Genomic DNA, 143,667 nt, shown 5'->3' on the forward strand with positions numbered 1-143,667 from the left:
TATTACAAACAACTTTATGGCAATACATTTATTAATTTAGAGGAAACAGACAAATTCCTGGAAAAACACAAACTTACCAAAAACTGACACAAGAAGAAATTAAAATTCTCTATTCCTATATCAGCTAAATCAATTGAATTAGTAACTAAAAACCTCCCACGAAAAAGTCCATGTCCTAATGGCTTTACTAGCAAATTCTCTCAAACATTTAAGAAAAAAAAATACCAACTTTACCCAAACCCTTTCAGGAAATAAAAAAGGAACAAAGAGTCCCCAATTAAGTTTTATGAAGGCAGCACGATCCTGAGAGTAAAACCTGACAAAAAAGTTATAAAAAAATTATAGCCTAATATCCCTCATGAATATAGATGCAAAACTCCTTAACAAAATATTAGCAAATCAAATCCAGCAATAAATAAAAATGTTACTACATCATGCAAGGGAGTTTATTCCAGGAATACATGGGTAGCTTAATGTTCAAATACCAAGCTGTATAGTTCATCACATTAACCAAATAACCACTGCCATGTGTCTGTCAGTTTGTCGTACTATGATGGCTTGCGTGTTGCTGTGATACTAGAAGCTTTGCCACCGGTATTTCAAATACCAGCAGAGTCACCCTTGGTGGACAGGTTTCAGTGGAGCTTCCAGACTAAGACAGATGGGGAAGAAGGACCTGGCAGTATAGCTCTGAAAAAACTGACCAGCGAAAACCTTATGAATAGTAGTGCAACATTGTCTGATAGAGTGCCAGAAGATGAACCTCTCAGGTTGGAAGGCACTCAAAAGATGACTGGGGAAGAGCTGCCTCCTCAAGGTAGTAGTCGACCTTAATGATGTGGATGGAGTCAGGATTTTGGGACCTTCATTTGCTGATGCAGCCTGGCTCAAAACGAGAAGGAACAACTGCAAATATCCATTAATAGTCAGAAGGTGGAAAATACAAAGTATGAATCTAAGAAAATTGGAAGTCATCAAAAATGAAATGGAATTCATAAAGATGGATATCCTAGGCATTAGTGAGCTGAAATAGACTGGTATTGGCTATTTTGAATCAGACAGTCATATGGTCTACTATGCCAGGAATGACAAATTGAAGAGGAATGGCGTCACGTGCATCATCAAAAAGAACATTTCAAGATCTTGTAAAACAACGCTGTCAGTGATAGAATGGTATCCATATACCTACAAGGAAGACTAGTTAATATGGCTATTATTCAAACTTACACACCAACCACTGAGGCCAAAGATGAGGAAATTGAAGATTTTTACCAACTTCTGCAGTCTGAAATTGATCAAATGTGCAATCAAGATGCATTGATAATAACTGGCAATTGGAATGCAAAAGCTAGAAACGAAGAAGGAACAGTAGTTGGAAGATAAGGCCTTGGTGATTGAAAGAATGCTGGAGATTGCATGACAGAAATTCACAAGACCAAAAAATTCCTCATTGCAAATACCTTTTTTCACCAACATAAACAGCGTTTATACCCGTGGACCTTACCAGGTGGAATACACAGGAGTCAAATTGACTACATCTGTGGAAAGACACAATGGAAAAACCTCAATATCATCAGTCAGAACAAGGCCAGGGGCCGACTGTGGAATAGGCCATCAATTGTTCATATGCAAGTTCAAGCTAAAGCTGAAGAAAATTAGAACCAGTCCACGAGAGCCAAAATACAACCTTGAGTATATCCCACCTGAATTTAAAGACCATCTCGAGAACAGATTTGACACATTGAATACTAATGACCGAAGACCAGACAAGTTGTAGCATGACATCAAGGACATCATACATGAAGAAAGCAAGAGGTCACTAAAAAGACAGGAAAGAAAGAAAAGGCCAAAATGGATGCCAGAGGAGACTCTGAAAGTTACTTTTGAACACAGAGTAGCTAAGCAAAAGGAAGAAATGAAGTAAAAGAGCTAAACAGAAGATTTCAAAGGGTGACTCGAGAAGACAAAGTATAATAAAATGTGCAAAGACCTGGAGATAGAATACCAAAAGAGAAGAACCACTCAGCATTTCTCAAGCTGAAAGAATTGAAGAAAAAATTCAAGCCTTGAGTTGCAATATTGAAGGATTCTACAGGAAAAATCTTAAAACGATGCAGGAAGCATCAAAGAAGATGGAAGGAATACACAGAGTCACTGTACTAAAAATAATCGGTCAACCTGCAACCAATTCAGGAGGTAGCATACGATTAAGAATCGATGGTACTGAAGGAAGAAGTCCAAGCTGCACTGAAGGCATTGGTGGCAAACAAGTCTCTCGGAATTGATGGAATACCAACTGAGGTGTTTCAACAAATGGATGCAGTGCCGGTAGCACTCACTCGCCTATGCCAAGAAATTTGGAAGACAGCTTCCTGGCTAACCGACTGGAAGAGATTCATATTTGCGTCCATTCCAAAGAAAGGTGAAACAACAGAATGTGGAAATTATCAAACAATGTCATAATATCACACAAAAGTAAAATTTTGCTGAAGGTCATTCAAAAGCAGGTGTAACAGTACACCAACAGGGAACTGCCAGAAATTCAAGCCAGATTCAGAAGAGGGTATGGAACAAGGGATATCATTGCTGATATCAGATGGATCTTGGCTGAAAGCAGAGAATACCAGAAAGCTGTTTACCTGTGTTTTGTTGACTGTGCAAAGGCATTTGACTGTGTGGATCATTAACAAATTGTGGATCATATTATAAAGAATGGGACTTCCCGAACAGTTAATTGTGCTCATGTAGAACCTGTAGTTAGATAAAGAGGCAGTCATTAAAACAGAACAAGGGGATACTGCGTGGTTTAAAGTCAAGAAAGGTGTGTATCACGGTTGAATCCTTTCACCATACTTATCCAGTCTGTATGCTGAGCAAGTCATCTGAGAAGCTGGACTATATGAAGAAGAAGGAGGCATCAAAATTGGAGTAAGACCCCTTAACAACCTGTAAGACCTCACTTATATAAAAAGACAAGAAAAGGCAAATGTATATAGACCAAAGTTTATTAGTGATTACCAGGGGTGGGAGGGAGAGGGAAAAGTGGGGTTAATGGTGATGGAAAATCTCATTGATTGAGGGTAGGGTTGCACAGCTGATTATTATAATTACTGTCAGTAAGTTGTACACCTGTAAAAAGCTGAATTGGCAGAAGTTGTGTGATATATTTACAACAACGACCAAAGGGGGGGAAAAAAAAAAAAGAGTAGCTGCTGAGGCTGTTTATGTACAAGCAAACACCTCATAGGATTTGGTTCCTTGGTTTGGAGGTTTAGGGTCGTGGTTTCATGGGACATTCCAGTTAATTGGCCTAATAACATGTTTAGTGCCTCTCTTCTATATCTTCCTTCTTTGTGTAGTACCTGAGTTCTTAAAAGCTTGCAAGTGACCATCCAAGGCACAACAGTTGGTCTCTAGTCAACTGGCGCAGCAGAGGAACGAGAATCGGGACTAGGAGGAGGGTATGCAATGTGTATCTTACTGCCTCCTTTGACACAAGAACAGAAGAACTAGTTGATGCCCCGTTACCATTACTGAACATTTTGGTAAAAAATTCTATAGGGGGAAAATGCAGAACAGAATTTTAAATTCTCACAGACTCTAGCCTTTCTGGAGCCATGGAGAGTAGAGGAATCCCTGAAACTGTTGACCTGAAATAATCTTTAAACCTGGAACCAAAGAGATCCCTTGAAGTCATTTTAAGATAGAACGAAAGTTTGGCTTAACTAGTAAAAAATGTCTGCCTTGAACATTATGCTCTTTTAAGAACTATCTATATGGGATCAAATTGACAATGGCAACTTGAAAGAATAGATAGGAACCTTAGGGAGCAATGTTAATGAGGAAGGAACAACTCAGAAAAAGAGGATGAGAATGGTTGCACAACTAGAAGAATGGTATCAATACCACTGAATTGTACAAGTAGAAACTGTTGGTGTATGTTTTGCTGTGTATATTCTCAACAATAAAATAAAATTTAGAAAAAAGTATATTTTAGGTAAATGAGGTTTATTACCCCACCTAATTCTTCCAACCTACAGATGCAGACTGGGAATCTGGTTAAGATAGCCAGTCATCTGCTGGACTGGACCATCTTGGTCCCTTGTGACTAGCTGGGATCACATTTGACTCGAGAATGTTGCTCAGCTGAGGTTACTAATGATAAACACACTCTCCAGCCCACATACACTCTCTGGGCCTCCACTAGCCCATCACGGCGGTTAACATTTATTTCTACTGGTGGAGGTCCTGGGTGGTGCAAATGGCTAAGTGCTCGGCTACTAACCTAAAGGTTGATGGTTCAAACACACCCAGGGGCACCATGGAAGAAAGGCCTGGTGGTCTACTTCTATAAAGATTACAGCCAAGAAAACCTCATGGAGCAGTCCTACTCTGTAACACATGAACTCACTGTGAGTCAAAACGGACTTGAGGGCAATGGGTTGCTGACTGAAAGACTGTTCGAATCTACCCAGAGGTGCCTCAGAAGAAAAGCCCAGCTATCTACTTCTGAAAAATCATAGTGCGCAGTTCTACTCTGAAATACACTGGGTGGCTGTGAGTCGGAACGGACTGCATGGCAACTGGATTCCCACCCGCATTAGTGTGCTTTACTTGCTGTTTCCACAACATCCCCAGGAAAAAGGTATTATCAGGTTTCCGATTTTTCAAATGAGGAGTCCATCTTCCCAGCAGGAATTGACCTCTCACCCTATTTCCCTTTTCTGCTTTGTGCTCTCTTCTTCTCCCTTATATTAGAAGGCAGGCCTCTGTTAGACTCACATTTGATCCCTCCAGCAGCCAGTACCATCACTGCTGTATAACAGGTCTAAAAGTACTGAATTTGATAAAGAAATCCCTCCTAGTCATCTTCACTGTTCAACCAGCCCTTCTAAACCTCTCCACCTAGAAAGAGAGTTCCACAAACATTCTGGCATGAGTCACCGGGCCAGTTCACCCATGTGAGCCTGGTCATGGGGAATTTCATAGTGTTTGTTTCCTGGAAACGCCCCACTCCTCCTTGGAAGGCAGCATGTTATAGTAATAAGGGTCTAGCTTCCGGCAAATAATCTGAGTGCCAATATCCATTGTCTTAGATACGATAGTTTAAAAAAAAATTGTGCTTTGGGTGGAAATTTACAGCTCAAGTTAGTTTCTCACACAAAAACTTATACACATATTGTTATGCAGCCCTAGTTGCAATACCTATAATGTGACAACATGCTGCCCCTTTCCACCCCCAACTATGTCCATTCAACCAGCTCCTGTCCCTTTCTGCCTTCTCATCCCTCCTCCGGACACGAGCTGCCCATTTAGTCTCGTGTATCTACTTGAACTAAGAAGCACACTTTTACAAGTATTATTTTATGTTTTAAAGTCCAGTCTAATCTTTGAAGAGTTGGCTTCAGAAATGGTTTTAGTTCTGGGTTAATAGAGAATCTAGGGGCCATGTCTTCTGGAGTTCCTCTAGATTCAGTCAGACCGTTAAGTCTCGTCTTTTTACGTGAATTTGAGTTTTGAACCCCACTTTTCTTCTGCTCTGTCAGGGCCTCTCTGTTGTGTTCCCCGTCAGGGTGGTCATTGGTCATAGCTCTTCTGGTCTCAGGCTGATAGAGTCTCTGGTTTATGTGGCCCTTTTGTCTCTTGGGCTAATATTTTCCTTGTGTCTTTGGTGTTCTTCATTCTCCTTTGCCCCAGGTGGGCTGAGACCAATTGATGCATCTAGCGTTTAAGACCCCAGATGCCAATCTTCAAAGTAGGATGCAGAATGTTTTCTTCATAAACTTTGTTATGCCTATTGACCTAGATGTTCCCCGAAACCATGGTCTTCAGACTCCAGCTCCTGCTACTCTGTCCCTTGAAGTATTTGGTTGTGTTCAGGAAACGTCTTAGTTTTTGGTTTAGTCCAGTTGTGCTGACTTCCCCTGTATTGTGTGTTGTCCTTCCCTTCACCTAAGATAACTCTTGTCTACTATCTAGTTAGTGAATTCCCCTCTCCCTCCCTCCCCATCCTCATCACCATTAAAGAATGTTTTCTTCTGTGTTTAAACCTTTTCTTGAGTACTTATAATAGTGGTCTCATACAATATTTGTCCTTTTGCAGCTGACTAATTTCACTCAGCATAATGCCTTGCAGATTTATCCATGTTGTGAGATGTTTCTTGGATTCATCATTCTTTTTTATCACTGTGTAGTATTCCACTGTACGAATATACCATAATTCGTTTATCATTGTCTATTGATGGGCACTTAGGTTGTTTCCATCTTTTTGCTAGTTGTTTAGTTTTTCTAAGCCTCCATTTCCTCAACCTGTTGCCGATGACTTGATTCTGACTCATAACAACCCTATTAAAAAAAAAAAAATTTTTTTTTTTTTTTTTTATAGGACAGGATAAAACTGCCCCATAGGGTTTCCATGGCTGTAATCTTTACGGAAGATTACGAAAGCAGACTGTCACATCTTTCTCCTACGGAGCGGCTGGTGGGTTTGAACTTTAACCTTTCAGTTAGCAGCTGAGTGCTTAACCGTTGCACCACCAGGGCTTCCTCAGCTGTAACATGAGATAATTATACCTACTGCAAAGATCTGTTGTAAGAACTAAGATTTATTATCAACAAATTTTAATTTCCTGCACTCCCTCATCCTTCTTCTCTCCCCCATGCAAAAAAACAAAAACACCATCAACAACAAAAAACCCATAATGAAAGAGAACAAATTGAGTAAAGGATCCTGGAGGAATAGGAGCCTGCTGGATGAGAATTATGGGAACCAGGGAGTAGAATATTGAGTTAAGCAGTCCTTGGCTAGAATTTTAGTCTTGCTTTCTGGAAGTTATCTGACCCTCATCTGTAAAATGGACACAATGACATCTGTCTTGCAGAATTTATAAGGATTGTTGTTATTGTAAAAGGACCCCTGGTGGGACAAGCCCTGGTGCTTGGTTTCTCACCGGAAGACTGGCCATTTAAACCTGCAGCCTCAGAAACCCTGTGGGGCGAGTCTACTTTGTCCCATAGGTCACTGTAAGTCGGAATCGACTTGACAGCCACTGCTCTTTTGGGTTGTTGCTGTGTACTGTAGAGTAGATTTGACTCATGGGGACTGCATGTGACAGAATAGAACAGCCCCATAAGGTTACCTTGGCTATAATCTTTACCAAAGCAGATCATCAGCTGATTGCCAAATCTGTCTCTTGTGGAGCCGGTGAGTGGGTTCAAACCTCCAACCTTTAGGTTAGCACCCCAGCGCTTTACCATTGCAGCACCAGGGCTTCTTTATAAAGATTATGGCTAATATATGTGATTTACCTAGTATACAGTAGGTTGCATATAAACAAATAATTACTTTTTGGATTACTATTACTATTACCATTCATAGTGACCCTACGAAGCAACGTAAAACTGCCCCATAGGGTTTCCAAGGAGCAGCTGGTGGATTTGAACTGCTAGCCTTTTTGCTTAGCAGCCGAGCTGTTAACCACTGCGTCACCAGGGCTCCGCTATCACTATTAGCAGTAGTCTAAGGTTTTTTTTTTTAAGGCATTTACCTTTTTCTCATTTTTGCCATCCACTCTGTACCTAAAGCAAACTCCAATTAACCCCTCCCAATACACAATCTTTCTCATTACCACCATCCCGTCTCCTCTCTTGAACTCGTCTAGCCTCTTGTCCACTCATTTTTCCTGTACCCAGGCCAGAGAAGGGGAAAAATAGAGCTAAATATTAAATGAAATTTAAATAAGCAATTTTTAGAAAAATGTTTAAGCTCTAATGTTACAGATGTGTGTGAGTGTGTGTAAACCTTTCATTAAACTGGATGTCTCCAAACTCCAGGAAAGTAGAAATGAGAATTAAAAATAAAATCCTGTTAGATTGGTGGAATGGAAAGAAGTCACCCAGTTTAAGTCTGAGCGTGGGTGTGAGCTCCAAACTCCAAGGGCTGTATGCTGATGGAGCATCCACACCCCCGAGCCCCCCGCAGAAAAAACAAAAACAGTCTGCGGAAGGCCGACTGGACCTCGGCTCTGGCTGGGGTCCAGGCCTCCGCATCCCTCGAGTTCATCGTCCGCACAGTGGCCCCAAAAAGCCCCGCGCCCACCGGGCGGAAGCTATACGGGCCGTTCCGCCGCTGACCCTCCCCTGGACTGCCAGTCCGCCGCCCGCACGGGGGCCGGATGCGGCCCGCCCCCTCACCCCCGGCAGCCAGCCAGCCGACCAGCCCGCGCCCCACGTGACTTCCGAGAGGCTGCGGGGACCGCCCCGGCCCCGATCAGTTTCGTTTCCTCACAGCTTCCGTGCCACAGTGCAGCAGCCTGGGTTCTAACGTGTCGTGCCCCTCCGGAGGAGCGCTATGGCGGAGTTGAACCCGCTGGCGGAGGAGCTGTCGTGCTCCATCTGCCTGGAGCCCTTCAAGGTGCCGGTGACCACGCCGTGCGGCCACAACTTCTGCGCATCGTGCCTGGACGAGACGTGGGCCGTCCAGGGCTCGCCGTACCGGTGCCCGCAGTGCCGCGCCGTCTACCAGGCGCGGCCGCAGCTCCAGAAGAACACGGTGCTGTGCGCCGTGGTGGAGCAGTTCCTGAGCGCCGAGCAGGCCCGGGAGGTGTCTGTCGACGGCTGGACGCTGCCCGTGCGCACCGCGGCCCCCAGCCTGCCCGAAAAGGTGGCCTGCGACCACTGCCTCAAGGCGGCCGCCGCCAAGACGTGCCTCGTGTGCATGGCCTCCTTCTGCCAGGAGCACCTGCAGCCGCACCTCGACAGCCCAGTCTTCCAGGACCATCCGCTGCAGCCGCCTATCCGCGACCTGATGCGCCGCAAGTGTTCTCAGCACAACCGGCTGCGAGAATTCTTCTGCCCCGAGCACGGCGAGTGCATTTGCCATATCTGCCTGGTGGAGCACAAGGCCTGCTCGCCGGCGCCGCTGAGCCAGGCCAGCACCGACCTGGAGGTAGGGGCGCCACGGAGGGCTGGTGGGGCTGCACAGAGGCCGTGCTCCCTGGGCCTCTCTGCCGCACCTTGAATGCTCTGGGGGTATAGGCTTTGCTGGGCCTGAGATGGAGGGCAGGGGTATCCCGAATGTCACAGGAGAAAGGAGCTGGGGATGATACAGGCCTCTCCCACCATGTATACCTGGCCCCCCAACATACACCCATTTTACAGAGAGGAAAACAGAAGACACAGCCGAAGTAGCTTTCCTTAAGCCTTGTGCTTGTCTAATGGTGTTTCGTAGATGGTTTTGAATGTTAACTCTAAGCCCTGGAGGTTACTTCTGTCCTTCAGTAAGTTCTGCGAGCGCCTAGGAGATGAGTCTTAGTATTTTCATTTACAGTTGAGGAAACTGAGGTCCAGAGAGATTAATCTAGCCCCAGGTAATGCAGTAAGAGCCCTGGTGGCACAGTGGTTAAAGCGCTTGGCTGCTAACCGAATTGTTGGCTGTTTGAAATCACTTGCTACCCTGCAGTGGAAAAATGCAGCAGTCTGCTTCGATGAAGGTTACAGCCTTGGAAACCCCATGAGGCAGTTCTACTCTGTCCTGTAGGGTTGCTGTGAGCTGGAATCGACTGGATGGCAGTGGGGGTTTGGTTGTTTTTTTTTTTAGTTTAATACAGCAAGGGGCGGAGTGGACATTGGGACCCAAGTTGGTTTGACTACACACTGTGTGATTTCTCTCCATGGATCAACCTCAGATCTGTAGGTCTGGAGAGTCCAGAGCACGGGACATTTCCAGAGGCTTAAGGTCATGTAAGCAAACACCTCTGGGGACCCGGAGAGTTCTGTTGACCAGGGAGAGTTGTTCTTATTAGAGGTCGGAGAGGGTGTGGGGAGCCCCAGGAATCCCTGGATGTGACCATAGGGAGCACCAGCCCTGTGGCACCATAGCACCGCCTCCTTATTGTGTGACTTTGAGCAAAGGATGTGGTCTGTGGCTTGGGGCCTCGTCAGTGAAATGAGGAGGTGAGACTAGGTGGATTCCTAAGGGACCTTGGTCTGTGATCTTCTTAGTGGTTTGGAGGGATCATACCTTTTCTCTGTGGACTCCAGGCAGAGGCTGAAAGATGTAATGAAACCACCTTGAATTGTATACCACTGTAAGTTCCAAAGCTTGGCCTTATTTTATTTCATGCTCCCGGCACTGTCAGATAGAACAAGGGCTCTTTTTGTTTTGTTAAAGGAGACATGAGGCCGGGGTGAGGTCGGGGAGGGCTGGGGGCGGGGGTTGCAGCACTGCTGAGTTCAGAGTACAGGCCTCCCCCATTCAGGTTACAGCCCTTCCTTGGCCTTATCTGTTTCTCCAGGCCAGAGCTGGGTGTTGAGAGAGAGCTGGGTTTGAATCCCAGCCCTGTGTCCTAGCTGGGAAATCATAAAAAGGAATAGTAATGCATCAGGGTTGTATCCTTTCACCATACCTGTTCAATCTGTATGCCAAGCAAATAACCTGAGAAGCTGGACTACATGAAGACGAGTGCAGCATCAGGATTGGAGGAAGACTCATTAACAACCTGCGTTACACAGATGACACAACCTTGCTTGCTGAAAGTGAAGAGGACTTGAAACACTTATTGATGAAGATCAAAGACCACAGCCTTCAATATGGATTACACCTCAACATAAAACAAAATCTTTGCAACTGGACAATAAGCAACATCACGATAAACGAAGATAAGATCGAAGTTGTCAAGGATTTCATTTTGCTTGGATCCACAATCAATGCGCGTGGAAGCAGTCAAGAAATCAAACAACGTATTACACTGGGCAAATCTGCTGCAAAAGACCTCTTTAAAGTGTTAGAAAGCAAAGATGTCACTTTGAGGACTAAGGTGTGCCTGACCCAAGCTGTGGTGTTTTCAATAGTCTATATGCATGCAAAAGCTGGGCAATGAATAAAGGACACTGAAGAATTGATGCCTTTGAATTATGGTGTTGGCGAAGAATATTGCATATCCCATGGACTGCCAAAAGAATGAACAAATCTGTCTTGGAAGAAGTACAGCCAGAATGCTACTTAGAAGCAAGGATGGTGAGACTTTGTCTCCTGTACTTTGGACATGTTATCAGGAGGGACCAGTCCCTGGAAAAGGACATCATGTTTGGTAAAGTAGAGGGCCACGGAAAGAGAGGAAGACCATCATCAAAATGGACTGACGCAGTGGCTGCAACAATAGCCTCAAGCATAACAACGACTGTGAGGATGGCAGAGGACCGGGCAGTGCTTTGTTCTCATATACAGGGTAACTATGAGTCGGAACGGACTTGACGTCACCTAACAACAATAACATCAGGAGGTTCCATCATCTGTCTGTCTGTCATACTGTGGTGGCTTGCGTGTTGCTGTGATGCTGGAAGCATTTTGTTGTTGTTGGGTGCCATTGAGTTGATTTTGACTCATAGTGACCCCATGTGACAGAGTAGAACTGTCCCATAAGGTTTTCTTGGCTGTAATCTGGATGGAAACAGATTACCAGGTCTTTCTCCTTTGGTTAGCAGCTGAGCGCTTAACTGTTTGCGGCACCAGCACTCTTTTGCTGAAAGCTAAAAAAACCCAAAGCTAGGCCACCGGTATTTCAAATACCATCAGGATCACCCATGGTGGACAGATTTCAGTGGCGCTTCCAGACTAAGACAGACTAGAAAGAAAGGCCTGGCAATCTACTTTCAAAAAGTAGTCAATGAAAACTTAGGGTCACAACAGAATATTGTCAGACTATAGTGCTGGAGGAAACCCTGGTGATGTGGTTAAGAGCTGCGGCTGCTAACCAAAAGGTTGGCAGTTCAAATTCACCAGGCGCTCCTTGGAAATCATATGAGGCAGTTCTACTCTGTCCTATAGGGTCACTATGAGTTGGAATTGACTTGATGGTGGTAAGTTTTGCTTTACAGTGCTGGAGGGCACTCAAAATACACAGCGGTTGCAGTGGACCCGAGCATACCAACAATTGTGAAAATGATGCGGGACTGGAGAACGTTTCGTTCTGTTCTGCATGGTGACGCAGTGAGTCAGAGCCGACTCCACAGCCACTGACAATAATAACGACAACATCAGGAAGCTATCATGAGGACTAAATGAGGCATCATATGTAAACTGGTTTGCAGAACTAGCTCCCTAAGAGCTGCTGTTACACCGGCCTGGGTGGAGGAGAGCTTGCTGGGGTGAGGGCGCCCTGGGGCGGCTCGCAGGAGTTCAGGCTACCCAGATCTTCTTTGCCTCACGAGGTATGGGCCTGGCGGTGAGAACTAGGGCAGCCTGGCTCCTGCCGAGTTCCTTCTGGACGTTCTTACCTGTAGAAGCAAGTAGGGGCCAGAAGAGCCTCCTGGGCTTGGCTGGGAGCCCAGATATCTTTCAGTCTGCACATCCCAGAGCTGGAGGCCTCTCCCAGCTTCTTTGTGTCCTGTGCACACTCCGGTTTTTAATCCTAAAACAGGCTTTCCCAGCCTCACTCTCCCTCAACCCCACTGTCCTGGCTTGCTGAATCCTTTAACTGGTCTCCTTTTTGAACCCTGCTGCTGCTCACTGTCAGCTGCAGGCCCAGTGCCATCTGGGCAGTGCCCCAGCCTTGGATGGCTGGCTTGTCCCAGCCACTGGTGCAGGACGGAGTCAGAACTGGTGCCTCCCATGCACTCCCCGGGGCACAGTCTGTGAAGGACTGTTCAGAACTTCAAAAAATTCTCTACTCTTGAGTCACTTTGCTTTTGTCTGGACCCTGAGGGGCCCTGTCCACAGTCACAGGACTCAGATCTGTGTTTGGTTAATGATAGATAAAATCTTTTGAAATACAGGGATCCTAGGTACAGTACTAAAAACGCCCTTGGAAGTAAAACAGTTGGCAGCCGCTAGGGGTTTTGAGGTCTTTTCCAGCTCTGAGACCTGGAGGGGCTGAATCTGCCAGGGCCTGGCCTTCTGCCTTTGGCACACATCTTATCTCAGCCACTGTTGGAGGCCAGGTCAAAGGGCATCGTCGTAGAGGTTGAGTCTGAAATATCTTCAGTGTCTTGGACTTCCAGCCAGGGCTTCAAACCGATCCGGTTCGGGTTCGGACCCCTGCTGAGAATTTGCATTTTCACCCCCAGATATAGTGAGTCAGAATCTACACTTTAAAAAAGATCTCTCTGGTGACTCTTATGTATAACTTCCTGGGAACTTGTTCGAAAGGTTCAAGTGGTTCGAAGCCCTGCTTTCAGGGTCCAGTTAGTTCAGCCTTGGTTCCTGTTTCCAGCCCTTGCTTGTGACTGTCACTGGTTGTTTAAATCCAGGTTCAAGGTCATCGTGTTCAGCTCCGAATATTCTGGGTGGAGTGGGAGAGGCAGGAAAATGAAAGGGGTGGAGTATGTTGAGCCAGCTAGTCAGGGGAAGTGAATCTTTTTTCTAGAAGTTTTCAGTGTTCACAGCTTGGGCCTGTGTCCATAATTGTAACATCAGAATCTTAGCTATACTAGCTAATAACTATGTGACCTTGGGCAAGTCACTTAGTTGCTCTGTGCCTCAGTGTCTTCGTCTGTAAAGTGGGGATAATAATAGTTCCTACTGTATCTGGTTGTTCTTAGATTTAAATAGGTTAATACATGTGAAGCACTTAGAAAGTTCCTGGCATGTGCTGTTATCGTTGTGTGCCATTGAATCAATTCCAACTCATAGTGACCCTATAGAATAGAGTAGCTTCGTTTTTGGTTTTTGCCCCGTAGGGTTTCCTAGGCTATAATCTTTATGGTAGCAGATTGCCAGGGATCTTCCCCCAAGGAGCCGCTTGGTGGGTTCAACCTTTTGATTAGCAGCCTGATGCTTAACCATTGCACCACCAGGGCTCCTTAACAGGGATATAAAACCTGTTGCTGTTGAGTCGATTCCGACTCATAACGACCCAGTAGGACAGAGCAGAACTGCCCCACAGGCTTTCCAAGGAGCAGCTGGTAAATTCAAACTGCCAACATTTTGGTTAGCAGCTGAGCTCTTAACCACTGCGCCAACAGGGCTCTACCAGGGATATAGTAAGTACATAATAAATAGTAGCTGCTATTATAAGAAAGATGTGATGGTCTGCTTCCGTAAAGATTACAGCCTTAGAGACCCTATGGGGCGGTTTTACTTTGTCCTGTAGCGTCACTGTGAGTCGGAATCAACTCGATGGCAGTGGGTAATTAGGATGATATGGAGTCTCTGCACAGTGTAAATGGTTGACATGCTCGGCTACTAACTGAAAAGTTGGAGGTTCGAGTCCACTTAGAGGGACCTAGGAAGAAAGGCCTGGTGATCTACTTCTGAAAAATCAGCCATTGAAAACCCCGTGGAGTGCAGTATTACTGTGACACCCACGGGGTTGCCAGGAGTTGGAACTGATTTGATGGCAACTGGTTTTGCTCTTATGATGGTGGCTATTTTCCTTTCCATTTCTGTGCGCCAACATTTTATCTGAGCGGGGAGTTAGGAGACTTAGATATTGATTATGAAAATTACAAAAGTAATTATAGAATATGAAGCCCAGGATGAGTGTATCTTCCTTCATGGATGATTTACCTTCGTTTCTGGAGGTGATGTGGGTCCTAGCAATTTGAATCACCTTAATTCAGTTGCAGCTGGACTTCAGCCCCTGTGTGCTGATCTACAGCTTGTTTTTCCTTATCCCTCGGATGTAGCCCTTGGTGGTTCCAGCTTGGGGCTGGGGGAGGTTCACCGGGTGAGCCTTGGACAATGGTTTTTTTTTTTAGAATTTATTTTATTGTGCTTTAGATGAAGGTTTACAGAGCAAATTAGTTTCTCATTAAACAAATAATACATTTATTGTTTTCTGACATTGGTTGCCAACCTACCTGCATGTCAACATTCTCCGCTTCTCAACCTTGAGCTCCCCATTTCTATTCATCCAGCTTTCTTATCCCCTTCTGCCTTCTCATCCTTACCCCTGGGCTGGTGTGCCCCTTTAGCCCAGTTTTGTTTTATGGGCCTGTCTAATCGTTGGCTGAAGGGTGAACCTCAGGAGTGACTTCAGTACTGAGTTAAAAGGGTGTCCGGGGACCATACTCTCAGGGTTTCTCCAGTCTCTGTCAGACCAGTAAGTCTGGTCTTTTTTTGTGCGTTTGAATTTTGTTCTGTCTTTTTCTCCAGCTCTGTCCGGGACCCTCTAGTGTGATCCCTGTAAGAGATATAGGTGGTGGTAGCCGGGCACCATCTAGGTGTACTAGACTTGGACCCTGATTTTTGTCCTTGTGTCTCCCTGAGTCTGAGGCTTTCTCAGTTGTCTTCTAGAATTGGCAAATGCCAGGCTTCTGTCTCGGGGTCTCCTCCCGGATCTTGGCTCCTTCCTCCCTTTGTTAGCTTTCCAATGTCCTTAAGCAGAATTTTTTTTTTTAATATCTTGTCTGCTCTTCTGGTTGTTTACATAGGAGGGTTGTCTGAATGACCTCATCTGTCATTACCGAAGCAACTATCCCACCCTTTTTTTTTTTTTAAATTGTGTTTTAGGTGAAAGTTTAGAGAGCAAATTAATTTCTCATTCAACACATTGTACACAAAGTGTTCTGTAACATTGGTTGCAGTCCCCACACTGTGCGAGCACTCTCCCCATTTCTATCCTGGGTTCCCTGTTTCCTACCCCGTCCTGCCTTCTTGTCTTTACTTTTAGGCAAATGTTGCCTTTTTGGTTTCATATAATTGTTCTTTTTGGGTGTTATTGTTTATTTTATAGGCCTGCGTGTTTGTCTGGAAGGTGGTTTCCAGGAATGGCTGCAGTTCCAAGTCAGAGGAGTGTCTTAGGGCCATAGTCTTGGGTGTTCCTCTAGTGTCTTGTCATGCCAATAAGTCTGGTCTTTTTTTTTTATGAATTTGATTTTTTTTGTTCTACATTTTTCTCCTGCTCTGTCTAGGACCCCTACTGTGATCCCGGTCAGAGCAGTCGGTAGTAGTAGCCGGCCACCCTCTAGTTCTTCTGGTCTCATGCATTCTGTGGTGCATGTGGTTTGTTCTTTGGACTAATTGCTCCTTTGAATCTTTGGTGTTCCTCGTTCTCCTTTACTCTGGACAGGAAGAGACCACTAGTTGTATCTTAGATGGCTGCTTGAAAGCTTTTAAGACCCCAGACACTGCTCACCAAAGTAGGATGTAAAACATTGTTTTTATGCACTATGTTGTGCTGGTCGATGTAGATGTCCCGCAAGCCAATGGTCCTTAGCCTTCAAGCCTAGTATCTTCATCTTCAGAGGTGCTTGTTTTTGTGCATAAGAAGTTTTCATGACTGTGCCCTTTGTGTGTTCTTTTGTCTAAATTAGCATACATGCAACATCTACAAATATGTATCTAGAGATATCCACAAGCTAACTTATATCTGCAGGTGGGTGCGTCCCCTGACACCCTGCAGCTGTCCCACTGTTTCTTTCTCTAGGAGCCTGGCCACCTTGCTGTCCCCCTTGCCTCAGTCTTATCATCTGTAAAATGGATGGTAGTGAAAAAACTCGTAAGAATACAAGTGGACACTTAGTATGTCCTTACTGAGATCCAGGCCTTGTGCTGAGTACTTATTTGATCCTTCTGACAACCCTGTGAAGAGTGAACAATTGTTATAACTATTTTGTGTCCTAGGAAACGAAGGTGAGAGAATTTGCCCAGTTGGAACTGAGACTTTACCCCTGGCCTGTCTTGCTCCAAATCCTGTACTCTGTATTTTTTTAATTGGGGTAAATATATAGGTAACAAAAACATTTACCATTTTAACAGTCTTCATATGTACCATTCAGTGACATTAATTATGTTCATCATGTTATTCAACCATCACCATTAATCATTCCTAGATTTTTCCATCACCTTAACAGGAACTCAGTGTCCCCTAAGCCCCTAAGCAGTGTGTCCCGACACCAGTAACCACTAATAAACTTTGGTCTCTGTACACTTGCCTGTTATATTTTCTGCAAGTCGGTTCATACGATATTTGTCCGTTTGTGACTGATTCGTTTCATTCAGAATAATATTTTCAAGGTTCGTCCATGTCGTAGCATGTATCAGGACTTCATTTCTCTTTATGGCAGAGTATACTCCATTGTATGGCTGTACCACATTTTGTTTATCGGTTTGTGCATTGATGGATATTTAGGTGGTTTCTACCTTTTGGCTATTATGACTAGTGCTGCAGTGCATGTGGGTGTACTAAATCTTAGATTCTTAACTTCTCTTCTGTACTATTCACGAAAAGAATGGAGGGAATCAGTAAGTATGAGAATACTTTAAAAAGTTGGCAAGACTTGGGTGGAGGAGTCACCTGGTGGACAGGTTCCGGGGGTTGTCCTTGGTGTTGGACGCTGGTGTTGGGCTGGAGTGAAGAGGGGCCCTCTCACCTGGTTCGTTTTCTCTGCAGACTAAGCTGAAGCAAAAACTGGCCATCATGTACAGTCAGATCAATGGTGCATCGAAAGCACTGGAGGATGTGAGAGCCAGGCAGCAGGATGTGCGGGTGAGTGACCAGTTCTGGCCCAAAGCAAGACAGACTCCGCTCTGACCTTGGTCAGGCTGGTGTTGGGCCCACTCCCAAGTGTCAGAATTAAACTTCAACCTCGCAAAAAGCGCAAAAAACTACGTGCCCAAGAAAAAGCCTTCGCGGCCCCAAATTGGAAACTACCAAAAAGCCTAACCTTGGGGTAACCGTTAAAAATTTGGGTTAAAAAAAGTACTGATAAAGAAAAATGACAATGATATAAAGCAGAAACAAAACAGGAAGCAAAAATATATACTCACTGGGGTTGTGGCAGTTTATGAAACAAATTGTATTCATCACGAAGGCCTGCTGTAACAAATTCCCACAAACTAGGTGGCTTAAAACAACGTAAATTTATTCTCTCATAGTTCTGGAGGCCAGAAGTCCTAAATCTAGGTGTTGGCAGGGCCACATTCCCTCCAAAGGCTCTAGGAGAGGGTCCTTTCTTGCCTCTTCCAGCCTCTGGGAGCTCCAGGCGTTCCTTGGCTTGTGACAGCAAAGCGCCATTCTCTGTCTCTGTCTTCACATGGTCCACATGTCTGTGCGTTCTCCTTTTCTGTCTCTTATGATGATACTTGTCATTGGATTTAAGACCCATATGGGTAATCCAGGATGATCTCATCTCAAGGTTCCTAGCTTAATTACACCTGCAAAGACCCTTTCTCTAAATATGGTAATATTTGCAGATTCTAGAACATGGACGGATCTTTCTGGGGGCCACCATTCAACCTACTGCAGAAAATATAGGAAAAAAGACCGAAAGTACAGTAAAAGGATAGCGGCACAGGTGTCGGAGTGGGAGAATTAAAAAAAAAAAAAATTAGGGAGGTTTTATTTCCCCCTTATTTTTCAAATTTTTGTATAATAACGTTATGTTGCCTTTGTATTAAGCAAGGTTTGTTTTTTTTAATCTCTTGTTCTGGAGCTTCAGTTCCCAGCTTTACAGTGGCAGCTGTGGAGGATACCCAAGAAGTAAAGTGCTGCCCAAGAGACATAGCACGTGAGCCCATATGTAATATTAACTTGACTAACACAAGAAACTAATTTTAAGAATACATTTTAATTCAGGATATCCAAAATATTATCATTTCAATGTATAATCAAAAAAAAAAAAGTAGTAATGAGATATTTTTCTTTTTTTAATAAGTCTCCTAAAGCAATGTAAATTTTCACCCATTTGCACGCAATACAGCCCAAGCTGCTTGAGGAGTCGCGCCCCATTTAACCACATTGCGGGAGTGGCTACAGTGTGGGACAGTGTCGTTCTAGAGAGTCATGGCAGCTAGAATTTTTCCAGAGCTGCTTCATGCCTTTTCTTTTAAAAAATTACCCCCGAATTGCCTCCCAGCTTAAGAAATCAAATATCGCCAATGCAGTTGAAGCCCCCTTTTTGCTTCCCTCTTACTATATCCCCTTTCCTCTATTCCAAAAGTATCTGCTACTTTTAATTTATTCATTCACTCCCATGTATTCCTTTATACTTTCACTGTCTGTGTGTGCTTTCTGCAGCAGTAAGTACGACCATTCTGCCTGTTCCTGAGCTGTATATACAGCATCGTGCTGCCTGTATCCTTCTACAAGTTGCTTTTCCCTCATGACGATTTATCCAAGTATAGCTCTGGTTCATTCATTTTTATTACTGTTTAATATACTATGGTATGAATAGTCTGCAGTCTGTGTATACAGCCTACTGATGGATATCTAAGTTGTTTCCAGTGTTTTGCTATCTCAAATTACTAGGTGTCTGGTAATTTTTCTAGGGTATATTTCTAGGATTAAAAACCAACAAAACCGAACTCGTTGCTATGGAGTCAATTCTGACTCATAGCGGCCCTACAGGATAGAGTAGAACCGCCCCATAGAGTTTCCAAGGAGCGGCTGGTGGATTTGAACTGCTGACCTTTTGGTTAGCAGCTGAGCTCTTAACATTCCTAGGATTGGGTAGGGTATATTCCTAGGGTTGGGTCATAGGGTATGAGCACCTTCAAATTTACTGTTGTTAGCTGCTGTTGAGTTAGGTCCTGATTCATGGTGACCCCATGAAAATGGGATCAGACCATTGTGATCCATTGGCTGATTTTCAGAAGTAGATCACCGGGTTTTCCTTCCTAGTCCATCTTAGTCTGAAAGCTCCACTGAAACCTGTTCAGTCTCGTAGCAACATGCAAGCCTCCGCTGGCAGGTAGGTGGTGGCCGCACCCGAGATTCATTGGCTGGTACTCAAACTCAGGTCTCTCACATTGAACTACCAGTGCCCCCGCAGCAGATTTACTAAAAAACATTGCTAAATTGCTCTCCAGAGTGGCTGTACCACTTTGTACTCCCACCTAGTACCAGGTAAGAGTTCCCGTGGCTCCACATCTTACCAACACGTATTGCAGGTTTAGCATTTGGCCAGTCTGACGGTGCCCTCTTATCTCATCTTGGCCCTCTGTAGGAGACAGCAAACAGGAAGATTAATGAGCTCAGACAAGAATACATGGAAATCAAGGCTCTCATTGATGCCTCAGAGGCCGGCTGTACACGGAAGATAAAAGAAGAGGAGAAGAGGGTCAGCAACAAGTTTGACAACATTTATCAGATCCTTCTCAAGAAGAAGGGTGAGATCCAGACCATGAAGGAGGAGATTGAAGTCACCCTGAGTAAGGGGGATGAGTTTGAATTTCTGGAGGTGAGTCTTGGTGAGGGCAGTCAGTGTTGTTGAATGCTCCCTCTGCCTAGCGTCGCCGTGTTGATACAGTTGCGGTAGGGACCTCGAGGAATTGGGGCTGTAAGCGGTCTTTGGAAGCATCCCTGAGACACATGCTGTCTCATTTCTGTGGTGCATAACAACTTAACATAAGGGCAGTGGCTTAAAACAACACACATTTATTATCTCATAATTTCCGTGACTCAGGATTCTGGGCATGGCTTAGTGGTTGTCCACCTAGGGTCTCACGAGGCTGCAGTCTGGTGTCGGCCAGGCTAGGAGCATAGGGGCCTCTTTCAGGCTCACAGAATTCAGTTCCTTGCTGTTGTAGGGCTGTAGTTCCAGTCTTCTTGCTGGCTGTCAGCAGAGGCGGCTCTCAGTTACTACAGCCCCTGCAGTCCCCTGCCACATGTCCCTCTCTTGATGGGCAGCTTGCTTCTTCAAAGCCAGCAGGAGAATCACTCCCTCCAGGAAGGCCCAGTCCGTCTTTTAAGGGCTTTCACCTGATTAAATCGGGGCCATTCAGTATACTCACCCTATTGATGAGCTCAGAATCACTTGATTTGGAACTTAATCACATCTGCAGAATTCCTTCACCTTTGCAACATAACATAATCTAATTGTGGGACTGATCCCCCATTGTCTTCACGGGTGTTTGGGATGTGTACCTACACCTCTGCCATCTTCCTCTTACCCTTCCTCTGCAAGGCCCCTGGAAGTCTCTTGCTAAAGCACAGATTCCCCCTGCTCCCCTCAACTCCACCACCCTTTCTGGCTTCTTGTTCCTTAGCATGGCCCACAAGGTCTTTGGTGACTGGGCTATCTTTGCCAGCTCTTGCCACCCAGCCCTTGCCCAGCAGAGGACTCACCATGCCGCGAACACTGGCATTTGTTGGGAATTCTGTGCCTCCCCTGTTTAGGGAATCCATGTCCTTCTTCCAAGGCCTGCTTCAAGGACAGTTTCCTGTCTTCCTGGGTTCTCATTGTTACGCCATTAGTGCCGTTCCTGAGCATGTTACACTCCCTCCACTGTGGCACTCATGATGGTGCATTAGATGGGCTTGTTTCCATGTCTGTTTTTTTTTTGATTGTAAGTTCCTTTTGGGTGGGGCCACCCTTTGTTACCACCCACTCCCTCCTTGCTTGTTCAGAGCCCTCAGAGTGCCTGCATGCAGAGTGTTTGGTCAGCCCTATTGATTGGATCACCTGCCACAGCACCACAAAGACCCAGCTTCTTTGTTCAGGTCCTCAGGAGGGTCCTGGAGTGACTGGGAACCTTTTCTTGAGTGTTCACAGGCTTCTCATCCATTGCTTAGCCTGGATGCCATGAAGTTTCATCCGAAGTGCTCATTCCTATTTGTTGGACTAGCTGTGGGAGGGTTTCCAAGGCCACATCTGGGCCTCTTGATACTACATGACTCGATTTTGTCTCAAAGTTTGGGACCATCACTAAGATGCTCCCTTTCCATAGGACGTGGCCTGGCTCAATCCTGCATCTCTTGAGGTGCTTCTGTGTGTCATCAGAACATGTGTTTAGAGCTGTTCCCCGAGGGCTAGAGATGGTACTGAGTCTCCTGTACTTTTCCACCTGCAGCTGACGGAGAGGAAAGAGCATTGTCCTGGGGATCTAGGGTCCTGGAGACCTGTGTCCCAAACTCATCTCTGCTGCTAATTGGTAGAGTTCCTGGAAGGCCATTTGCCATCTCTAGACCTTAGCTTCCCCATCTGTAAGATGAGGGATCTCCAAGGTCCTTTCCAGCTCCAGGTTGTTGTGTTTTCAAGTGATGCTTTAACCCCCGGTGACCTCTAGTCTGCCACACGAGAAGGCTGAATTGGACTTAGCACCCATGGGTTCAGGGAAGCTCCTCCCTAGGTTCCTGAGGATGGAGCTCAGGCCCTGGCTTCACCAGAATTGTCTATACTAGCCCTCTGGCTTGTTTCAGAAAGCTTCAAAACTGCAAGGAATCTCAACGAAGCCAGTCTACGTGCCCAGGGTCGAGCTGAATCACGAGCTAATGAAGGAGGTCTACCAGGGTACCATAGACTTCAAAAACGAGCTGAAGCGCCACATCAAGCAGTCCCAGGAGAAGAGGCCCGAGGACTCTACCAGCCCAGGTGACATTGGCAACCCCCATGCTTGCTCACCAGGAGCCCTGAAGCTAGATGGGTCCCCTCAGTGTTCTGGAAGGAGAGATGGGGCAGAAGAGGGGGTATGATATGGAGCACTGGGGCCTGGAACATCCACCCTTCATTAGGGGTAGTGGGGAGTCTTTGACTCATCCTGACTTTATAGCCATCCCTTCTAGAAAACTGTGGAGGCTTGTTGTTGTGATGGGCCTTTTTGGACAAGCTCTTTCGGAGCATGACCATTGAGGTAGGTTGTGATGGGCTTTGAATGGACGTCGAGTTGTCAGTGTTTGATGGGGGAATGGCTAGTTTTGGGGTGAGAGAAACTTGGGAATCCTCCATGACACTCCCTTTCCTTCCCCTCATAGCCAGTCCATCACCAGAGTTCGCTTCTTAAATATCTCCTGACCCAGTCTACCAGCTCAGGCCCTGATGCCATCACCAGCCTGCTCCTAGTTGCCATCACTTGTGCCCATGACTATGGCAGCTTCCTAAACGGCCCCTCTGCATCTACTCTGGCTGCAGCCAAAGAGAGCTTTTCAAAATGCAAATATGATCTCCTGAGATTGTTTCCCCCTCACTATCCCTCCCTGCTTTAGGGGCTCACCATTACTGCCAGATTACAGACTAGACCCTGGACTCCAGCCTACAGGCTCCAAGGTGCTTCTTCACCCGTCTGTATTCAGTTCTTCAAATATACCACAGGGCCTTTGCATGTGCTCTTTCCCCACTGCCCGGAAGGCTCCAGCTCCATCGTCTTCACCAGTTAACACCCTTCGAAGCTCAGTTGAAACATTGCATTTCTCCGCAAGCCTCCCCTGTACCCTCTCAGTCCTCACACTAGGTTGTAGGGTCCTTATTATCGCTTTAGGGCCCTTTGCACATCCGTCATTTGACTTTACCTTGACTCCTGTCAGCCTCTCCTGCCAGATTATGCTTTTTTTGAGGGCAAGCCTGTGTCTGTCGTCCATTGCCGTCTCTCAAGTTGCCTAGCACAGAGCCTGGCACACGGAAGCCATCTGTTGTGTAATGCAGGGAGTGGGCTTGAGTTTCCGCTTGGTAAGACGAGCATTCTTGCAGAAGAGTGCCTTTGAAACGGGTTGTAGCACAGCTTCATGGCAATCCAGGTGTGAAGTGCTTTGTAGAGGGTAAAGCTGTTGATGAGTTAGCCACGCATGTTTTGTCCTGCTAAGGTGTTGGTGGTCCATGGTCTGTGGGAGGAGGAAGGAGAGAGAAAACCAGCCGGAAAGAAATTAACATTGATTGAGCAGACACTGCACGCCAGGCCTCTTGGTCTCATTTGGTGGTCACATCAACCATCAGCATGGTGGGGTCATCCCCCATCATACGCTTGGGAGAAACCAAGCTCTGAGAGGTCCCCGAGCTGGGTGGTGATGGAGAAAAGACTTGATCCCAGCTACATTCTGTGTCAGAGAAGAGAGGGAGCATGCCAAACTGGCCCTCCTATTACCTTCTTTCTTAACCCGTTGCCATTGAGTCAATCCTGACTCATAGCGACCCTATAGGACAGATTAGAACTGCCCTCCCAGGGTTTCCCAGGAGTAGCTGGTGGATTCGAACTGCCGACCTTTTGGTTAGCAGTCAAGCTCTTAACCACCGTGCCACTAGGGCTCCACCTTCTTTCTAGCTCTTGTAAATAATTGGATGGAGAAGGCCACTGGAAATGGCTGTCTTTATAAACCCTCTACCTGCCTGCCCATGGCAAAGCTGGCTCCTAGGGTTGGTGGGGAAGAGCTGCATAAATGAGCCCCTTTTTCTTTGGCACAGGTGACCCTGGAGAGCCCATCCCACTTCCCAAGTACAAGTTGCCACATCCTGTGAAGAAGCCTGCGAGTAAGTAACCTTTCCACTGTCTCCATGGAAACAGCATAGCTGTGGCTGGCTTGTGCCTGGGTGAGACACTCAGAGGTGTCCCTGCTCCTTCCAGGGGGGCTCAAGCCCATCCCAGGTCACTGGCCGAGCCCGAGCCTCATCTGGAGTAAAGTTGGCTACAGGTTGCGGAGTGTGGAAGTTGCAGAAGCTGCACTAGGGTGCTCAGGAGGGCTTACCCGTAGCGTGTTTGGGCTGCCTGGAACAGCTGAATCACCAACTTACTGGCTTATTCCCAGACCCAAGTTCCAGGCCTTGGGCAGAGCCCCCTGGAGGAGGTCAAGCCTTGTCAGTAGTTGAGTGCTGTTTAGCTTTGAGCTGTAATGTGCATCTGCTATTGCAGTGTTTCTCGCCCCCCGCGTCATCTTTACTCTTCTCATCACTCCAAGCCTTTATAGACACTTTTTTTTTTCTGATCACCTCTCGCCATACAATTTTACTGCCACAGATATACTATATATCTGCTTATATACTGTGCTTTATACATAGAAAGAGTGAGATTTTTTTCACTCCCCAAGAGCCGATTTTTCCCCTCTTGGGGGCGATATCGCCCTTGTTGAGAATGCACTTGAGATGGAGGTTTGGACAATAATGATATCGGCCGCCCCCCCCGGATTATTTATGAACCATAAACATGTCATTGAAATGTTAGCTGTTTAGTGTTTCCCTAAAAAGTAGTGATCCCAAGGGGTGATGCCTCCACACCATGGGTGACGAGAAGACCCTGCAGTTTTGTTTGTTTGTTTTCAATGTCTAGGTTGTCTTTAGCAGACAGATGTGTGTTGTCAGTTCTTGACTGGACTCCTGCAGGGGCTGGGATGCCCGGGTGCAGTTGGAGGAAGGAGCCCTCAGCCAAGCTGGGAAGTGTTGAAGGGCCCTTTGTGTAAAAGGGAAGTGAACGAGTAGGTGGAAAAGTACTATAGACATCTGTCCTTCTCAAGGGATAACCCAGTTGCTGTCGAGTCAACTCTGCTTCATGGCAACCCCATGTCAAAGTAGAACTGTGCTCCATATGGTTTTCAGTATTTGATTTTTTGGACACAGATTACCAGGCCTTTCTTGGGAGGCACCTCTGGGTGTACTCGCCTTTCAGTTAACAGCAAAGAGCTTAATGATTTGCACCACGCAGGGACTCCTCTCAAGGGATACTTCCTCTGAAAACTTCCTCACCACTGCCCCAAATCACAAACGCTAGCATTCTTCCTAGGAATGAGCTGTGGATGCTGAGCCATCAGGTGGCCTGTTCCCTAGAGAGGTGGCGCCTTCCTCCCTCAGCAGAATGACGTGTTGCTTCATGTCATGGATCTGCTCAAGGTGATGGACCTTGAAAATTATTGGAACCATCAAGGTTCCTATATGTTGAAAGTGACTCAACATAGACTGAGATGGGAAAACCATGAAGATTAAATTCAGGAATGAATTGAGACTTCTATATGTTGAAAGTGACTCAGCATAAATAGACTGACGTGGGAAAAAAGCTAAGGAGGGGGTGGACTAGTCACAGTGTAAATGAAACACCCAAGAGCTGTGGTGACCAGGGAGGTGCGGCTGCCCTACTCCAGTACTACAGCCTGGGGTCCTCCGGTCAGATGGCAGTGGGCGGAGAGTGAGTGGAAGGTGAGGAAATGAGGTGGAGGGCGGAGACATCTCCTGAGGGAATTCTGCTGTGCCATGGGAGGAGGGAGCAGCTGGGTGAGCACGTGGGACCATGGGAGGGGTCAGTGGTGAAGTTGAAGATAAGATAGCAAGGCAGGAGGTCCCAGACATGCCTTTTCATTTTATATTAAACCTGAACATCCATCAGAATCACTCTGGGGGCTTGTAAGACACAGGTTGTTGGCCCTACCTCCAGAGTATCAGATTGAGAAGGTCTGGGGTGGGCCCGAGAATCTTCATTTCTTACAGGTCCCAGGTGATGCTGCTACCGCTGGCTTGGAGACCACACTTTTAAGAAGCACTGTTCTGGCAAACTCAGTTCCCATATGCACACACTCCGGAGATTTTCAAAAGCACCTTTTCTTTGCTGACCTTTTTTTTTAAAAATTATTTATTTATTGTGCTTTAAGTGAAATTTACAAATCAAGTCAGTCTGTCATACAAAAAGTTATACACACCTTGCTATGTACTCCTAGTTGCTCTCCTCCTAATGAGATAGCACACTCCTTCTCTCCACCCTGTATTCCCCATGTCCATTCAGCCAGCTCCTGTCCCCCTCTGTCTTCTCATCTCCCTTCCAGTCAGGAGCTGCCCACATAGTCTCATGTGTCTACTTGAGCCAAGAAGCTCACTTCTCATCAGTATCATTATCTGTGTTATAGGTCAGTCCAATCCCTGTCTGGAGAGTTGGCTTTGGGAATGGTCCCAATCTTGGGCTAACAAAGGGTCTGGGGACCATGACCGCCAGGGTCCCTCTAGTCTCAGCCAGGCCATTAAGCCTGGTCTTTTTATGAGAATTTGTGACTTTTGTTTGTTTCTTTGTTTGAGCTTTTTCTTTTATGGAGATATAATTTACCTACAGTCAAATGCAGAGATCTTAAATGTATAGTTAGATAAATGTTAACAAATGCATATGCATGTGTTATCATTGCCCAAATCAAGATAAAGAATTTTCATCATCCCAGAAAATTCCCTCATGCTTCTTATGGGCCAGTCCCTCCCCCATAACCACCGATCTGATTTTGGTCACCATAGATTTATTTTGCCTATTGAGCCCTGGTCTTTTGAAAGTGTCGTTGTGTTGTGGTTTGAACTCTCTTAATTCTGGAAAATTTCTTTTTCAGAAGAAGAAAAGAGAGCCAAGAAATCTGGTAAGTTACGCATTTCTGTATCTTTTTGTTTCTCGAGATCAGCCAAGCATGGAATTAATTGCTGGCAGCTACAGCCGACCTCTCTTATCCGAGTTCTGTGATGGGGCCTGCGTTTTAGGATGAAATTCTGTAATGACAGGCAGGCCTGAGGTTGGAGGGGAGGACAGTATAAAGGATAAAGATGAAAAAGATGACAGTAGGGCTATCTGGGCTCACCTGCATTGCCTTGGCCACCCAGGTGTGTATTTGTGGAAGTGGATCTTGTAAATCATCTTTGAAAAGAGTAGAGGGCACTGAGTTACTCTGTGTCATGTTGCCAACTCTTTTCTCTCCTCCCTCCTCCCCAGGGGCTACTGGTGCCTTACCAAGCAAGCCTCCCGCCGTCAAAGCACCAGAACAAACTGACCCGGAGGGTGAGTTCCTGTGGACAAGGGGCAGTGGGGTTGCCACTCAGAGTTTGTTCTGAAAACAGCTGTCTGTTTCCTCTCCCCACTACAGCCAAACCTGCCATCTTGCAGCAGAATGCAGCTGCCAAGTCTAAGGTGCTGGAGACCTTCTTAGCCATGACCAGACCCCAGCTCCTGGAGCGTGAGTATCTCTGCACAGCTCCTCGTCCTGGGCTCTGTCTGCAGGTCCTGCTGGCTTGTTTGGTCAGCTACTCCTTTCAGGCTGTCCTCTACTTTGATGCACTCTTCCTTTCTCCCATCCATCAGTGCCTGCCATCCTTCACCTCCCTTCCTAGCCAGCTTAGACTCCACAACCGCTTCTATGAATCCCTCTCTTGCTGTCCAGTCTGACTAACCGTCAGCCCTGGTTGATCCCAACTCATGACTTTCTCTGGGCCGCCACCTGCTGACAGACTTGCTTTTCTTTTTGGACTATAAACTTCATGAGGCCAGGCTCTGTGTCTCTCTGATTTGGGGTTGTGCATCTTGCACAGAATCCAGCATGAATAAGGTGCTCAGGACATGGGTTTGGATGGATGAATGGACAGATGAATGGCTGGTAGATGGGCAGATGACTGGAGTGATGGATAGACAGATGGACAAATGGCAGGTCGGCTGGACAGAATGGATGGATGGATGGATGATGGATGGATGAATGGACAGATTGATGACTGCTAGATGGATAAATGACTGGAGTGATGGATAGATAGGTGGACAAATGGCTGGTTGGCTGATAGAGTGGATGGATGGATGGGTGGATGATGGATAGACGAATGGACAGATTGATGACTGCTAGATGGACAGATGACTGGAGTGATGGATAGATAGGTGGACAAATGGCTGGTTGGCTGATAGAGTGGATGGATGGATGGGTGGATGATGGATAGATGAATGGACAGATTGATGACTGCTAGATGGACAGATGACTGGAGTGATGGATAGATAGGTGGACAAATGGCTGGTTGGCTGATAGAATGGATGGATGGATGATGGCTAAACAGATGGATGATGGATGGATGGATGAAAGAAATGAACAAATAGTATTCATTGGAGAAAGGTTTAAAAGTGAGAGCACTTAGGCTCTTTGTAATTACTCCTTTCTCAGATGCTGCTAAAGTTATCCTGGACTTCAACACCGCCCACAACAAGGTAGCTCTGTCAGAGAACTACACGACGGCTTCGGTGGCTGACACCCCCCAGAATTACCGGCCACATCCCCAGAGGTTTACATATTGCTCGCAGGTGCTGGGCCTGCACTGCTACAAGAGAGGGGTCCACTACTGGGAGGTGGAGCTGCAGAAGAGCAACTTCTGTGGGGTGGGCATCTGCTACGGCTCCATGGAGCGCCAGGGCCCCGAGAGCCGGCTTGGCCGCAACAGTGCCTCCTGGTGTGTGGAGTGGTTCAACACCAAGATCTCAGCCTGGCACAACAATGTGGAGAAAACCTTGCCCCTCACCAAGGCCACGCGGATCGGCGTGCTTCTCAACTGTGACTGTGGCTTTGTCATCTTCTTCGCCGTCTCTGACAAGATCCACCAGCTGTATAAGTACAGGGTGGACTTTACAGAAGCTGTGTACCCGGCCTTCTGGGTGTTCTCCGCTGGTGCCACGCTCTCCATCTGCTTCTCCAAGTAGGCGGGCTGTGGGATGCTCGGCTGACAGCCCATGGAGCGCCCAAGACTTGGAGAAAATGCTGCACTTGCAGGTGGAACTCTCCTTGAGAACTTTGCTGAGAGTCCCCAAGGGTAGGAGGGATGAGGGGGTGAGGGGGTGGGGAGATGGTATCTAGGGAGGGGTTTGGCCAGTGAAAGCGGTGTGAGTGATCTTGCTATAAGGGAGGAAGCATTTCTGCCTCGTGGTCCATTGCCTTAGGGCAAGATGACTCCTCCCACTCGTTCTGGTAAATCTCCAGGCTGGTGGGCGGCTGGGCAGGGCTTTGGGGTGTAAAGTCATAAGTGCCCTTTTCCTCCTTAGAGAAATCTACAGCCACTACAGGGCCTTTCTCAGACCACTTGGTTCATACTCTTTTGCTTTTTAGGGTAGCCTTCAGATCCTGATGTTTGATTACACTCTGCAGGGCTATTTTTAACTCTGTATATTTAAAAAAAAAATTCCAAAGTCATCAAATTTCAATAGGACCCACTCTCCCACTACACACATGTTGGAGTTGGAGTAGGTGCTGGGTCTCTTTTTTTGGTTATTCTCTGTGCTCAAGAGCAACCATCACAGCAGGTCTCCACTTAGAGCCAGAGTTTCCCAAGGAAACATGTCCTCCTTCTCCCTCGGAAAACAGTCCTGCCTCCCTTCCAATCCTCACCCCATCACCCCTTCGATGGGTTTTAAATGTTTAATCGAACAGGAACCTTTTAAGTCTAAGACTTCAAACCATCATCTAAATTGGCCTGTTTTAGACTTGTCTTGTGATTCAAGATCAAAGTGACCCGTGCCCAGGTTTGGCCAGAACCCCTGCCCCTTGATCCCAAGTGTGTACGAAAGGCATCTCAGGAGGGATGCTGTGGCTACAGCCATGGAGCCTTGCTGGTGGCCTTTGTTCCCACAGCCTAGATTACAGGAGCAAGGACCACCACTGGGCAAGAGCAAACCACACTTCTACCCTGACCCGGGTTAACAAAAGTGGTAGATCATCTTGCCTTCTTACCAATAACCCACCTCCCAGGATTGTGAGCTATTGGACTGGCTGGTATGGATACCACTGTGACTAGTATAGTCAAGCGGACAGCTAGGCCTGAAATCTGAAGCCTGCTATCGTGTAGACAGGCCGGGTGTGGCTGCCTAAGGGACCGTACTAGGTCACCTGCTGGGGTGATGACCCATAGCCAAAAGGGCCTGACAGACCCTGGGAAACAGGAACATTCCTGTTTGTCCCTGGCCATGGGCTGCATATCCAACGCTGGCCCCTAGATGGCGTCAGAGACCTGTCACCGGCCCTATTCTCTATGGCTGTCGTCCTTGTTGGAGCTACCTCCAGATGTGCAGATTGGCCAAGCTGGAGGTCAGCAAGCCTTTAAGCACCAAGGAGGGGGCAAGCTAAAGAGATCAGACAAGGGGCCGTTTTCCCTGTAGTGTTTTCTGTGCAGTGACGATAACCCCAGTCCACTGAGTGGCAGGAGTGAGTGGACGTCTGGAATTTCCCCAAGCTCCTTATGTCCTGATGTTGTCAGGAGGTAAGTTCTCATCCCCACAGTGGGAGATTTAAGCTCTTGTGGGGAAATAAGTCCAGCTTGGGGCTTTCCCAAAAGAGGAGCTCTGGTCAAGCTCCTTGTAATATGAAAAAAGAGGTTACCGTTGGGGAAGTCGAGACCCCAAGACCTTGCCATACGGATATTTGAGGATTTAACACCTCTCAGGCTTCAGAATGGCATTCCAGGGCACTCGAGTCAGGCTCAGAGCGCCCGCTATTCCTGACAGATGTGCTGATCTGTCATCTCCCAATAAGGATTTTCAATTCCTTGACAGAATCTTTGTAGTGCAGACATCCCTGATATGCGATATGTGGTTGCCAAAAGTTTTCTTCCTTTGCTGCTTGGAAGAAAAGTTCTTTGATGATTCTTCTCTGCTTAAAACCTGCTGAGTCAATTCTGATTCATAGCGACCCTATAGGAAAGAGTAGAACTGCACCCATAGCGTTTCCAAGGAGTGGCTGGTGGATTCGTACTGCCGGCCTTTTGGTTAGCAGCCATGGCTCTTAACCACTGCGCCACCAGGGCTCCGTTCTCTGCTTAGGAAAGTGAGATGTCGTCACTGTTCTTCCGAAACAAAAACCTGGTCTGAAGCCAGTTCAAACTTGTCTGAAGCTGGGCTTCTTAAAGGGTGAGAATGCCAAAGATGAACCCACGGCTCTGCTGTGGCTCTCTGCGCAAATGAGGGCACCTACTGGCTCTTCTTTCGCAGGCTTGAGGCTCGGGTATAAGGGGTATGAAAGCGTGAGTCCCTCTGCTTCTAAGAGAGGCCAGCAGGTAGCCAGGGCAGAGCTCTGTGCACGATGCCCCGGGGATGGAGATTGAGGACGATCCCTTGCTGTCTTGGAAGCATTCTCTGTCTGTAAGGGTCAGACCTCACAAGACCCCGCCTTGCAGGGCTGCTGCACAACTCGAGAATCCTGGAGTTGGAGGAACCTTTGTATTCATCCGACTTCTCATTTTGCAGAAGGCAGAGGATGAGTCCGCTCACCACTCTTGCCGTCCATGGAGGCAATGCCTTGTAGGGCGTGTGTGGAGAAAACCCTGGTACTCTGGGGATGTGTCAGAAAGTTCCAGAAGCACAAACATAAAGTACTACCCTAGGCCCAAGTATCAGGGACTGTCTCAGTTCCTCTGTTGTAATAAGGTCAGGGTCAAGTTTTTGTATTCTTGACTGATCGGCCATTTTCCCTGTTCTAATTACTCTGAAATGGATCTGTGATCTATAACACTGATTCGTTAATCTTATTCCCACCTCACTATTGATTCTCATTGATTATGAATAAGTATTTGAGCTGTTATTTCTTGAGCTTATATTTTAGAGTTGTTTCTTTAAAGAGATAATCAGGGTTGTAGGCAAGGGTCTTTTGAAACCCGTGAGAAACGCACGGACCAAAGCTGGCAGAAGCTTTGAATGCAGTAAAAGGTGTTTGATGACTGGTGAGCATTCTTGCATTGCAGTGGGTGTAGATGTTACTTGTCTTTCATGCTGGAGGCAATGAACGAGGCTTCCCACCGCAGGACGCTGCTGCTCAGGGACTCTGGCTGCCCAGGCCCCGCCCTGCCACCCAGAGGTTGAGATTTCAGGTGCCACGACTGCAGCACTCCCTCCCCCTTCCAGGCAGGGTAGGGGGCAGGGAAAAGGTGGGGGGGATGTAAATGGAGCAATAAACCGCATGCGGTAATCAGTAGAATGGTGACGGGAACACAAGTCTTCATTTTGTTACTCTTCCTGCTATTGTACTATTTGAAATTTTCTATAATAAAGTAAAAAATAAAAAAAAACCACCCAGGAGAGCAGTGGGCCCTGTTGAGCAGATTCTATCCTGGTTTGAAGAGGGGCGGGAGTTTTGGAAGGTGCGGATTGAGGTGGTGGGACTTGCAAACTTTGAATAAGCCTCCTTGAGGTCCACTTACCTGACCTGTAGGAATAAAACACAACGTTCTTAAAAGGACCTTCCCAAGTTTTTCCTCTCCTGTGTGAAGTCCCCAAGTTGAATGTCCCAGGGTTTTGTTCTGTCTTATACTCCACCCTCCTCCAGTCTTTTCTTCATCACTCACTGTCACTGAAAATTCTCAGTATGTCAGTTACAGACTCAACATCCTCCCATTTGAAGATGCCACTTAAACTATATGGGCCACTCTTCCATTCCCACAAAAAGTTCAGGATGGTACTTTGTGACCCCTCTGTAAAGTTGTGAGTGCAAGGAAGCCAAGCAGCCACCCGGCGAGGCCTTGTGTAGGTGTCCTGGCCATGTCCCAGCTGACAGCCAGCCCTGGCAGGTGAAGGAGCGGGCTTTCTGGTGATTTCCGTCCCCAGCCTTCCAGCTGCCCCAGCAGATGCTGAGTAGAGCAAAAGGGAACTGTCTCTGTTGAGCCCTGACTAAATTGCAGATTCAGGAGCAAAATAAATGTCATTATTCCAAGCCACTAAGTTTTGGGATAATTTGTCACACAGCCATAGTAACTGGAGCACACACCTAGTAAGTGACAGGGACGGAATCTCATCCCAGAGTCCAAGACTACGGAACTGGCACTCAAACACTCAGTCATACCACCACCTCTCTGAAACTGACTCCCAAATCTACGCCTTTATTTCTGCCCAGGTTCCTGTATCGACTTGGTTATAGATCAATTCTAGGAACGTCCCAATGTAACCTTAAAATTTATATAAGGCACGTTACATAGATGACACGTGTATCTAAACCATGCTTATCTCTTTTGTCTCGAAACCAGCTCTCCACTGTGTAGGGGAGCAGGGCCTCCATGGCGCCATGATGACCTTGCACCAATCCACGCATGCAAAAGCTTGACCTACAACTTACCTGGTCTTGGCAGAATGCCCTGTGATCCTCCTGAACACAAAAGGATGGGAGGCTTGTAAGGAGCTGCCATGAGGCCATCTCCCGCTCGCCCCCTACCTCCTCTGGGAGGGAGTTACGAGACAGTTTCTCATCATCTTCTGGGTTCTGATTAGGCATGGTGCTTTCTGCCCCACTCCCAAAAAGAACTACAGAATGTAAGCTCTTAGCCACAGTCTAGAATTGGCTCCTCAGCCGTGGATTATCCCACAGCTCGAAACCTAGCACAGTTGCATTGCAGCCATCTGGCCCCTTTTGTTTTGCATCATTGTTTTTGGTGTGTGGTGCAAAAATCTTGGGGAGGTAGCCCTTTGGCTTATTTTTGCTGTCGGTGTGAGTACTAAACTAAATGTAAGTACTAAGTCTAAAAGTGGGTATTTGTGACTTACCGGTTGAAGCAGTTGGGACTGGGCCTTGGTCTTGGCATGTATGTGTGTGAGCTTGACACCCTGTACTTCGCGTTTCTGTCTTCCACATAGAGTGTGCACAATAAATATTTATCAAACAAGTTCATCTTCCAGAACTCAAAACCTTGAGGGGTCACTTAGTCCTTTCCTGCAGACCCTCTACCTCTGGGCCTATCAATTCTTCCTTAAATGTTCTTGTTTCTGCCCTTTCCTTTCCGTGTCCGTTACTACCAGTTATTTTCAAACCCCAATCTATTTCACTACTAGATTGCAGTAAAATGGTCTTCAAACTGATTTTCCAACTGGTCTTTGAGGATTTCCAGTCTTTTCCATTATAATGCATCATTCATACTACTGTCAGATGAATCTTTTTAAAATGTCATTTTGTACATGGCACCCTAAGGGTCACAGCCACCACTAGTCTGTCAGTTTGTCATACTGTGGTGGCTTGTGTGTTGCCGTGATGCTGGAAGGTAGGCCACAGGTATTTCAAATATCAGCAGGGTCACCTGTGGTGGGCAGGTTTTGGCAGAGCTTCCAGATTCAGACTAGGAAGAAAGGTCTGGCAATCTACTTGTGAAAATTAGCCAGTGCAAACCATATGAATCACAACAAAATACTCTCCAGAGTAATGCTGGAGGGTGATGAACCCCCTATGTTAGAGTGTACTCAAAATACAGTGGCTAGTGGATTTAAGCATACCAATTATTGTGAAGATGGTGCAGGACTGGGCAATATTTTGTTCTATTGTTCATGGGTTGCCATGAGTCAGAGCTGATTCAATGGTAGCTAACAACGACAAAAACTTCACAGACTTAAAGTTGACATGTTTTAGCTTGTTCAAGGCTCTGCAATATGGTTCTTTGCTATTTCTCAAAGTTAATCTGTCATTAATCCTGATAAGGGATAAAAATCAAAGCAGAGGCATCTGACCTATTTGTAAAATGATCGACCTAACTCTAAAAGCTCCATATAGTATTTCCCCCAGACTCTAGGAATCAATCCATTATCATTAAGGAAATGAGTGTCTTTGTGGTCAGGCTAAAGAATGTGCCTACCTTGTGGCTATTCTTTGATTTCAGTCTCCTCTGGTTTCTGACACACTGGGCTAGGTATTGCATCATGGACTCTTTTTTGTTTCCACTGTCCTCCGAAGATCTAATGCTCTGAGCAAGATAATTGTTAAACCATTCCTGAAAATTTTCATCATGCCATTGCTTTGTGACCAACATGGAACCATGTCTTTCATTAATATCTTTTAGCCAATCAATGTATTCATGTAACCAGTAATACCAAAAATTATGCTTTACTTTATCTCAGTTTTGACTGACCTTAGTTACTGTAAACCAATCACAATATTGTGTTTTGTACTTCCTCTAGCCCTATAAACATGTGCCCGCAATTGCTCCCCCTTGGGTTCATGTGTTCCATTTGCTGGGACTACATGTTTCTCCATTGCAGTGTTTTTTTTTGTGCTTCAGCTGTCTCTATTCCCTCGATTAAAACTTTCAATTTTAGCCAGTCTTTGTGATTTTGCTTTATGACATTTAGTGTCAGAAGTGGGATTTCTAAGCCATCCTGCCTTCTACAACCCAGTGGCTTTGAGAACAGGGGCCTGGTCAGCAGATCCTTTTGGCTCACTGCCTCCCCAGATTCCCAGAGGTCATCTAAGGTAAAGTCTCTTAAACCTGAGCTCCGCCTTCATTGCATAGAGCTCTGTGACTTTTATTGAGGATCTGTCTTTACTTTCATTTTTGGTTCACTCTGAACATTCTGACGAGTTCTTCACCAAATTCCGTTTGGTGGGGCTGTTGCTATGGGGAGATCAAAGTTTCAGCCCATTAAGTTTGAGCTTGCTTTCTCTTTCCTAGTGCACTTTCAAGTTACAGCATGCATTCAGGTTTCAGGTTTCAATGCACAGTCACTCCCCGCCCCTTGCAAGTTTGGGTTAAAGTCTGTTTGACCCTGGTCTGCTGCACATTTGAGGTTGCACCTCACAATTTGGCATTGTGGAGCTCACTTTAAGGGATGAGAGATCGAAAGTAATATTTCTCCCAACCACTTTTTATTTTTCTCTGTATGCATTTTTTCTTTAATTTGCAGGTTTTTCAGGTTATCTGACATCACAGACCAATAAATTATGTAGTTTTTATGTTTCATTTTAACTTGCTGTAGTCTAAAAAATTGTGTCTGCGTATCTGTCTTGTATCAAATTAAAAGCCATAGCTGACAATTACTGTTTTTTTTTTTTCATAAAACTGTTTCGCCTGCCTTATAATCTAAAAAAAAAATTTGGCAGCTACTCTGAGAAGCTTTAAGATAAATTGGTCTATTTGAAAAGTGCACTGACCACGTCTGTGTTACCAGGTGACCAGACTGAACTCATGCTACTTGCAATTGAAAGGTGAAGGCATAGCTTCACAAATGACTCAGGGCTTTGCCTACATCTTCTGACTTTCAGAAATGAAAAAAATTTGTCTCAGGCTTTTCCATACAATTACACAAGTGACTGTGATTTTTATAACAGCTGACACCAAGATAAAGAAAACTCTTGAGTCTGAAGTAACCATTATTGAAACCTTTGCCCAAACCAAACCCACTGCCTCCGAGTTGATTCCGATGCATAGCAACCCTATCGGACAGAGTAGAAGTGCCCCATAGAGATTCCAAGGAGCGCTTGGTGGGTTCGAACTGCCAACCTCTTGATTAGCAGCCATAGCACTTAACCACTACGTCGCCAACTATAGATAAATGCCTTCAAAAACATGACAAACCCTTTTATGGTAGTGATGTAATATATTAATGTACGCCTTTGTAAACTTTTGCCTCCAAGCCTTGACTAAAATTGCTGCAATTACGGTCTTAAGCACATAGAAACTATAACATATGCTGTAGCTAACAGCCTGGTCATTCAGCCTGGCCACTAACAACCCTCAGACTAACATACAAAGGAAGCCCCTATGAGGATAAGACATCCAGACAAAAATTAGTTCTGCTTCAGATAAGTTTTTGTTGTTCATGTAGACAGTCAGCCAAAGACCCTTTCCAACCAAATAAAAAACCTGTTTTTAAACAAAAGGTTAAAAATTTAAATGGAGATATAGAGTTTAGACAAACTTTATTTCAACAGTGATTGTGTTTTTAAAATATATAGATTTAAACTAATTTCCAGAAATGTTCACATTAACTTACTAATATTAAGTTGGGTTGGTGGATGTTCACTATAATTAAAGTTTATAGACTCTTACTTTTTATGCCATAGGAAAAAAGTATGTTTGTTTTTACAAGAAATTTAACAGGTTCATTAAAAAAGAAAATTTATTCGGTATGAATGAAGTTCTTATTCACTATGGCTAAAAGTTTAATAAGTTGACTTATAAGATTTTAAAGAGCTTTAATATTAAATAACATATAAGCTAAGGATTTGGTTTCTCACTGTTAAGATAAAATTTTCTTTAAAACTTGAGAGTTTTATTTTTTTTATGCAATCTGCCTCAGAAGCAGAGGTTCAACAGAATAAATTATTAAATCAATCAAAAACCAAGCCACATGGCTTTGGAAAAACTAAGACTTTAAGATCTTTAATTAAATAATTCAAATATTGTTTCTCAATAGCCTATAAAAAACTCCTGACAACTTTGAAATGTCATAAAAAGCCACAAAAGATTTTTTTTCTGTTTCATAAAGAAAAAAGTGATAAAAAGGTTTATTTAACATAAGTTACATAAAACATGTTACCAAATAAAGAGAAATGCCAAATTTTCTTTGGTTAAAATTTTATGTGTTAATGTTTTCTTTTATGTTTTTTACCTGGTATTGGACAATAGGCTCATTCTAAAATATCATAATTATATTATCCTTTCAATTACTGACTTGGTCACAACATTATTTCTATTAAAACCTAGCATCATCAAAGCCAGTGGTTTCACCTATGTAGTTTTTATTATTCTTGGTATACCCTCTTTAAAGATGAGGTTAGTTATTATGTTTAAGGATATTTTCCTCTAAAGTTTTTATTTGACTTGCTTTAACTTTGCATCCTTTTGTAGTTAATGACCATCAAGTCTTTTCACTTTTAAAAAATTACTATAAGCTAGCCATAGCCATGTTTTAAGTTCGCCATTCACAGGTAAGTTTTATTTTACTGATTTGCTGAAAACACAACAAAAATGGACTATATCAGACTCACTAAAAGGACTATAAGATTTTGGATATAAATGCCATTGGACTGAATCGGGATTTTTAGAGCTCTTCTGTAGGAATTGACAGGGCTATCCAAGTTGGTCCTGATCCAAAATAACATGAAAACAAAACTGGCTCCATAAAACAAAGTAAACTAAAAAGATCGCTGTAAGATTTATACAAGAACGTCACTCATATATGATGTTCTGTTTTCTAGATAGAACATCTTTCCTTTTTAATGTAATAATCAGCTATTTCAGGAACTAATAACACTGTGGTTACAGAATATCCTATGAATTAAAAAACATGGCTCATGTCAAAGTTCTCATTAAAATATATTCAGAAATTCAACAGTCTCCAAAAAATAAATATGAAATAACTATGGTCGAAAGAAGTAGTTCTTCAAAACCAAATGCCCCCCCTTTGTATTACCTATACCAACTCTAATATTGTTAAGCTTTCATTCAATACTCTAAGGAATGCTTTCACAGGTTAAAAGAGTCTTTGACAATTGAAAAATCCCAAAATCTGCTTGATATTATTCCAAGGGACCATTAAAAAAAAACAAACTCATTGCTGTCGATTCCAACTCGTAGCGACCCTATAGAACAGAATAGAACTGCCCCCTAGAGTTTCCAAAGAGTGGCTGGTGGATTTCAGCTGCCAAGCTTTTGGTTATCAGCCGAATGCTTAACTACTGTGCCACCAGGGCTCCATGTATATTAGGAAAAACATCAGATAAAAGATTCCCTGGAGCCTTGCTGGAAAGAACTATATGTAGTTCTTTTTACTTACCCTTATACTACTGAATAATAGAGTTAAGAATTAGATATACCTCTCCCAGTTAAGGAAACCCTGGTAGTGTAGTGGTTAAATGGTACAGCTGCTAACCAAAAGATCAGCTGTTCAAATCCACCAGGCGCTTCTTGGAAACTCTATGGGGCAGTTCTACTCTGTCCTCTATGGTTGCTATGACTCTGACTTGATGGCAATGGGTTTGGTTTTTGGGTTTCTCCCAAGTAAAGAAGACTGTGGCTCCTGGTTGAACTGTCCAGCCAACTAAAGAACTCAAACTGAAATTCACCCACTACAGTAGACAGAAGCAGACAACTGTGACAGAAGCAACAGTTCTGCCCAAGATCACTGAACAAGACTTCATACAAGCATCTAAGATTTTTGGACTGTGCTTTATAATCTTTACTTTCTTATTTATCTTAATTATCTTTCACCAGGTTAGTGTTCTACCCTAGTAAGATATGCTATATAGAAACCCCTGAAGTAGTTACTCTTTATATAATACTTAAAAATTTTAAAGTTGCACTGTTTTATCAGCGAGGATTTATAGATTAGTAATTTGCCACCTGTAATTTTCTGACTTACATCCACTCCTTTCCCAAGCATACAGAGGTTATTAAAGTCCTTAAACTTCCAAATCTATTGGCGTAGGTGATCCGTACAGAATTACATTTAAATCGGCTTATTCCCATATTGGGAAACCCTGGTGGTGTAGTGGTTAAGTGCTACGGCTGCTAAAGAAGAGGTCGGCAGTTCGAATCCGCCAGGTGCTCCTTGGAAACTATGCAGCAGTTCTACTCTGTCCTATGGGGTCGCTATGAGTCGGAATCGACGGCAGTGGCTTTGGTTTTGGTTTTATTCCTGTATTGAGAAATTTCCCTCCATGATGTTAATTTTTTATGTCCCCCACTAGATGTAAAGTATTCACAAAGTAAAGTACTATGATAAAATGTGCAAAGACCTAGAACTAGAAAATCAAAAGGGAAGAACATATTGAGCATTACTCAAGCTGAAAGAAATGAAGAAAAATTCAAGCCTCGAGTTGCAATATTGAAGGATTCCATAGGCAAAATACTGAACAATGCAGGAAGCATCAAAAGAAGATGGAAGGGACACAGTACCACTTCAGAGGGCAGCATATGATCAAGAACTGATGGTACTGAAGGAGGAAGTCCAAGCTGCACTGGAGGCTTTGGCGATAAGTCTCCAGGAATTGACGGAATACCAATTGACATGTTTCAACAAACGGATGCAGTGCTGGAGGTGCTTGCTTGTCTATGCCAAGAAATTTGGAAGACAGCTACCTGGCCAGCAGACTGGAAGAGATCCATATTTGTGCCCATTCCAAAGAAAGGTGATCTAACAGAATGCAGAAATTATCGAACAGTATCATTAATACCACACACAAGTAAAATTTTGCTGAAGATTATTCAAAAGTGGTTGCAGCACCGCATTGACAGGGAACTGCCAGAAATTTAAGCCGGATTCAGAAGAAGATGTGGAATAAGGGGTATCGTTGCTGATGTCAGATGAATCTTGGCTGAAAGCAAGCATACCAGAAAGATGTTTACCTGTGTTTTATTGATTATGCAAAGGCATTAGAATATGTGATCATAACAAATTATGGATAACATTGTGAGGAATGGGAATTCCAGAACACTTAATTGTGCTCATGGGGAACCTCTACATAGACCAAGAGGCATTCATTTGAACAGAAAAAGGGGATACTGTGTGGTTTAAAATCAGGCAAGGTGTCCCATAGGGTCGCTATGAGTTGGAATCGACTCGGCTTTTGGGTGCATCAGGGTCGTATCCTTTCACAACACTTATTCAGTCTGTATGCTGAGCAAAAAATCCGAGAAGCTGGACTATATGACGAAGGATGTGGTATCAGGATTGGCGGAAGATTCATTAACAACCTGCGATTTGCAGATGACACAACCTTGCTTGCTGAAAGAGGACCTGAAGCACTTACTGATGAAGATCAAAGACTACAGCCTTCAGTATGGATTACACTTCAACATAAAGAAAACAAAAATCCTCACAACTGGACCAATAAGCAACATCATGACAAATGGAGAAAATATTCAAGTTGTCAAGAATTTCATTTTACTTGTATCAACAATCAATGACAATGGAAGGAAGCACCAGTCGAGAAATCAAAGAATGTATTGCATTGGACAAATCTGCTGTAAAAGACCTCTTCAAAGTGTTTAAAAGCACTTTGGGACTAAGGTGTACCTGATGCAAGCCATGGTGTTTTCAATCGCCTCATATGCATGTGAAAGCTGGGCAATGAATAAAGAAGACTGAAGAAGAATCAATGCACCTGAATTATGGTGTTGGCGAAGAATATTGAATACACCATGGACTGCCAAAAGAATGAACAAATCTATCTTGGAAGTGCAGCCAGAATCCCCTTTAGAAGGGAGAATGGCAAGGCTTCATCTCACGTACTTTGAACATGTTATCAGGAGGGACTAGTCCCTGGGGAAGGATGTTATGCTTTGTAGAGGGTCAGGGAGAGAGAGGAAGACCCTCAACCAGATGGATTGGCACAGTGGCTGCAACAATGGGCTCAAACACAGCAATGGCTGTGCGGATGGTGCAGGACTAGACAGTGTTTCATTCTCTTGTACGTAGGGTCGCTATGAGTCAGAACCAACTGAATGGTACCTAACAACAGCAACAGATGTCGTTAACCCTCCAACACTTACAGCCTTTGAAGTTGCCTTATTCTATAAGATTCATAGATGAGTAATTTTTAACTAATTGTTTTCATCTAGAATTATTAGCACTGGTGTTGGCATAGTGGTTAAGAGCTATGGCTGGTGACCAAAAATGTCGGCAGTTAGAATCCACCAGGTGCTTCTTGGAAACTGTATGGGGCAGTTCTACTCTGCCCTATAGGGTCACTATTAGTCGGAATTGACTTGACGGCAACAGGTAGAATTATTAGCAGCATATAAAGGAGGGAATAAAGGAAATGAGAATAAAATTAGGGTCTTCTTCAAATTTCTCTTCAAAAATTTCAAAGTCCAATTTCTTAAGAAAGATAAATCAAGTGAAGTTGAGCTTGGCAAAACTTAGCCTAACCCTTCTTGATCTTTTCCGTTTTCTATACAAGCTTTGGAAGTACTAGGACTCATTCTGTTAGTAGTTGGAGTATGCATTTTGCCTAAATATTTATGGAATTACTTGTTATATTTTTATGATGATCCTATTGTTTCGTTTATCCCATACGATTGTGCTGGACCTAAAGAGGTAAATTCCAAAATTAAATGCAGAAACCAAAATTATATTGGGCAATACCCCTTTGTTAAACAATACCCTAACAAAGCCCGATTATATATTCTAGTTGGTATAATAATTACTTTAAGACATGGAATACAACTATTAAACATTGTGATAATCCATGTTCACAAAACTATACCCAGTGGGAATTAAACTTTGAAATGTTATCAGTTTATAGTAATGTCCACATAGAAACCTGGCTGGTAAATGCAAATTTATCTATCCCTGCCTCCTCGGATTTTAAGCAGGCCCAGTGTGCCCCCATGATTACTTATTCCTTTGTGGAGTTTCACTGTAGATGACCCCTACCCTAAAGATTTTCTTTATGCATAGGCCACACCATGCTTAGATAGCTGGAGAATAAAAGTTCAATGTACATTGAGAGGAGCCCTGGTGGCGCAGTGGTTAACAGCTGGGCTGCTAACCAAAAGTTTGGCAGTTTGAATTCATCAGCCTCCATAGAAACCCTATGGGCAGGTCTACTCTGTCCTACAGGCTCACTATGAGTTGGAATCGACTCAATGGCAACGGGTTTAGTTTTTTGGGTTGGTTTATATATTGAGAACCTTGGGAGATCCTCTAAATATTTACACCCATAATAAAAGTGTACATTAGACCAGTGATTTAAAATTCAATTTCTTTAGCCCAGCAATCCTATAGTTGACTACCCTGGATGGGACTGGTCTAATTTTGCTGGCAACTATTCCTTGGTTTGGCACAATGGAATTAAAAGTCTGTTTGTAAACTGTCAGCTCCCATAGCTCAAACAGCTGACAAAATTGAAGATAGAATGGCGGCACACCAACCCCTTAATTCAGTGGCTAAAAAAAAAAAAAAAGCCGTACTTAATTATCAAATAGCTTTAATTTTTATTTATCTTTTATTATGCTTTAGGTGAAAATTTACAGGACAAATTAGTTTCTCGTTTAAAAATTTATACAAAATTATTTTGAGACATTGGTTGCAATCTCCGAATTTGTGTCAACACTCTCCTCCTTTCCCTTTCCAGCACAGGTTTCCCATGTTCATTCGTCCAGTTTTCCTGTCCCTTCCTGCCTTCTCGTCTTGGCTTTTGAGCAGGTGTTACCCATTTGTTCTTGCATACTTTTAAAAAATTTTATTTTACTGTGCTTTAGGTGAAAGTTTATAGCTCAAGTTAGTTTCTCATTCAAACATTGTGACACATATTGTGACATTGGTTGCAGTCTCCACGATGTGACAGTATTCTCCCTTTTTCCACCCCAGGCTTCCCTGTGTCCATTTGTCCAGTTCCTGTTCCTTCCTGCCTTCTCGTCTTGCTTTTGGGCAGGAGTTGCCCATTTGGACTCACATATTTGATTGAACTAAGAAGCATGTTTCTCGTATGTGGTATTGTTTTATAGGCCTAATTTTTGTCTGAAAAGTGGGCTTCAGGACTGGTTTCAGTTCTGAGTTAACGGAGTGTCTGGGGGGCCATAGACTCAGGGGTTCCTCCAGTCTCTGGTAGACCAGTAAGCCTAGTCTTTTCCTCCTGAATTTGAATCCTTTTCTATATTTTTATCCTGTTCTGTCTGGGACTCCTGTCATGATCTCTGTCAGAGCAGTCGGTGGTGGTATCTGGGCACCATCTAGTTCTTCTGGGCTCAAGGTGGTGGAGGCTCTGGTTCATGTGGTCCTTCAGTCCTTTAGTCTTATATTTTCCTTGCGTCTTTGGTTTTCTTCATTCTTCTTTGCTCTGGATGGGATATGACCAATAGATGTATTTTAGATGGCTGCTTGCAAGCTTTTAAAACCCCAGATGCCACTCACCAAAGTAGGATGTAGAACGTTTTCTTTATGAACTATGTTATGTCAATCGACCTACTTTCCCGAGACAATGGTCCCCAGGCCTCAGTTCCACAGTAACTCAGTCCCTCAAGGTATATGCATGTGCCTAGGAAGCTTTTATGACTTTGTTTTGGTCAAGTTATGCTGACTTGCCCCATCTTACATGTCGTTTGTTCCTTCTCTGAAGAGAACACTTTTCTACTATCTAGTTAGTGATTTCCCCTCTCCTCCCTACACCTCCTATCCCTTGTAGCCATCAAAGATTGCTTTTTAATATGTGTGCATCTTTTTTTGGGCTTTTATAATAATGGTCTCAAACAATATTTATCCTTTTGTGATCCACTTATGTCACTCAACATAATGCCCTCCAGATTCATGCATGCTGTGAGATGTTTCACAGATTCATCATTGTTCTTTATGGTTGCGTAGTAATCCATTGTGTGTATGTACCATAGTTTGTTTATTCACCCATCTGTTGATGGGCACTTAGGCTGTTTCCATCTTTTTGCTATTGTGAATAATGCTGCAATGGACGTGGGTGTGCATATGTCTATTAGTGTAATGGTTCTTGTTTCTCTGGAATATACTCCCTAGGAGTGAGATTGCTGGATCCTATGGTATTTCTGTTTCTAGCTTTTTAAGGAGGCGTCATATCATTTTCCATAGTGGTTGCACCATTTTACATTCCCACCAGCAGTGCATAAGAGTTCCAATCTCCCCGCAACCTCTCCAATACTTATTTATTTTTGATTAGTGCCAGTAATGTTGGGGTGAGATGGTATCTCACTGTAGTTTTGATTTACGTTTCTTTAATGGCTAATGATCACGTGTGTCTGTTAGCCCTTTGAATGTCTTCTTTGGTGAAGTGTCTGTTCATACCCTTTGCCCGTTTTTAAGTTGGATTGTCTTTTTGTTGTTGAGGTGTTGAAATACTCCATAAATTTTAGAGATTAGACCTTTGTCAGCTATGCTGTAGCCAAAAAATTTCTCACAGTCTGTAGGTCCACTTTATACTCTTTTGGTGAAATCTTTTGATGTGCATAATTGTTTAATTTTTAGGAACTTCCGGTCATCTAGTTTCATTTCTGGTGTTTGTGCATTGTTATGATTTGTATTCTGCTCATGCCATGTATTAGGGTCCCTAGTGTCCCTATTTTTACTTCCATGATCTTTATTGTTTTAGGTTTTATATTTAGATCTTTGATCCATTTTTAGTTTTTATGTATGGTGTAAGGTATGGGTCCTGTTTCATTTTTTTGCAGATGGACATTCAAGACTGTCTTTTCCCCATATAATGGGCTTTGGTCCTTTGTCAAAGATCAGCTGACCATAGGTGTATGGATTTACCTCTGGGTTCTTGTTTCTGTTCCATTGTCTATTGTCTGTCACTGTACCACTACCAGGCTGTTTTGACTACCATGGCAGTATAGTAGGTTCTGAGATCAGGTAGTGTGAGGCTTCCTACTTTGTTCCTTTTTTTTTGCTTATCCAGGGCTTCCTTCCTTTCCATATAAAGTTGGTGATTAGTTTTAACATGTCAATAAAGGATGCTATTGGTATTTGGATTGGGATTGCATTATATCTGTAAATTACTTTGGGTAGAACTGACATTTTCACAATGTCGAGCCTTCCTATCCATGAGCATGGTATATTTTTCCACTTATGTAAGTCTCTTGGTTTCTTGAAAGTGTTTTGTAGTTTTCTTTGTATGGGTCTTTTATGTCCTTAGATAGATTTATTCCTAAGTATTTTATCTTTTTAGGGGCGATTATAAGTGATATTGTTTTCTTGATTTCCTTTTCAGAGTTTTCTTTGTTGGTGTATAGGAATCCAAATGATTTTGTATATTGATCTTGTACCCTGTTACTCTGCTGAATCTTCCTATTAGTTCCAGTAGTTTTCTTGTGGAATCGTTGGGGGCTTTAGATTTTTTTACTAGCCCAGCAAAGAGGGGTTTGTGCTACTGCTAACACCTCCTATTGCTCTTGGATTAACACCACTGGAAAAGTTAAACAAGATATTGCTAAGATTCACCAAAAAGCTGTTTGATTACTTTCTAGACTTCCTATAATTTTACCATCCTTCTTTAATATCTTCAGTTGGCTGCCTAATAGTGCAGGTTCTTGGTTACAGTCCCTGTTGCAATCTGGCTTGATTATATACATAATAATTCTTATTACTGGAGTTATAAAACATGTTATAAGATGTGCATCTGCTATAGGAACTGGAAACTCCACTTCATCGCATGCTCAGAGAATTACGTATATCAAAAATACATTTGAGAACCCAAGCTAGAGAAGCTTCATGACTTAGATTAGTATTTGAAAATAGATCAGACTGTTCCTCCAATTTGGGCACACCTTATCCATTTCCCACACCAACCAAGGTCACTGAAGATGGCTGCTAAGCAATAGTATGGTGAAGAAAATTGAAGCTGCTCCACTGCCAGAAAAACCTTGCAGAAGATGAGTTACTCCTTTGAAGGCGACATGAGATCAGCTCGCCCTGAAGATGGGAACTCCCATATAGCAAGGTAAAAATATGTAGTGATATCCAGTCACTTCGATCATGTAACGTCTAGGGACTTAAATACTTACTGGTTCATGCATCCATTAAGGACAATTTAAAGCCCATGGCAGAAGACAGCATGCCTGTGTGATCAAACTATGTTCTTCGAAATCCTTGACCAAAAGGGGGGGGAATGATAAAGGATAAAATCAAAACAGAGGCATCTGACCTATTTGTAAAATGACTGTGCTAACTCTATGAGCTCAATGAGTATATCCCACCTGAATTTAGAGACCATCTCAAGAATAGATTTGATTCATTAAATGGTAATGACCAAAGACCACATGAGTTGTGGAATGACATTAAAGGACATCATATGTGAAGAAAACAAAAGGTCATTAAAAAAAAAAAAAGGAAGGAAGGAAAGAAAAGACCAAAAAGGATGTCAGAAGAGACTCTGAAACTTCGTCTTGAACACAGAGTAGCTAATGCAAAAGGAAGAAATGATGAAGTAAAATTGCTGAACAGAAGATTCCAAAGGGCGGCTTGAGAAGACAAAGTAAAATATTATAACAAAATATGCAAAGACCTAGAGTTAGAAAATCAAAAGGGAAGAACACACTTAGCATTTCTTAAGCTGAAAGAACTGAAGAAAAAATTCAATCCTCGAGTTGCGATATTGAAGGATTCTATGGGGGAAAATATTAAACTACTCAGGAAGCATCGAAAGAAGATGTAAGGAATACACAATCACTGTACCAAAAAGAATTGGTTGACATTCAACCATTTTGGAGGCAGCATATGATCAAGGACTGCTGGTACTGAAGGAAGAAGTCCAAGCTGCACCGAAGGAATTGGCAATAAACAAGTCTCCAGGAATTGACAGAATACCAATTGAGATGTCTCACCAAATGGATACAGTGCTAGAGGTGCTCACTCATTTGTACCAAGAAATTTGGAAGACAGCTACCAACCAACGGATTAGAAGAGATTCATATTTGTGCCCATTCCAAAAAAAGGTGATCCAACAGGGTGCGGAAATTATCAAACAATATTATTAATATCACAAGTAAAATTTTGCTGGAGATTCAAAAGAGGTTGCAGCAGTACACCCACAGGGAACTGCCAGAAATTCAAGGTGGATTCAGAAGAGGACATGGAATGAGGGATATCATTGTTGATGTCAGACAGACCTTGGCTGAAAGCAGAGAATAGCAGAAGGATGTTTACCTGTGTTTTATTGACTCTGCAAAGGCATTTGACTGTGTGGATCATAAACAAATTATTGCGATGAATGAGAATTCTAGAACATTTAATTGTGCTCATGCAGAACCTGTACGTAGACCAAGAGGCAGTCGTTGCAAAGAACAAAGGGATACTATGTGGCTTAAAATCAGGAAAGGTGTCAGGGTTGTATTCTTTCATAATACTTATTCAGTCTGTATGCTGAGCAAATAATCTGAGAAGCTGGATTAAGTGAAGCAGCATGCGGCATCAGGACTGGAGGAAGGCTTATTAACAACTTGCCATATGCAGATGATGCAACCTTGCCTGCTGGAAGTGAAGAGGACTTGAAGCACTCACTGATAAAGAACAAAGACTTCAGTTGGACTGCACCCCAACATAAAGAAAAGTCCTCACAACTGGACCAATAAGCAACATTGTGATAAACGGAGAAAAGACTGAAGTTGTCAAGGATTTCATTTTACTTGGATCCACAATGAACACCCATGGGAAGCAGCAGTCAAGAAATCAAAAGGCTCATTGCATTGGGCAAATCTGCTGCAAAAGATCTCTTTAATGTGTTAAAAAGGAAAGATGTCACTTTGAGGACTAAGGTGTGCATGACCCAAGCCATGGTGTTTTCAATCGCCTATATGCATGCAACAGCTGGACAATGAAAAAAGAACAGTGAAGAAGAATTGATGCCTTTGAATTATGGTGTTGATGAAGAATGCTGCATGTACCATGGACTGGCAGAAGAATGAAGAAATCTGTCTTGGAAGAAGTACAGCCAGAATGCTCCTTAGAAGCAAGGACAGTAAGACTTTCATGTAATTTGGACATGTTATCAGGAGGGCCCAATCCGTGGGGAGGGACATTATGCTTGGTAAAGTAGAAGGCTAGCGAAGAAGAGGAAGACCCTTGTCATGGACTGAATTGTGTCCCCCAAAATTATCTGTTGACTTGGCTAGGCCATGATTCTCAGTATTGTGTGACTGTCCACCATTCTGTCACCTGATGTGATTTTCCTGTGTTTTGTAAGTCCTAGGACTCTGATGCTAATGAGTGCATCAGTAAGAGTTATGTTGATGAGATCTACAAGATTAGATTGTCTGATGCCAATCTTTTTTGACATATAAAAGACAGAAGTGAGCAGAGATACAGGGGCACCTCACACCACCAAGAAGCACCGGGAGCATAGCAAGTCCTTTGGACATGGGTTCCCTGTGCTGAGAAGCTCCCCAACTGAGGGAAGACTGATGACAAGGCCTTCCTCCAGAGCTGACAGAGAGGAGAAAGCCTTCACCTGGAGCTGATGCTCTGAATTTGAACTCGTAGCCTACGAGACTGTGAGAGAACACATTTCTCTTTGTTAAAGCCATCCACTTGTGGTATTTCTGTTATAGCAGTATTAGATGACTAAGACAACCCTCAACAAGATGGACCGACACAGTGGCTCCAACAATGGGCTCAAGCATAACAACGATTGTGAGGACACTGCAGGACCAGGCAGTGTTTCATTCTGTTGTACATAGCTAGGGAGGCAGTAACTTAACCAGTTTCTTACAGATTTGTGCTTGTGACCTAATAAAGGCCAAGAACCCATGACCTAGGCAGAAGATGGTGTAACAGTTAAAAAACAAAATAACAACAAATCCCACTAGGTTTGGAGTTACAACTCTAGATTGTTATCCCAGCTGTGTGACACTGGCATGTCATTAACCTTTGTGAATCACAAAGTACTCAGTTGGGAAAAAAGATACTTTATTTTCTGACTACTCAATTGGGTTTTTGTAATGAAAAAAATGCTTTATATAAAATTGCTTTAAAAATGGTCAAATGCTCTACTAATATATTATTACTCCACTTAACCTTTAGCCCATTTGTCTTTCAGGTTTGTATGCTCCAATGTCCATCATGTCTTACTTATCTTGAAATAAAAGATTCTAATAGGGAGCCCTGGTGGTGCAGTGGTTAAACATTTGGCTCCTAACCAAAAGGTCAGCAGTTCGAACCCACCAGCTGCTCCATGGGAGAAAGACATGGCAGTCTGCTTCCTTGAAGATTGTTGTTTTAGGTGCTGCTCAGTTCTGACTCATAGCGACCCTGTGTACAACAGAACGAAACATTGCTCGGTCCTGTGCCATCCTCACAATTGTTGCTATGTTTAAGCCCAGTGTTGCAGCCACTGGTCAATCATCTCAGTGAGAGTCTTCCTCTTTTTCACTGACCCTGTATTTTGTCCTTCTCCAGGGACTAGTCCTTTCTGATAACATGTTTGCCACTTACTTTTCTGTCAGTTTGTCATACTGTGGTGGCGTGTATGTTGCTGTGATGCTGGAAGCTATGCCACTGGTATTTCAAATACCTCCAGGGTCACCCATGGTGGACAGGTTTCAACGTTGCTTCCAGACTAAAACAGACTAGGAAGATGGACCTGGAGGTCTATGTCTTAGGCTGGCTTCTCTGGAGAAGCAAAACTAGTAAAGCATATAAATGTATACATATATAGATTTCTATCAAGGAAACGGCTCACGCAGTTGTAGAGGCTGCAACATCCCAAGTCCATGAGTCAGGAAAAAGGCTTCTCCTGATTCACATGGCTGCAGTGGCCAGCAAACCCAAGATCAGCAGGCTGGAGAGCAGGGCTGTTGCTCACAGGCTGTGAAGATCAATGAATCCCAAGATCAGCAGGCAAGAATGCAAGTAAACTGCTAGCTCAGGTCCCAAGAGCTAGAAGTCAGATGAACAGGAGCCAGCTGCAGAATTCAGAACAAGCAAAAGCCACAGCAAGGAAAGAAGGCAAAACCAGATTGCGGAGGGTGGAGAGATGAAGGCTGAAGCGGGTGTTGAGCCACCACAGGCTCGGCCCCTGCCGGTACCAACTCATAGCAGATCCCATTGTGGGGGTAATCACGTATCAAATCTCAACAGGAAAGTGTTCACGTTATATGACTGCCAAACACTGAAAATCATGGCCTAGCCAAGCTGGCACACAATCTTAACCATCAGTCTATTTCTTAAAAAACTGGCCAGAGAAAATCTTACGAATAGCAGGGGGACACTGTCTGATACAGTGCTGGATGATGAGTTCCTCAGGTTGGAAGGCACTCAAAATACGACCGGGGTAGAGTTACCTCCTCAAATGTAGAGCCACCTCCTCAAAAGTAGAGTCGACCTTAATAATGTGGATGGAGTAAAGCTTTCAGGACTTAAATTTGCTGATGTGGCATGACTCAAAATGAGAATAGCTGCAAACATCCATCCTTAAAGACAGTCTTGGAAACCCTACATGGAATTTCTGCTCTGTTTTATGGGGTTACTATGAGCTGGAATCGACACAACGGCAATGGGTTTGGGTTTTTTTTAAATATTTTTTATTATGTCCCCTTCTCTCTCCTTGTCTGAGTGTTGTCATTACCTGAATCATGGCCACAGTCACTGGTGTCAGCCACTGAAGGTCCCTACTCCTCTCACCCTATTAAAACAAAGCTCCTGAAACCTTTCGATCAGAAATTATTTTGTTTGTAGGGAACAGCAACTCACTGAAGCTGGGCCCCATTCTCTCCCCAAAAGAACTAAGCGTATTATTGAAAGCAGTGCTTCTCAAAGTATCTGTAGTGAAGAAACAGGTTTTTTTTTTCTTTTTCCAGTACATATCATTTTTGTAAGTCATTATCAAGAGAACAGTGAAATGGAAAAAAGACACCCAAAACACAAGTCACAATTTCTTTTTATGACTGAACAGTCAACTCTCAAAATAGCTATAAAAACTTCTGAACTCTTGCTCTCAATTTTTGTACTTAATTCCCGGTGGGCTGGAAACAAACAGTCCCTTGGCCATAGTTTAAGTAATGTAAAGGATACAAAGGCATTTCATGGACATGAAGCCCACCAAAGAATCTGATTGGTTGCTGGTCAGCTGATGGAGGTTCCCCTGGTCCAATCAGCTGCAAGCACAGGGGAGTGATCACAAGGTATAAACACCTCCCTTTGGCACAGGCGCCAGTTCCTAGGTTGTAAGTTTGAGTCTACCCAGAGGTGCCCCTGAAGACAGGCCTGGTGATCTATTTCCAAAAACCCTGCCATTGACACATATGGGATCTCCCCGTGAGCTGGAATCGACTGGGTGGCAACTGCTTTGGCAGAAGCCTTGGTGGGTCCTTTCAGAGAACGGGGTAGAAGATAGAGCAGACATGCTATGGGAACAACAGCTTTGCTGTTTGCCAGGGCTGCCCTATGTGCTGGAAATTGGAGGCCAAACGCAACAACCGCAGAGTGGGTGCTCCATCACGTGTTGAGCAGGATCTTCACCAAAGATATGCAAATATGCGTTACTTTTGGCCAAGGTAAGCTTCCTGCCCTTAAGCAGCTCAGTGTACACAGCTTTCACACAGACTAATTTACATTCTTCTATCTAATCACACATGAAAAAAAATGCTGTTTCTATTTCCTAGTTCCAAAACCCTACAAAAGGTTAAGTTATAGACAATGTGTAAAATCCTCAACTCATTTAAATCTCTGAAATCCTCCCACTGGTAGTTTATCTTCATGTATGATCAGTTGGCTTCCCTGCATGTACTTTGAGGGCTGTGTCATAAACCCTAGCACTCCTAGTGTCCAGGACAGTGACACATATAAGGCAGTATTAAAAAAAAATTTTTTTTTAATACTATTGATGGTGGTGGTTGTATTGATGAAAAGGCTGCAGAAATGGTTACCTGGGTCAACTTCTAGCTCTGAGTTTACTAATCTATAGAGTGGAGTCAATACCTACCTTGCAGAATTGCAGATTATGACGAGGTAAACGTAAAAGCAGCTAACAACACCCAGTGTGTGCTGAAGCTGCTTAAAAAAAGTGGAAGCATGGACCCTGGGGGGTTATTAGTAACAGAGCCTTCCTTGTGAACCTCGGTGGGGATCATGGCCAAGTATGATAATGCATGTTTAAAATTACTGATCAAAACAAGGTGTGTTATGTTTGCCACTGCCCTTTTAAAAAAAGAGCAGGCAAGTGAGCAATGAATTTTAAATTAAGAAAAAGAATTGTTAGAATGGACTTCTGGTTAAAGGTGATGGAATGAATCTGGACCATAAAATCACCTTCCCCTAATACTTAATGAATAAAAAATGTTATGTCTTCTCTAGAAAAGTCAGTCCTGTTCACACCTGGCCTAGTTTCCTATCAGGCAACAATCAGGTGCTCTCTAGTTTACACAGCCCATCAATTCCACCTGCTTCGTTCCTGTAAGCATTTGTGTCTACAAGTCCTCAGGTGGGCATTCACTCCCATTTCTATAAAGAAAACCGGAGGCTCTGGCAGACGTGTAGCTTGCTTAATGTTAAACAGCCAGGAAGTGGCAGAGGCTGGGTTTTCAACTTAGCTATTTAAAACACATTCTATACTCTTCCCACAATTCTGACTCATAGCGACCCTACATGACAGAGCAGAACTGCCCTATAAGGATTCCAAGGCTATAAATCTTTTACTGCCACATCTTTTTCAGTGGAGCCAGCTAGCGGATTCGAACTGCTGACTTTTTGGTTAGCAGCCAAGCACTTAGCCACTGCACCATGAGATAAATTCATTTATTTCATTCTACTATGCCTTGGTGCTTCTGTAGTCTACACTGAGCTAATCTATAAACATGAGCATGTATGTTCCTCCCAAGTGGTACTGATTTATGTTCTATGCCCCAGGCTACAAAAGTCGGGCAGTATAATTTTGATGGTCTCCTTTCCATCCAAAAGTGATCTAGAACCTGCCACATAAGCTTGTTTTGCTATAAACCAAGTGCTGTTTTCTGTGCAATTAACTCAAAGTTGCTTATTTTTATTTCATTATTTGTGCCACAAAACGACAGAATCATATTTTAAGTGCTGTATTTTTAAAATTTTATTAAAAAAACAAGCAAAATCTTCAACAGAAGGATTGGGAAGAAAAAAATGCTTTAATTCACATTTCTCTGTCTGCAGGCATCGACCACAATACAGACCCAATATTACAAAAGCAGTCAACGCTGGGTAATGAAGTGCTAAGTCCATAGTGCAGGCCGTGTACTCAGGGCCACGGGGAGATTATATACATATACACACGTGTGTGTACGCCTCTGTATTTACATTATCTAAAATTAAGTACACAGACTACTTCTATACTAAAATTAGAAACACAAGGAACAGAGACTGACAATGCTTTTTTCTTCAATACCTTCAAAAATTGTGAATTTTTTATGCCAGCGGCAATATTCCAAGAAGCAACTGAGACCCTCAAAATATTCTCTTCACCAAAAAAATCAGGTTTCTGAATACGTAAAAATCAGCAGGAAAGTAAACAGGTGACAGAATTATTATAGTAGCAGCTCCCAAGCTCCCTTTCAAAAATAGTGGAACTTTTCCTTTAAGTGGTAGAAGTATTTTATTAACTGAAATCTTCTCCTCAGCAGCACCCCAATATACAGAAGTGGAGCTCCCCTGGCTACCGTGAGGAAGCAGAGCTGCCACTGCTCGCTGCCCTTGGGGTCTACTCCACGAGCCCCAGAAGTCATCCTTGGACCTCCAGGACTCCACGGACCAGAGTCCAAAAACCACAGTTTCGCCTAAGAAACGGAGGCTACCAGTGTTTACGTAATATGGTTTAGACAAATATATCAACTTGGATGGAATGAGAACAAGTCTTTCACAGTTCTTTTAAAAGAATAATTTGGGGGGAAGAGGGCAGTTAAGTAGAGGGAAATACAATTTTAAGAACATCCAATTAATTCAATTTGTCTGTATGATATCCACCTGGCAAAAAGCCTGGGTGGCCCAGGAAGTACAGACCAGTAGCTTTCACGTGTCAGAGTGCATCAGAATCACCTGAGGTGCTTGTTGACACAAACAGAGCTTTTTATGTCTCAGCCCTAGAGACACTGATTCGTGAAGTCAGGGGCTGGGCCCAGGAATCCACACTTTCAGCAAGGTTCCCAGGTGATCTATCTGGGGGCTGCAGACAGCCTGTAGATCAACTGTGAGAAACAGGATATAGGCCTTAACGGGGAACTGGAGAAAGGAAGGGACAGCTTTTAAAAGGCAAAACCAAAACCACCTCTTCCATCTTGTTGCTGAGAATGTATCTTCATTCAGATTGAGATATGGTAACAAAACTACTTTTTAAATTTCTAGATACTTTTCATAAATCTACCTACACTCCATTATATCAAATTAGGCAGAATTTAAAAAACATTTCTGAATATAAAGTGCTGGTTCTTGCTTCAATATTACCATTTCGAGGGAAAATACATGAAACTATCAATCACTCGTTCTACTGAACTTTTAGGTTGAACAGGTACAAATTATGTATTCGGATCCACATCAATTTGTAAATTAATATAGCTTCTAAAGTATTCTAAAAAAAAAAAAATTCTAGATAGTGCAAATTTAAAATTTCATAATATACATTAAATACAATTTTACTTTACATTGCAAATGCAAATTACTCTTCTTTTGACATGCTGGTAGTATTCATTTGTACAGTGCAAAAGGACCTTACAATGTGAGTCACAGTATACAACACTAAGTAAACGTGTTTCAAAAAGCTAATGCTGAAGGTTTTTATGACACACTCTAAAAAAATAAAAATAAATAATCTTGACTATAAAATCTTTATAAACATTAGCTACATTAAGGGTTCCCAGCTAATTATAGCAGAAAACCTAAAACATTTAAGATCATATAATTTTACTATTAGACAATCTGTGTTTGAAAACACAAGTCCGTCTGGTTTACATTAAAACACAGTAAAGCACTGAGCATCACCGCCGCCTACTTATGGGATGTGTAAGAGCTGCCAGGTGCTCAGTATTTAAGCCACTAGGTTTATAAGGAGTTCGGAATGTATCAGGATACTGAAAGATGAGCGAAATCTGAAAACAGACACGGAGATATGCTTTATATTCCTGAGAATGTTGAAGTTAGCTTCAAAAAAAAATCAAGACAGTTTAAAATAGAACAGTAAAATGTTGATAAATTATTTTGTAAAGTGTAGAATTTCTAGTAAACAACAGTTACCCTAATATATAACTTGCAAATAGGAATCTTTTATAAATTGCATTTATTTCAAACAAGGCACATGCCTATACATTTATTTGAAATGCTGGGTAAATGTGCCTAAAAAAGTAAGTAAAGTTTGGGAAATCAAAATGAGGATGTGTTTTATGACATGGCAGATTCTGAAATAAATTTCCTAAATAAACATTAAGTTTAAATGAGTGAATAAGGCAGGAGAAAAACTTCACAGAGTCAGGGACAAAAAAAGTCTCACTGGATTATAAATGAAAAATCAATTTGTTTAAACAAATGAGGGAGTTGTACATAAACCTGCACTAAATTCAACTTAACATTGTCCTTGAAGTAGTTTCAGCAATTAAAAAAAAATGCAGTTATTTTGACTAAGTTCTGATATCCCAAATTAACTATCGACTTTGCTTCTGTAATTAGCACTATGAATTATAGATAAAATATAACCTAAAGCAAAGTGAATTTAACAGTGTGTTTATAAAATATAAACTTTAACCATGAATTAAAAGGATAAATCCAATTATACTCAAAACATGATCTGCCCATAAAAAGGAAAAGCTACAAAACTTTACCCTCATTGCAGGAGAAGGCTATCTACCATGAAAAGGGAATGAAGAAGGTGAAAACAGACCTGCTCACAAAATCTTTTACTGGAATTAAGCATCACTTGGCTCAGACTTGGAAGAGGTTAATTTAAATAAAATAAAAATATTTTATATAATGTACTGACTACCGTATATACTAACAAGGTGATCCTTCAAAAGATGGCCCAGGCCTGAAGGTGACTCATATTTAAGTTTATGGCAATTCATGGATGATATAGCCATAACAGATTCTTAAGGGAAGCTAATGGTGGTTTGGGGATACATTCTAATCTTTGAGAGATTAATATCACAAAAGACCACCAAGCCCCGAAACAGGCCATCTGTCAGGAAAACATCAGGCTGGATGGCCAATGGGTCTGCCTAACTATAGGGCATCAGAGCAGGCTAGCTAACAGCAGCAGAAGAGCGCCCTCTAGTGGGTGACTATGAAACTAGCCCTTCAATAACTTTCTTGGAAATTGAGGGAATAAATAAAACAATGAAAAAAAAAAAAAAATTGGCTATCCAAAAGTAGTTTGCCAGTGCTTTCTGTTCCTCCTGTTTTTTTTTTTTAATTGAGTATTTCTGAAGAGTGTGCCTATCCGGATAATATATTTTTCAGAAAAATGATGGACTTTATTTCACTAGTAGGTTTTCCATTTGACTGATTTATCTGATTACCTTATTACATAAAACTATGTATTGCAAAAATCATTTAAATCTAAGTATCACAGCATAAAGCAAATAATAAATAAGTAAAAAACATATATATTTTTCACTTTAAAATAAACATTTTGGCCAAGGACTCTGTATACCTTCTTCCCCAGACCAAGGGGGCAATTCTATCAAATAATTTAAAATATAAAATACTACCATATTTCAAGATGGAGCCCTGGTGGCACAGTGATTAAGAGATCGGCTGCTAACCAAAAGGTCTGCAGTTCAAATCTACCAGCCACTCCTTGGGGACCCTATGGGGCAGTTCTACGGTGTCCTATAGAGTTGCTATGAGTCGGAATTGACTTGATGTCAACAGGTTTTTTGGTTTAGGTATTTCAAGATACTACAAGACCACTGATTTTGTAAAACTTATCAGTCATTAAATTTTTTTAGTAATTAATCTGACTAGTAGCTTTCCTTTAGCATATTTTTTTGAATTGTTGACATTTTTTAATCAAAAGAGAAGCTGATGAACTACCCAGCTCAGAATCTGTAATTTTCAATACAAAGTGTCCCAAATATTATTATTATTATTTAACCAATTCATCTATCTGGTTTTCTTTCGGTTATACTGGGATTATAAAAAAGATCCTGAAATTCAACTCAACATGGTCATTAATAGGGTTAATCAAACAACATTTGGGGGTCTGAAAGTGATCCTAAAATAAAAATTTAAGTACTGGCTTTCTTGTACATTTCTCCTTTCAGGGTTTCCTGGCAATGGGTACACACGGATCTTCCAGTGTTTGGCTTGGTGAGGCGTGCTGCAGGTGGGAGGCTAGCGTTAACCAGGCAGCTTTGACACTAACCATTTTCTTTCAAAAAAAAAAAAAAAAAAAGTTAATTTTAAAACTACTACAGTGTTACCATGTTAAAGTGATTTTTTTCCACACACATTTTGCTGGATGCATAACGTGTCCATTAAATGTCTGGTTCCAGAATAAGGAACAAGCCAGTGCATACTTCCAAGTATGTCTCACTCTCAAAACACAGGACCGTGAGACACATTTCACCGCAGTGTAACTTGCATGACTTTTAAAACTTAGTACTATACAATCAATGTGCTCTGCTAAAGAGAACAAGCTTTTATAAATAGCTGGAATGCTACTTGGGTAAGTGCATACCCGTCACACTATTGATGAAATTAAGACTGAACAGCTGGGAGAGAACTCCTAATTTTGGATGAACACGTATCTACTTGTTTGTATGGATTTTATAGCAAGTTTTCGTTTCTTCATCCATTATTAAATTTCCTTTATGTCCTCTTGATCCGAAGTACTAGAAACCTCATCATCCGTCTGTTCTCCAGAGAAATACAACATCAACGCGTGCGTCTTGTGCGTTATGGTGACCGTGCACGGCCCTTGTGCCCACGGCTCACCATCCACCTGCATCGGCATCATCGAGCACTTTAAAATCAGCTGGTATCGAGGAACAAGCAATTAGAAAATGCCAACCTATCAAAGGTCAGAGAGGGCCTCCTTACCAAGCCCGCCCGCGGACCTTAACCCTTCTGCATTTCGTCTGTAGAAAGTTAAACGGAGTATATATTTATTCATCTGTTGCTTTAAAGGACTCCTTTTCAGTGAATGCTTTATTTCTTGAACCAGCTTGAGGGCCATGCTTCCCGTTCTCCCTCCTCCCACCCAAACCGCTGGCGCAGGGTGACCAACGGCGTGTGCTGTGAGCCACTGTTTAAGGATAGACGGAGCATGGATATCTTCTTCTACAGATCAAGGACTCAGAAAGGAACTGGGGACAAATTAACCTGTGTAGTAATATTCTACCTACCCGCACTGTATGTGCTTGTCCTATTCGAAAAGGGTTTGCCAGTTTCACCTGAATCTGAGCACAGTGGAAAGACCCGTACACTCCAACAACTTCCAGTAAACCATCATCATGTCTAAAATCAAAAAAAGGAAATATGGGTCATAGGATGCAATAAAATCAAATCAGCCACGTCAGGGCAAGTACTTCTTAACGTAGGTGCCCATCAGGTTACTAATGACGGGAATGTGTTGCTTGACGCCCACGACACATTCTGTAAAATAGGATGCTACGTGACCTGGACGTCATGGAAACACACTATTACACACAGGAGAGAGCCAATGAGAGGCAGAAAGGATGGAGCCACAGTACTTAGCAAAGCACCTCTGCTATGTCCAGTTCTCTCATCAGGATTTCTGAACTCTATTATAACCTTATGGGCTGGACCACAGGCATATATGCAGTCAGACACTGCGGCGCTTATCTATATTTATATTAATAAGGTATAAAACAAAGAAAATTTGAGGGAAAAGATTTTAAAGTTCATAAAAAACAAGACTGTTTTAAAAGAAAACTAAAAAACCAAACTTGCTGCCATTAAGTAAATTCCAACTTAGTGTCCCTAAACGACAGAGTAGAACTGCCCTGCCCCATAGGGTTTCTAAGGCTATAATCTTTATGCAGGCAGGCTGCGACATCTTTCTCCCATGGAGTGGCTGGTGGGTTTGAACCACCGACCTTTTGGTTAGCAGCTGAATGCTTAACCACTGCACCACCAGGGCTTCTCTTCAACAGTGACATAAAAAACAGATCGCAAAGGTACACACCTGGCTAGAGGGTAGGTCTCATCTCCCATCCCTTCCCAGAGTCGGCAGCCACCGCCCCAGTATCCAATGTTCAGAACTATAATGCCTTCCAGATTAGGCAATTCTACTCGCTCACCATCCAGTTCTAGCTTTAAAGAAATACAAGTAGTGAGTTACTACAGGGCACACAATTTCCAGACATCTCCACTTAGAATCTGTTTCTGTTTTTACACACAATTACGGAAGACAAGAATCACAAGTACAATAAAGAGCAAGCAAGAGAAGACGACTTCCTACCTCTCCCTTGTAATCTGGCCTTTCCCACCTCACTGGGGGAACTGTCCTCATCAAGGGCGTCACTCGTGTCCTTTTTGTTAAATCCAATTATTTCTTTCAGGCCCTTTCTCACTTGCTATTTCAGTAGCACCTGACATTGCTCCCACTCTTCACGAAATATTCGTCTCTACTTTCTGGGAACAACAGGCCCTACTTCTCCAGAGTATCCTCCTCAGTCACTACTGAAGACTCCACTTCTGCTTGTCCTCACGTTGATGACGCTCCTCATAGCTATGTACCCAGCCCCTTTCTCTTCTCATGTTATAGACTCTAAGAGGGCAAGCTTGGCCATTTCTACACCTTTAATTGCCATCTCTGTGCTGACAGTTCTTACATCCATTTCACTGGCCCGGATCTGTATAACCAACTGCTACCCTAAGACACTTCCATTGACTGCAGCACCTAAAACTCCTATGAACAAAACCGAGTTAAGCATCTTTTGTGTCTATCCCCTAACCCCTGCCTACTTCTCTGGAGATAGCAGCACCATTCCTTCAGCTTCCCAAGCCAGAAACCTAAGTTACCTTTGACTTCTTCACCTTTACCCTCCATATTCAATTAATTACTAAAAACAGCTAACACTACTTTCTAAATATCTAAAACCCTAGCCCAGAGCACCATTATCTCTTCCCTAAAATATTCCTAACTGGACTATCTGCCTCTAGCCTTAATTTCCTTATTCATCCTTAACAGAGCAGTTGGGTTGACACTTATAAAACACAAATCTGTCACCCCCAACCACATTCCTTCAATGGCTTGACTTTGTGCTCACGATGCAATTCGAGTTCCTTAACAGGCCAACACAGCCGTCTGTGACTGGGTCCCTGCCTAGCTCTCCAGCCTCAGCTCCTGCCACTTTCTCTCCTGCAAGCTATGCTCTGCCTGGACTCACTGGAATATACTGAGTTCTGTCTCTGGACCTCTGCACTCTGGGCCTTCTTAGTCTAGAACAATCTTCCCCTTCTTCTTCACTTAACTCTTACTTACTTTTCAGATTCCAGTTTGTCACTGCTTCCACAAAGACCTGTTGCTGTCGCTTACCCTTACAAAGTCTTTCAGCCCCTTCGGTTATGTATTTATTCCTCTAAGACCGTGTACTTTTCTTATCGTATCACTTCTTATACACATTGCAATGTGGTTTGTGTCTGTCTTCTCCCCAGACAGTAAATGTGGTGACAAGGGATTTATTACTGTACCTCCAATACCTAGGACAGTGCCTGGCAGTTTGTAGGTGGCCTCAAAAATAATTTTTGTATGAATAAATATCAGACAATAAATAAAGTGCTACCTTGTATGCTTAAGAGTTCAGATCCTAACCAAAAAGTTGGCAGTTTGAATCTACCAAGCGCTCCCTGGAAACCCCACGGGGCAGTTCTACTCTGTCCTATAGGGTCGCTATGAGTCAGAATTGACTCGATGGCAATGGGTTTCTACGCTTCACCCTACCAATGCTATCAAAGCCCAGGAAAAAGGAAAATAATTAAAGTAGACCAAAACTCTTCTTGTGGAAATATGCTAGCCCATCTGTACCATGGCTGCCTGGAGGCTTCGTGCTAAGTGTGTCCCTAACAGAGCAGCTCTCTGTATAGTGAGGCTTCTCTCTCCCAGGTCATTTTTTCTACTCTTTTCCCAAATTGTTTATCATTTGGTTCTTCCCTTTCAACTTAATTTACTAGTTCCAGGTTTCTCTGTATTGAAGTCTTTGTTGTTGCTATAAATGATTACAGATTCCTGCTGGAAGCAAGCATGGAATAAACACAAGACTTCTCCATATCATGATGTCAGGGATACTGTTGCAAAAAAGTCATTACTATTCTATTTTTACTATTTATATATTTATTATTTTACTTTAGTATGTAAGAAAGATATGCTGCAAACGTAATCTGAATTAAACTTTGGGTTGAAATGTCCTCCGAGCATCTGTGATCAGTTTGGCACTGTGTCAGATAACTTCAAATTCTCCATCACCTGTGAATGGAGGCCTTGCAGCAAAAGAGTTCAACAAGAGACTTTGGAGTTAGAGAAATCTGGGTGTGAATCCCTGATTATGTCACTAACTGTGAATTTGGGCACAAACTACTTAATTTCAAACTTCAGTTTTCTTTTCTGTACAATGAGAATATAACAGTACCTGTCTTACAGGGCTGTGGTGATAATTTATGGAGCTAATATTTATAAAACACTTAGCATAGTACCTGGCAGGCAACAAATACTCCAAATATGTTAGTAAGATATGTTAATGGAAAATTCAGCATTTTTATTGAAAAAAAAAAAAAAATCTTTCATAATCCAAAGACCACTAAATAAACTTTAGAAAAGGTGTTAGTAGCTTACCTCAACTTTTTTGTTCAAATCTTTACATTCTTGCACTAAACAATCTCTGGTGCCATAGAATAAGTAAACAGCCTATGAAAGATGGACAGAAAATGTTATTAAAACAACCTAACAAGCCCCATAAACGTTAAGAAAAATACATTGTACCAAAGCTCCCGACATGACTGTTGACTCCGTTTCTTCAGAGCGGACAAGATATCAATGGAAAGAAGGGGCACCAAAAGGGATACTTTTTTTAAAACACAACCCCTGGCCCCATCCAGCATTGACACCCTATCATTCTATGGGTTAAAACAGGAACCCCCTAGGGGCAGCAACAAAAACATGTAACTAAAAAATAATCATCATTTTTAATTTTACATTTTATTCTATTATGCTATTAATGGTTTAAAAGTCTAGGTGAACTCTGGCAGAGCAGATGAAATGTTAATTATCCCTCTTCTTCAGAAAGTGACAACAAAGGCCATAATTTTTTAGTTTTTTGAGAGGAACACGGAACAGTGGTGGTTTGTGTCCAAATGGTGTTTTCTCCCTGTTTATCTATCCAAAATATATATTAAAATTAGAAAATTCGACCTTTTCCTAACACTTTGCGTTTCTTAACAGAAGTAATGCAGTAAACCTGACAAACATTTTACAATCAATTCTGAATACAAAAAAGCTGATGGAAGCACGGAGATGCTGAGCTAATTACCTGCTGTATAAGTATCAATACTTATTGCCTTAATGATTATATTTAAAAAAGGGAACACTTTGTAAATTTGAAGTATTTATAAAACAGAACCAGGAATAAAATTGTTTTGCATTTATTTTTCACATCTTACTGCTCAAGCACCGAAAGTCATTGAAAAAAATTCCAAAACAGAACAATCAAGTATACCAGAAACCAGAGATGGCCTTACTCAGAGGCCATGGTAAACGAGCTGCCCCTTTTCTAGAGTTTTTCCAAGCCAATAGAATCTGTTTTTTCCATTAATGTATTCACCAAAAATTTATTCTACCTAAAATTTCTCTCCAATTTTTGCTGCCATGTAAGACAAACTATTTCATTTGGCTGCCATCTAAGCAAAATAAGCTGTACATTTTCAAACTTTGAATTTTTAAAAACTTGTCATAGTTATAAAATGCCTCAATAAAATACGTTTAAGGATCTAATGACAGTCTTACACAAAACAGAGCACGTAAATGTTTCTATAGATTAGTTCGACCTGAATATGCTTGAAAGAGTTTTTAAAAAATTGAACTATTGATTTTTACTGTACCTTCGCTGATAAGCAGGAAATGTTATTTTATCCAACACACCTTATTAAGAATTCTGCTAGAAAACAGAGACGGCGCCTTCTCACGATGAGCATGAAAATTGAGAGCCATGAGAGCATCAGGTCCAACAGAAAAATAGTTGTTCATTGTGAACTCCTGTGAAAGAGGGTGGGAATGAGTAACAGGCTATGCTTCAGTCCAAGATTATATCATACATTAAATTTGGAAATCTTACATTCTTTAGGAAAATGGAATACTTTCTGCTTTCATTTTTTCGTATAAAGCTATTTTATACTGTCCAGTGAAACTGCCAGAAGCCCTTGGTGGCATAATGGTTAAGTAGTTGGCTGCTAACCAAAAGGTCAGCAGTTCAAATCTACCAGCCACTCTTTGGAAGCCTTATGGGGCAGTTTTATTCTGTCATGTAGGGTTGCTATGAGTTAGAATCAACTCCATGGCACAAACAGTGAAAATGCCAGAAATAAAGCTTCCGGCTCAAGGACTGATAAATACAGATAGGAATTTCTCTTTGCATTTCCATTTAATATCGCCACACCTCAGACCTTATCATCTAGAATGGCTCTACTCTAAGATGGCAATCTATGCATCCAGGCTTTCCACTCCTGTTTTCCCATGACATTTGCTTTTCACCTTCATTCCAACCATGAGACTCTCAGCACCTATCTAACCCAGGCTATTGGTTATTGCTACTCCAAAGCCGGGCAAATGAAAAGGACAATGGGCAAACCTTTTACTCAATCCCTGTTTTTAGCTGGCTTGGTATTCCAGAGTCCAGAATTTCTCTAGTGTAAACTTTTCAGAGCAAACCTCCAGTCTTCTGCCTGAGGCTGGGGAAGGGGGAGGGGAGATGACCCAGAGGCCAAAGCTTTTTCGACTACATATTTTCAGTCCCACCCTACATCCTGCCTTCAGAGTTAACTTGGTGACTCTAATTCCTAAGCCTCTGCTGGGTTTTGCCACATATATTGGTTTCCACTTTACTTTTCTGCACTGTAGGCTTTTAGCATTTCCATTTTCTTCAATATGCTGCCAGTTACCACTATTTGCTTTCTACTTTGCAAATGGCTTTTGCTTCTCTAGCCTGCTGTCATCATCTCATATCCCGTTCTCTCTGTTCTTAAGGGTTTATGCCTTTTAAAGCCCCCCGATCACCATATGAGAGGGGGTTTGGGTGGTGGGAGAGGGAGGAGTAGAGATAAATGTGTATTTTCAGTGTTCCCCTAATGTGCTTTTCTCAAGTCTGTATTATTTTGCTGTTTATTACTCATCTTCTATGACTCTTTCTGTCTTCTCTGAAACAGTTTTCTCCTTATTCTCTCACTACACCTTCGGTGTTCTTTAGTGACCCCTCTTCCTAGGTGTGCCACCTAAGCGTGTTTATCTGCTTTGTGCTTTCTTGTCTATTTCCTCTGGGCTGGAAGTCCTTTTGATCCTTTCCCTGTTGATCTAAATTTTATTTACCTTTTTAAGGACCAACTTACATGCCTTTCTGTTCTGTGAACTATGCCCAGCCTGACCTGCCAGGGCAGAACCAAGCATGCCTGCATCCTCCCACAGTACTATTTAACAGCACAACTTGTGCATTTAGCACGGGGGCATCTCTCCTGCTACACAACAAGCTCCTCAGAGGTGAGCACCGTGCCTCTGGATCCCACCAACATGGTGCCACATGTTGTACAGTGAAAGCATCCCATGAATGTTTGTGGAAACTATTCATGTTTGAAAGCACTTAAAACATACCTTGGGTTTTCTTAAATTGTAGTATCCTTTATTTGTTACCTGAACTTTCCATCTAAAAAACAGAAGAAAAAAGATGAGTTTTTTTTTTTTTTTGAACCAAATAAACTATATTCTCGGTGAGGATCTTCTATTAAAATGGCATTTGAAAAAATAATCACATCTAAGTGAGCATGTAAATTTTGGGATATGTACCCGAAGTTATGACTTGTGACTTTGGCCTTTATATAATGACAAAACAGTAACACCAGGATCTATGTATTTAACTAACATAATTTTTTGTATTTAAATTATACTTGACTTTATAACTACATGAGTCTTCATTTTTAAACCAAACAATATTCCCAAAGCTTAAGAAATCTACTTTTTGGCGAAGTGTAACTTACCGATCTAGTTTAATTCCATCTGCTTCCATTACATTTCTTAACACTTGTGTGACTGGGATCTCTCCAGCATAACCTGTCCCCCAACCCAATGTATTAGACAGATCGTTGCCTGTTCCCAGAGGCAACACCGCAACTTGTGGAATGTATTTTTCTTGTCCCTAGAATATGAAAGATATGTTTCAAAACTTTGTCTCTTTGTTATCTGAAGACATGTAAATAATATGTATTTATGAGATATGCAGAGATCTCATTAACTTAAACAGAAATAAAGATACAAATAGGACCAGCATTTGTTTTGTTAAGATTATGCTAGCTGCTCAGTCATAAACGTATCATTCTCAGCGATCAGAAACACGCCATGTCTTCTAAGAGTCATCTACATAATAAAAAGGTAGCTTAGTACACAGTAATTCTGGAAGTTCTTCTGTAAGGCAACTAGTTCTTAAAGACTGATACCTTAATCTTCATTTCATCCACTGCATCCAGGACCCAGCCCACAGTCCCGTCCCCTCCACAGACAAGGACTCGAGCTGAGTAATAGGGAAGAAGAGTACAAAGTTGTAGGGCTTCAACAGGGGGAGTTTTAGTCACATCAAAAACCTAAAAATGAAAGAAGAAAACTACTTTTATTTAACACTGTCTTTCATCACTGAGGATGACTTTCCTCTGGACAAGTACAGAAATGGCTGAATGACAATACCAGCTGTTTAGTGCTCACCTTTAACAACACGCCAGGCTTACATATTCAGTGTGGCTCATCCCCGCACCCACCCTCCAAAGCAGAAGTTGGTCTCATTCTACTGACCAGGAAACTGAGATGTACAGAGGTTATATAACTTGCCCATGATTCCCCAAATAATTAAGTGCTGAAATACAAATGGAACCTATAGTCTATCCATTTTACCACACTGCCTCCTCCTTCCTGCTCTCACAAAACCAGAATGTGAGAAGTACACCTCTAACCAGGGTTTTGTATTTTATACTGGTTTTTAAAACTATTAATACAACTTTCTGGAAAATAATTTTGCAATTCGCATAAAATTACATAAAAATTAAAGGACCCTTGATATTTATAAATCTGTAAATGATTCCAGGAAAATGTTTCCGCAGATGAAAATGCCCCACGTGCAAAGGTGTTCACCGTGTCATCATTTGTAACAGCGCGATCTTGGAAACGGTCTCAACCTCCGAGGCAGTGGACCTGATATACGAACATATGATACATCCATTCATTATTTTAGTTTTTAAATATGTTATTACGAGGGCTGCGTTGCAACACGGAAAAATTTTTTTAGCATTCAATAAAAAAAAATGCAAATTTATACCTAGATTATTGTTATAGCAATGTTAAGTCACTGTCTACGCACTGTCATTGGTGAAAGAACACAAATGAAAACCACTGATACATTTGTGTGGGGGAACTGCAGGTGATTTTTTTCTTTCCATTATTTTTATAATTTCCGTAAGCTGTATAATGTTGAAAGTATTAAAAAAACCCACAAATTGGAAGGAAAAAAGCTATTGCATTTTTGATGATTGCACAATACAAGCTGCTAGCAGTAAACTTAATGTCAATGGTATGATCCTTTTCTTGTTTGTAAAAATTGAAATATAATTTGTACTTCATAAAATTCGCCCATTTAAAATACACAGTTCAATGACTTTTAGTAAGTCCATCGAGTTGTGCTGCTACCATATGCCGGTTTAGAACATCCTCATTACCCAGTAAGAGCCCCCAGTGCCCATTGTCAGTCCCCAGCTGTAGCTCCCCCATTTATCTACTTCTTGTCACTATAGATTTGCCCTTTCTGGACATTTCATATGCGCCCTTATGTCTAGCTTCTTTCATTTAGCATGTTTTTGAAATTCTTCTATGTTATGCATCTTATCAGTAGTTCGTTTCTGTTTATTGCTCAACAGTACAGGCAGTCACTGGATTATGAACAAGTTTGGTTCCTAAATCTGTCTTTAAGTTGAATCTGTACGTAAGCCAGAACAGTTGGGTATAGTTCACATCTAAAGTCAGTCAAATGTTTGTCTTATTATTTTAGCATATAGTGTACCTTTTTATGCACTAAAAAAATATTAAAGAAACACTCCCAGGTACACTAAAACATCTTTAACATAATAATGTTTTCATATGCACCACAAAGCAGTACCTGTTTATTATTATGAACCATAGTATGCACTTTGAATTTTTAACATAATAGGCTTTATGGGAGTTGGTTTGTAATGTGGGGACTGCCTGTATTCCACTGCATGGATGTAACACATTTAGTTTATCCCCTCACTAGCTGATGGCAATTTGGGTTGTTTCCACCTTTTGGCTACTGTGAACAGTGCTGCTATGAACACTCATGTACACGTTTTTATTTTCAATTCCTTTGGACGGATACCTAGAAATGGGAATGCTGGGCCATATGGTAAATTTATGGTTAACTTTTTAAGGAACTGCCAAATTGTTTCTCAAAGTGGCTGTACCACAGGTTACATCCCCCCAGCAATGTATGAGGGCTCCTTTTTCTCCACATCCTCAGCTGCTGTAATCCTTTCGCAATTATCCGTCTTATAATCAGGTGATTAGTGATTTAAAATATTAACAACCAATGTATTTTAGGAAAAATGAAAAGCTACATATGGAAAAATTAGTAAAGAAAGGAAGGTTTTGTCTTTAGTTACCTGGACTGGATTTAACAGGATCCTAAATTCTCCCAACAGTCCTTCTCCCATGTTAGTTCCGCTGCGGGAGTTGGCCAGGATTATTAACGGTGTCCACTGCTTTCCAAGCTTTGAGGCTAGCTAGGAAAAGGAATGTGAAGTGAAAACAGATTAATATCTCAGAGACGGTAACCACAAAGTTTTTTTATTCCATAACAATAGTGGTGTAATACTAAAATAACCATACCAGTACAAACAAAACAATATAAAAATCAAGGAATCCTAAGAATGTAAAAGGGCCTCGGATACTAATGCAACTCCCTACTTCATATATAATTCTCTTTTACGTTACTTTAAAAAGTCACCAGCATATGCTCAAATATGTAAAAAGGAGCTCACTAACAAGGCAGTTCATTTCACTGCTGTATCAGATCATGAGAAAGTTTTTCCTTAAACTGAGTTGAAAATCATTCATTCATTGTTCTAATTTTGCTTCCAGAAGCAATCAAAATCATTTCATGTTTTCTTCCATATAATAACTGCTGTGCTCAAACATCTGAAGCATTGTATGTTTGATTTTTCTTGTCTCCCAGGCTATACATTTCAATTTCTTTCAAATGTTCACAGCATGGAGATTGATTTTATCTGATCTCCTACTTTAATTGTCCTTTTCTGGTTGTATTCTGGTGTGCAAAGAGCCCTGGTGGCACAGTAATTAAGTGCTTGGCTGCTTACCGTAAGGGTCAGTGGTTTGAACCCCCCAGCCACCCGGTGGGAGAAACATGTGGCAGTTTGCTTCCGTAAAGATTACACAGTCTTGAAAACCCTATGGGGCAATTCTACCCTGTCCAACAGGGTTGCTATGAGTTGGAACAGACTTGATGGCAACGGGCAGTCTAGTGTGTTTTTGTTTGCAATTTGTTTTTTTAAAATGGAGTACCCAAGAATCCAGATTTATACATAGCCCGAAGTCAAATGAAATTAACTATTTTCAGAACCCAAGCACTTCTTTCCTCTGTGCTTTCTCCTTGTGGATATAAACATTAATGAAACAATTTCATGGCTTTATTCAGTGATTTTCATCCACTGTAACCTCAGATTGATTTCAGATAGTTAAGGAGTCATACATTTAAAAAATACATACTGCCTGAAGCAACAGAGGAAGAAGGACCGTCAGGGATAGGAGGAAATGGAGTGTGTTGCTAATTGCCTCCACGAACTGCCTCCTTTGCCATGAGATCAGAAGAACTGAACGGTACCCAGTTACCATAACTGAACATTTTGATCAAAGGTTCTATGGGAGAATCCTGATTAAAAGGAGGAAAATGCAGAACACGATTTAAAATTCTCATGGACTCTAGATTTTCTGGAGCCATGGATGGTGGATGGCCCCTTAAACTACTGCCTTGAGATAATCTTTGAACGTTAAACCAAAGATATCCCTTAAAGTCATCTTAAAACTGAACAATAGTTTAACTAGTAAAAGAATGTCTGCCTCGAGCATTACACTCGTTTAAAAACTATCTATACAGGATCAAATCGACAACAGCAACTCCGAAGATAGGAACCTTAGGGGACAGTGAGTTTACATTAATGGAGGAGGAACAACTCAGAAGGGTAAGAATGCTTGCACAACTCAACGAGTGTACTCAATGTCACTAAATTGTACATGTAGGAACTGTTGAACTGGTGTATGTTTTGCTGAGTATATTCTCAACAACAACAACAAAGTTAAGAAACATACATATTACAACATTAAACTTAATGTTAAAATAAAAAATTTTGAAATGCCTTCGTTGCAGAGATAATGACAAAGCTCACAAGATGTAAAATCTTAAATTTAAAATCAAATAGTTCAACTATTTTGGCATATCTAAGAAGTAAATAAATCTGTAAATTTTTATGATCATTCCTTAAAAGCTACATAAAGACTGAGAAATATATTTGCATCAAAATACAAACATGCATACATTTTGCAAACCCTTGACAAATTTTATGTTCCACGTTATCTGTGGACAGGTCTAATGTGTGAGATAAACTTATCTCTGGGCATCTTATGTAAAATTTTAAATGAGAAAATTCTTCTAGAATGATATATGAGGAAATCTGCTTTTTCACTGACAACAACGATCCGATGTTCTCTAAGCTGGCTGCTCACCAGAATCACCTGAGAACCTTAAAAAAAAAAAAAAAACAGTCTTTCTGGGGCTTACCCTAGACCCACTAAATCAAAATGAGGATGGAGGCAAGCTCAGGAATCTATATTTTTAAAAAGTCCCCAAGCGATTCAGATGTAGGCAGTGATTTGGAAACCACTAACCCAACATTTGGCTGCTAACCAAAAGGTCGGCAGTTTGAATCCACCAGGCGCTTCTTGGAAACCATATGGGCCAGTTCCTCTCTGTCTTATAGGGTAGCTATGAGTTGGAATTACCTCAATGGCAATGGGTTTGGTTTGGTTAAAGTTTAACCTAACTTTGGAGCCCTGGTGGCACAGTGGTAAGAGCTGGGCTGCTAACCAAAAGGTCAGCAGTTCAGATCCACCAGTCACTTGTTGGAAACCCTACAGGGTTGCTTTGAGTCGGAATCGACTCAACGGCATTGGGTTTTGGTGTACGGGTTAACCTAACATTTCCATTTTCCCTTTAGACATAAAAGCACTCAAGAGCCAAAACCTGTGACATGACTCTGGGTAGGGCTTTATGGCTTATATAATTGTATTTTATTTTCCTCCTTGGTCCTGACTTTTTATATCCGTTTACTTTATTCCCGGCCCTGATCCGTCTCTCTCATTCACTTACACACACTGACCTAAGCAATTTTTAGAAATCAATTACATAAGAAAAATATATTGTAATTACTATTTCATAATCTGCTTTTTTGTCTTTTCGCATCTGGTTTATGGAGGTTAAATAACTTGGTGGGATAATGAGGTTTCTGAATTCCCCAAAATCACACTTTCCGTCCTTTAAGCCGGTTTTCATGCACTCGTCATGTGCTGTTTTCTGACACCAAATGCACCTGAGGGAAGGAAGAAACGAAGACGGGAATTACATTTCAAGCCATAATCTTACTGATCTGCAAATTCACATTTTTCTTTAAAAAACAAACAAACAAACAAAACTTCACTACTGGGCATAAAATCTGGCAAACAAGATATGTATCTGCACGGTGAAAATAAGGCAGTAAGGTTTGAACGTACTTGGCAGTTTAATCTAACAGTGGTTCTTGAGTTCAAAATCGATTTTACAATAATACTAAGATGTTATTTCATCCTCATTCTCTCAAAAACAGACAGTTTTGAAAGTTTCCAGAAGCTAGAGGAGGACATGTGATATTGCAACAGACTGAATGTGGGAGCATATTACGCGAAGCTGGGTGGTCTCTATTAGGCGAAAGAGATGTGCAAAAATGTGAAACGATGTCGCCTTTCTCACTAAATTTTCTTATGTTTTTATAAAAATACATTATGTAATAGATTTATTATTTAAAAAATGAGCAAACAGAATTTTAAATTTTCTCAGTTTTAAGTTATAATATGGTCAGTATCGATAGATATAATTCACATCAACAAAAACTAGTCTAGGGCAATGGTTTTATGCATTATTTATGTGTGTTTTGGTTGAAATGTTTGGGAAGCCTAATGTCTTTGCTGCTCAAATGCCCCACTGGTTTGGGTCCCTGAAGAGTTCCTCAGGGTCCAGTCTGAAAATCTTTTAACTTGTAACATCCATGAGCAACATTTCAGTCAACCATATAAGTCAAATAGTCAATTTCTTATTGGTAGTTAGTACAAAAACAATTTACAGATTTGCATTTGAAATACAGAAAAGCATTTACATTCAGCATTTGCCTTCATGTTCGGACCTGTGTGTTAAACGGGGGGGGGGGGGGGGGTAGTTCTGCTAAAGGCCCCCAGTTTCTATTATTAGTCTGCTAAGTCTTTAATCCACACAGACATCAGATAGATCTGACGGTACAGACGAAAACAGGCTGACAGAAAATAATGGTTCGAAGTAAATGAATAAAAATAAAAAAAGAGGGGAAGGGGGCAGATAAGCACTCTTTCACCCAGAGTCAATTCTGTTGGCTTTCTCTTTCACGGCTGTTTTCCCTGTTGGACACTCCGATTTGGTTAGTTACTGCTATTTACTCAGGAGCCCTAGTTAAGGCTGAAAGAAGAGCTATCTGTACCATCTGTTAAAGAGAAAACTGTGGAAAAACCTGTTGATACCTGCTTTTTAACTAACTCGATAAACATATTCCATTGTTTATGCAGCTGAAGTATCCATCACCTATTGCTCTACCGTTAATTTTTTAAAAAAATGTAATTTTTTGTTGTCGTTGAGAATACACACAGCAACGCATAAACCAATTCAACAGTTTCTACATGTACCAGTGACAATGATTACATTCTATGAATTGTGCAACCATTCTCACACTCCTTTCCTGAGCTGTTCCTCCCCCATTAACATAAACTCGCTGCCCCCTAAGGTTCCTTTCTAATCTTTCAAGTTGCTGTTGTCAATTTGATCCTATATATGCAGTTCTTAAAAGAGCACAATGCTCAAGACAGACCTTTTTTACTAGTTAAGCTAAACTATTGTTTGGCTGTACCATTAACTTTATAGTCTGTTATTATTGAAAACAATCTGAAAGGATATCCACTGAATTATTTCACAAGGGCTTCAAAAAAAAAAAATTTTTTTTTTTTTTCCTTTGGGAAGCAAAGTGGGACTGAAGGATGGAAAGAGGAACAATGACTTTTTACTTCATATTCTTTTGTAGTGCTTGAGTTTCTATAAATCAGAATATACTCATGAACTACTTGTATGCATTTTTAAAATTGTATTTAAAAATAAAGTAATATCAGCTGACACTTGAGAATTTAGAAAACACAGAAAAACATAAAAGAAAATCACCCAGAGATAGTCTCAACTTGCCGACACGCTTACATTGTTTTTTAGTGCACGCATGTATTGTTTTTCAAGGACAGGAAAATGATGTCTATGTATCTGGACACTGCTGTTCTTCTCACATTGTATCATGACTTTTTTCCTTTGCCATTAAATATTTTTTAAAACCACGGTTTGCAAAGGATGTATAATATCATATCATGTGTCTATACCATTTTTATTAAAAAAAAAAAACTTGATCGTTTGTTTAGTTTTGTAAGTATAAACAATGTGATCAACAACCTTAAACATAAACGAGACTATTTCCTTGGAACCTCACAAGTCAAGTTACTGAGTCTAAGGACATGCAATTTCCTGAATGTCCTTGATACGCTTGTCTAATCCGCTTGTTAGCAGAAAATGACGTTGGCCATCACATCCAACACTTGCCAACACTGCTCACTAGTATTTACATTTTTCCTTGACAGGCACAAAAGCTTTTTGTTTTATTTTGGAGGTCTCTCATCACTAGGTGAGGCTGAATATCCTCCCACCTTCTTTGTGACTTCATGTGTGCCCTATAACCATGTTTCACTAAGTTTTAATAACTGCATGCACTTTTTATTAAGGAGTATCAACCACTTTACTGTCATATTCACTGTAAACATTTTTCAGTCCACTTTTTAATGTACTTAAGTTTATTTTTTGATAGATCTGATTTCACTTTGTGGTTGACTTTACATGCTTTATAGTCCTTTACCATTTCCAAATGAGACAACTATTCGCCTACAGTAATTCCTCCCCACATCCCCATGATTCACATAGTCATATTTACATCTTTAATTCAGTGTTTCTTAATCTCCTGGGGTTACAGCTCCCTTTGGGAATCTCATAAAAGAGCCAGGCTTTTCTGGAAGCCTATCCATCTATCACCCCACAGGTTAAGAGCTCCTGCACTAATCCATGGGGAATGTATCTTGATATACGAGTCAGATGAAGCTTTAACCCCTTCCCCACCAAAGAGCAAACAATGTTCTCTATTCTCACTGATTTCTGACACCTCTTTCATCATTTACTAAATCCTCACGAGAAGCTTCAGAAAAAGATCCTGGTAACCAAGATGACGGCTATCATCCGAATTTGCTTTGTGAAGGTAAAGCCAAAATGCTTACCAATCATCTAGTACTATACTTTTCCTTAAAAACACCATATTCAGAATTGAGACATGTTCTCTTTACCTATTTTGTACGATTAGACAAGATCTAGGTTTCAAACCTGATGGGGAAAATGGAAATTAACCATGTCCTGCTATTTCAGTTTCAGCAATCATGTCACTGGGTAACTGTTATGATCTCTATTTTTCCCCTTCTTTTGCCTCAACTTACTTTGGAAATTTCAAACCTACAGAGAAGTTGAAGAACAGTAAAATGAACACCCTTAAACCAACCTTTTGCTCTGATTCTTAGTTAACATTTTCCCCCACATTTGCTTTTTTTGGATGTAAACTCACGTATCTTCTGCATTCTCTGAAAGTGAGTTGCCGATGCCGTGACGCCCCACCCTTCAGTACCTCAGCGAGCGTCGCCTAAAGACAAGGGCGTTCTCCTCGCTTCTTTATTTTCACAGTGAACGCCGCTGTGGTCACCACCTACGTGCCGGCATTAGCATCACACACACTGTAGTTGCTTTATCACACTTCTATCCATCAATCCATCTTATTTTTGTGCATTTCCAAGTAAACTGCAGATACCCCTGGTGGCGCAAACGATTTGGACTCGACTGTTTTTTTTTTTTAACTAAGGTTGGTGGTTTGACCCCAAGTGGTGCTGCAGAAGGCCTGGTGACCTGCTTCTACAAGACTACAACCAAGAAAAGCCTATGGAACAGGTGGAATGACTCAACCACTACAGGTCTAGCCTCTAAAATCAGCTACTTGCTAATGCGTTGACGAACACTGTTCATACCAACAAAAACCAAACCCACTGCCGTCGATTCCTACTCACAGCAGCCCTAAGGAGCAGAGTAGAACTGCCCCATAGGGTTTCCAAGGAGCACCTGGTGGATTCAAACTGCTGACCTTTTAGTTAGCAGCCGTAGCTCTTAACCACTGTGCCACCAGGTCTGTCTTCCCTGAGAATGTGATATAGCCTCAGAAGGAGCCTTCCTCAGGCTGGATAAAATCCAGAGAGGGACAGCCTGGCCTGTGTTTCAAAGGTTCCAAAAAGCTGTTTACTTTGTTCTTCCAAAATATCTCACTCCTACAGAAGGTCACAGCAGACTGTAATCCTGCATAAACTTAATGACTAAAACAAACCAGCTCAGAATATTCCAGAACATGTACAACTTCAGGATGCTGCCCTCTCTTGTCCTGAACACTTCCTAAATTACAGAAACTAGTCCTGGGGGTGGGTGGGCGTGCAATATGTTGGGAACAGATCGTTCAGTAACCTGTAAGAACAATGTAAGGAGGAAAAGGAGATCGCAAACATTCACTGTGCTCAACAGGGAGGACACAAAACTGAGGACAGGGAGGTTCATTGCTATGGATTGAATTGTGTCCCCCCAAAACGTGCGTCAACTTGGCTAGGCCATGATTCCCAGTATTGTGTGACTGTCCATTTTGAAGTAATTTTCCTATGTGTTGTATATCCTACCTCTATGATGTTAATGAGGCAGGACTCAATCTACAAGATTTTTTCTTGGCTGGGGGGGGGCGGGGCTCATACCACCAAGAAAATAGTGCCAGGAGCAGGGTGCATCCTTTGGACCCGGGATTCCTGCACTGGGAAACTCCTAGACCCAGAAGACTGATTAATAAGGACCTTCCTCCACAGCAGATAGAGACAAAAAGCCTTCTCCTGGACCTGGAGCCCTGAATTTGGACTTCTAACCTACTAGACCGTGAGAGAATAAACTTGTTTGTTGAAGCCATCCACTGGTGGTATTTCTGTTACAGCAGCACTAAATGACTCAGACGGAATTTGTTTTAAAAGGCAAGAAAGATAAATGGATACAGCAGTGATTCTCCAACTTCAGAATTGCTGTGGGGCCTGTTAGGGAACAGGATGCTGACCCCCAGTCCCAACTGCTGTTGCAGTGGGCCTAGGGGAGGGCCAAGGCTGCCAGGTAAAATACAGCATGCCCAATTACATTTAAATTTCAGATAAAAAAAATAATTCTTGGTACTACAAGTATACCCCAAAATTTTCATAGGATATACTTATACTAAAAATTATTTGTTGCTTACCTGAAATTCAAATTTAACTGCACGTCCTCTATTTTTATTTGCTAAATCTGGCAACTCCAGAATCTGCATTTCTTACAAGTTTCCAAGTGATATTGATGCTATTGGTATGTTACGGCATCATCAAGATGAAAAAAAGGGGGGGGGGGCGGGGGGAGTGAGTACAAGGCAAGAACTTCTGGAGAAAGGATATGAGTTTTTTTTTTTTAAAAGCCAGAGGGTACTTGAGACAGAGAGGTAAGCCTTAAGAAAAAGAGCAGTAAGAAAGCCCGACTGATGTTTTTAGGAACCAGTCTGATGTCGCTGGTGCATAAAGTTTAATTGCAGGTGCAGGTAGGTAAGTCTTGGTGGGCAGAGGCAGGGTCCAGAGAGCCTGGTATGCCATGTTAAGCACTTGGAGTTTATCCAGTAAGACTGCCAGTGCAAGTGATGAAGAGCAACTGAAGTTTTAAGCAGAGCAGCAACTGGGTTAGATTTGCATTTTCCGAAAGATCATTTGGGTGGACTATCAGAAACACTATGATTATTTGTTAAGGAGTATTTGAAATACAGTTAAGATACTTGAGAAAGCCATTTTTATTTAATTCTGCACAAAGAAAGGAAGGAAATAGAACAATATTATGTCTTCTCTCCAACTAATCTCAACTCTCTAAGACAACACTAACCTACAGAAAGTTATGAAATTTATTAAGACGTATAACTTAGCTCTCACTGACGCCAAAAGGACAAAGTCTAAATTTTAAAAATGCAAAATAAAAATGATTACAAAACTCTGTAGTTGTTTAAAATCTATTATTTTGAAAATCTATTCTTAAGTCTCTAAATCTGATAAGGTATAACATTACATTTAAATTTAAAAAACAGATGCTGACATAACAGTTCCCATGCTAAGAAAAAAAAGAAAAAAGGTTTTCTGCCAAACATAGACAAAAAAAAAAAAAACCTAACTTGCTATCTAGGGTCAGCTTCCTATTTCAGTTCTTAAACATGTTCCAGGGCCTGACTACTTCCCAGACAACTCAGTGATACCCCATGACTATGAGGATCTTGAGTTGAGGCTGAGGTTTGGCTGGGTTTTATGGTATTCCTAGCCGTAGCCTGGGGGTGAGAAATTCTGGAAGCCAGTCCGATTTTACCACCGAACAGACCTATGAGATTTTAGTTTTCTCACCAGTAAAATGACTTGGAATAGATGATCTACAAAGCAGCACGCCCTTCTACCAGTCTCTGTCATGAACAAAGAACACCTTCACCTATTTGCAGATGGTATTTTCTAACCCTCACATGTTGCCCATTGTGTACTGAAGAGCCATTAAAATACTCCTGGTTCAAAAGCAAAGAAGTTTCCTGAATAAACTGAACGTTTTGAAGGCCAGCATAGCAGGGATGGGGTTTGGGGACCATGGTTTCAGGGGACATCTAAGTCAAATGGCATAATAAAATCTATTAAGAAAACATGCTGCATTCCACTTTGGAGAGTGGCATCTGAGGTCTTAAATGCTAGCAAGCTGCCATCTAAGATGCATCAATTGGTCTGAACCTTCCTGGAGCAAAGGGGAATGAAGAACACCAAAGACACAAGGTAATTACAAGCCCAAGAGACAGAAAGGGCCGCAAACATCAGAGACTACATCAGCCTGAGACCAGAAGAACTAGATGGTGCCTGGCTACAACTGATGACTGCCCTGACAGGGAACACAACAGAGAACCCCTGAGGGAGCAGGAGAGCAGTGTGATGCAGACCCCAAATTCTCATAAGATGACCAGACTTAATGGTCTGACTGAGACTAGAAGGACCCTGGAGGCCATGGTCCCCAAACCTTCTGTTAGCCCAAGACTGGAACCATTCCCACAGCCAACTCTTCAGACAGGGATTGGACTGGACTACGGGACAGGAAATAATACTGGTGAGGAGTGAGCTTCTTGGATCAGGTAGACACATGACACTACGTGGGCAGCTCTGGAGGGGAGATGAGAAGGCAGAGGGGGACAGAAGCTGGCTGAATGGACATGGAAATACAGGGTGGAGAGAAGGAGTGTGCTGTGTCTTTGGGGGGAGAGCAACTAGGAGTATATGTTGTTGTTGTTAGGTGCCATCAAGTCGGTTCTGACTCAAAGAGACCCTATGTACAACAGAGTGAAACATAGCCCGGTCCTGTGCCATTCTCCTGTGCCATGCTTAAGGCGAATTGTTGCAGCCAGTGTGACAAACCATCTCATTGAGGGTCTTCCTCTTCTTAGCTGACCCTCTACTTCACCAAGCATGATGTCCTTCTCCAGGGATGGATCCCTCCTGACAACATGTCCAAAGCATGTAAGACGCACACTTACCATCCTTGCTCCTAAGCAGCATTCTGGTTGTACTTCTTCCAAGACAGATTTGTTCGTTCTTTTGCCAGCCCATGGTATATTCAATATTCTTCACCAATACCACAATTCAAAGGTGTCAATTCTTCTTCAATCTTCCTTATTCATTGTCCAGCTTTCACATGCATATGATGTGATTAAAAATACCATGGCTTGGGTCAGGCGCACCTTAGGCTTCAAGGTGACATCTTTGCTTTTCAACACTTTAAAGAGGTCCTTTGCAGCAGATTTACCCAGTGCGATGTGTCGTCTTATTTCTTGGCTGCTGGTTCCATGGCTGTTGATTGTGGATTCAAGTAAAATGAAATCCTTGACAACTTCAGTCTTTTCTCTGTTTATCATGATGTTGCTCATTGGTCCAGTTGTGAGGATTTTTGTTTTCTTTATGTTGAGGTGCAATCCATACTGAAGGCTGTCGTCTTTGATCTTCGTTAGTAATTGCTTCAAGTCCTCTTCACTTTCAGCAAGCAAGGTTGTCTCATCTGCATAACGCAGGTTGTTAATGAGTCTTCCTTCAATCCTGAATCCCCATTCTTCTTCATATAGTCCAGCTTCTCAGATTATTTGCTCAGCATACAGATTGAATAGGCATGGTGAAAGGATACAACGCTGGCGCACACCTTTCCAGACTTTAAACCAATCAGTATCCCCTTGTTCTGTCTGAACAACTGCCTCTTGATCTATGTAAAGGTTCCTCATAAGCACAATTAAGTGTTCTAGAATTTCCATTCTTTGCAGTGTTATCCATAGTTTGTTATGACCCACAGAGCTGAATGTCTTTGCATAGTCAATAAAACACAGGTAAACATTCTTCTGGTATTCGCTGCTTTCAGCCAGGATCCATCTGACATCAGCAATGATATCCCTGGTTCCACATCCTCTTCTGAATCCAGCCTGAATTTCTGGCAGTTCCCTGTCAATATACTGCTGCAGCCGTTTTTGAATGATCTTCTGCTAAATTTTGCTTGTGTGTGGTATTAACGATCGTATTCTATAATTTCCGCATTCGGTTGGATCACCTTTCTTGGGAATAGGTATAAACATGAATCTCTTCCTGTCAGTTGGCCAGGAAGCTGTCTTCCATATTTCTTGGCATAGACAAGTGAGCACCTCCAGCGCTGCATCTGTTTGTTGAAACATTTCAATTGATATTCCATCAATTCCTGGAGCCTTGTTTTTCTCCAATGCCTTCAGAGCCCCTTGGAGTTCCGGGAGATTGAATGAGATTTCTTGGCATAGAAAAGTGAGCACCTCCAGCGCCGCATCTGTTTGTTGAAACATTTCAATTGATATTCCATCAATTCCTGGAGCCTTGTTTTTCGTCAATGCCTTCAGAGCAGCTTGGACTTCTTCCTTCAGTACCATCGGTTCCTGATCATATGCCACCTCTTGAAATGGTTGAACATCGACTACTTCTTTTTGGTATAATGACTCTGTCTATTCCTTCCATATTCTTTTGATGCTCCCTGAGTCGTCTAATATTTTCCCCATAGAATCCTTCACTACTGCAACTTGATGCTTGAATTTTTTCTTCAGTTCTTTTAGTTTGAGAAGCACCGAGCATGTTCTTCCCTTTTGGTTTTCTATCTCCAGCTCTTTGCACGTGTCATTATAATACTTTGTCTTTTCAAGCCACCCTTTGAAATCTTCAGTTCTTTTACTTCGTCATTTCTTCCTTTTGCTTTAGCTGCTCAATATTCATGAGCAAGTTTCAGAGTCTCCTCTGACATCCACCTCGGTCTTTTCTTTCTTTTCAATGACCTTTTGCTTTCTTCATGTATTATGTCCTTAATATCATTCCACAACTTGTCTGCTCTTTGGTCTTTGGGGAAGAGCTGCCTCCTCAAAGTAGGAGTATATAACAAGGAGTATATGAGAGACTGACTTGATTTATAAACTTTCACTTAAAGCACAATATAAAAAGTAAAATAAACAAATAAAACAAGAAAAAATACTCCTGGTTCAATCAAGGTCACTAATAACCAATACCATGAGTCTTGTCTAAGATACTGCAAGTCCTGAAAGACTAGCTGGCAAAAGAAACAACTCCTTCTTCAGAATACTTCACTATGGTACCAATACCTGTATTAGCAAAAGATGTATAAAGTGCTGTCTTGGGATGACAGTGGTTTTCACTGTACATTCAGAGTCCAACACCAAGGATGAATCAGTTTTGCAGCTCTAGGGAAAAGTTGATTTTTCCCTATTTCCTTTTCCCCATGTAAAATGAAGATAATCAATAGCAACAAAACCTAAAATATATACAGTAACTGTGAAGCTGGCAGCACAGGACACTACAGGATGAAGAGCCAAGTTTTATTACCCAATAGAGCAGGCTGGCTGAGGACTGGAGGCTAGAAGCATCATCTCAGGAAATGGCTATTAGTAAAACCCGTCCAGCATCGGCGCCTGGCCAACACCAGGGATGTTATCATTATTAGCATGCAACACGGAGGAAGCCAGTTAGGGCCATTTGCAGAGATCAAAGCAGGCCTCTCCACCCATTCTATGAAATCCTGACTCCCACTGGGCATTCTGGGCCAAGCAGTTCCCACAAAGGCAATACCTGTAATCGCAGAGCTTGGGCTGACTGCCGCACTGTTGCCTGCAAACCACACAGTAACTGCACAGAGGGACGTTGCCCCGGATCCAGTGGTGAGGCATAGCGTCCAGGGCCATGCTGTCGTTCTTGAGCATGATCTCCTTGCACTGGAAACGCTTGTCGGCCTTTTTGAGGCAGCCCTCGTCCACGCGGAGCCCGCAGCAGTCGCAGAAGGCGCCCTGCAGAATGTGCTGCGCGCACAAACAGCAGTAGGTGGGCTGGCTGAACAGGTCCGTGTCCTGCCACCCGTGCTTGCTCTTGCGGAAGATGTCTCTGCGGTGCAGCTGCCGGCGCGACCGCTGGAGGCTACACCAGAAGGTGATGAACACGGGCAGCAGCACCGAGCACAGCGTCCACAGGACCAGGTGCCCGTCCGCAAACAGGCCCTCGGAGGGCGGACCCGGCGCCGGCCGCTTCTCTCCTTCCATTTTCTCGGAAAACAACGTCTAACTGGGAAAGAAACAGGCGGTGTCCACCTAGGGCTCGCTGTTCCCGCCCCGCTCTCCCTCCCTCCTGCCCTTCAGGGGACAACGAAGGCGCCATCTGTCCAGGTGGCTCCGCTCTCCAAGGGCAAGCACACGCATCGCCCCCCCGCCCCCCCGGCCTGACCGGGGCCTCCCCGCCACCCCGGGCCCCGGGCCCCGGGCCGTGACGCTGTCGCGAGAGGGAGCGGCGCCCAGCTCTGTCACCTCCCGACCCCTCCCTCCGCATCCGGCCCCAATTTCGGGGAAGCAGTCGGTTGCCCAAGGCTGCCGCCGCCTCCTCACCTCGGCACCAGACGGCTGCCTGGCACACAGAAGGGGCAATAAGAACGTACGCGCCGAACCAACCGGTCCCCGCCCCGGAGAGGCCGGCAGGCGCGGTCCTCGGCACCGGCGGTATCGGGCGCGATGGCGCACGTGGGCCGCGGGGCACCGGTCGGCGTCCGTAACCGTTAGTCTAGGACCCGCACGCCGCCCCGGGACGCCGAACACAAACAAACGGGCCGAGCCACGCCGGGCCCGCCGGGCTGGCTCTGGGCCGGGGCGCGGCCTCCCCGTGGGCCCCGCCCTTACCCACCCCCCGGCTCGCCGCCCTCGCCTCTCGCGAGGCCTCCCGCGACCTCGGCCTCAGCCCCGCCCGCCCATCCTTCGGGTCCTACTTCGCGTGGGGCGAAAGCGCGGCTCCCGCCTAGGCCTCGGGCCGTCGCGCCGCAAGAACCCGACGCTGGACCTGTCTGCGAGGCCCGAGCGCAAGCGCGGCCGCGGTGCCCACGCCCGGTGGGAAGCCGCGGAGGCAGGGCGGCGTGCGGCGCTAGCGGGCACTCACGGCGAGCCGGCGGGCGGGGGCCACGGGCTGGGGGCGGGGCCTGCGGCGGCGCGCCCCCTAATTGGGCGGGGCAGCCGTGTGAGGTGGGAAGGCGGACAAGCCTGAGGGGGCGGGGCCTTGAGAAGGTGGTCGCGAAGACTGCGAGGGGGGCATTGTGGGAATGGGGGTGTGGCTTAGGGAATATGATGGGCTGGGTAACGGTAAGAGGGAGTCAGAGGATGGGTGGTTGAACCCTGTGAAATTGGGACTATAGAAAGTTCTCGTAGGAGTGATTTACAGTATTAGTTAACTGTATCTGTGATCTTCAAACCAGCACCCCGTCACTGTCCGGTGAAGGTGGGAGCTGGCATGGCTTTGAAGGTTTGGATGGAGAAAACAATTTTCAGAGTGTTGTATACAGAGGAATGGAATAATCCAAGTAAAAAATGGGTAAATGGCGTGTGCCCTGTCACTGATTATTCAGTAAATCTCTTAATCTGAGTGGGTTATTATTTTCAGTTTTTTATTTCTACTATTGAGATTTTTTCTTCTAGTAAAGGAAATGTGTGATTGTATTTTTATTTTTTTCCAGATTTGGAGTCAGCATATGAGACCAAAAATGTATTTTCAGAAAAGGATATATTTGAAATAAAAATTTCCCGCTAAAGATAAAGGAAAAAGTAAAACCCCTGGCCTTGAGGCGTTCATTTTGACTGGAAAGGCAAAAGCAAATTCAAAGTATTAAACACTGGCTAAGTTCTTGCTACGTGTCACACCCTGTTTAAGACATTGGAAATCCCAGCTCTCGGAGTTCCAAAACCAAAAAACAAAACAAAATCAAACCTGTTGCTGTTGAGTCAATTCTAACTTATAGAGCGACCCTATAGGACAGAGTAGAACTGCCTGATAACAGTTTCCAAGGAGCGGCTGGTGCATTTCAACTGTCAACCTTTTGGTTAGCAGCTGTACCTCTTCACCACTGGGCCACCAGGGCTCCCTAGAATGACTTACTACACCTAAATTTCTGTCTAGGCACTGTGCCAAGCTTATCATTCCCATTTTACAGATGGGGAAAACCAAGGCACAGAGCAGTTGAGAAACATGCTCGATGTCACATAGTCAATGTTAGGACTAAGATCATTCTGTTTTAACTTGGTCATCCGATTCAGCGTCCATCCATATTGAACCATCAAAGAGAGAGTTTCTGTTATTTTGATTTCTCTCTCAGAACTTTTACCCAGGGATCTTGTTAAAATGCAGGTCATGGAAGGGGCCCAAGAATCTGTGTCTCTTATTAATTCTAAATTGGAAATAAATTTCCTTCAGAACATTGAAGGCATTGCTCCATTTCTTCTTGCTTTTAATGTTGCTGATGAGATGTCGTGGGTACTATTTCTGATTCCTTGAATGTGACTTGTGTTTGCGTTCTTGAAGCTTATAGAATTTTTTTTGTCCCTCTAGCGTTCTGAAGGAAACCCTGGTGATGTAATGGTTAAGTGCTACTGCTGCTAACCAAAACGTCTGCATTTCGAATCCACCAGGTGCTACTTGGAAACCCTTTGGGGCAGTGCCACTCTGTCCTATAGGGTTGCTGTGAGTTGGAATCAACTCGATGGCAATGGATTTTTGGAGCTCTGGTGGCACGGTGGTTAAGAGCTCAGCTACTAACCAGTGGGTCAGCAGTTCAGTCCACCAGCTGCTCCTTGGAAACCCTGTGGGTCAGTTCTACTCTGTCCTGTAGGGTTGCTATGAATCAGAATTGACTTGATGGCAACAGGTTTAGTTTTTTTTTTTTTTTTAAGCATACCTTGCCAGTGCTGTGCCAGTCTTGTTTAGGTTGGAGAGAAGCCTGGCACTGGCCACCAGGGACCTGACCCTGATCTTGGCTGTTTTTACCTGCTGGGCAGACATAGGTCGAGGCCAATATCCTGGATCCAGAGCAGAAATTACAGTCCACTTGAAGCAAGCGGCAGCCTGGAAAGGCCCCTGCCCAAGGCCAGACTGTCTTACAGAGACCGTTGTATTGCTGCTCCAAACAGGAAGGAGTGTGTGTGTGTGTGTGTGTGTGTGTAGAAGTGCTGAGAATATGTAAAGGGAAGCCAACAGTATGGAGCAGTGGAGACAAAGGGGGAGGGGAAGAATCACCTCATGTTGAAAAGGGACCATATTTTCTAATAAAGATGAATTTTTATCTCAATAATATATGAGGTTTTGTGTATCTTAATATGTGTCTGATTAATCTTTATATCATTTATAAATTTTTTTTTGCTGACTTTTTATTGTGTCAGAAAATGGAGTGGGTAATTTTTTTTTTGCTGACTTTTTATCATAGAGTGGGTAGGCGAATACAAATAAGGGTGATGTCACAGAGGCGTAGTAGTAATAATGATAATAAATGATGATGATAATATTTTCCAAATATTAACTAACTAACCCATTGCTGTCAAGCTGATTCCAACTCACAGCAACCCTATCGAGCACAGCAGAACTGCCCCATAGGGTTTCCAAGGAGTGGCTGGTGGATTCAAACTGCCAACCTTTTTGGTTAGCAGCCGAGCTCTTAACCACTGCACCACCAGGGCTCCTTCCAAATAGTAGACTGGTGCTATCTTTTAAGCTCTTTACATATGTTATTTCTTTTAAGACTCAAAACAAGCTTATGAGGTAAGTTTTATTATTTTTATTCTGTTATTTACAAATGAGAAAACAGATTTGTATAGTGTAAGGAATTTGCTCAATGTGACACAGCTTTAGCATAACACAAGTAATAGCTTTCAGAGCCAAGATTCAAGCCTAGGCCTATTGATGACTCTGCAGTCCACAGTTTTAACCTTTATCCCACACTGCCTCACAGTAGACATTCATTCACGTTTGAGTCAATATTCTGGCGGGACCCTATTATTAACTTAGACCCAATAGCACCCAGCTTTGGACACACCAACCATCTCATTAGAATGCCCTGTAAAAGTTAGCTGTTGTCACAATAATGCTGCATATCAAACTACTCTAAGACTCAGTGGCTTAAAAAGTGATAATTTATTCTCGAGGATCTGCAGGTTGATGGGTGGCCCTGCTTCAGGCTGTGGTAGCTGGAGGTCAGCTGAGCTAGGCTGGGCTGAACTGAGTGGCTATACTTTAAGTTGCAGATCTGGTGGGAGGGCTTGGTTCCTCGCTGCTCTCAGGTAGTTTGCATGTGTGTTAATTCTAGACTCAGGCTTAAAGGGCAGCTGCTATCTGGAGGATCCCTTTCTATGGTGATGGCAGAAATGCAAAAGGGCACGCCCAACTGCACAAATACAAATCCCTGTTTGTGTCATACCTGCTAACGTGCCATTGCTCAAAGCAAGTCACTTGGCCAAAGCCAAAGTCAAATGGCAGGACTGTACAGTAGCTTGGCAAAAGGCTCAGGAACAGAAGTGGTTGTTAGCTGCCCAGGAGCAGATTCTGACTCCTGGTGAGCCTGTGCGTGCAGAGTAGAACTGCTCCACAGGGTTTTCAAGGCTGTGAACTTTCGGAAGCAGATCATTCAGGCCTGTCTTCCAAGGTGGCACTGGGTGGGTTTGAACTGCCAACCTTTTGGCTAGTAGTGGAGCACTTAACCATCTGTGCCATGCAGGGACTCCATAGATACTGGGCGGGGGTGGTGAAAAATTGCTGCTGCTGGTTCTTTTTAGTAATGTCTTTGGTTTGGGTATTAGGGTAATGCTGGCCTTATAGAATGAGTTAGGAATTGTTCCCTCTTCAATTTTTTGGAAGAGTTTAAGAAGGATTGATGTTAATTCTTCTTTAAATGTTTGATAGAATTCACCAGTGAAGCCACGAGCCTGGTCCTTTCTCTTTTAGAAGGTTATTAATTATTGATTCAATTTCTTTAATAGATACAGGCCGGTTCAGATTCTCTGTTTCTTTTTATGTGAGTCTTGGTAAATTGTGTCTTTCAAGGAACTGGCCCATTTCATCTGTGGTGGTTGTGTTCTGTTGATTCCGACTCATAGCAATAGTATAGGACAGAGAAGAACTGCCCCATAGAGTTTCCTAGGCTGTAATCTTTATGGGAGCAGATTGTCAGGTCTTTTCTCCATTGGAGCGGCTGGTGGGTCTGAACAGCTGACCTTTCAGTTAGCAATTGAGTGCTTAACAGTTGTACCACAGGCCTCCTCCCTTTCATCTAAGTTATTACAGTGTGATGGATTGCCTTTAAATGACCTTTCTAGCCATGGTCTTGTAACTCCTGCCAAATGATTGGGAGGGACTATACAAATAAGATGCTTGTGGCCCACCAAGGGTATTGGACAGCTTGCTCATATGCAGATAGGGTGTGTGGCACCCTTGTGGGGGTGGGACCATGCAAATAAGGTGTATGGAACCCTAATGAGTGGATTGGTCAGTTTCGCCATCCTGCTAGGCTTAAAATGAGCCATTCTAGAGGCAGATGGGGGGAACTCACTACCACCAAGAAAGAAGAGCTGGGGTACAGTGTGTCCTTAGGACCTGGGATCCCTGCACTGAGAACCTCCTAGACCCAGGAGACACAGAAAGAGAGAGCTACAACACTGGAGATGGTGAGGGGTGGTGAGAAGCAGCGGCAGAGAAACGGCAGCAGAGAAGCAGCGGCAGCAGAGGCAGCAGAACGAGGAGACCAGCAGGAGATAGCACAGTGAGCTTCCCAGTCCACAGAGTGAGAAAGCTGAGCACCTTCAAGCAGGAGGCTTGCTGGCGTGGGGTGCCTCTGGACACTTGTCAGCAGATGGCTCTTGCCAACCTGTGGAGCTAGAGAGCTGAGCACATATGGGCTGAGGCTTACTGAAGGAGTAGGGTGCTTCAGGGCACTTACTGGTGGAACTAAAGAGCTTTGTAACACTTGCCAGAGCAGGGCAGGGGCTGAGGGCCACAGAGAGGCCTGCAGGCTGAGAAGAGGCTGTCCTGATCGAAGAACTATATCCCAAGTCGTTTCTGATCTGGAATTGTAACCTGTTACTTCCCTAATAAACCCCATAATCATGAATATTATCTGGGAATTCTGTGTGGCCATTGCAACAAATTATTGAACCCAGCAGAGAAGTAGAAGAACACTGTGGGAGGGATGGCTGGTGTCAGAATTGGTAAAAAGGTTGGAGAGAGGAAGTATATTTGACTTCCGCCTGGTAGAGATAGACTTTGGGCTGATGCTGATGGTGATTCTCCCCACTTGTGAACTTTGGCAAGGAAGTCTGATGCCCCATGCTACCGTTCGCACGAATGGAAAACCATTGGCTGATGCAAAGGGACGTGATATCATTTTTTTGTTGTTTCTGCTCTATTTTAACCTAATGCAGCAATCCTCCCCACCCAGTGGGAATCAACAGTTGCTAAGTGTCTCCTAGACTCTTTGAGGGCTGAACTTTATGTTCTTACTTAATCCTTATAACAACTCAATGAGGCAGGCATCACTGTTCTGCTTTACGGATGAGGACGTTTGAGGTTCTAGTTTTTCACTGACTCCCCTAATGATGCCTCCACCATGACACTTTAACAGTTATCCAATTTGTGAACATAGATATGTTCTTGGTATTCCTTTATTATCCTTGTAATGTCCATGGGATCAGTTGTGATAACCCTGGTAATATTAGTAATTTGTGTCTTCTCTTTTTTTTTTTCTTGGTAAGCCCGGCTAGAGTTTATCAGTTTTATTGATTTTGTCAAAGACCCAGTTTTTTGATGCTGATAATTCAATTTACTGCCCCCCCAAACTTATGATACATACCTGTTTAAATAAAAAGAATATCACACGTTGCACAGTATGTTTATGTGTTAATGAGGTGTGTGTGTGTTTGTGCACATGCGGCATATGGACTTACTATCTTTACTTTGAAAAACAGAATTATATGCACACGGTAAAAATATTATAGCATTTGTAGACTAGTGGGAAGGGTAGACAACAAAAAAGATGAAAACAACTATGAAAAGGAATGGTACAACTTACTTAATTGACCTTAAGTTGGCAGTTCAAATCCACCAGCCCCTCCCTGGAAACCCTATGAGGCAGTTCTACTCTATCGTATAAGGTCACTATGAGTCAGAATCGACTCGACGGCAATGGGTTTGGTTTTTGGTGGGGTTTAAAAATTGTGGACATATTACAATTTTCTTGGTTGGGACAGATTCAACATCTTTCTGTAGTTAAAAAAAAAATTAAAGCCCAATTAAAAAAAAGGAGGTTTTCTTGCCCCCGAAGTTTCTTCGGCTCACAGAATTAGAAATAACTGCTGCCCCACCTTTATTGTCTTATCCTGTTAAGACAGTATCCAGTGTGATGTGTTGAGAAGTCTATGGTGTCATCTTTAATGCAGTGTCTATGCCCACCCCATTCTTCTCTACTGATCCTTAAAATACCTGAGTGATGTGAGAATACCTTTTAAAAAAGAAATGGGAACTCACACAAATGGCAATATTAGTTATGTGTTAGTTATGTTAGGGTGCTGTGAATGTGGCAGCTGTTAAATTGGTAATGCAGCTTTCCTAGACTTCAGCCTCTGAGGAAGACTTTCAAACTGTACATCAATTAAAATAGTGGAAAGAGTCACTGCAGTGCCATCCCCTCCTTACCTCCAGCGGGGTCACTGGGAACCCTGGCAACTTGTCTAGTAGTTAACCTTGGTGACATTTGAGTTTCTCCCCCCTCACCCCTCCTTGGTTGTCCCTGGCTCATCTCTCTACTCTGCCACCTTGTGGATTTATTGGGAATTCCGTCTTCTACTGTGTGACTTGCTAACAGGCGGCTGCTGCTTTGGGGGAGGAGGGGGGATGGGGGCATTCTCCCTCCCAGAGTGATACAATAGGGTGTCTTTGTTCTTTCAGCTTTCTTACAGTCCCCTCTTTTGGGACAATATCCCCAGAGGCCATATCTCCAGAGGCCAATCTGAAACGCATTTGAATGGTACCATGCCTGATGAGCCCTCTCCACCTGAGACCATGAACCACCATCCCAGAATGGAATATAGGTCCCTGACTCTGGAGCAGTATCGCCTCTCCAGTCAAACTGGAAGTTGACATTTGCTTTAAAAAAAAAAAATTGTATAAGTCATACAAGCTTACTTAGAGCTTACAGTCTAGTGGATGAAAAGGTTAAAAAAGTAAACAAAATATTTACATATTATGGTGAATGCTATAAGGAACCCTGGTGGTACAGTGGTTAAGCGTTCGGCTGCTAACTGCAAGGTTGAACCCACTAGCTGCTTTTCAGGAGAAAGACGTGGTAGCCTGCTTCTGCAAAGGTTTATAGCCTTGGAAACCCTACGGGGCGGTTCTACCTTGTCCTGTAGGGTCGCTATGAGTTGGAATGGAATCAATGGCAATGGCTTTTTTTTTTGTGGACCTAGGAAATTTAGAATTAAATATGTGGCTTACATCTGGGGCTCACATTATGTTTCTATTGGACAGCACTCATATAGATAAAAATCACTCATTTAAAAATACTTTTAGAGTCAAGTTACATTGGACACAACAGAAATCTGTAGTTAGGTTTAGAGTTTTTCCCCTGGTCCACAGAAGATATTTATTTGATATAACAAAACACTACAGTTAGTGTTAGATTCAACCACAAAGAGTGAAAGGAATGAAACAATTTGACAATGCATGAGAGGTTTAACGTGACAAGTATATTTTCCTGAAATAATGCTTCTAAAATGACTCAATTATTGAAAACCGTATGAAAACAGCAGGATGTTAATATCAACAGAGTGCAGAAAACCAAACATCAAATTTTGAGCAAATTAACGTACTAGGCAACTGTGCTAACAACCTGCTTTGTTTATAAGCAACTCAAAGTATCTTTCTACCAACGGAGTAGACAGAACAATGAGGTTTAATACAAGTTACCGAGTATTACCATAAACCTGGACAACTACGGATAGGGTATTATTTTCTTTTGAGCTGGCAAAAGTGATCACAGAAACAGTAAGTCATTTCTCTGCCTTGAGAATTTTATCCTAATCAAGGCCATACAGCTTCCAGACATGTTTTTGTAATATATTTAATAATAATTTCTTCCTTCAATATTATAGATGGCTTGAATTGAGAGTTTTATCCAAATCAATGCCACATACCTTCCAGATATATATATTTTTAAATAATTTTTATTGTGTTTTAAGTGAAAGTTTACAAATCAAGTCAGTCTGTCACATATAAACTTATATACACCTTACTACATACTCCCATTTACTCACCCCCTAATGAGTCAGCCTGCTCCCTCCTTCTGGTCTTTCCTTTCGTGACCGTTTTGCCGGTTTCTAACCCTCTCTACCCTCCCATCTCCCCTCTAGACAGGAGATGCCAACACAGTCTCAAGTGTCCACCTGATACAAGTAGCTCACTCCTCATCAGCATCTCTCTCCAACCCATTGTCCAGTCCAATCCATGTCTGATGAGTTGTCTTCGGGAATGGTTCCTGTTCTGGGCCAACAGAAGGTTTGGGGACCATGAGCGCCGGGATTCTTCTAGTCTCAGTCAGACCATTAAGTCTGGGTCCTTTTATGAGAGTTTGGGGTCTGCATCCCACTGTTCTCCTGCTCCCTCAGGGGTTCTCTGTTGTGCTCCCCGCCAGGGCAGTCATTGATTGTGGCCGGGCACCATCTAGTTCTTCTGGTCTCAGGATGATGTAAGTCTCTGGTTCATGTGGCCCTTTCTCAGATATATTTTTATAATATATTAAAAAATCTCTTCCTGTGATGTTTATAGGTGATTTGCATTTAAAAGGACCTCAGCTTATTGAGATTTTACTGTCTTTACGAAAATAACCTTAAGTGTGGAGTAAGGCTGCTTAAAATGTTGTTTACATCATATTGCATGAGGCACTGTAGGAGATGAAGGCAGACCTCTGAGGTTATAGGGCGTAATGAGAAGAGCACCGGGCTTGAAGACTGAAGACTAGGCCCTCCCCCAGCATTCATTGCTGTGTGAACTTGGACATTGTCATGGATTAAACTGTGTCCCCCCCAAATATCTGTCAGCTTGGCTAGGTCATGATTCCCTTGTATGATTGTCTACGATTTTATCTTCTGCTGTGGTTTCCCTATGTGATGTAAATCCTATCACTACGGTGTATTAAGATGGATTAGTGGCAGTTATACTGATGAGGTCTACCAAATTAGGTAGTGTCTTAAGCCAGTCTGTTTTGAGATATAAAAGAGAGAAGCGAGCAGACACGGGGACCTCATACCACCAAGAAAGCAGTGCCAGGAGCAGAGCGCTTCCTTTGGACCTGAGGTTCCTGCGCTGAGATGCTCCCAGACCAAGGGAACACTGATGACAAGGACCATTCTCAAGAGCTGACAGAGACAGAAAGCCTTCCCCTGGAGCTGGTGCCCTGAATTTGGACTTCTAGCCTACTAGACAGTGAGAGATTAACTTCTCTTTGTTAAAGCCATCCACTTGTGGTATTTCTGTTATAGCAGCACTAGATGACTAAGACAGACATGGTTTCACACCTGGACCTTGCTTTCCTTATTTGTAGAATGGAGCTGGAGGAGGGTGAAGAGTATTAGCTCCATGTAGCTCATACCTTATTCCTCATCCTTAATCACATCTCACCGGGTAGTTACTATTATCTCCTTTTTACAGGCGATAAAGCTGAAGTTCAGAAAGGGTAAGTGATTTACCTAAGGTTACGTTGCAGGAAAGGAACTCTGGTGGCACAACGGTTAAGTGCTCTTGGGGAGAAAGGCCTGACAATCTGTCCCTGTAATGATTACAGGCAAGAAAACCCTATGGGGCAGTTTTACTCTGTCACATGGGATCGGTGTGAGTCGAAATCGACTCGACGGCACTTAACAGCAACATGTTGCAGGAACCGGGTGAAGTTGACATTTGAACCCTGGTCTTTCTGGTTTTAAAGCCAGCTAATTCCAACCCACCCCAATCATGCTCCTTGCTAATTTTCCTGCCGCCGTCTCCAGTTACCAAAGCTAAAACAAAACCCATTGCCATCAAGCCGATTCCGACTCATAGCGGCCCTATGGGACAGAATAGAACTGCCCCATAGGGCTTCCAAGGAGCACCTGGTGGATTCGAACTACTGACCTTTTGGTTAACAGCCGTAGGTCTTAACCACTATGCCACCAGGGTTTCCCTCCAGTTACTGGGAGGGCCAGATTAGATTGGTGAATGGGCTTTGGAAAAAATGTCATAAAAATGCAAGTGTAAGAGATAGTGAATTAGCTCTCAATGAAACAGTAGGAATATAATCCAAAGCTACAGGTCAACGCTCGTAAAATACCGTGTGATATATACCTATTTAAATGAAAAGAATACCACAAGCTGCTTCCTACAATTCAAGCTCTGAAAATCATATTATAGAGGTCATTTCTTTCCTCGGGGGAAAAATGTACAGAATTTCGGAGGAAAACATTTCAATGAGCATATTAAAAACTCAGAACCAGATGCGTTTTGAATCACACCATCCATCCTCTTAGTCAAAGTGTAAACAAGCTTTGGGGCTCACGTGGCTTCCTTCAAGTGGATTGGCACCGTCCCTGGAAATTCATTCTGCAACAGGCGGAGAGAAGAACCAAGGCAAGATGAAGAAATTGCTCTTGCTTTTGCTGTCTCTCACCTTGTCGACGCTTTTCTCAGGTGGGTGTTGACTCCAAAAACACAGCCTCTTTCTATGACGACATGATAAACTGGAATAATAGTTTATGTAGTATCTTTAAAGTGATTTCTAAATTTCAAATACTATATAATGTATGGAGCCCTGGTGCCGCAGTGGTTAAGAACTTGGTGCTAACCCAAAGTTCAGCAGCTCGATTCTGGCAGCTCCTTGGAAACCTTAGGGGGCAGTTCTACTCTGTTCCAAAGGGTTGCTATGAGTCAGAATCCATTGACGGGAACAGGTTTGGTTTTGGTTTTATAGAAAGCATAGAGTCTAGGTACTTCAGTGCAGTTTTTTCGAGAATAGGCTTCCAGAATTGCTATCGTTAGGAATACATTATTGTTCTTAAAAAATTTTTTAAATGTACTTGAACTCTGGTTCTCAAAAATGCTGATCAATCTTCAACAATATCTTCTGTAGAGTTCATATGAGGTTATCCAAATTTGATTTATTATCGTTTATCTTTTTATTTTGTTATGTTAAAATTTAGTACCATAATATCTTTTCGAGTTTGTGTGTGATTATAAAAATTTAATATAATTTTATTATTGTAATATCTTATTTTTGGAAACTCTGGTTGCATAGTGGTTAAGTGCTATGGCTGCTAACCAAGAGGTCGGCAGTTCAAATCCACCAGGTGCTCCTTGGAAACTCTATGGGGCAGTTCTACTCTGTCCTACAGGGTCGCTATGAGTCGGAATCTACCCGATGGCAGTGGGTTTGGTTTTTTTTTGTTGTTGTTGTTAATATCTTATTTTTGGGTTTATGTGTGATTATCAAGTTTAACATGACTTCAATGACACTGTCATTTTCCAAGAGCCCTGGTGGCAGAGTGGTTAAAGCACTCGGCTGGTAACTAAAAGGTCAGCAGTTTGAACCCACCAGCCGTACTCCAGGAGAAAGATGTGGCAGTCTGCTTCCATAAAGATTACAGCCTTTGAAACCCTATGGGGCAGTTCTGCTCTGTCCTATAGGGTCACTATGAATCAGAATTGACCCAAGGGCAATGGGTTTGGTTTTGGTCATCTTCCAACAGCATTTTTAAACTTGTTTATTGTGTTGGGGACTTTAAAAAAGTCCCACCAAAGCAAACCTCAGGAAGAAGAAACACAGTGAGCAGAGAACTGAAGAAAAATAAGTGTTTAAAAGAAGCACATTAACACCCGCTTTTAAAGGAATGGAACATTGCCATAGATAAACGTGTTTAAGTTGCATAGCTTTTGCTTCGAGCGATCCATATTAGAACCAACTTAAAATTCCTCTCCGAGCCCAGCGGAATGCTTGTCCTTTGGGACAGGTCCCATAAAAGAACTTCTGTGTTTTTACCACAATTGAACTTGCAAATCCCTTGCCTTGGGTTTACGGAAATGGAGCTTGCACTCCGTGTGCCTGAGCCCTGTGGCTTTTTCGGAGGCCTCCCCGATTCTGAAGCAAAAGCAGGCCAAACAGCTCCTGAGATCCCGGCGGCAGGACCGGCCTCCGAGCAAACCTGGATTCCCTGATGAGCCAATGCGGGTGAGTGCCTGGCTTTGGCCATTTTAAAGAAAATGTAGTCATTTGAGCGCCCACTCATCGGGAAACCAAGCTTGGTGCTGGTGCCAGAGCGGGCGGGCTGTGGGGCCGAGGTGCTCTTAGGGCCTCTGGGGGAAGAGAGATGCCAGCCCACAGCCTTTCACCCAGGCATTTTCTCCTCTGGAGGTGCCAGCTCTGCTCACCTATTGCAAACATGGTATTTCAAATAGAAATAGTCAAGCAGATGGTGAGAGCCCCAGAATGGTGGGTGGATGCGGAGTGAGCCCACCCCTAAACTGGAGACTGGGGAGCTGTTTCCAGTGGTTCATTCCAACTCATCTTCTCCCTCCTGCCTCGGGCCCTGGGCAAGCAGCCCTGTCCAGACTCTCTGCCCAGGTGCTTTTCAGGATATTCCACCCTGACTTTGTCCCTTTGATTTCACCTTTAGCCTCAGCACTGCTTTGGGTTCATGGTGCCCACTTGCCTAGTCTTTCTGAACCAGGACACACTCCCCTGCCTTCGTTCTGTGATTTGAGGGGGTGCTAACAGACCATGCTGCGCTGGCCCTGGCTGGTTCCCACCTGGCTTGCCTCTGTCCTCCCATGGCTGGAGCAATGCTGACCTCGGTGATAGTTTTGCCCCACCCTGGTAAGGGTAAGTTTTGGTGACCCAGCAAAACTGGAATGTCTGGGAAGCGGTTTCTGCGGCCTGGGCTTATCTCCCATCCTGGGCCTGCTTCAGCCGGGCTGCGCACTCCTCCTTTCTTCTCTGCAGCTTCATGTCGAGGCGGGGAGGGGTCTGGAGCAGCTTTTATCTTCACTCCTTTACAGAATCATGTGAATGATTTGATTATTTCATTTAAAAGGCACTTATACCTTCAGCCAAAGATTAGACAGGCCCATAGAACAAACAGTAACACTCATAGCTCAACCACGTATATGAGACTAAATGAGCACACCAACCCAGGGGCAAGAATGAGAAGGCAGGAGGGGACAGGAAAGTGGGACGAATGGAAATGGGGAACCCAAGGTGGAGAAGAGGAGAGTGTTGACATGTTACAGGGTTGGCAACTGATGTCACAAACAATATGTGTATTAATTGTTTAGTGAGAAACTTATTTGCCTTGTAAACCTTCATCTAAAGCACAGTTAAAAAAAAAAGGCTCTTATTAAGATGTGGTATTGCATGGTGGTGTCAGACTGTCTGGGTTTGAATCTCCTCATTTTCTAAGCATGTAGCTTTTCTAAGCATGGACCTCAGTCTTCTCATCTATAAAATGGGTATAATAATAAATATTATTATTTCTAGTATTATAATATCATTATCATCAATAATAATATGAAATAACTCTTGAGGATAAAATAATTTGTGTAATACACTTAAAACTGTACTCAGAAAACAGTAACTGCTCCTTCTAGCGTTAAGGACCAGGCACTCTGTTAGGTACTGAGCAGCATAGATGAGTTGGCCTGGCTAGGTTTCTGCTCAGGGTTGGTGGTGGAGGCAGAGAAGGAAGCAGGTGACTGTTATACAGAGTGGTATAAAATTAATCAAGGACTTACCAGGCTGTTAAACGTCAATGTGGCTCTTTGTGTGTGTGTGCTGTGTGGTAGAAGAAAGAACAGGTGGCTCAGAATATATAGGGTACAGGGTGGGTGGGGACTGCAGAGGTGGGCAAGGGCAAGATCAAGAAGGATTTGGGTACCTTAGACTTTATCTTTGGTTCAGTAGAGAACAATTGAAGGATATTTTTAATGGGGGAGTACAGATTGGGGCCACCACCCACCTGTCAGTTTGTATTAGCGTGGTGGGTTGCGCATTGCTATGATGCTGGAAGCTCTGCTACTGGTATTTCAAATAGCAGCAGGGTCACCCATGGCGGGCAGGTTTCAGAGGAGCTTCCAGACTAAGACAGACTAGGAAGAAAGGCCTGGTTATGTACTTGGGAAAATTAGTTAATGAAAACCCTGTGGATCACAATACGACATTGTCCGATATAGTGCTGGAAGATGAGCACTAGGTTGGAAGGCCCTACACAGTAGCTGCAAGAAGGGACTTAAACACACCAATGACCATGAAGATGATGCAAGACTAGGCAATGTTTTGTTTTGTTATACATAAAGTCACCATGAGACGGAGCTGACTTGATGGCAACTAACAACAACAGATTCAGGTTTTAGATAGATTGTTCTAAGCGGTTAGAAGAGAAGCAGCCCACAATTGAAGTCTGGGGACACCAACATTTAGAGGTAGGCAGAGGAAGAGGAACCCTGAAGGGGTGGAGAGATGTAGGGGCAAAATCCAGAGAATGTGGGGTCACAGAGTAAGGGGGGAAGAGGGCTAGGGTGAGGGAGGGGGTGGGCATGGGCATGGGAGCAGGCAGAGAAGAGGGCAGAGATGAGGATGCCTGGATGAAGGGTCCTTGGGGGCTTCACTGGCCCCTTGTGCTTGTGGCCTGAAGGCAGGAGGAGTCTTTCTGGAGGCTCTTCCTCAAGGGCCCAGGGAGGCTGGAGGAAGCTGCTCTCCCTACAGGTGCTTCGGAGATAGCTCTACGGAAGCCCAAAGGCTGTTGCTTGGTGGTTTCTCACATAGCATCTGCACCTGGCTCCTTTGAGCTCTGCTTGTGGAGTAAAGGCTTTGCCCCAACTGTGGCATTTCAGACATCAGTCAGTAGGTGGGTTTGTACCGTGGCAGCTCAGCCCTCAGTGCTGAACTTGTGACCCTAAATCACTGCTTTGGATAGTTCATCCTCTGCTCGAGCCCTTCTGAGAGCTGCTTCTCTCACCACTTGTCTCTTCCTGGCTTCTGGTATCACGTGACTAATCCCCAGCTAGACTTTGACTTTGCAATTTACTGACTACCTGGCAATTTTGGGGGTCATCCTTAACTACACCTCTTAAGTGTTGTATTCATTTCCTAAGGCTGCCATAACAAATTACTGCAAACTTGGTGGCTTCAAGCAACAGAAATTTATTCTCTCACAGTTGCGGAGGCTGAAAATCTGAAATCAAGGTGTTGGTAGAGTTGGTTCCTTCTGAGCCTCTGAGGGAGAAGCCATTCCATGCCTTTTTCCTAGCTTCTGGTGGCTGCTGGCAATCCTTGGTGTTCCTTGGCTTGTAGCTACCTCACTCCCATCTCTACCTCGTCTTCACACGGCCTTCCCCTCTGTCTGTGTCTCTGTGCCTCAAACTTCCCTCTGCCTTTCTCTTACAAGGACGTCAGTCACTGGAGTTAGGGTCCACCCTAAACCCAGGATGATCTCATCTCAGGATCTTTAACTTAATTACATCTGCATAGACTTTTTCCAGATAAGGTCAAGTTTACAGGTTCTAAGGGCTAGGACTTAGACATACCTTTGTAGGCCACCATTCAACTCACTACAACTGTCTTGAACCTAACTGATACAGTTTCTCTGAGACTTAGAGACTATTGCTGACCCCTCCAACCATTTCCCGCCTGTGATGGTTAAGGTTGTGTGTCAACTTGGCTGGGCCATGATTCTCAGTGGCTTGGAAGTTATATGTAGTTTGTCAGTTACATAATGATGTAATCACCTCCATGATGAGATTTGATGTAATGTAATCACCTCCATGATGAGATCTGCTATGAGCAGCCAATCAGTTGAAAGGAAGTTTCCTTGGGAATGTGGCCTGCATACAATATGTATGAACTTACTGGCAAAGCTCACCGGTGTTTGCTCTGCTGTGAATCCTGCATTCGGCTTGTCATACTCTGATTTGAGCCAGCAGCCTGCCTTCTTACCTGCCCATCTTGAATTCGTCAGCCTTTGCAGCCTGTGAGCCAGCAGCCTACTGTCTGACCTGCCGATCTGGGGCTCATCAGTCACTGTGGCTTCATGAGTCAGGAGAAGCCTCCAGCTGACACCCACAGACTTGGGACTTTCTAGCCGCTATAACTGCATGAGCCATTTCCGTGATATAAATCTCTCTCTCTCTATATGTATATATGATTCACTGGTTTTGCTTCTCTAGAGAACCCAGCTGTCTTAGTCATTCAGGCTGCTATAACAGAATTACCACAGGTGAATGGTTTTAACAAAGAGAAATTTACTTTCTCATAGTCTAGTATGCTAGAGTTTCCAAGCTAGAAGTCCAAATTCAGGGCATTAGCTCTAGGTCAAGGCTTTCTTTCTCTGTAGGCTCTGGAGGAAGGTCCTTGTCATCAATCTTCCCCTGGACTAGGAGCTTCTCTGTGCAGGGACCCTGGGTCCAAAAGATGTGCTCTGTTCCCAGCCCTGTTTTCTTGGTGGTATGAGGTCCCCAGCTCTCTGCTTGCTTCCTTTTCTATCTCTTGTAAGATAAAAGGCAGTGCAGGTCACACCCCAGGGAAACTCACTTTATATTGGATGAGGGATGTGACCTTAGTAAGGGTGTTATAATCCCACCCTAATCCTCTAACGTAAAATTACCATCACAAAATGGAGGACAACCACAGAATACTGGGAATCATGGCCCAGCCAAATTGATACATGCATTTTTGGGGGGACATAATTCAATCCATGACACCAGCCTAAGACACTACCCCAGCCTGTATATAGTCCAATCCTTTATGTACTTCATCAAAACACTTGAATCCGATGTACAGAATCCTCAGTCACTCAGTCAAGTTTGGAAAAGTGGTCGTGTGACCTACATTTGAAATGTGAAATAAATAACCAATAAATTATTTGGTGACTAGTCTACACCAGTACTTCCCGACCAGGAATAATTTCCCTCCACCCCCTGCTCCCGGGGACATTTGGCAATGCGTGAGTGATTTTTGGTCATTACAATGGATGGGAGGGTTGCTACTGCTATCTTTTTTTTTTTTTAATTAATTTTTACTGTGCTTTAAAACAGTTTATAAATCAGGTCAGTCTCTCATACAAAAATTTACACCTTGCCATACTCTCCTAACTGCTCTCCCTCCAATGAGACAGCACAGTTCTTCCCTCTACTGTCTCTCCTTGTGTCCATTTGGGTAGCTTCTGGCCCCCTCTGCCCTCTCGTTCCCCCCTCCAGACAGGAGATACCAACATAGTCTCATGTTTCCACTTGATCCAAGAAGCTCGTTCTTCACCAGTATCATTTTCCATCCCCTATTCCAGTCCAATCCCTGTCTGAAGAGTTAGCTTTGGGAATGGTTCCTGTCCTGAGCTAACAGAAGGTCTGGGGACCATGGCCTCCAGGGTCCCCCCAGTCCCAGTCTGACCATTGAGTCTGGTCTTTTATGAGAATTGGGGGTCTGCATCTCGCTGCTCTTCTGCTCCCTCAGGGTTTCTCTGTTGAGTTCCCTGTCAGGACAGTCATCGGTTGTGGCTAGGGCTACTGGTATCTTGTAGGTAAAGGTCAGAGATGCTGCTAAACATCCTACGATGCATAGGACGGCCCCCCACATTAAAGAATTACCTGGCCCCCAGACCTTCTGTCAGCCCAAGACAAGAACCATTCCCAAAGCCAACTCTTCAGACAGGGATTGGACTGGACAATGGGATAGAAAATGATGCTTGTGAAAAATGATCTTGGATCAAGTAGACACATGAGACTGTGTTGGCATCGCCTGTCTGTAGTGGAGATGGGAGGGCAGAGGGGGTCAGAGGCTGGCCAAATGGCCATGAGGAGAGAGAGTGGAGGGAAGGAGTGTGCTGTTTCATTAGGGGGAGAGCAACTAAGAGTATATAGCAACGTGTATATAAATTTTTGTATGAGAGACTGACTTGATTTGTAAACTTTCACTTAAAGCACAATAAAAATTTAAAAAAAGCAAAGATGAGAAGATAAGGGGGCAGGGAAACAAGAGTGCTGGAATTGGAACAAACAGAACACAAAGGGAATGTCTACACATTGTGATAAAAGTAACTAATGTCACTAAACAATTTGTGTGGAAATTGTCAAACGGGAAACTGACTTGCTGTGTAAATGGTCAACAAAAACTAAATTAAAAAAGAAAAGAAAGATTGAAAAAAAGAATTACCTGGCCCCAAATGTCAATAGTGCTAAGGTTGAGGAACCCTGTCTACACAGTATCAAAGCTCTTTCTCTTTCAGTCTCTATCACTGTCACCCACAATTGCGCTTACACAAGCAGAATTGGCTGAATCAACAAGTAGTTTCTAGCATCATATTTTTCTAGGCACATGTTTCTTAATCTTGGCTGCACACTGGAGCCATCTGGGAAATTTAAACATTTGATGCCTGGGTCCTACTCCCAGTGAGGAGGCCTGGGATGTGGCCTGAGCATTGGTGTCTTGGGGGGTTTTGAAAGCTCCTTAGGAGGTGCCAGTGTGCAGCCAAGACTAAGAAGCACTGTGCTAGGCCTTCTGGAGGAGTTCAACGACACGTAATACACATCACCTGTAGTTGCAGGGGTATTGAAGGAGTCCCTTGGTGGTAGAAATGTTAAGCACTTGACTACTCACCAAAAGTTTGGCTGTTCGAACCCACCTAGAGGCGCCATGGAAGAAAGGTGATCTGCTTCTGAAAGGTCACAGCTTTGAAAACCCTATGAAGTGCAGTTCTATTCTGCAACATATGCGGTTGCCGTGAGTTGGAATCAACTCAGTGGCAACTTGTTTGGTTTTTTTGTTTTGTAATCTATTGGAAACGCAAAGGCTGACAGCATGAAGCGTCTAGAACACAGAGAGTAATCTGATGCAAAAGACCTCTTTAAAATCTTAAAAAGCAAAGATGTCACTTTGATGACTAAGGTGCGTCTGACCCAAGCAATGATATTTTCAGCCGCCTCATACGCATACGAGAGCCGGGCAATAAAAAAGGAAGACCAAAGAAGAATTGACACATTCGAATTGTGATGTTGGTGAAGGATATTGAATATACCATGGAACACCAGAACAAACAAACCAGTCTTGGAGGAAGGACAGCCAGAATGTTCCTTAGAAGTAAGGATGGCAAGACTTTGTCTTGCTTACTTTGGATATGTCATCAGGAAGGACCAGTCTCTAGAAAAGGACATCATGACTGGAAAAGTAGCGGGTCAGTGGAAAAGAAGGAGACCCTCAATGGAATGGATTGGCACAGTAACTGCAACAATGGGCTCGAACGTACCAACTATTGTGAGGATGGTACAGGACTAGGCAGTGTTTTGTTGCTATGAACAGGAGCCTGCTGGACAGCACCTAACAACAACATGTTAGAAGTTTAGAAAGAGCTTAAAGAGAGAGCGTGGGATGGCAGAGTGGTGCGTGCAGAAAGCGTTGCCTTAGCAGGCCAAGATGGGCACTTAATTAAATTTTACATTGGTTGTGTTCTGCTGAGCACCTGTATCTTTCCTTCGTTTGAGGTGCCCGTGTCCATTGTGTGGAGACAGACATGGAACCAGAATGTTCCGGCCTAGCGATTTGAGTTCTTTGATGAGGTTTTATGGTACAAGGAACTGTGGAATCTGAGAGGAGAGAGCCTCTAGTTCTAATTGGAAGGAAGAGGGAGGCTAGGAAGGCTTCACAGAGGAGGTGTCTACCCAGGCAGGACCTGAAGGATGAGAAGGAGTTTTCAGAGTAGGGGGTAGAGGTGAGGTGGGAAGAATATTCCACCCAGCTCTATTCCAGTCAACATCCTGCCGCTAACTAGGTGTGGACTTTGGGCAAATCATTTCCTTTTTCTGGAGCCTAATTTTATCTTCTGTGATATACAAAGTTTGGTCTAGAATCTGGCCTAGAAGATTCATTCCAGGTCTCATGTTCTGGGACCTTGTGGAATGTAAAGCTTGTGGAATGACACCATTTCTTGGTCCAGTCTGCATCTTGGCGGGAAGAGCCACAGGCAGCATGATATCAGCTTGGTCCAGGAGTCAGAGTGGTTTATTTAGAGGCCGCTAGAATGGTCTCTCTAAAAGACCGAGAACCTTTTCTTTTAAAGCTGGCCCAGCTTTCAGCTACATTAGACATTTAAACTATCTGTTCCCTCTCCTTGGGCTTCATTGTTCACTTTTCCTTTTTACAGATTTAATGAAAACAAAAGTAATAATATTAATCACCTGTTATGTAAAAAGAAGAGATTTTAACTGAGTGGCTGACTGACTGTTAAGATGATCCATGAACCATGTGATCATGGTTGCATCTGAATGTAAGATACAGTGGCACCACATTTATTAGCAGGTTGTGAAGAGGCAGCGAGACAGGACCTCTGGCAATAGGAAGGTCAGGGGTGGGCTGTAGAGTGGCCACTCGGGCTCACACCTTAGCAGCAAGGGAATGAAGGAGTTAAGCATCTAAGGATCTCCATCTTTGGGGACCACACATTCCTTCTCCTTACCTCCCACCCTCCTTTCTCTGTGTCAGCTAAGAAGCAGGGCCATTGTTTCTGCTTACAAACACCCCTTTGCTGAGGAAAAAGGCAGGATGAATGTGTCGTCCTGTATATTTGGAACTGCAAATATTGTGTGTGGGGGGACTGGGGGGGTATGCCTGTATGTGTGCGTGAGGGTGTGTGTGTATGTGTGTGTGTCTGGGGGTGTTTGTGTGTGTAAGAGTATGTGTGGGCATATATGTGTGTGAGGGTATGTGTGTGAAAGTGTGTTTGTATGAAGGCGTGTGGATATGTGTGTGTTTGTGAGGGTATGTGTGTATATTTGTGTGGGCGTGTGTATGAGGGAGGGTGTGTGAGTGTGTGTGTGTGAGGATGTGTGTGGGTATGTGTGTGAGGGTGTATGTATATGTATGTGTATGTATATGTGTGTGTACCTGAAGGTGTGTGGGCATATGCATGTTTGTGTGGGTGTGTGTGTATGTTTCTGTGTATGTGAGGGTGTGTGAACTTGTGTGTATGTGAGGGAGGGTGTGTGTGTTGGAAAAAGCCTTGCAGAATATTTTTTTCAGAAGGGCTAGATCGCAGTCCCTTCCCTTCCACTTTAACTTTGATTAGAGTATCTGGGCTACATGGAATGATGAAAGATGGCAACTGAAGGTTCTCTCAGGCCAGCGTGAAGGTCCTTGAATGTCACAGCAGGGTTGGGTTTCGTTCTGTACACAGTGGAGAGCCTTCAAGTGATTTTAAGCAAGGGGAATGATGTGGTTAGATCTGTTTTACAGGGACCATTTAGAGATTCAGGACACAGAGACTTTTAAACGCTGCCTTTCACATACTGTTATTTATGGGAAGTGGGAAGCGACATTTTTGGACATTTTATTGCACCTTCTTGCCATCTTACCCAGGAGACAAACAGATGGACTTGGGAAAAGAGTCGAGGTAGTGATCATTGGGGAATGCGGGTGCCCTTGGGAGTTGAGCCTTTGGGACTCATATGCCCACAGCTCCCTCTAAATTACCAAGAGATGGCTGGTTGGATCATTTTATTTTGCTTCTCCCCTCTGAGGGGCTATTCAAAAGGAAACCCTTTCAGAGAGGGAAGAGGCCATTGATGAGGGTAAACAAATGGTGCTTTGGGGAAAGATCAAGAATCCAAAATGAAAACAAGCATGAAGATTTGCAGTCACCTTTCCTCATGAACATCTATTAAACAGTGTTTATGATCTTAACACACTTGGCTTACATATTGGCAGATAGGTTTTCCGGAAACGGATTCAGACGAGCTGTGCCCACGCACACAAGGGGTTTGACTGTTTTGACAGCTTGTATTCTGCCATTTCACCGAGACAACTGTTCTTTTTTGACTGTGGGGTGGGAAGGAAACATGCTATTACAGTGATCGCTGGTGTGCCCCACCCTACCAAGGAAGGGCCAGCATCCACACAGAGGAATGGAGACGCCTTGGTGGGACCCTCCACTGAAGAAGGTATTGGGGAGAGCAACCAAAAAAGAGCCAAATGGCTCCGGGTAAGAAAGTAAGAGGGATTTTGAATGTTTGGAGGCAGCCAGGGAGGAAGAGAATAGAAGGCTTAGTAGTGGGGTCATGTAAAAAGGGGTTCGATGGAGAGAGAGAGGCAGGTGGGAAGGCTGGGGCTAAGGAGGGCACTTCCAGTGCTTCATTCCCTGTGGCAGGAAACAGCTGATATATTTATTTTACAGCAAAACTTGACATTGGAGTTGTTTTCTGCTCTGGGCTGTTATTATCCTCTGCTACCCTTCCCCCCACAAACAAAAACAAAAACAAAACCTGTTGCCTGTTGAGTCAATTCTGACTCATGACCTCCCCATGTGTTACAGAGTAGAATTGCTCCATAGGGTTTTCTTGTCTGTGTTCTTACTGGAAGCAGATCGCCAGCTCTTTTAGTGCTGCTAGGTGGGTTCAAACTGCGAACATCTTGGTCAGTAGTCAAGCACAAACTATTTGTGCCACCCAGGAACCTTCTGCTAACCCTAACCATTAGGAAAAGTCTGCTACACACAGCAACCTTGTGTTAGTGGTCCTCTGGGGAGGTGGATGGCAGGTGGTGTGTTGTGTGTTGGATGGATGGCAGGTGGTGTGTTGTGTGGGTGAAAGTGGCTGGCAGGAGAGGAAGATAATCACCAGAATCTGGAAGCTGTAGTGGTGGGTGGAGAAACGGATTGTGAGACTAATTCAGGAGAAACATAGCCCCCAAATCTTTAAGGATTTTGGGATGTAGTGTTCTAGATTTCACAGCGAATAGAATGGGCACTCTTGGAAGGCCGGGATATGCTTGGGGACGTCCTACCTGGAGACACTTAGGTTTCAGTTGAATTGACCTCCTAATTTAGACGAAGAGGCCCAAAGAGGTTTTTTTTGTGAGGACATTGTGCTAGGGAGCTCCTGGGTATAGTGAAGCCTCAGAACTGCAAAGAGGAAAGTATCTGCTTGGGGAGAAACTACTGAAGACGGCTATGTGGAAAAAAGGTTTGAGTTTGTGTTTAAAGGGAAGAAGGTAGAAAACTGTTCTAAGCTTTCCCTGGATTGTTTCCTCAGTCACGAGTGTGCTTACATTGGTTTTCAGGATTCGGGTTTAAACTCCTGATGCTCAAAATGTGGCCCCAGGCCGGTAGCCTGGCCCTCACCTGGGAGCTCTTTAGACCTGCAGGATCTTAGGCTTCTCCCCAGACCTCCTGGGGACAAATCTGGACTTCCATGAGATCCCTGAGGTGACAGCTAAGCACATTTAAGAAGCCCTGTCCTAAAGGACTGTAAAGGTGGCATTTAGCCTCTGTTCCCGGCATGCTGGGGACTGGGAACCAGTCCATGCTTATTTTGCTTTGAAACAATTGATCTTTCTTTCTCCCTGCTGACACTGCTCACTTGATTTCCAGTCTTCCAGCACACTTCATCCCTGCTGCTGTTCCCACTTCATGGCTTCTCCTGGTAGGTCTCCTTTGCTGGATTTATAGCCTCTGAATGAAAACAAAACAAAACAAAGAAAAGCCAGCTGCTATCAAATTGACTCTGACGCATGGCGACCCCTCGTGCGTCAGAGTAGAAATGTGCTCCATTGGGCTTTGGATGACTGATTTTTTTCAGAAGTAGATTGGCAGGCCTTTCTTTGAGGTTCTTTTATAAAATGGGATATAATTACAATTCCTATATCATAGACTTATTCTAAGAATGGAATCAGAGAATGCATACAAAGAGCTTAACTCAGTGCCTGACGCATTAGCTCTTATTCTTCTATTTAAAAAAAAAAAAAAAATTTTTTTTTTTTTTTAAAGCAGCCCCTTAATAAACACTTCTTGAAACATAACAAAGTAAAAGCCTCTGTGGCTTCTCACTGCCTATAGAATAAAGTCTCAGCTTGGGAAACAGAGCCCTTTAAAAACTAGTTCCAAGTCATCACTGTAGGTCCATCTCCTGCCCTTCCTCCAGGGTGATTTATGTTCCAGCCACCCAGACCTTCTCATTACTTCTCAAATAGGCCATCCTCTCTCCACTTTCAGCACCCCTTCCCAAATGGTTCCCTTTGCCTGCAATACCGTTCTCCCTTATCTCTGCCTGGTACCGTCCTATTCATCCCTAATGCCAGCTTCTCTATTTCTTTGGGAGCTGGTCCTGCTCTTTCTAGTGCTCACACACAAAACAGTACAATATGTTTATATAGGTATACCTATGTGCATGTGCATTTCTAGAAAAAGGACTAGAAAGATAAACAGTAGACTGTTAATGGTATCATGTCATCGAGGAGACTAGGATTCCAGTGATGAGCTAGAGAACTTTATATTTGATGTTTGAATATTCAATAATAATGTGGTCGTGCATTACTTGTGTAATTAAAAATAAAAAGCCAAGCAATTCATACTTATTGTAGAAAAATTGGAAATCAGGAGTCAAAAGAAGAAAAGAAAATCAGCTGTAGTCCTACTTCACCTTCCCCAAAACAACACTGTCATTTTTTGATGTATTTCTTTCCAATATTTTTGTGTATGTTTTTTAAACAGTGTAATCACACTGTATAATTTTGTATCCTGGTTTTCTCTTACTATCGTAACATATACATTTTCTCATATTGCTATAAACTCTTTTTAAACATCATTTTACTGAATTACCCTCTTATGCTAGATAGTTGGATCATTCCATTTTTTCTTATTATAAGTAATGCTGAATATTTTTATGCATAATGTAATTTCAATATCTTAAATTATTTGCTAGGGATATATTCCCAGGAAGCAAATTTCTGGGTCCAAGTATGTGAATACTTTTAAAGCTTATATTATCAACTTGCTTTCCAAAGGGTTTCTAACAATTTATGTTTATGTCCTTCAAGAGAGTGTCTCAGTAGAGGTTTTAAGGTAAAGATATAATAGGAGCATGATTATAGCATCTTAAATTGGAGGTCAGTTGGCTTTTGCTAGGAAGGCGGGGGGTGGGGAGTGGGTGTCGTGAGGAAGGAGAATGAGTCAAAAATGATTTGTAGGTTTCCGTATGGACAACTTGGTGCCATTCATTGGTGAGAAATCTGTGAGGGGAAGGAGCTGTGTAGGGTGATGTTGTGTTTCAAGTTCTTCTCTCATAGCACCTTCCTTTGTATTTCTTGCTTCTTCTACTCTTGCCTACTCTTGGTCAACTTGTATTTATCCTTCAAGACTCATCTTAATGAGAGACCTTCTTCATGCCCCTTCCTCCTCCAATGAAATAGAATCTCCGTCTAGCAGAGGGGAATCCCTAGGTGGTGCAAATGGTCGTTATGCATAGCTGCTAACTGAAAGGTTGGAGGTTTGAGCTCACCCAGAGGCACTTCAGAGGAAAGGCCAGAAGATCTACTTCTGAAGGATCACAACCATTGAAAACCCTATGGAGCACAGCTCTACTTTGACACACATGGGGTTGACCTGAGTCGGAACTAACTCAATGGCAACTGGTCTACCATAGCTCTTACAGCATTGGGACACTATTTTTGGCTTTATTATCTGTCTCTTCCACTACATTGCTTTAAATTGCTTGAAGAGATGGACGATTTGTTTCACTTCTGGGTCTCCAGTACTAAACACAGTATTTGGCATTTACTAGATGCTCATTGTACTTATTTCCATGACTTTCTTTGCTTTTCTCCAGGGGAGAGATTCTGTAGGATACAACTCTGCTGTAGAACCTGGAAGTCATTTCAAAGACATCTTTTCTATTGCCTCATTTAAATTCATTAAATTTCTCTTAAGCTTCCAAAATTTTAGGGAAGTTGTTTGCCAACTGCTGGGGTGAACCATGGAAATTCTTTAAAAAGATGACATTCAAGCTTAAATTATGTCTTTTGTGATTGCATCTGTAAGTGCTTGTGTATTCTGGGAATACGTCTTCCTAGGAAGCTTTCCATTTTGGCCTGTGCTTCTTTAAGGAATGTTCTTGTCGGGCAAGTATAAATCATATTAGCTTTATTGTAAGTAGTCTTTGTGAAATATGCTTTCATGCTTAGCCCCTTGACAAATATATGTAGTAACGCCATTACCCTTTTGTTCTCCATGATCTCAGGCATCAGCTTGGAGTGACGGAGAGATAAATAGTGTACAGCATTGATCCACCTTCCTTGAGGGCGGAGCCTCCGTGTCCCAGAGCAGTTAAGTTCTGAAGCACCCTTCTGCCTAGGTGATTACCTTGCTTTTGCTAATGAGCCAAATAATTCCTCCAAATGTTGATAGACTTCTAATTCCATGCAAATGTCACAGGTAGGATTTTTGGCTTCTTTGAAAGAGTTCCTGCCTTGATATATTAACTGTCCACTTTATGACTCTTAGCTGAGGTCAGGTTTTGGTGGGCTTTTAATTTTCTTATCACACCACGCCAGTGCCATAATAAAGGACTGCTTCCAACATCTGCTCTAATGACTGCAAAAGTATTTACTTAAATCACTACAGTTGGCATTTGACGTGGAACGCAGATACTGGTTTTTGTTTTGCTTTAATTTTTTCCCCCTTGAAGAAAGGAATCTAAAGAAATTAAAATTTATTTTCCATCTACCCTTACTTTCTTGGTCCAGGAACATTTGAGATTATCATTAATGCTGGGTTGCTTCTAACTCAGCCAGCGCAATTGTTGAATTTGTGGTTTTTAGCAGATTTTCAGTTTGGCTTTTCATCTTTGACTAATGATTGCTTTTAGGCTTTTGTGGCATATTCATTTTCCTAACATTTTAAAATAAATACTGAAATGTCATGGAAACGAGTGCTGGTTTCTGTGTGTGTGTGTACACGTGTGTGTATGTGTCTGTTTTGGTGGTTTTTCTTCAACAATGATTTCAGCTGCTCTTTAGGAGTGTGAAACAGATATTGATGCTCCGCTCTTTCCATACATTTTCCGTGAGTCGTTATAATGAGCAGATTGACATGGATGTCGAGGAACTTTCCAAGCAGGATTTAGTAAGAGCACAGGGAAAGACGTCGTGTCATTTATTCACTCACTCAATTCTACATTTTTCCAGTAAGTTTTATTAAGGTCCTACTATGTGCCAAAGGAGCCTTGGTGGCGTACTGGTTAAGTGCTCGGCTGCTAACTGAAAGGTCAGCAGTTCGAACCCACCAGCTGCTCCATGGAAAAAAGATGTGGCAGCCTGCTTCCGTAAAGACTACGGCCTTGGAAACCCTGTAGGGCAGTTCTACTTGGTCCTATAGGGTCTCTGTGTGTTGGAAACAACTTGATGGCAATGAGTTTGGCTTCTTTGGGACTATGTGCCAAGCACTGAGCCATATACTAGGTATACCTTGGTCACTACCCTTAAGCGGCCAGTTGGGTGTTTGGCTGGGAGGGACAGACATTCAACAAGCAAGGTCGCAAATGACCAAGTAGTTATGAAAGGTATATAAATGCTGCTATGTATCAGTGGTGACATTTGTTAATATCGTCACTGATCTCATCAGAAAAGTCTTTAAGTATTGGGAAACTTCAGGCTCATAGTAGTAGATACAAATTTTCCGAAATTCTAATTTCCCCTTGAAAGGTCAAATTTTATCACTTAGCAACAAGTACTGTCAGTTGTTTTCCTTGAAGTGACGGGCTCACTTCATTTATTTTTGAAAAGATAGCTCTCAAATATCCATATAAAAAGTATGGATATTTCTCAGGCAAACAATAGCCCAAGTGCTTTTCTTCTAGAAAGCCATTGTACTTCCGTGATATTCAGCCCAAGTGCTGCCTGTATCCTTCCCAGGGTGTCATTTTTACCGCTTCATCAGGGGCATTCTTTAGTGCAACTTGCGTTTTAAAATGTTTAAAAAATTTTTTATTTTATTGTGGTACATATATACGCAGGAGCTCTGGTGGCACAACAGTTAAGCGCAATGCTGCTAACCGAAAGGTTGGCAGTTTGAACCCACCCAGTGGATCCTTGGGAGAAAGACCTGGGAATCTGCTCCTATAAAGACTGCAGCCTAGGAAACCCTATCGGGCAGTTCTACTTTGTCTCATGGGGTTGCTATGAGTCAAAATTGACTCGACGGCACCTAGCAACAACAAGTACGTATATAACAACACGTGCCATTTCGACATTTTTCCTTGTACAATTCAGTGACATTAATTACGTTGTGCAACCATCAGCACTGTAAACTGGTGTGTTTTCATTTTATTTTTATTTTATTAACTGTGAGCATGTAGTGATGAAGGGAACTATGACTACTAACTAGTACAGCTGGGACCCCCTGCCTGATCCTGCTCTTGCCCCAGCAGTTTTACCCACCACTGCTTTTGCGCCATCAGTGTGAACACCAGCACAGTGAAAAGGCACATTTTTTTGTCTCAGTCTTCTGAAAATGGCTTTGACCTCGTGAATCCCTGAGGGGACTGCAGACCACACTCTGAAGATTGCTGTTCTTGTTTTCCATTCAACAAGCATTTATTGAAAGTTTCCTGTATAATTTCAACACTTTCCAAGCACTCAACTCCATAGCCTCAAGGCTTGCTCAGATCTTTCTTGTCTAATAGCAACAAAAATTAATAGCTAATGTTTGTTAGTCTTCCCATGTGCCAGGAATGGTGTGGTCAGCACACCAAGAAAGAGACTTTTAAACAGAGGTATGGGCAGATTTAAGGGAAACTACTAGGAAAGGTCAAAGCATCCTGGAGCTAACGACTCCTAGGCATGAAAGGAAGGGACAATGGTGGTTCAGTGATAGAATTCTTGCCTTCCATGTGGAAAACCTGGGTTTGATACCTGGCCAATTTACTTCTAGCATAGCCACCCTCATCTGTCAGGGGAAGCTTGTGTGCTGCTATCATGCTGAACAGGTTTCAGTGAGGCTTCCAGATTAAGGTGGAGTAGGAAGAAAGGCCTGGAGATCTACTTGCAAAAATCAGCCAGTGAAAACCCTATGGATCATCACAGTCCAATCTATAACCCATCATGGGGATGGCGCAGAACCGGGCAGTGTTTCCTTTTGTTGTGCATGGACAATAGGCATGAAGTGACAAGGAAAGGGAAGCAGCCAACTTGCTGTGACTCCTCAGGGAGTATTTAGAGGGTAAATACCCTGGCCTCTCTCTCTTTCTACTCTCCAATTTCCTGCTGGTGCCTTCCATTGGTCACAGCCACGGAAGGCCACAGGAAAGGGGAGGCTATGGTTGCAGTGCTTGTAGATGAGCCTCCCAGGGCGTAGGGCTGGGTGAAGGAGAGGAGAGGACAAACCTGGAGGCGCAAACGGGGACTATTTGGCTCAGAACCTTATCTGTATCATCTGATTTAATCCTGGCAACCCAGTGAAGTAAGTACTAGAACAATCCCCATCTTGCACATGGACAGACTGAGACCGGAGAGGTAAAGCAATATTGCAGAGTCTAGATTTGAATCAGACCCAAACCCAGAGCCAGTCTCAGACCCAGATCTTGTAGCCCCAATATCATACCACCGGGCAAGCAGCAGGCAGGAAGGAGGGAACATGCATTTCCTTCAGTGCACTGCTTACGTGGAATCGCTGACCAAGTAATGCTGTGTGTTGGGAAGTCTTTGTTCCTTATTTACAAGACTCCACACTGCCTTCCTGTTCTTCCCAATTACTATTCTTCTGGCCAAAAAATTCCCCGGACAGGGTAAGAATTCAGCCCAAAACTCATAAACATGTCCAGCCAGGAGCCAGGGGATCATTGTTGGGTCCCACAAGGAGCCTTCTCACCCCTTGGCTGACCCAGAGCTCTTTACCCACCGGTGGCCTGGAGACCAGGATACTGGGTGCATTTTGATGAGTTAAATGAAAACAATGATAATAACTGAAATAAACTTAAACTGCATGGGTCCTGGGGGAAAGCAAAAAAACAAAACAAAGCAAAGCAAAAACCCAGGAGAACTGGATACTTCATAATTCATTCCCTTGTGCACTAATTAAAAAAAATGCCATATTTAATATCTAATAAATGACGCAGACTTTCTAGAGGACGTTCTGGAAACTTAAAATTCTAAACTGAACTCCTTGTTGTTAAAACCCCATCAATGCCATAGATGGGTTTCCTTGATTTAGGATTTTTATGATATCTATATGCTAAGGAAACCCTGGTGGCGTAGTGGTTAAGTGCTACGGCTACTGACCAAAGGGCTGGCAGTTCAAATCCACCAGGCTTTCCTTGGAAACTCTATGGGGGCAGTTCTACTCTGTTCTATAGGGTTGCTATGAGTTGGAATCGACTCGACGGCACTGGGTTTGGTTTTTTTTTGGTTGGTATACATGCCGAGGAAACCCTGGTGGTGTACTGGCTAAGTGCTACAGCTGCTAACCAAAAGGTCGGCAGTTTGAATCCTCCAGGCGCTCCTTGGGCAGTTGTACTCTGTTCTATAGGGTTGCTATGAGTCGGAATTGACTCGACGGCACTGGGTTTGGTTTTTTGGTTTTTATACATGCCAAAATTATTTAATCTTGTCACAGATATTACTGATTATGTCCGCTTTCTCCTAGTGTGAAATGCCAATTCCCTGATTGCTGAACTGCTTTTTTTTTTTTGTTTTCCCAGAAATGTGTTTATATGATACAAATGGTTAACTGTTCAGCTACTAAACAAAAGGTTAGTGGCTCCAATCTACCCAGAAGTACCTGATGGTCCACTTCCAAAAGATTACAGCCATTGAAAACCCTATGCAACACAGTTCTGCTCCGACATTCTTGGGGTTGCCAAGAGTTGGAACTGACTCAATGGCAACTGGTTTGGTTTTTTTAAAAAATGTATTTATATTGATCTGTTTCCTGTATGCTCTGCAACGGTAACTCCAAAACTCACTGCTGTCTAGTCAAATCCGACTCATAGCAACCCTATAGGACACGGTAGAACTGCCCCATAGGGTTCCCAAGAAGCAGCTGGTGGATTCACCACGACCTTTTGGTTGGCAGCTGAGCTCTTAACCACTGCACCGCTAGGGTCTGCTATGGTATCCATTATATCGTTGTACCACCCAGGCTTCTCTCAGGTCTGTGTCAACAATATGTTGTTGTTAGTTGTTGTTGAGTTGATTCCAACTCATGACAACCCCATGTCTGCAGAGTAGAACTGCTCCATAGGGTTTTCAAGGCTGTGACCTTTTGGAAGCAGATTGCCAGGCCTGTCTTCCAAGGCACCTCTGGGTGGGTTCAATCCACCGACCTTGTGGCTAGTAGTCAAGTGCTTAACCATTCGTGCCACCTAGGACTCCTGTCAACAACATACATCCTCCAAATTAAAAATAATTTCCATCCTCATCTATTGTATTTTGGAGGGAACATCAGATTTACCTGCCCATACGTGAGTTGACCCATCTGATACTTCCACTAAAAAAATATGAAGTGAGCCAATGAAGTCCCTACTCTCAGGGGGTGGTCGCTGCTCAACAGAGTGACCAGGGCTAAGCCAGGTTGAGGGGAAGGGGGAGAGTCCAGGATGCTCTGGGAGCCTAGAGAGGTGGGGACATGGGAATCTGAGACGGCTTCCTGGAGGAAGTAACCTCTGAGGCTTGAGAAGCCAGACAGGAGTGAGACAGGAAAAAGAAAGCGCTGTGGTGTTCAGGCAGAGGCACTGCAACTCGCTATTGGCATGAACAAAAGCCTCTCTGCCATGGGTTTGTCCTGACAGGAGTACATGCATCACCTGCTCCACCTGGAGCATCGTGCTGAGGAGCAGTTCCTGGAGCACTGGCTGAATCCGCACTGCAAGCCCCACTGCGACAGGAATGTGATCCATCCCGTGTGAGGTGCCCTGGACCAGCTTGGTATGTTCCCTTCTCCTAGGCCTTCTGTTTTAGGGGGACAGTGGAGGACAGCATGTGCGTGGGCCTCTGAGAGCACGGCATTAGGGGAACCAGCTGCTCAGCTGGTTTGGGTTGGGCAGTAGCAAAAACAGAGCAGAAGTGATAGCCAGAAGCCAGATTGAGATACCCTGGGTGACACACAAGGAAGCCTGACCTCTACTGAGTCACCAAACCCATTGCCATCGAGTGGATTCCAACTCATAGCAATTCTATAGGACAGAGTAGAGCTGCCCCACAGGGTTTCCAAGGAGCGGCAGATGGATTCCGGCTCCCAACCTTTTAGTTAGCAGCTGTAGCTCTTAAAGACTGCACCCGATAGGGATGTGACCAGACTGCCATTGAGAAAGATCTCTCTGGAATGTAAATCTGGAGAAGGGTGGCTTGTGAGACTTGACCTTTTCCAGCATCTGTGGACTTGGCCAGGGACATTATCAACAGGATCTGCAACTTCTTTCCTAGGTCCTGCCTCCAGGCTCAACCCTGGCCACTTCCTCCTCCGCACCACAGCTGGCCCAGCCTGTCCTAAACCCAATCACCTTACTCTCCTGCCTTAGACTCTCCAGTAGCTCCCACTGCCTGACTACTGTCCCCGAGGCTGGGAATTTGCCCAGCCTGCACTTTCTCTCTTCCTCTCTCTCTGGGTTTACTCTTTGGCCCACGTAGACTGGACTGCCCAGTGCTTCCTACACGCCGTGCATTTCCTGCCTCACACTTTTGCTCCTAGGTGAGGCTGTTTGCCCTTCCCTGACTGTCTGTCTGTCTCTATCTCCTTCCCGTCTCTTTCCACGTCCTATTACATAAGGTAGCAAAACCCTTCAGAGCTAAACCCCCATAGATTTCATTCCTCCTCTGTGATTTTTTGGGATCAAGCAGACCAGTTGCTGTCGAGTCAATTCTGACTCATAGTGACCCTATAGGACAGAGTAGAACTGCCCCGTAGGGTTTCCAAGGAGTGCCTGGTAGATTTGAACTGCTGACCTTTTAGTTAGCAGCTGTAGCTCTTAACCACTATACCACCAGGGTTTCCAGACCCAGCAGGACAGGATGTGACTGGTTAAAAGAAATCTTATATCTTTGTTACTGTTATTGTTTATTTTGTGCTACCATGAATTGAAACAGGAGTGCTCCTTTAGACTCCTTTAGAGTATTGCTTTTAGTAACTTTGGGGTACCTTCACATAAATTCTCTCACTGGATCCTCATAACACCCCTCTGTCATCGCAGGGCATGCATCTTTAACCTCATTTTACAGATGAGCTAACCAAGTGTGATGAGGCTACTGACTCATGCTGGGCGGTGGATGGTCTGCCACTCCTCTGACAACCCCGAATCCTGCACGCTTCACTGGATGGCACTGCCCAGTTTTGTCGGAAGGTCGCAGAATTTTTGATGGGGCTTGAACAGTGGGAGGAGCATCTGCCAGGAGTGGAGTTCAAGTTCTGCCTTTGAGAAGCAGGGGCTCGTCCCACATCCCCCTTCTGGTCTTTCCAGCCTTGGGTGGGAGCCCTGTTCTATGTAAGTGCTCTGGTGTGTTTGGGCTGTTCCTGACTCCTAGGCTGCTGCCCTCCCATCAGCACCGAGGACCTTCATCCTCCAGGACTGGAAGCCCTTGCTTGGTTTCTCTCAGAAAACAGAACCATGACATGGTTAGGGGCAAGACTCTAGAATTGGGCAGAGCTTGGTTTGGCTCTCTGCGTTCCAGCTCTGTGGCCTTGGACAAGTCACCTAACTTCTTGAACCTCCATTTCTGCATCTGTATAATGGGGTAATAATGATGTCCATGGTGCCTATGGACTGGTGGCGCAGTGGGTAAAGCAATCTACTTCTAACTGAAAGGTTGGTGGTTCGCAGCCACCAGCGACTCGTCGGGAGAAAGACGTGGCAGTCTGCTTCCAAAGGAATTTACAGCTTTGGAAACCTGACGGCAGTGGGTTTTGGTTTTTACCATGCCTATGGAGCCCTGGTAGTGCAGTGGTTAAGAGTTCGGCGGCTAACCCAGGGCTCGGCAGCTTGAATCCACCAGCTGCTCCTTGGAAACCCTATGGGGCAGTTCTGCTCTGTCCTATAGGGTCGATATGAGTCAGAATCAACTCAATGGCAAGGGGTTTGGTTGATTTTGGATGATGCCTGAGGTGCCACAGAGTAACGGGTTCCATATGTGAAAGTACGCATTACCACTCTGCAGGCCAGTTCAGGGGAGGGGTTCCTGGGTCGAGTGAGCCCTATGACAACACGCCTCCAAGGGGTGACCTAGACCTCTGCCTCTGGGTGTGATAAGCCTCGCTTGTGAGTGTCCAGGGCTTGACTCCTGCAAAACACAGGGTTGCACAGCAAGGCCTCACTCCAGGCAGCTGCTGCTTACATGAAGACGGCAAGCAGAGACTGGAGGAGGTGTCAAGGTGGAATTTGGAGTCACTGACTGAATAGCCTTGGAAAAGGATGCCTAACTTCTCTGTCTCAATTTGCTCATCTGCAAAATGGTGATAGTGGTAGTTCCTCCCTCCCATGGTTGTTCTGTGGATTAGAAAAGTCAATGTACGGGAAAATTGTCAGTTCTGCCCTGGCACATACATAAGAAGTGCTAGCTGTTTCTTCTCATTCTTCTCCTTTTCCTCCTCCATCATCATCATCACCTTAACATTATTTTCTTGTTCTTTTCCAGCAAGCATTTTTTATAGGAGACAACCTGGATAATACCAAACCAGAACGGGGCTCCTTTCATTTGTTTTTGAACTGCGGAAATGGATGTCTTCAGACCTTGTGAAGTGCATGCATGTCAAAGGGTGTTTTGGGCATTGAGGGAACACGTATACGCTGCTGTATTTTAGTAACTTACCTAAGTCATTTAAACCAACAGCTTACAGTATAGACCCTCAAACCGCCTTCCTACCAGTTTGTAAAAGTGGGCAGAGCCAGAATCTTGCCAGGGCTGGGGGGCCTGGGGCCTCCAAAACAGGCATTGGAGCAGGGCTGACTGCCCTAAGACTTTGGAGTAGTGAAGCACACCATTTGGGGCCGCTGAGTTTTTGTTTTTTTTTTTAATCACCTCTTAGGTTTTTTTCCTCCTTTCCTGCCCTAATAAATATTGGTGTTAAATCTTCTTTCTATGGTGTTTCATTTTCTTTCCCTACAAGATGAGCAGCAGAGATTTTCCTCCCCCTTTGTGAATCCTAAGGAAACCCTGGTGGTGTAGTGATTAAGAGCTATGGCTGCTAACCAAAAGCTCGGCAGTTCAAATTTGCCAGGCATTCCTTGGAAACTCTATGGGGCAGTTCTACTCTGTCCTACAGGGTCACTATGAGTAGGAATTGACGCGACAGCAGTGGGTTTGGTTTTTTTGGTTGTGAATCCACCATCAGAAACCTTACTGTTCTTTGAACAAATGAATGGATAAAGTTAAGAACACTCAGCACCTTTGCCCAAGGGCCATCCTTCCTCACAAAGAGAGTACTTGCCTAAGACCAGCTCTGGAAATAGAGCCATAACCCAGTGCCAGGTGCACTCCCTGGACTGCCAGCAAAGAAGACACTTCCTGTGGAAAGTGGGCTGTAGCTCCTGTACCCCGGCACCCCTCACCTGCCCCACCACCTGCAGAATCAGAGATTGGACTCTCAAAGGCCGACAAAAGCAGAAATTCTGAAGGCAAGGGAGGGTAGGCTGAATGATTCCAGGGAAAAGAGAATCTAGTACCTTTAAAACAAGGTAAGGAGGGCTGCCATGCCCCCTTGGGCTTCAGAGGTGGGCATGTCTAGGGAGAAGTTACTGATCTCTGAATAATAACGAAGGCATAGTAGTTGATTTCACCTGCTAACTAAAATGTCGGCAATTTGAATCCATCAGCTGCTCCTTGGAAATCTTTTGGGGCAGCTCTACTCTGTTGTATAAGGTACCTATGAGTTGGAATTGTCTCGATGGCGATGGATTTTTTTTTTTGGTAGGGGGAGGTGGTTAAACTCTGTACTAGGCTTTTTATGTATAATACTTCATTTTATAGTCAATCTACTCTGTGTAGTAGATGTGGTTATTATCCCCCTTTTCAGATAAAGAAACTGGGTTTAGAGAGCTCAGATAGAGTATTAGTTTTCTATCACTTCTGTAGCAAATTACTACAAATTTTAGAGGCATAAAACAACACAATTTTATATTTGTAGATCAGAAATGCAACACAACTTGTGCTGGGTTAAAATCAAGGTATCAGGAGGGCTGAGTTCCTTTCTGAAGGCTCTAGGGGTGAATCTGTTTCCTTGTCTTTTCCATCTTCTAAAGGTCACTTGCATTCCTTGGCTTGTGGCCACTTCCTCCATCTTGAAAGCCAGTAGGGGTAGGTTGAGTATCTCACTTCCTATCACCGTGACTTCCTTTCCAGTCTCCTACTTACACTTTTATAGACTCTTGTCTTAGGCTGGTTTCTCTAGAGAAGCAAAACCAGTGAAGTGTAAATATATAAACATATATATATATATATATAAACTAAACCCGTTGCCACCGATTCCTACTCATAGAGACCATATAGTACACAGTAAAACTGCCCCCTATGGTTTCCAAGGAGTGCCTGGTGGATTCAAATTGCCGCCATTTTGGTTAGCAGCCATAGTTCTTAACCACTATGCCACCAGGGTTTCTCATATATATATATATGGAGAGAGAGAGATTTATATCAAGGAAATGGTTCACTTGGTTGTAGAGGCTGGAAAGTCCTAAGCTTGTGGGTCAGACTGGAGGCTTCTCACATAGCTGCAGGAGTTGGCGAACCCATGATCTGCAGGTTAGACAACAGGCCTCTGGCTCTCATGCTGCGGAGGCTGACAGATCTCAAAATTGGCAGGTAAGCTGGTAGGCCACTGGATCACAGACTGTGGAGGCTGATGAATCCCAAGATCGGCAGGTAAGCTGCTAGCCCAAGTTCCAATAACCAGAGGTGAGATGAACAGGTGCCAGCTGCAGGATCCAGAGTGAGCAAAAGCTTCCAAGTCTTGCCAGAGTCCACCTATATTGGATGCAGCCTGCACCCCCAAGGAAACTCCCTTTCAACTGATTCGCTACTCACAGCAGATCCCATCATGAAAGTGATCACATTACATCAGATTTCATCACGGAGGTGATTATATTATTATATGACTGCCAAACTATATCATAACTGCCAAACCACTGACAATCATGGCCCAGCCAAGCTGACACGAAATCTTAACACTCACAACTGTTATGATTACATTGGGCCCACCCAGATAATCCCGGATAATCTCCTTCTTTTAAGGTCAGCTGGTTAGCTGATTTGTAGTGACCCTATAAAACAGACTAGAACTGCCCCATAGGGTTTCCAAAGCTGTAAATAAGGAAGCGGACTGCCATATCTTTTCCCACAGATTAGGATACGGACATCTTTGGGTGGCGGACAGCTTTATTCTGTCTACCACAGGTAGTTTGTTCAAGTTCACAGTGCAGGTGGGTGGAGGAGATGGATTTGAACCTAGGGAGTCTCTTCCAACTCTGTGTCCTCCCAAAACTCTGCACCTCTGCCCTAAACCTGAGATCCTTCTCCCTTGAATAAAGTGGTTTTCTAAACTGAGCTCCTTGAGGGCTGAGGATGTGTCTTTAACAGGGTACCATTGCACCCCTCACCTAGGGGGAGTGGAAGGAGGGAGAAGAAAGTTACCATCAGTGGAGTACCAGGCACATTCCATGGGATCTGAGGTTTAATACCATGTGAGGGTCTAAGGTCCCAAGGAGGTCCAGGGACCTGCCCAGGGTCCCACAGACAGCATGTGGAACTGTGGTGAACAGATGCTTCTGCTCAGTTTGCCGTAATTCCTGCCTGTCATGGTGTTTTATAAGAAGTAAGAGCCAAATATGTGTGTGTTGGATAGAATTCAAGGACTGAGGGTGATAGGCGCCAAAGAGAGAAGGATAGAGGCAAAATTAAAAGTAAATCTGATCTGTGGTGAGCCAGAGTCCAGTGCCCATCTTTCATTATTCTTGAACATTCTTAAAGGTTTTATCTCTTTTCGGAAAACCAACTTTTGGTTTTACTGGTCTTCCTATTATTTCTTTTCTTTTTTCTAGGTCATTAATTTCTGCTTCTTTAGTGTGTCCTTTCTACTTTCAATGGTTTTATTTTGTTGTCTTTTGCTAACTTCTTATGTTGGAATGCTTAGCTCATTAATTTCTAATCTTTCTTTTTTTCTAAGAGATTCATGTTAAGGCTATGAATTTCCTTCTAAATTCTGCTGTAGCTGCATCTCTCAATTTTTAATATATAGTGTTTTCATTGCTGTTTAATGAAGAATTATTTTTAACTCAAATTATTTAGAGTCAAATTTTTTTAATTTAAAAATATATGGGTTTGGAAATCTGTCATTTTGTTACTGATTTCTAATTTTGTTGCATTAATGTGGAATGTGATCTGTGGGATATTGACTTTTTTGTATTTACGGAGACATGCTTTGTGGCCCAGTTCATGGTCAGTTTTTGGAAATTCTCCATGCTTTTGTAAAGAAGTGTATTATTTCATCTTAGGTATAGGGCTCAAGCAGACATGACCATTCTCATTTACAGACAAAGAAATCAGGCCTCAGGAAGCATTGATAACCTGCCCATTGCCACACACCTAGTAAAGAACATAGCTGGGATTTGAATCTTTCTTACTTTGGCCAGTAAAGGGGATGAGAAGAAAGCAGAAATAGTCCTGGTACAAAGGAGACTAGCTAAGTGTCCAGGGGAGGTTTTAGGCATTAGTGATGGGTAAGGGAGGACGTACACAAGCTTCAAGCGGAGAAGGGGCACTTGGGATAGAAGGATCAGCCCTGAACAAGGGTGAGGTGATTAACAAGCCATGATGAGTATTCAGAGACCAAAGCGCAGCCAGTCTGCTTTGGCAGGAGGGTAGGGCAGGGGAAGGAGCAGAGCAAATTTGAGTGTGGAGGGACACGTTAGGAGCACAGCATAGAAGGCATCAAATGCCAGGTATTGCAGATTAAATTGTGTCCATCCAAAATATGTACCAACTTGGCTAGGCCATGATTTCCAGTATTGTGTGGTAGTCCTCCTTTTGAGATTTGATGTAATTATCCTCCGTTTTGTGATTTGTTGTAAACCCTAGAGTCTATGCCTGTGGTTATGGCCCCTCTTGGCCGTGAGTTTTCCATTATGTTAATGAGGCAGGATTAGGTCATGGTAATGAGGATTAGGGTATGTTTGTTATGTTAATGAGGTAGGATTAAGGTGGGATGTATCTTGAGTCACTACCCTTCACCACCCTATAACAGATAAAAACAGAGAGAAGGGAGCAGAGAGAGAGAGGGACCTCCCACTACTAAGAAAGAAGAGCCAGGAGTGGAGCATGTCTTTTGGACCCAGGGTCTCTGCTCTGAGAAACTCCTAAGCCCAGAGGAAGATTGATGACGAGGACCTTCTCTCAGAGCTGATAGAGAGAGAAAGACTTCCCCTAGAGCTGCTGACCTGAATTCGGACTTCTAGCCTCCTAAACTGTGAGAGAATAAATTTCTGTTTGTTAAAGCCATCCACTTGTGGTATTTCTGTTATTGCAGCACTAGATAACTAAGACACCAGGGTTGGAACTTACTTTGGTTGGGAAGGAGGAACCAGCCATGATTTTAACCTGATATGTGTTTAAGGAGGTTTGGCCAAGTGGAAAAAATAGACTAGAAGAAGAGACAGGAAGCAGGAAGTTAGTGAGAAGATTCTTGTGAAGGTCTGGATGTGAGAAAGAAATACAGTCAGAAAGCTCCTTAGAAACAAAGATGGCAAGACTTTGTCTCATGTACTCTGGACATGTTATCATGTCATCACCAGTCCCTGGAAAGGGGCATAACGCTTGGTAAAGTAGAGGGTCAGTGAAAGAGAGGAAGACCTTCAACAAGATGGATTGATGCAGTGGCTACAACAATGGGCTCAAACATAGCAGCGATTGTGAGAATGGTGCAGGCCTGGGCAGTGTTTTGTTCTGTTATACGTGGCATTGCTATGAGTCAGAACCAACTCCATGGCACCTAACAACAACACAACAGGGTTGGGGCAGGGAAAATGGAGAGAATGGGATGGAAGTAGACCTGGCCATGCTGGCTGTCAGTGGAGAACATGAGGAGAGCCTGTGGGAGAACTTGGAGAGTTTTCCTGATGTGGTTGGCCTTTATCCCAATCCTGTCACTTGCCAATTGAGTTCCAGGGTGCATGAGAGTAAGTTGTCCAAGTCCATTCCTGTGGTTGAAGGACTCCTGACTCCCAGTTTAGTGCACGCTGAGGCTGACCTCTTTGGAACTTCACCCAGGGCCTCCTGTTAAGAATCTAAACACAGAAGCTTCCATTTTGGGAAGCGTTTCTGTGACGGAACAGAAACAGCTTTACCAAGTATATTCTTCTGTTGGAGAATGGGAGGCATCCCGTAGACCTTGGTGCTACCAGAAGGAAAAAGATTCAGGCCCTTAGAGCCTCAGCTCATGGATGAATACCGCATGTATTTCCTGAAACAGGCAGAGGCCATTGTCTGACGCTCTGTGTCTGGGGTCTGAAAGGATGGACATAAGGATTTCCAGAAGGCGTTCCATTTCATATTTCATTTAACCAGCACTGAACCTCTTATGAGGAAGCATGCTTATTCTTTCTAGGGACTCAAGGACGAATAAGACTTCAGTTCAAATGAATTCACTGTATTTTGGAGGACACAGATACGTAAGCAGGTAGTTAAACAAAATAGACCTGGGATTGGCAAACTTTTTCTGTAAAGGGCCAGGTAGTAACTATTTTCAGCTTTGTGGGACATATGTTCTCTGTCACAACTACTCAGCTTTGATGTTGTAGTGAGAAAGCAGCCGTAGACAACATGTAAACATGTGAGGCAGGATTTGGCCTGTGGGTCATAGTTTAGAGGTGTGTTAAGGGACACGGAGTGGGGGCAGCATGGTATAACGAAAACCGAAAAATCCATTGCCTTCCTGTTGATTCTGACTGAAAATAACCCTATAGGACAGGGTAGAACTGCTCCATAGGGTTTCCAAGGAGTGGCTGGTGGGTTCAACTGCCAACCTTTTGGTTAGCAGCTGAGCTCTTAACCACTGTGCCACCAGGGCTCCGTAACCCTGTGAGGTAGGTACAATTATTATCTCTATTTTCCAGATGTGGCCCCCAGAGATTAGTGACTTGCTCAGAGTCACAGTGTCACACAATTAGGAAGTGACAGAGCTCGGACTTGACCCAGAACCCACACTCTTGACCCTGTGCTGTGCTTCTTTGCTGATGCCCATGTGAAGTGCCCATCTTGGAGCCTGGCCCATGGGAGCTGTTCTATAAGCGTGACTCTGGTAGAGCAGAAGCCTGAGAGGGCAGGGACTGTTTCTGACCTGTGTATTGTTTTATCCCCTGTGGTTAGCTTAGTGCATAGCGCACAGGCGGCATCTGGTGAATATTTATTTGCTGAACTCTCATCCCAGCCCTGAGTTACAAACACCGGCATTCCAGTAACACGGAGGCAGTACCCAACTCTGCCTGTAGGGGGGGGTCAGGCACGGCTTCAATGGGAGGTGCCAGTTTGAAGCAGAGGCAGGTAGGGTACCAAGCAGTTAGCCAGGTGGAATAGGGAAGAAAGGAATTTCAGGACAGGGGAATAGCTTTGTGCAGAGGCACGCTTCTCCATGCCACCTGGACTTTGTGCTACATCCTATCCTCCCTCTTCCTACAGCTTCTGGATGCAGACAGTGCTCCAATGCCAGGCACTGTCTTTATTGTTCTTGGTTCCTGGATCTAGGTTAGTTCATTCATTTGTTCTCTTGTCCTTTACGCGGTGTGTCAGGCACTGTGCTAGGCACTGGGGCTCCTGTGAACAAGACACACCCAATCCTGGGGGCACAGGCTTGGAAGAACACATTATGTGATGAACTTTGTGAAGTCAGGATGCCGGGGTGTATGCATGGGGGCATTTAACAGGGTACCCCACCTACTCTGGTTTGTCAGGGGCGTTTTCCTAGAGGAGGTGCTTTGAATGATTGCAATGGAATTTCCTTGGCAAAGGAGACGAAAGTGGGGCTGAAAGGTAGAGAACAGTTGGGATGGGAGGGAATAGAGTTGTAGAAAGAGGCACCAAAAAAAAAAAAAAAAACTACAAAAAAAAGTTGCTGCAAGGTCCATTGGGACTCAAGGAGTCCTAAAGCGCGACACAGTAAAACTGCTCCATAGGGTTTTCTTCGGTGGTGCAAACGATTAGGCATTCCAACACCAGCCTTGTAAGACTGGCGGTTCGAACCTACCAGAAGCACTTGGAAGTAAGGCCTGGTGATATGCTTCCTAAAGGTCACAGCCTTGAAAACCCAATGGAGCAGTTCTGTTCTGCACACATGGGGTTACCGCGAGTCAGAATCAACTCCAGTGCAATTAGCAAAGATCTTTACTGAAGCAGATCGCTAGGCCTTTTTTCCGCCAGCGTCTGGGTTCAAACCACCGAACAGTTTGCACCAACCAGGGACCTTCTGCAGAGGCACCACCAGTAGGTGCAAAAGGCCCCAAGTTGGAGAAGAGTTGGTGCGTACCAGGGTTACCAGGCCAGCGTGGCTCTCGCGAGGAGTAAGGGGAGAATGCCTGTGGCAGGCTGGGAAGCAGACAGGGGCCAGGGCTCGAAGGACCTGGCAGACCATGGTAAGGGATACAGGGAAACAGACGGAACCCTTAATTTCAAGCTAGCACGGGGTCTAGCCCCACAGAGATAGCCAGTAAGTCTCATACAGCCCAGCTCCTCTCCCCTCAAAACCTTGTAGCTATATCACAAAGGAAAAAAAAAAAATTGCTTCAGTTATTTTTCAACTGATCTGTTCAAACTGACAACTCATTTTCTCATCTTTTTGTATGGTTCGGTTTTCAGGTGCTTCAAATACTTTTTTAAAAAATCAAGTGTGGGCCCTGCCTTCCTTCCATTTTGCTTATGTTAAGGTTCTTCTCTTGTGGTTGAATGGACAGCATGCAGAAGTGATTCTCAAAGTGCGCCCCCCCATCAGGGTTCTTGTTTGACATGCACATTCTCGGCCCAACCCGGCCCTTCTGAATCAGAAACTCTGGGGCTGAGGCCCAGGAATCTGTGTTTTAACAAGCCTTTCTGATGATTCTGCTGCAAACTCGAGTTTGAGAAGAGAACCACCGGCATAGACCTTCTTGATGTTGTGGAAAGAACCTGAGACATGGGGATTTGGGAGGCCTGGGTTCTGGTCCACTTTGCTCATTTCTCTGACAAATGTTTTCTGAGCACCTGCTCTGTGCTTCCCACTGTTCTAGGTCTTTGGATGTTGAGGTGAACAAGACAGACAAGGGTGATTTTTTAGAAAAAAATTGTGGTTAAATTCATATAACATAAAATCCACCATTTTAAAGTATGTAATTCTATGGTGTTCAGTAATTCACAGTGTTGTGCAGCTATCACCACTATCTAGTTCCTGAACATGTTTGTCTCCCCAAAGTGAGTCTCTGTATTCATTAAGTAGTCAGCCTCCTGTCCTGCCTCCCAGTCCCTAGCGAACACCAGTCTGCTTTCTGTCTCTATGGATTTGTCTATTCTGGATATTTTCATATAAATGAATCATATAGCATGTGGCCTTCTGTGCCTGGCTTATTTCATTTGGCATAATGTTTTCAAGGTTCATATCTATTGTGTAGTATACATCAGAAAATCATTCCTTTTGATGGCTGTGTAATATTCCATTGCGTGTATATACCATAATTTGTTTATCCAGTCATCCATTTGTTGACAGGTATTTGAGCTGTTTCCACCTTTTGGCTATTGTGAATAGTGTTAGTATGAACATTTGTATACAAGTTTTTGTTGGAATACCTGTTTTCAATGCTTTTGGGTCTATATCTAGGAGTGGAATTTCTGGGCCATATGGTAATTCTGTGTTAACTTTTTGAGGAACCATAGAGCTATTTGCCACAGCGGCTGCACCATTTTAGATTCCCACCAGCAGTGTACGAGGGTTCCAATTTCCCTACATCCTTGCCAACACCAGTTATTTTCCTTATTTTGGTAATAGCCATCCTAGTAGTAGGTATGAAGAGGTATCTCATTGTGGCTTTGATTTGAATTTCCCTAACGACTAATATATTGAGCATCTTTTCATGTGCTTGTTGGCTATTTGTATATCTTCTTTGGAGAAATGTTTGTTCAAGTCCTTTGCCTATTTTTAAATTGGGTTGTTTGTCCTTTTGTTGTGCAAAGGCTGATGTTTCTATAGTGGCTGAGAACACAGCTGTCGTAGTTATCTAATGCTGCTATAAGAGAAACACCACAAGTGGGTGGCTTTAACAAACAGAAATTTATTTTCTCACAGTGTAGGAGGATAGAAGTTCAAATTCAGGATGCCAGCTCTAGGCAAAGGCTGTTTCTCTCTCTGTTGGCTCTGGAGGAAGGTCCTTGTCTCTTTTGAGCTTCTGCTCCTGGATGGTCTTCATGTGGCTGGGCATCTGTCTTCCCCCATCTCTGCTTGCTACTTTGTGTTTGATCTCTGTTCTACCTCAAAAGTGACTGAATCAAGATATACCCTACAGTAACCCTGCCTCATTAACATAGCAAAGACAACCCATTCCAAAATGGGATTATAACCACAAGCCTAGAGGTTAGGAGTTGCAACACATATTTTGGGGGAACACAATTCAATCCATAACAACAGTGCACTAACAATGGAATCCTGTATAGGTTACTGAAGCTCTCCCGACTCAGTTTCCTCCTCTGTAAAATGGGGATAATAACAGACCCTATGTCAAAGGGTGGTTGTGAAGATTACATGACCTACTGTGTGTAAAGTTCTTGGAACTTTGCGTGGCACGTGGTAGGTGCAATGTCACTGATAGCTCTTATTATATGTGAGACAAGACTAAGAATAGTAACTAAAGAAAGTTTCAGAGATTCATGACTGCTGGGAAGCAAATAAAACAGTGATGCAATAGTGACTGGAAGGCTATTTTAGGTTGGGTGGACAAGGAAGGCTTTTCGGAGGAGGTGACATTTGAGCTGACACCGGAACGGCAGGAAGGAGCCAACTGTCTGAAGATTCATGTACAGGAAGACCATTCCAGGCCAAGGGAACAGTTAGTGCATGGGTCTTAAGACAGGAATGAGCCTGGCCGATTCAGGAACAGGGAGACGCCAGGGCTGTTGGGCGGGCGACAGGGGAGGCTGGGCTTTTCCTGTGAAGGGTCCCTGGCTGGCAGTGATAGGATGAGAAGACGTAAGCTTCAGAGCGAGGAAGCCTGGGTGTCTGGGTCTCCACTTATTACTTAGGAAGCTTGAGACAAGTTACTGTTATGAAGCTCAAATAGATAAACATAGAGGGAATACACATTTTAGATGGTATTAATCACTATAGTGTGGAATATGGGATGCTCAATTGCAGTTTAGTTAATCCCCTTGTACTGGCCAAAAAAAGTAGGGTGCAGCGTGGGTGTCTTTGAAAAATCCCTTTTAATGGAGATGGGAGTGGAGGACATAACCAGCATTTTTCCTCCTCAGTGTCGTGGTTCATGCAGCCCTCTTAGCTGCACTCCACTGTCCCACTTACCAATACCCTAGCTTTCTCTGGGAGTCCTTGGGTAGTGCAAATGGTTAACGCGCTCAGGTGCTAACCGAAAGGTTGGAGGCTTGAGTCCACCCAAAGACACCTCAGAAGAAAGGCCTGGCAATACCCTTCCAAAAAATCAGCCATTGAAAACCCTGTGGAGCACAGTTCTGCTGACGCACATGGGGTCACCATGAGTTGGAATTGACGGCAGCTGATGTGGTGTGTGACGCTTCCTTCAAGGTCCAGTTTAGTTGAGCTTTTATTGAGCACTCCTTATGTTCCAGGGATGAGACTCTGAAGATGAATGAGACAGTCTATGTCTTCGAGGAGCTTATAATATCACCTCCTCCACAAGGTTTCTTCCTTCTGTGGCTATTAGAATTATTATTTCCCCTTCTGCATTGCTGTAGCACTTTATCCTTAGAGATAAAAGCTTGGATTTTGGAGCTCATCATGGGTGAGGTAGAATCCTGGTCTCCTCCTTACTAACACACACGGTATGGCCCAGTGCTGTGGCTGAGATCAGTCTGAATCCATACTGCCTGGATTTAACCCCAGATCCACCATTTCTGGTTATTTACCCTCTCTGTGCCTCCGTTTCCTCAGCTGTGAACTTGTGAACAGAGGAGCCCCCTTCACAGAAGCGAGCTTCTTTTCTCCCGCTCAGAGGAGGGTCCCACTGGCCCTTGTCTGCCTTTACCTTTTACACCTCAGGACGGTAGAAACATGCTTCATCCCCTGACAGCTGAGCCCCGCCTAGGGCCCATACTACTAAAAAAAAAAAAAATCTGCACTCTACGGAATTGGAAAAAGAGAGAAGAAATTGCTTTTCTAGTTTGGAAGAGAAAATGGACATGGTGTGTGTGTGTGTGTTTTGGGACAGGCGGTGGAGACAGCGCCGGCCACTACCACTACCAGCCCACACAGAGCTGCTCTGTGGGAGGAGTGATTTTATGGAGACCCCGGCGGCCAGGAGGAGGGCGGGTCGCAGGGACTGCGAGGAGCCGGTCGGCCACTAGGGGTCAGTGTGTCTCTGCCGCAGGCGCCTGCGGGCCGCTTACCTGATTAGGGCAGGCGCCAGCTGACAGTTCCTGACAGTTTGCAACATCTCCTTCCTAACATAAAAAAAAAAAAAAAATTAATTAATTAATGTATCTTGCTCCATAGCAGAGAAGGGAGCCCAGACAACCGAAATAACAAGCCCACTCTCTTCGCAGGGAAACGCAGAAGGTGGTTAAGCCGTCCCGTCCTTCACATTCCTGGGCTGAAGGAATAAGGATCCAATTGCGGTTTTTGCTCTGGTTATCTTGGTGCCGGCGAGGGTGCCACGGGGGAAAATCTGCTGAATTCTTCCTTTTCTATTTTCTGCCTCGGAGAGGAGGAGGGCGTTAATGCTGGCTGGCAGTTACATGAAACTGAGATGGATGGTAATGGGGTGTGTTAACAAACAAGGGCAGGAAGTAAAGTGTCATATTTTCTGGAGGGCGAACCGCTCCCTAGGAGACAGATCGGTAGGATTCAACTGAGGAGTACTTTGAAGAAAAAAAAAAAAAAAAAAAAGTCCCTCACAATCTCTCTCCCTTTCTGGTGCCTCTTTGGTGAGACATAAATCCAGCTTGCAAATATCTGGGCATGAACAAGGAAAAAAAAAAAAAAACAAAAACACTTAGATTCCCTCTTAAATGTTTAGATACTCCTTGGTCTCAATCTTCAGTTTGAATGCTGAGTCTGGAGACAAAATAGACTTCAGAACATCAGAGCGACCTGACCGGAACCGAACCCCACCTGTGCGCCGTCGCCTCCCGTCCGCAAACCCACTGACTGGGCAGATCGGATGCGCGGAGCTGGCTCTTTGCTGGTGTTTTGCACACGCCGGAAACACCCTCACCCCAATTCCTACATCCTTGTCACCCGCCTCCGTGGCACCTTCTCTGATTCCTTCTGCAAGGACAGGAGACTCCCGCCTGCCTCGCGCCTCCCCCCTAACTCCGGGTCCCTGGTGTAGACCTATATTGCAGCCTTTCTCTAAACAACGAGATCTTTGAAGGCCTGGCTGATGGCACATTCTTCTTTGTATTCCTAGCGCCTGGCACAATGCCTGGTACTCTGTTAGTAGGTGCTTGATGCATGTCTGTGAATGAATAAATGGTGACATCCTGAACCCCTCTGCTAGAAATAAGAGTGGCCAATGTGTATTAAGTATGTTCTCTGTCCTAAACGCTTTGCTTGCTTCCCCTCATTTAATCCCTACAGATAGGATAGGAATTAGCACCGACCGCCATCATCATCAAACCCATTTTACAGATTTGGAAGTTGAGCCTCAGAGGGGTTCGTTGACTTGCCCACAGTCATAGAGCTGGGCAAGGATGGAGCAGGGATGCAGTCTTGGCAGTTTGATGCTGTCAGGCTCTTCCTCCTCAGGCAGCTCACTCAGGGGCACTTGGTTTTTCACACTTACTAATTTGCATTATTCTAAATCACTTCTGTTCTTGTTTGTCTCCCTGCAAAAAACATAAGCTCATTGAGGGCAGGGCTGTGATTGCAGCTTCCTTGTAGCCCTCACAGGAGGGAAGACCAAGTCTGGTAGGAGCCTGAGTCCTCTGGAGGTTGGCCCTGGGGTTTGGCTTTGGTTTGGACTGAATGGAACCCCCCAGGGTCCGAGTACTTTTCTGGACTTTGAAGGGAGGCTACCTGGGGATAATAGTAGCACCCACTTCATTGTATTGCTATGAGGATTACATGTGTTAATGTATTTACGTTGAATGTCGCTGGGCACAAACAGCTACTAAGTTTGAGTGGTTTTTGTTTTGAGACAGTGAACATGGAATCTACATTCTTTGCTGCCCCTTCTGAGTTGTATGTCCCTACACAGTTCACCAGATGTCCATGGGCATCATAACTCCCTCTTTTTTATTTAAAGAAATAGTCATTCCGTTAAAAACAAACACATACACCAAACCAACAACCTTGCGCCTTTGAGATGACAGGGGAAGGCAAACATTCAGCATTCCGCCTTAGCTATTCACTTCATGTCACTTATTAACAACACATAAATCAACTGGAGATGCCCATATAAGGCCTGGTATTCAATACATTCAGTATATGGCTCTTTGGGTGGACATACGCTCGCAATTAATGAAGCCAGACAGCTTCTCCGGATGAATATAAATACTCTAGGAAGAGAAACCCAAGACCAAAGGCTTGGGACACCCCGCACCGGCCACACCAGCTCATGTTCTTCCTGTGCGTGCTGCAGCGTGACCTGATACTTGCTCCTTCCTGAGAGCTGGGTGAATCCACTATGGCCTCATTTTTGTCAATGTTCCCAGTGGTGTCACCAGATAGCACATTCTCTAAGACCAGAATGGCTGCTATTGGGTTTTCTCCAGAAGGTGGATGGAGAGGAAGACACAGATCACTGTCTGTGGGTGGAGGGACCCAGGCTGCTTCTTAAAGGAATTCTCATAGGAATCACCTGGTCTACAAATACTTGGCACTTGCTTAGCCTGAGCACTGTGCCAGTACTGGGGATATTTGTGGGTCACTGTCCCCATGGAGCTTGGGGAACAGCTATTGCACAAGAAATACTGATATGATGAGCATTGTGAAGGCAAAGGCCAGGGTGTGATGGGGTTTGTATGGAGGGGAGGGGGCCTGACTTGGCCTAGGGATCAGGAAAGGTTTCCAGAAGGAGTGCTGTCTGGGTTGAACCACTAAGAATGAGCATGAGATAGCTGGCAAAAAAGGGAGATAGTCTGTTCCAAGCTTTTGCAAGACCCTAAAGTTTAAACACCATCTATGGGCCAGTAACTCCAAATCTATAGGGCCATCCTAGACCTGGGAGAGTGAGTTGAAGCGAGCCTGCAGAGGTAGAGAGGGAGAGAGGGAGAGATCAAACAGCCTTAATAGCCGTGTTAAGGATTTATTACAAGGGCAATAGGATACAGCTGAAGGATTTTAAGCAGGAAAGTAAGCTAATGAGAGTTACATTTAAAAAACGTTGCTTGTAGATGCCACATGAAGGAGCCCTGGTGGCACAGTGGTTAAGTGCTGGAGTGCTAACCGAAAGGATGCCAGTTTGAACCCACCTGTGGCTCCATGGGGAAAAAAGACTTGGTGATATGCTCCCATAAAGATTACAGCCTTGGGGCAGTACCACTCTGTCCTATAGGGTCGCTATGAGTCAGAATTGACTTGATGGCACCCATGACCACCACCATTACAACAGCTGCCACATGGATTTGAGAGCATGAGAGAGAAGCAAGGATGGCCGCAGGAGACAAGAGCTTTTGTGATAGGCCAGGGGAGAGACAAAGATGGCCTGGAGTAGGGGTGGTATAGTAGGGACGGAGACAGTGGATCAAATTTACAAACATTAGGTGATAAGATTGGGTGTGGTGGACAATGGAGAAAGAGGAATCGCAGAGAACTCTCAAGTTTTGGACTTGAGCGACTGAGTGGCTGGTGGAGGAGGAATGGATTTGGAGCAGGGGAGATCGTATGTCAACTTTGGACACACTGAGACGTCCAAGTAGCACTATTGGGGAGGGTCTGGGCTGGCATTATGGGTGGTGAGGGGCTGGCCCGTATATGGTATTTAAAGCCTTGGAGTGGATGAGGCGGCCTAAGTGAGGAATGGGCTAATTCTGGAATGGAGAGACTGAATGGCATTCATGGAATTAGAGGGTTTGGATAAGGGAAGACTATTGATAGTGGGCTTGGGCTCTTTTGTAGGACAATTTGGCACCAGTTCGGACAACCAATCTCTTTCTTTTTTAAAAAATTTTTTATTGTGCTTTAAGTAAAAGTTTACAAGTCAAGTCGGACTCTCATACAAAAATTTATAAACACCTTGCTATGTACTCTTAATTGCTCCCCCCCAATGAGACAGCACACTCCTTCCCTCCGCTCTCTCTTTTCGTGTCCATTCAGCCAGCTTCTGACCCCCTCTACTCTCTCAACTCCCCTTCAGATAGGAGAAGCCAACACAGTCTCATGTGTATGCTTGATCCAAGAAGCTCATTCCTCTCCAGTATCATTTTTCTATCCCACAGTCCAGTCCAATCCCTCTCTGAAGAGTTGGCTTTGGGAATGGTTCCTATCTTGGGCTAACAGAACATCTGGAGACCATGACCTCTGGGGTCATTCTAGTCTCAGTTGGGCAACCAATCTTATGTGGCAAACCCTCTTTTGCACTTTTTGGCTTTGGAGGAAATAGTAGTGACATGGGCCCTTGAAATGTCAGCCACATGCTGGGTCTTCACAGATATTTCATAGCCAGCTTTGGGGAGCTATCTAAACCTTGCGGGGTCTGAATGTCACAGATCCTGTGCTGCTGTTTTTCTTTGCTTTGCTGAAATTCTTCCCACCTGATCTTGTCTGAATAAGGACCTCTCTCTGGTGCTCCTCTCTGTCTTTTGATCCATTGTAATACTCCCTAGGTAGCCTTGGGGCAAGACAGGGGTTTCTGAAAAAAGAACGGAGAGGGGAGTCCTCTCTCAGCTGGTGGCCCAACCTATTTGGTAATAAATTAGTTAGTGGTAAAAGCTGCTTTGGTAGGATGTCTCTCTAAGATTTGAAAATTTAAATGCATGGCCTTGCCCTTATCCTCTCACTTTTAGAACACACCCTCTCTGATCCTGTCTTTCCTAAAGTGTTAGATGTGTTTCACTGGGGTGTGTGAGGTGATTTGAGACAGTAGCCATTCAACACTGTTGTTGTTCGTTGCTGTTGAGTCAAATCTGGCGAATCCATGTGTATAGAGTAGAACTTTTTCATAGAGTTTTCAAGGCTGTGACCTTTTGGAAACAGATCATCAAGCCTATCCTCCAAGGTGCCTCTGGGTGGGTTTGAACTGTCAACTTTTAGGTTAGGTCCAGCACTTGACCATTTGTGCCACCGAGAGATTCCGATATGACATTAAATAACATTAAATCATAGAACATAAATGTATTTAATTTTCATTCCTTCTGCTTATGGTAAGGGAAAATTCCCAGGATGTTTTTAACCCTTATTAATCTCCCCTTTTTTTTCTTTTTTAACAAAGAGTGAGCAGACCCCTGGGGCCAGGCAAACCCTTCAGCCAGCAACATTGTCAAATGACAATTGCTTTGTTTTCCACTGATCTAGTTTTTTTTTTTTTCCTTCTCTTTATGGCAAGTGATGTCAGTTTGCTCTTACAGTTATTGTGGTGCCTTTCACTGTATATTTCCATCTCTCTGCTCTGTGGGCTTATTTGTCACCTCAACTAACCTGGCCTATCCTGACTGCTGAAGTAATGACATAAAACACAGTTTTGAAATAAATGTATTTGAGCAATTTTATAGTTGGGACATGACTGTGGCAAAAAATATGAAGGCAGTAATAGAAGTGGCAAAGTTCAGAAAACACTAGACTAGATTATAGTGTATTTTAAAGGTGTGGCCTAAGTAGGGTGATCAACTTTCCTGGTTTGTCTGGGATTGAGGGCATTTTTGGGATTTTCAGTTTTAAAACTGGGAAAGTTCCTGGCAAACTGGGACAAGTTGGTCAGCCAAGTCCTAAGTGGACCTAACAGATCCCCTTCACCAGTGGATCTTAATAGAAGTGGGGTGGCTGGGCACACTCACAGAGTTTCCAGGGGCATTGGGCCGTATGAGAGAGTCAATGGGTCTTTGTCAAGCTCCCTTCCACCACCCAATCTGGTTTAACTCTCTCACCTGACAGGTGAGTAAACCAAAGAGGTGTCTAGTAACTGATTTGTTCAAGGCTGCACAGTGTCAGAACAGAGTAGAGAATTACATTCCTGAATTACTTTCAGTTAATTTCCTTCCTCCTGGATCCCTGGCTAGAGCTCTTTATTCCACTCTGTCCTTCTCTATTCAGCTTCTGTTTGATTTCAGATGTCTCTGTTGTTGTTGGGTGATGCGAGCCAATTCTGACTCTTAGTGACTCCATGTGACAGAGTAGAAGTGCCCCCCACAGGGTTTTCTTGTCTGTAATCTTTATGGAAGCAGATCACCAGGTCTTTCTCCTGTGGAATGGCTGGGTAGGTTTGAACTAGAACCTTTCAGTTAGCAGCCGAGTGCTTAACCATTATGCCCCCAGGGCTTTCAGATATCTCTATAAGAATATTACAACAATGAACAATTAGATGATACTTACAAAGCTGGAGGTGCTGTCCTAACAGTTTTACACATACTAATCCTTGATCTTCACAACAATACTCTGAGATAGATATCATTATTATTATTTTTATTGTGTTTTCGGTAAAATTTTACAGTGCAAATTAGTTTCTCATTCAAAAATTTATACACAAATTGTTTTGTGACATTGGTTGTAGTCACCACAATGTGACAGCACTCTCCCCCTTTCCCTTTCCACCCTGGGTTCCCCATATCCATTCATCCAGTTTTCCTGTCCCTTCCTGCTTTCTCTTCGCTTTTGGGAGGGTGTTGCCCATTCGGTCTCGTATAATTGATTGGACTAAAAAGCACATTTCTCACGTGTTTTATTGCTTGTTTTATAGGCCTGTCTAATCTTTGGCTGAAAGGTGGACTTCGGGAGTGGCTTCAGGTCTGAGTTAGCAAGGTGTCTGGGGGCCATAGTCTTGGGGGTTCCTCTAGTCTCTGTCATGCCAGTAAGTCTGGTCTTTTTTCATGAATTTTAATTCTGTTCTACATTTTTCTCCCACTATGTCCAGAACCCTCTATTGTGATTTCTGTCAGAGCGGTTAGTGGTGATAGCCAGGTACCATCTAGTTCTTCTGGGCTCAGGCTGGTGGAGGCTGTGGTTCATGCGGTCCATTAGTCCTTTGGACTGATATTTTCCTCGTGTCTTTGGTTTTCTTTGCTCTGAACATGATGGGACCGATAGATATATTTTAGATGGTGACTTGCAAGCTTTTAACACCCCAGGTGCTACTCATCAAAGTAGGATATAGAACATTTTCTTTATGAACTATGTTATGCCAATTGACCTAGATGTCCCCCGAGACAATGGTCCCCAACCCCCAGCCCCAGTAACTCAGTCCCTCAAGGTGTTTGGATGTGTCTAGGAAGGTTTTATGACTTTGCCTTGGTCAAGTTGTGCTGACTTCCCCTATATTGTGTGTCTTTCCTTTCACCAAAGGTAACACTCATATATTATCTAGTTAGCGATTTCCCCTCCCCACGCCATCCCTCCCCCATAACCATCAAAGATTTTTTTTTTGTGTGTGTAAACCTTTTCTTGGGCTTTTATAATAGTAGTCTCATACAATAGTTGTCCTTTTTGTGATTGACTTACTTCATGCAGCATAATGCCCTCCAGATTCACCCACGTTGTGAGATGTTTCACTGATTCATCGTTGTTCTTTATCATTGTGTAGTATTCCATTGTGTATGGGTATTATAGTTTGTTTATCCATTCATCTGTTGATGGGCACTTAGGTTGTTTCTGTCTTTTTGCTATTGTGAATAATGCTGCAATGAACATGGGTGTGCATATATCTATTTATGCGATGGCTGTTACTTCTCTAGGATATATTCCTAGGAGTGGGATTGCTGGATCGTGATATTTCTATTTCTAGCTTTTTAAGGAGGTGCTGTATCATTTTCCACAGTGGTTGTAACCATTTTACATTCCTACCAGCAGTGCATAAAAGTTCCAATCTCCCTGTAACCTCTCCAACATTTGTTATTTTCTGGGTTTTTTTTTTTTTTGATTAGTGCCAGTAATGTTGGAATGACATGGTATCTCGTAGTTTTGATTTGCACGTCTCTAACAGCACTGGTTTTTTTTTTTAATGGTTAATGATCGCTAGCACTTCCTCATGTGTCTGTTAGCCTGACTGTTTTCTTTGGTGAAGTGTCTGTTCATATCCTTTGCCCATTTTTTAATTGGATTGTCTTTTTGTTATTGAGGTGTTGAAGTATTCTATAGATTTTAGAGATAAGACCCTTGTCAGATATGTTGTAGCCAAAATTTTTTTCCAGTCTATAGGTTCTCTTTTTACTCTTTTGGGAAGTCTTTTGATGAGCAAAGTGTTTAATTTTTAGGAGCCCCACTTATCTAGTTTTTCTTCTGGTGTTTGTACATTGTTAGTTATGGTTTATATTCTATTTATGCCATGCGTCAGAGCCTCTAGCATTGTGCATATTTTTTCTCCCATGATCTTTATGGTTTTAAGTTTTATATTTAGGTCTTTGATCCATTTGGAGTTAGTTTTTATATATGGTGTGAAGTATGGGGATAGGTATCATTATTCCCATTTTACGCATAAGGAAACTGAAGCACCAGGAGGTTAAGTCAATTGCCCAGGGTCATTCAGCTAGTGAGTGGCAAAGGCAGGGTTCAGAACCTGGCTTTCTGGCTCAGGAGTCCCACTAAGCTACCTGCCTCTCCATGCTGGTATACTTCTACCAGTGCTGCCTATTTTAGACCCCAAGCTCTGAGAGGGTGAGAACCACCTTCATGTCTTGTGTTGTAATGGAAAGGAATCAGGTTTGGGTATCACAAGGTGTGATTTTGAGTCCTGGCTCCAGCCTTCACTTGAAATGCCTGAGCCTCACTTTCCATGAGTGTAAAATGGGAAAATAATAATAACAAATAATACCATATCTGTTTTTCCTTTCTTTGCTGAGTTGTCATAAGGATCACACACGAGCAAGTCTGTGTGAAAAGACTTTGTGGACAGCAAAGGACAAAGCAGATAGTGATTATTTTTTTGTAAAACCAGAAAAAAAATTGCTGGTGAGTCCATTCTGACTCATGACCCCGTGTGTTGCAGAGTAGAACTGTGCTCCATAGGATTTTCATGGCTGTGACCTTTTGGAAGCAGATTGCCAGGCCTTTCTTTCGAGGTGCCTCTGAGTGGGTTTAACCTTTCAATTCGTAGTCGAGTGCTTAACCATTCGCACCACTCAGATGATGGCATGCTGACATGTATTTTGAAAGTATAACCAAATCAAACCTGGTGCTGTTGAGCTGATTTTGACTCATAGTGACCCTATAGGATGGAGCAGAACTGCCCCATAGGGTTTCCAAGGCTGTAACCTTTACGGAAGCAGACTGCTATACCTTTCTCCTGTGGAGCAGCTAGTGGGTTTGAACTGCTGACCTTTTGGTTAGCAGCCAAGCGCTTAACCTCTGTGCCGCCAGGGCTCCCTTTTGAAAGCATTATAGTGATTTATGCCTTATGGGATTTGAGATCATTATGGAAACATATATAGCACTTACTAAAGGCATGATAAGGATAATATCATGGCATGACCTGGTGGCACCTAACAACAACAACGATAATAAAACAAGGAGACTTGGTGATGGTGCGATGGTTAAATGCTTAGCTGCTAACTGAAAGGTTGGTGGTTCGAACTCACCTCAGAGCTCCTTTGGAGAAAGCTCTGACAGTCTGCTCCTGTAAACATTACAGCCTAGAAAACCTGATGGGACAGTTCTACCCTGTCACATGGGGTCACTATGAGTTGACATTGATTTGACGGTGCCTAACAACGACAACAAAAGGCTGTGGATTGGCTGATTGCAAAGACTCCAATTAAAAGTCTGAATGGAATGAACTTACAATAAGTGATAACATTTATTGAATGGACAAATGAATGATTAGAATTGGAAATTAGAACCATGACAGAAATTGTGATTGAAATCATACAAACCATATCTTAAAAAGGCCAAGAAAAGACTCAGTATCATACTAAGTATATTACCTCCACTTTACAGATAAGGAAGCCACAGCTTAGAGAGCCCCAGAAATGTGCACAAGATCCTACCCCAACTACCCCCCGCCCTGTCCTTCCCAGCTGCTGGCTGGATAAGTCTGCGTCCCCTTGAAGCCTTAATTTCATCATCTCACATTCAGGGTGGAAAGGATTAGCTGAGATCACACCCTCCAGTGCTAGCACAGTGCCGAGCACCTGGGAATCCCTCAGTAAATGTTGTCGTTAGCTGCTGTCAAGTCGGTGCCTGCCTCATGGCAGCTTCACTCACAGTGGAATGAAACACTGCTGATCCTGCGCCATCCCCATGATCGGACTGTTGTGGCCCACAGAGTAATCATTGGCTGGTTTTTGGAAGTAGGTTGCCAGGCTTTTCTGCCTAGTTCATCTTAGTCTGGAAGCTCTGCTGAAACCTGGTCAGAATCACAGCAACACGCATACCTCCACTGATGGATGGTGGCTGTGCAGGAGATGCACTGGCCAAGAATTGAACTTGGGTCTCCCACACAAAAGGTGAAAATTCTGTCACTGAATCGCCACCGCTCTCCCCACCACCCAGTAAATATTAGCTGTTAGTATTATTACTGATGAAAGGACCTGTTTTAAAGTGATTGACTGGTTATTACACCAAAGATGTTGATTTGGTCCGTGTCCACTGAGACTCTAGAAAGAGCTGCTAAGGGAAGTTTGAAATCTTCCTTTGGCTTCAAGTCCTCTCTGAGCCTTTCTGGAGGCAGGGGGGATGTCTTTCAAGAGCGTTTGCAGCCTCTTCTTGATTCCAGCCGGTCCTCTGGGCTTGAATCTCTCCTTCAGCCAATCCTTTAACGTCGTAGTGCTTTCATAAGTGGCTACCAGATAAAGGAATTAGCGTTCACCTAGACACCTTGCTGCTTCCCTTCAGCAACAGAATGCTCCCTGCTAACAAAGTGCCTTTCAGGCGTCCAGGGGTGCGGAACTCAGCCTAAAGCGCTGGTTTCCCGTTTCTGCGAGCGATGGCTGCCTGCCTCCCCTCCCCTGCCCCTTCCCCTGGCATGTTATCTATGGGGCTTGGAAAACATTATCAAAACAGGCCCCATCTGTTCCTAAAGTCGTGGAAGAATACTCGTGTGATAAATTTACAGGGTCACTGGAAGACCCTCTAATTTTCTGGGAAATGACAAGGCGTCTGTGGCCACGTTGTGTAAAATTTCCTCTTTTATACCCAAGTTACATGCCATGGACTATTTACTCAGAGTCTGAGGGTATATTTACCATTCAAGGCAACATCACAAGCCGTCAAAGAAATCTACTCAGAGTAGGATGTGTTGGGTGTCTCGCCTTTCTAAAAATGACACTCGGCTAACTTTTTTTTTTTTTTTAATAAATCTTTTTAAGCGCTATGTTCACAGTGCAAATAGCTCAGGAAGGACACTGGCAGGTAGTTGAAGTTTAAGTCAGGGCAGACGTCTTGCATGGAAACAAGACTCAACGTAGCACAGCCTTGCCAAGAAATGAAGCTGGCTATATATTGGATTCCCTCTGCGGTGCTCTTCCAAAGCAGATAGCTGGGGACGACGCTATACTGATCTGCTGAGTAAGCGCTTCCCGGGTTTGAAGCTTCATTCAGAGCAAACATCGAACACCCACACGGTATAGAGAAGTTGCCTCCAAAGTCAATAGCGGTAGGAATGCTTTGGGGAGAGATTGGAGAGCATGTTTTCCAAACTTAGAACCCACTCAACATTTCGTGGGTTCTGACATTAATATGGACCTTGAACATAAAGTTCTGGCAAAATACAATTTCCCAATTCAAAACAAGACACTGTCTAAGGGAGCCTGCGAAGATGTCTTGGGAGTCCACAGACGGTTTCTTACAAATGAGTCAGGACGAGGCTGTTTCTATTTGCCTTGAAATCCAAGTGGCTTTTAGAATTAAGAAGCAGTTGGAGTCTCTGGGAGCCCTGGTGCTACAGTGGTTAAGAGCTCGGCTGTTAACCAAAAGGTCGGCAGTTCAAATCCACCAGCTGCTCCTTGGAAACCCTGTGGGGCAGTTCTGCTCTATCCTATAGGCTCTCTATGAGTTGGAATTGACTGGACGGCAACAGGTTGGTTGGTTTGTTTTTAGAAGTCTCTGAGTGGTGCCAATGGTTAAGCACTCGACTACTAGCTGAAAGGCTGGCGTTTCAAATCTACCTGGAGGCATCTTGAAAGATAGGCTTGGTGATCTGCTTCTGAGTGGTCACAGCCTGGAAAACCCTATGGAGCAATTCTCCTCGGCACACATGGGGTCACTATGAGTGGGAATCGACTTGAGAGCGAAATAACAACAACAGGGGTGGCAGCGGGGATTGTAGAGAGGAGGGAAGAATCCCTGTAAAAGCGCATCTGAGGTTTCGCTGACCCCACGACATTTGAAAAATATCTTGAATTCTTCTACCAGGTCCCGATAGTCCATGAATCTGAAAGACTTAGTTTTTATTCTGATAACAAATGTCCAGAAGGAGTTGGTGGAAAAAACAGTGGGCACGGCGTGGCTCCATATTTGTTCCAGGCATTCGGTCACTTCCCTGGGACACAAGGCCAGCCACTCTGGGCTCTGCTTGCCTGTCTATATCACAGAGCCCTGGTCCCCAGGATTGACCCTGGCCTCATATCTCTCACTCTTTTAGTTGTAAACTGAGTGGCATTGACAGAGTCACTTTACCTAGTGCCTCAGTTTCCTTGTCTGTAAAATAAATACAATCGAGTCTACCCAGAGCTGGCTTCAGGGATGTGCAGCTTACGCAGCCACACTGGGCCCTGCGCCCACCACAATCCTGGGCTTGGTTTAAAGCTCTCCTGTCAGCATCTTAGGAGCCTGGGTGGCACAGTGGTTAAAAGCCTGGCTGCTAACCAAAAGGTCAACAGTTCAAATCCACCAGCCACTCCTTGCAAACCCTATGGGGCAGTTCTACTCTGTCCTATAGGGTCACTATGAGTTGGAATCAACTCTATGGCAACAGGTTTTTGGTCACCAAAGGGCCCCGCATTTTCATTTTGTAGTGGGCCCCACAAACAGTGTGGCTAGTCCTGAATCTGCCCCACAGGGATGTAGTGAGGATAAAGTAAGATCATATACGTGAAACTCTTTAAAGACCATGAAGCACTAAAAAAACATAAAGCCTTATTGATGTTACCCAAGGTGACATGATCATTCTAAGTTCACCAATCACCTACTGTATGTCAGATGCTGGGGACTCAAAGATAATTAAACTCAGCCACTGTCCTCATGAGCTCCTAGGTTGTTCATTAAAAGGCAGAGCTGGGACTTGAACTCATGTTTTCCATACCCAAGCCCATGTGCTTGTCCACGATAAACTATTGGTAACAAGTCTGTTTGGCCTACTGTTCTGTAAAAACCTTGGTGGCCAGGGCATCTTCCCTCTCCTCCCAGTGCCTGGAACAGTGCTTTGTCCATGCAGAAAACTAAACCAAACCAAACTTGCTGCCGTCGAGTTGATTCCAACTCACAGGACCCTATAGGACAGAGTAGAACTGCCCCATAAAGTTTCAAAGGAGTGACCAGTGGATTTGAACTGCCGACCTTTTGGTTAGCAGCCGTAGCACTTAACCACTGTGCCACTAAAGTTTCCTGTTCATACAAGGAGCCCACTAAATGTTTGTTGAATGAATGAATACATTTGACAGACAAGATTGTGTTCCAAGCATCCCTGCTTAAATATCCTTTAATGGCTTCCTACTCTTCTCAGGATAAAACCCAAACTCCTTGTCTTGGCACAGGGCCCTGAATAGGCTGGCCCCTGCTTATACCTTTGACTTCCTCTCCTAATGGGCCTTACCTTCTGCTGCAGCCTCTCTGTCTTCTTTTCAGTTCCTCACATCCACCATGTTCCTGCTACTCCAGGGCTTGGCACATGCAGTTCCTTCTGCCTGGAACACTTTTTTCAATTGCCTTTTTAGCCCTTAGCTCATCACTCACATTGCAATCCCAAGCTTTACTTTCTTAGGGATGCCTGCTCTGGCCTTCCTGGTGGTCTCTCAAAGCACCACAAACCTCCCTGTCCTAATTCTTCTTGCGATTGCAACTTTGTACTTCTTTGTGTGGTTATGTTGACACTTGCCTGTCTCGCTCTAGGAGGACCATTTTTTGTTCCACGCAGCATTTCCAGTGATTAGTGCAGGGCCTGTGGCAGAATAGGTGCTCAGATAACTAACTATATGGTGAGTGTGTGAATGAGTATAGTGCAGTGAGTTACTCAATATTGCTCTTCTAGACATAGTCTTTGTAACTCCCACCAAATGCCTGGGTGAGGCTATGCAAATGAGGTGCTTGTGGCTAACCAAGGGGACTGGATAGCTTGCTAATAATGTAGATGAGGTGCATGGCACACTTGTGGGGGGTGGGACCATGCAAATAAGATGAATGGGGAGCTAATGAGGGGATTGGAGGGGAGCTATAACATGGAAGACAGTGAGAGATGGCTGCTGTGGGGCTTGCTGGCCTACTGAGCTAAGAGTTGCAACACTTGCCCAAGAAGGCCCCCAGCAGGGCCTGGTGGTAGAGGACGAGAAGAAGCTGTCCTGATCAAGGAACGATATCCTGATCCTGATTCAGGGGTTCCTGAGTTCTGTGAGACATTGCAGCAAATTATAGAACCCAAAGATGGAAGGGAGAGTGCTGAGGGAAGGAGGAGTAGTTGATGTTAGAGATGGTGGAAAGGGACAACACTTTGGAAAAGTTGGACATTTGGGACATCTTTAACCTCTGCCTCGTAGGAACCAGCTTTGTGCTGATCCTTATAAAAGAAGTGATTCATGTACTCAGGTAAGATCAGGATCACTTGGCACCATTGTCAGAAGACCAGCATCAACCCCATAGCTCACCTCCTGGCATAGTGTAAGTGCCCATTACATACATGAACTTGTTTAACCAAACAGGTTCTGGCATCTAGATAGTGGCAATTGTTGTGCTTCCAAGCCCAATAAGAATTACCCCTGAAAAGGATCTCAAACCCAAACAACCCAGTG

The 143,667-nt window shown here is 43.6% G+C and overlaps 3 protein-coding genes across 9 annotated transcripts; 2 read left to right on the top strand and 1 right to left on the bottom strand.

The window, feature by feature from the left end:
* Nucleotides 1–8,269: 8,269 nt before the first annotated feature.
* TRIM25 (tripartite motif containing 25) lies at nt 8,270–54,378 on the top strand. 3 transcript variants are annotated; one of them, XM_049861304.1, is made up of 11 exons: nt 8,332–8,947; nt 17,334–17,429; nt 19,888–20,121; nt 22,083–22,254; nt 24,055–24,120; nt 26,937–26,963; nt 27,311–27,376; nt 27,462–27,551; nt 28,515–29,154; nt 51,917–52,035; nt 54,130–54,378. In XM_049861304.1, exons 1-9 carry the CDS (start codon nt 8,351–8,353, stop codon nt 29,042–29,044), a joined length of 1,878 nt encoding a protein of 625 aa, XP_049717261.1. In that variant the 5' UTR covers nt 8,332–8,350; the 3' UTR covers nt 29,045–29,154; nt 51,917–52,035; nt 54,130–54,378. The 3 variants fall into 3 exon arrangements, with proteins under 3 accessions (XP_049717260.1, XP_049717259.1, XP_049717261.1); XM_049861303.1 differs by lacking the exon at nt 51,917–52,035 and having other exon boundaries at nt 8,270–8,947; nt 28,515–29,114; nt 54,130–54,375; XM_049861302.1 differs by lacking the exon at nt 51,917–52,035 and having other exon boundaries at nt 8,270–8,947; nt 54,130–54,374.
* On the bottom strand, nt 53,951–82,773 carry DGKE (diacylglycerol kinase epsilon). Of its 5 annotated transcripts, none has more exons than XM_049861310.1 (12): nt 82,226–82,502; nt 81,423–81,908; nt 71,212–71,371; nt 68,372–68,491; nt 66,149–66,292; nt 65,693–65,850; nt 65,310–65,361; nt 63,591–63,704; nt 62,289–62,360; nt 59,640–59,767; nt 58,837–58,948; nt 53,951–55,587 (listed from the first exon to the last, which is right to left on the bottom strand). In XM_049861310.1, the coding sequence occupies exons 2-12, from the start codon at nt 81,884–81,886 to the stop codon at nt 55,477–55,479; spliced, it is 1,635 nt and encodes a 544-aa protein (XP_049717267.1). In that variant the 5' UTR covers nt 81,887–81,908; nt 82,226–82,502; the 3' UTR covers nt 53,951–55,476. The 5 variants fall into 5 exon arrangements, with proteins under 5 accessions (XP_049717267.1, XP_049717264.1, XP_049717265.1 ...); XM_049861307.1 differs by lacking the exons at nt 53,951–55,587; nt 82,226–82,502 and adding exons at nt 57,866–58,466; nt 82,600–82,773; XM_049861308.1 differs by lacking the exon at nt 53,951–55,587 and adding an exon at nt 57,866–58,466 and having other exon boundaries at nt 81,423–81,904.
* A 6,893-nt stretch (nt 82,774–89,666) lies between these two features.
* C19H17orf67 (chromosome 19 C17orf67 homolog) lies at nt 89,667–117,456 on the top strand. The gene is made up of 4 exons (XM_049861339.1): nt 89,667–89,743; nt 94,746–94,887; nt 114,249–114,384; nt 117,085–117,456. The coding sequence occupies exons 1-3, from the start codon at nt 89,667–89,669 to the stop codon at nt 114,363–114,365; spliced, it is 336 nt and encodes a 111-aa protein (XP_049717296.1). The 3' UTR covers nt 114,366–114,384; nt 117,085–117,456.
* The last annotated feature ends 26,211 nt before the right edge of the window (nt 117,457–143,667 follow it).

Source organism: Elephas maximus, chromosome 19 (assembly GCF_024166365.1).
Source record: "Elephas maximus indicus isolate mEleMax1 chromosome 19, mEleMax1 primary haplotype, whole genome shotgun sequence".
Lineage (NCBI taxonomy): Eukaryota > Metazoa > Chordata > Mammalia > Proboscidea > Elephantidae > Elephas > Elephas maximus.

Bases quoted from the DNA above. Each gene is read 5' to 3' on its own strand.
- TRIM25 (XM_049861303.1), top strand. From the start codon at position 8,351: ATGGCGGAGTTGAACCCGCTGGCGGAGGAGCTGTCGTGCTCCATCTGC. The intron at 8,948-17,333 runs GTAGGGGCGCCA...TTTTCTCTGCAG, and splicing joins AGGCCAGCACCGACCTGGAG to ACTAAGCTGAAGCAAAAACT. The intron at 26,964-27,310 runs GTAAGTTACGCA...CCTCCTCCCCAG, and splicing joins AAAGAGAGCCAAGAAATCTG to GGGCTACTGGTGCCTTACCA.
- DGKE (XM_049861307.1), bottom strand. From the start codon at position 81,886: ATGGAAGGAGAGAAGCGGCCGGCGCCGGGTCCGCCCTCCGAGGGCCTG. The intron at 71,372-81,422 runs GTATTGCCTTTG...TCCTTCCCTCAG, and splicing joins CCCAAGCTCTGCGATTACAG to GTGCATTTGGTGTCAGAAAA. The intron at 65,362-65,692 runs GTAAGTTACACT...TCTGTTTTTTAG, and splicing joins GATGGAATTAAACTAGATCG to ATGGAAAGTTCAGGTAACAA.
- C19H17orf67 (XM_049861339.1), top strand. From the start codon at position 89,667: ATGCCTGATGAGCCCTCTCCACCTGAGACCATGAACCACCATCCCAGA. The intron at 89,744-94,745 runs GTATCGCCTCTC...ACGGAAATGGAG, and splicing joins AGGTCCCTGACTCTGGAGCA to CTTGCACTCCGTGTGCCTGA. The intron at 94,888-114,248 runs GTGAGTGCCTGG...TTGTCCTGACAG, and splicing joins TCCCTGATGAGCCAATGCGG to GAGTACATGCATCACCTGCT.